At 42.6% G+C, this 144179-nt stretch overlaps 2 protein-coding genes across 13 annotated transcripts; both read right to left on the bottom strand.

Annotated features, from left to right (window-relative positions):
- Positions 1-16225: 16225 nt before the first annotated feature.
- On the bottom strand, positions 16226-17593 carry LOC120020118 (ras-related protein Rap-2b-like). The gene has a single exon (XM_038963576.1). It carries the CDS (start codon positions 17319-17321, stop codon positions 16773-16775), a length of 549 nt encoding a protein of 182 aa, XP_038819504.1. The 5' UTR covers positions 17322-17593; the 3' UTR covers positions 16226-16772.
- A 36955-nt stretch (positions 17594-54548) lies between these two features.
- Positions 54549-130948, bottom strand: LOC120020117 (muscleblind-like protein 1). Of its 12 annotated transcripts, none has more exons than XM_038963565.1 (13): positions 130547-130948; positions 112971-113831; positions 67020-67190; positions 66781-66831; positions 66334-66546; positions 65598-65837; positions 64305-64358; positions 63116-63269; positions 62170-62205; positions 60604-60689; positions 58626-58670; positions 56092-56163; positions 54549-55432 (listed from the first exon to the last, which is right to left on the bottom strand). In XM_038963565.1, exons 2-12 carry the CDS (start codon positions 113145-113147, stop codon positions 56107-56109), a joined length of 1284 nt encoding a protein of 427 aa, XP_038819493.1. In that variant the 5' UTR covers positions 113148-113831; positions 130547-130948; the 3' UTR covers positions 54549-55432; positions 56092-56106. The 12 variants fall into 12 exon arrangements, with proteins under 12 accessions (XP_038819493.1, XP_038819494.1, XP_038819492.1 ...); XM_038963566.1 differs by lacking the exon at positions 130547-130948 and adding an exon at positions 129497-129577; XM_038963564.1 differs by lacking the exon at positions 130547-130948 and adding an exon at positions 114226-114346.
- Between the last annotated feature and the right edge of the window lie 13231 nt (positions 130949-144179).

The raw sequence follows: 144179 nt of genomic DNA, 5'->3' as shown, positions 1-144179 counted from the left end.
GGAAATTCGTTGTGTGGCTACTTCAGAATGAGGAATTTATTCTGTAATGGTTACGATATATGTATGCTATTGTCTACTCGAGAAATTTCACATGACAGTATTCAGACGTAGCCTACAAACATGGATGGAAAAGGTGAAACGTCTGTTCTACCGTCAAACTGTGCTTCTGATTCGGATCACATAAAGCTATTCACTACTCTGAAGTGGGTCCAATTAAAGGAAAGTTGGGACAGACGTTTGTAAATGAGGCCCCTGTATGGACATAGAGTAGTGCCAAAATTATTGTAAATACATGTTTTAATTGTTTATTTTACCCTTATTTACCAGGTAAGTTGACTAAGAATACATTCTCATTTACAGCAACGACCTGGGGAATAGTTACAGGGGAGAGGAGGGGGAATAACGAGCAAATTGGAAACTGGGGATGATTAGGTGACTGATTGTATGACGGCCAGATTGGGAATTTAGCCAGGACACCGGGGTTAACACCCCTACTCTTATGAAAAGTGTCATGAGATATTTAGTGACCACAGAGAGTCAAAGACGGCACCTTACACAGGGCAATGTCCCCAATCACTGCCCTGGGGCATTGGGATAGATTTGTTTAGACCAGAGAAAAGAGTGCCTCCAACTGTCCCTCCAACAACACTTCCAGCAGCATCTGGTCTCCCAAACAGGGACCGACCAGGACAGATAGAGTACAACTCACAACTCACAAATTTACAAAAAATTAAAAACTGAAATCACAATTACATAAGTAATCACACCCTTACTCAATACTTTGTTGAAGCACCTTTGGCTGTGATTACAGCCTTGAGTCTTGGGTATGACGCTACAAGCTTGGCACACCTTTATTTGGGGATTTTCTCCCATTCTTCTCTGCAGATCCTCTCAAGCTTGGATGGGCAGCGTCGCTGCACAGCTATTTACAGGTGTCTCCAGAGATGTTGAATCGGGTTCAAGTCCGGGCTCTGGCAGGGCCACTCAAGGACATTTAAAGACTTGTCCCAAAGCCACTCCTGCGTTGTCTTGGCTGTATACTTAGGGTCATTGTCCTGTTGGAAGGGCAACCTTTGCCCCAGTCTGAGGTCCTGTCATGTTTTCATCAAGGATCTCTCTGCACTTTGCTCCGTTCATCTTTCCCTCAATCCTGACTAGTCTCCCAGTCCTTGCAGCTGAAAAACACCTCCACAGCATAATGCTGCCACCACCATGCTTCACCATAGGGATGGTGCCAGGTTTCCTCCAGACGTGACGCTTGGCATTCAGTCCAAAGAGTTCAATCTTGGTTTCATCAGACCAGAGAATCTTGTTTCTCATGGTTTGAGAGTCCTTTAGGTGCTTTTTGGCAAACTCCAAGAGGGCTGTCATGTTCCTTTTACTGAGGAGTGGCTTCCAGCTGGTCACTCTACCCTAAAGTTCTGATTGGTGGAGTGCTGCAGAGATTCTTGTCCTTCTGGAAGGTTCTCTCATCTCCACAGAGGAACTCTTGAGCTCTGTCAGAGCAACCATCGGGTTTTTGGTCACCTCCCTGACCAAGGCCCTTCTCCCCCGAGTGCTCAGTTTGGCCGGGCGGCCAGCTCTAGAAAGAGTCTTGGATGTTTCAAACTTCTTGACAAAACCTCATGGCTTGGTTTGTGCTCTGACATGCACTGTCAACTGAGGGGACCTTATATAGACAGGTGTGTGTCTTTCCAAATTATGTCCAATCAAGTGAATTTACCACAGGTGGACTCTGTGAGAGCAAAATCAGATTATGTTATAATACTGTTTATGCATTGAATAGCTTTGATTGAGTACCTTCTCATCTATGTATATGTGAACTGAGGAGCCAAAAAACCTACAGCTGGCATTCCATAGATAAGATGTGGTGGGTGTAACCAAGATAGAGAGAGCCTGGAGGAATAGAACAAAACACTTATTGTGTCTAATCATTCTTGCATCTGGGAAAGAACACCAAAGACAGATGACCACAGGATGAACCCAAAGTGGCTTATGGTGCCCCCCAATCTGCATGGGAGGGGTGGAACCAACCGTAACGAAGCATTTTTAGTATCAGCTATATAAGGACCAGCATTGTTTGTAAAGGTTAGACTCTCGATCCAACACTCTTCGACCATCCTCATTATTGCAATTAATCAAAAAAAGGTGATTCGATGATTCGATTATTCAATAATTATTGAATAAAGATGATTGTTTGAAGAAATGACAGTCTCTCTCACTTGATGAGAACTTTCCACGACAACTCCAATCAAGTTGTAGAAACATCTCAAGGATGATCAATGGAAACAGGATGTACCTGAATGCAATTTCGAGTCTTATAGCAAAAGGTCTAAATACTTATCTAAATAAAATATTGTAATTATTATAATAAATTTGCAACAAAAAAAATAATAATGTTTTCACTTCGTTATTATGGGGTATTGTGTGTAGATTGATGAGAAACATTTTTAATTGAATCAATTTTAGAATAAGGCTGTAACGTGACAAAATGTGGAAAGATTCAAGGGATCTGAATACTTTCTGAATGCTCTGTATATACAGTACCAGTCAAAAGTCAAGACACAGCTACTAATTCAAGGGTTTTTCTTTATTTTTACTATTTTATTCATTGTAGAATAATAGTGAAGACATCAAAACTATGAAATAACACATATGGAATGATGTAATAACCCAAAAAATGTTAAACAAATTATATTTTAGATTCTTCAAAGTAGCCACCCTTTGCCTTGATGACAGCTTTGCACACTCTTGGCATTCTCTCAACCAGCTTCATGAGGAATGCTTTTCCAACAGTCTTTCCACATAAGCTGAGCACTTGTTGACTGCTTTTCCTTCACTCAGCGGTCCAACTCATCCCAAACCATCTCAACTGGGTTGAGGTCGGGTGATTGTAAACAGGCCAGGTCATCTGATGTAGCACTCCATCACTCTCCTTCTTGGTCAAATAGCCCTTACACAGCCTGGAGGTGTGTTTTGGGTCACTGTCCTGTTGAACAACAAATGATAGTCCTACTAAGGGAAAACCAGATGGGATATCGCTGCAGAATGCTGCAGTAGCCATGCTGGTTGAATGCCTTGAATTCTAAATAAATCACCAACAGTGTCACCAGCAAAACACCCCCACACCATCACACCTCCTCCTCCATGCTTCACGGTGGGAACCACACATGCAGAGATAATCCATTCACGTACTCCGCGTCTCACAAGGATACGGTGGTTGGATCCAAAAATCTCAAATTTGGACTCATCAGACCAAATGACAGATGTTCACTGGTCTAATGTGCATTCCTTGTGTTTCTTGGCCCAAGCAAGTCTCTTCTTATTGATGTCCTTTATTAATGGTTTCTTTGTAGCAATTCAACCATGAAGGCCTGATTCACGCAGCTTCCTCTAAACAGTTGATGTTGAAATGTGTCTGTTACTTGAACTTTGTGATGCATTTATTTGGGCTGCAATCTGAGGTGCAGTTAATTGCAAATTTCTGAGGCTGGTAACTCTAATGAACTTATCCTCTGCAGTAGGGGTAACTCTGGGTCTTCCTTTCCTGTGGCAGACCTCATGGGAGCCTGTTTCATCATAGCACTTGATGTTTTTTTGCGACTGCCCTCAAAGAAACTTTCTTTAAAGTTCTTGAAATGAGTGACTGACTTTCATGTTTCAAAGGTGACTACCACATGAAGCTGGTCGAGAGAATGCCAATGTGCAAAGCTGTCTTCAAGGCAAAGGGTGGCTACTTTGAAGAATCGCAAATATAAAATATATTTTGATTTGTTTAACACTTTTTTGGTTACTACATGATTCCATATGTGTTATTTCATCATTTTGATGTCTTCACTACTTTTCTACAAAGTAGAACATATTCAAAATAAAGAAAAACCCTAGAATGAGTAGGTGTGTCACCACTTTTGACTGGTACTATATATATATATATATACTGTATATACAGTTGAAGTCGGAAGTTTACATAAACCTTAGCCAAATACATTTAAACTCAGTTTTTCACAATTAATTTAATCCTGGTAAAAATTCCCTGTTTTAGGTCAATTAGGATCACCACTTTATGTTAAGAATGTGAAATGTCAGAATAATAGTGGAGAGAATTATTTCTTTCAGCTTTTATTTCTTTCATCACATTCCCAGTGGGTCAGAAGTTTACATACACTCAATTAGTATTTGGTAGCATTGCATTTAAATTATTTAACTTGGGTCAAACGTTTCAGGTAGCCTTCCACAAGCTTCCGGCAAGCTTCCCACAATAAGCTGGGTGAATTATGGCCCATTCCTCCTGACAGAGCTGGTGTAACTGAGTCAGGTTTGTAGGCCTCCTTGCTCGGACATGCTCTTTCAGTTCTGCACACACATTTTCTATACGATTGAGGTCAGGACTTTGTGATGGCCACTCCAATACCTTGACTTTGTTGTCCTTAAGCCATTTTGCCACAACTTTGGAAGTATGCTTGGGGTCATTGTCCATTTGGAAGCTTTAACTTCCTGACTGATGTCTTGAGATGTTGCTTCAATATATCCACATCATTTTCCTCCCTCATGATGCCATCTATTTTGTGAAGTGCACCAGTCCCTCCTGCAGCAAAGCACCCCCACAACATGATGCTGCCACCCCCGTGCTTCACGGTTGGGATGGTGTTCTTCGGCTTGCAAGCGTCCCCCTTTTTCCTCCAAACATAACGATGGTCATTATGGCCCAACAGTTCTATTTTTCTTTCATCAGACCAGAGGACATTACTCCAAAAAGTACGATCTTTGTCCCCATGTGCAGTTGCAAACCGTAGTCTGGCTTTTTTTATGACGGTTTTGGAGCAGTGGCTTCTTCCTTGCTGAGCGGCCTTTCAGGTTATGTCGATATAGGACTCATTTCTCTGTGGATATAGATACTTTTGTAGCTGTTTCCTCCAGCATCTTCACAAGGTCTTTTGCTGTTGTTCTGGGATTGATTTGCACCTTTCGCACCAAAGTACATTCATCTCTAAGAGACAGAACGCATCTCCTTCCTGAGCGGTATGGCGGCTATGTGGTCCCATGGTGTTTATATTTGCGTACTATTGTTTGTACAGATGAACGTGGTACCTTCAGGCATTTGGAAATTGCTCCCAAGGATGAACCAGACTTGTGGAGGTCTACACTTTTTTTTCTGAGGTCTTGGCTGATTTCTTTTGATTTTCCCATGTGGTCAAAAGAGAGGCACTGAGTTTGAAGGTAGGCCTTGAAATACATCCACAGGTACACCTCCAATTGACTCAAATGATGTCAATTAGCCTATCAGAAGCTTCTAAAGCCATGACATAATTTTCTGGAATTTTCCAAGCTGTTTAAAGGCACAGTCAACTTAGTGTATGTAAACTTCTGACCCACTGGAATTGTGATACAGTGAATTATAAGTGAAGTAATCTGTCTGGAAACAATTGTTGGAAAAATGACTGTCATGCACAAAGTAGATTTCCTAACCGACTTGCCAAATCTATAGGTTGTTAACAATAAATATGTGGAGTGGTTGAAAAACGAGTTTTAATGACTCCAACCTAAGTGTATGTGAACTTCCGACTTCAACTGTATATATATTCAAATTCATAACATTAATTTCACATGAATTGCACTTTAACTACAGAGAACAACATTTCAAAAGAGCAACATTACAACTCCAGATAGGAAAGAGAGCGAAAGAGAGAGAGAGATGAGTGATAAGAACAATGACAAAAAAAAAATAATAATAATAATAACCGGCATTAATGTACTTCACCATACACAAACCAAAACATCAGAGTAGGTCATTCGTGAAAATACTGGACTATGTAAGAAAATAAAAAAATTATCAAAACAGATCATCGAAAAATAGGAAAACAACAGTCGAACAGGGAGAAATATTTACAGAACTATAACAAGAAATACTTGCCTACCTGGCTTTAAGAGAGAAACGAGAGAAAACGAGAGAGAGAGTGGGGCAGAGAGAGAGGGATGGATGGATAGATAGGAGCGAGCAAGACTGGAGCCAGAGAGGCACGCCACCGCAAGCCAACACAGGCTCCGAGATGGCGCTAGCTGAGCATCTGCTGAACCAACCCGCGTGGCAGGATTTCTGAGAGAATGAGGCAAACAAGGACGTGCCAATTAGTCTCGGTGGCATGCAGATTATGACCCTGATCTTTGAAACCGGTCCTCCTTAGCTCTGTTTCTAGCACAAACATGGAAATAGAAAGAGGGAGAGATTGCTATTACTCAGTGGGTAAAAAGGCAGGTGACAACTGACAAATCAAGCTCGAAAATCAAATCAAATGTTATTCGTCACATGCCCTGAATACAACAGGTTTAAACCTTACTGTGAAAAGTTTACTGACAAGCTCTTAACCAACAGTGCAGTTAAGAAAATAGAGTTAAGAAAAGATTTACTAAATAAACTGACGGCCAAAAAGTAACACAATAAAATAACAATAACGAGGCTATATACCGGGGGTACTGGTACCAAGTCAATGTGCCGGGGTACAGGGTAGTCGAGGTAATTGAGGTAACTTGTACATGTAGGTAGGGGTAAAGTGACTGTGTATAGATAATAAACGGCGAGCAGCAGCAGTGTAAAAACAAAGGGGGGTCAATGCAAATAGTCGGGGTGGCCATTTGATGAATTGTTCTGCAATCTTATGGCTTGGGGGTAGAAGCTGTTAAGGAGCCTTTTGGACCTATTCTTGGCGCCCCGGTACCGCTTGCCGTGCGGTGGCAGAGAGAACTGGTGACTGGTGTCTTTGACCATTTTCTTGGCCTTTCTCTGACACCGCCTAGCATACAGTCGTGGCCAAAACTTTTGAGAATGACACAAATATTATTTTCACAAAGTCTGCTGCCTCAGTGTCTTTAGATATTTTTGTCAGATGTTACTGTGGAATACTGAAGTATAATTACAAGCATTTCATAAGTGTAAAAGGCTTTTATTGACAATTAAATGAAGTTGAGTGTTGACCCTTCTTTTTCAAGACCTCTGCAATCCGTCCTGGCATGCTGTCAATTAACTTCTGGGCCACATCCTGACTGATGGCAGCCCATTCTTGCATAATCAATGCTTGGAGTTTGTCAGAATTTGTGGGGTTTTGTTTTTCCACCTGCCTCTTGAGGATTGACCACAAGTTCTCAATGGTATTAAGGTCTGAGGAGTTCCCTGGCCATGGATCCAAAATATCAATGTTTTGTTCCCCGAGCCACTTAGTTATCACTTTTGCCTTATGGCAAGGTGCTCCATCATACTGGAAAAGGCATTGTTTGTCACCAAACTGTTACTGGATGGTTGGGAGAAGTTGCTCTCGGAGGATGTGTTGGTACCATTCTTTATTTATGGCTGTGTTCTTAGGCAAAATTGTGAGTGAGCCCACTCCCTTGGCTGAGAAGCAACCACACACATGAATGGTCTCAGGATGCTTTACTGTTGGCATGACACAGGACTGATGTGAGCGCTACCCTTGTCTTCTCCGGACAAGCTTTTTTTCCGGATGCCCCAAACAATCGTAAAGGGGATTCATCAGAGAAAATGACTTTACCCCCTTCCTCAGCAGTCCAATCCCTGTACCTTTTACAGAATATCAGTCTGTCCGTGATGTTTTTCCTGGAGAGAAGTGGCTTCTTTGCTGCCTTTCTTGACACCAGGCCATCCTCCAAAAGTCTTTGCCTCACTGTGCGTGCAGATGCACTCACACCTGCCTGCTGCCATTCCTGAGCAAGCTCTGTATTGGTGGTGCCCCGATCCCGCAGCTGAATCAACTTTAGGAGACGGTCCTGGCGCTTGCTGGACTTTCATGGGCACCCTGAAGCCTTCTTCACAACAATTGAACCGCTCTCCTTGAAGTTCTTGATGATCCGATAAATGGTTGATTTAGGTGCAATCTTACTGGCAGCAATATCCTTTCCTGTGAAGCCCTTTTTGTGCAAAGCAATGATGATGGCACGTGTTTACTTGCAGGTAACCATGCTTGACAGAGGAAGAACAATGATTCCAAGCACCACCCTCCTTTTGAAGCTTCCAGTCTGTTATTCAAACTCAATCAGCATGACAGAGTGATCTCCAGCCTTGTCCTCGTCAACACTCACACCTGTGTTAACGAGAGAATTACTGACATGATGTCAGCTGGTCCTGGATGGCAGGAAGCTTGGCCCCAGTGATTTACTGGGCCATACGCACTACCCTCTGCAGCGCCTTACAGTCGGATGCCGAGCAGTTGTAATACCAGGTGGTGATGCAATCAGTCAGGATGCTCTCAGTGGTGCAGCTGTAGAACTTTTTCAGGATCTGAGGACCCATGCCAAATCCTTTCAGTCTCCTGAGGGGGAATAGGCATTGTCGTGCCCTCTTCATGACTGTCTTGGCGTGTTTGGACCATGATAGTTTGTTGGTGATGTGAACACCAAGGAACTTGAAGCTCTCGACCCGCTCCACTACAGTCCCGTCGTTGTGAATGGGGGCATGTTCGGCCCTGCTTTTCCTGTAGTCCACGATCAGCTCCTTTGTCTTGCTAATGTTACAGGGGAGCTCAGTGACTTTCAACGTGGCACCGTCATAGGATGCCACCTTTCCAACAAGTCAGTTTGTCAAATTTCTGCCCTGCCCGAGCAACATCTAGTGGAAAGCCTTCCCAGAAGAGTGGAGGCTGTTATAGAAGCAAAGAGGGGACCAACTCCAATTCTAAATAAATTACCAACAGTGTCACCAGCAAGCACCCCCACACCATCACACCTCCTCCTCCATGCTTCATGGTGGGAACCACACATGCGTAAATCATCCACTCATCTACTCTGCGTCTCACAAAGACATGGTGGTTGGAACAAAAAATCTCAAATTTGTACTCATCAGACCAAAAGACACATTTCCACCGGTCTAATGTTCATTGCTCGTGTTTCTTGACCCAAGCAAGTCTCTTCATATTATTGGTGTCCTTTAGTAGTGGGTTCTTTGCAGCAATTCAACCATCTGCTCTGAACAGTTGATGTTGAGATGTGTCTGTTACTTGAACTATGTGAAGCATTTATTTGGGCTGCAATTTCTGAGGCTGGTAACTCTAATGAATAAGTAGAGGTAACTCTGGGTCTTCCTTTCCTGTGATGGTCCTCATGAGAGCCAGTTTCATCTTAGAGCTAAATGGTTTTTGCGACTGCATTTGAAGAAACTTTCAAAGTTCTTGATATTTTTCGTATTGACTAACTTTTATGTCTTAAAGTAATGATGGACTGTTGTTTCTCTTTGCTTATTTGAGCTGTTCTTGCCATAATATGGACCTGGTCTTTTACCAAATAGGGCTATCTTCTGTATACCCCCCTACCTTGTCACCACACAACTGATTGGCTCAAACTCATTAAGGAAAGAAATTCTACAAATTAACTTTTAACAAGGCACACCTGTTAATTGAAGTGCATTCCAGGTGACTACCTCATGAAGCTGGTTAAATAAATTGTGGCTTAGACAAGGAGGAAGCCCTTTACACACATGGAAGTGCTTCAAAGTGTTAAACACAGAATCGAACTTGATCCCTTGAATTATGTCTTGGCCAGTGGTACCAATACCAATTGCATGGGATCGATTGATGATTGATTGTTGGGGCAGAATCTCACCCAGTGTTATGTATACCGCCAAGATTTTGAGTTTTTATTATACCTGATAAATCTTCAAATGCATCCTGGTAGAGAATGATAGACAATGATGAGGGGGACTCTTGTAACAGTACTTTTCCTATACAGTTTTTTCATCTGTCACATCCTCTAAAACATTGCCAACAGAGACATGAATTTTTGCCTGTTTGTATTGCATCTTTGTATTGCATCTTTGCCTGTTTGTATTGGTCTTTCATAGTTGAGATGAGACGATTGTGGACTACACGAAAAGGAGGACCGAGCACGCCCCCATTCTCATCGACGGGGCTGTAGTGGAGCAGGTTGAGAGCTTCAAGTTCCTTAGTGTCCACATCAGAGGAAGACCCTAAAAATTGTCAGACTCCAGCCACCCTAGTCATAGACTGTTCTCTCTGCTACCGCACGGCAAGCGGTATCGGAGCGCCAAGTCTAGTTCCAAAAGGCTTCTTAACGGCTTCTACCCCCAAGCCATAAGACTCCTGAACAACTAATCAAATGGCTACCCAGACTATTTGCATTGAATCAAATCAAATGTATTTATATAGCCCTTCTTACATCAGCTGATATCTCAAAGTGCTGTACAGAAACCCAGCCTTAAACCCCAAACAGCAAGCAATGCAGGTGTAGAAGCACGGTGGCTAGGAAAAACTCCCTAGAAAGGCAAAAACCTAGGAAGAAACCTAGAGAGGAACCAGGCTATGAGGGGTGGCCAGTCCTCTTCTGGCTTTGCCGGGTGGAGATTATAACAGAACATGGCCAAGATGTTCAAATGTTCATAAATGACCAGCATGGTCAAATATTAATAATCACAGTAGTTGTCGAGGGTGCAACAAGTCAGCACCTCAGGAGTAAATGTCAGTTGGCTTTTCATAGCCGATCATTAAGAGTATCTCTACCGCTCCTGCTGTCTTTAGAGAGTTGAAAACAGCAGGTCTGGGACAGGTAGCACGTCCGGTGAACAGGTCAGGGTTCTATAGCCGCAGGCAGAACAGTTGAAACTGGAGCAGCAGCACGGCCAGGTGGACTGGGGACAGCAAGGCGTCATCATGCCAGGTAGTCCTGAGGCATGGTCCTAGGGCTCAGGTCCTCCGAGAGAGAGAAAGAAAGAGAGAAAGAGAGAATTAGAAAGAGCATACTTAAATTCACACAGGACACCGGATAAGACAGGAGAAGTACTCCAGATATAACAGACTGACCCTAGCCCCCCAACACATAAACTACTGCAGCAAAAATACTGGAGGCTGAGACAGGAGGGGTCAGGAGACACTGTGGCCCCATCTGATGATACCCCCGGACAGGGCCAAACAGGCAGGATATAACCCCACCCACTTTGCCAAAGCACAGCCCCCACACCACTAGAGGGATAACTTCAACCACCAACTTACCATCCTGAGACAAGGCTGAGTATAGCTCACAAAGATCTCCGCCACGGCACAACCCAAGGGGGGGCGCCAACCCAGACAGGAAGATCACGTCAGTGACTCAACCCACTCAAGTGACGCACCCCTCCTAGGGACGGCAAGGAAGAGCACCAGTAAGCCAGTGACTCAGCCCCTGTAATAGGGTTAGAGGCAGAGAATCGCAGTGGAGAGAGGGGAACCGGCCAGGCAGAGACAGCAAGGGCGGTTCGTTGCTCCAGAGCTTTTCCGTTCACCTTCACACTCCTGGGCCAGACTACACTCAATCATATGACCTACTGAAGAGATGAGTCTTCAGTAAAGACTTAAAGGTTGAGACTGAGTCTGCGTCTCTCACATGGGTAGGCAGACCATTCCATAAAAATTGAGCTCTATAGGAGAAAGCCCTGCCTCCAGCTGTTTGCTTAGAAATTCTAGGGACAATTAGGAGGCCTGCGTCTTGTGACCATAGCGTACGTGTAGGTATGTACGGCAGGACCAAATCGGAACGATAGGTACAGTGGGGGAAAAAAGTATTTAGTCAGCCACCAATCGTGCAAGTTCTCCCACTTAAAAAGATGAGAGGCCTGTAATTTTCATCATAGGTACACTTCAACTATGACAGACAAAATGAGAAAAAAAAATCCAGAAAATCACATTGTAGGATTTTTAATGAATTTATTTGCAAATTATGGTGGAAAATATGTATTAATTAGGCTTTGGATGGTGTATAAATACACCAAGTCACTACAAAGATAGTAGTCCGTCATTCCTAACTCAGTTACCAGAGAGGAAGGAAACTGCTCAGGGATTTCACCATGAGGCCAATGGGGATTTTAAAACAGTTACAGAGTTTAATGGTTGTGATATGAGAAAACTGAGAATGGGTCAACAACATTGTAGTTACTCCACAATATTAACCGAAATGACAGAGTGAAAAGAAAAACTTGTACAGAAGAACATTTTTCCAAATCTTGCATCCTGTTTGCAAAAAGGTAATACTAAAGTAATATTGCAAAAAAATGTGGCAAAGCAATTAAGTTCTTGTCCTGAATAGAAAGTGGAAAATCGAACACAACACATTACTTCATATTTTAAAGCACGGTGGTGGCTGTATCATGTTATGGGTATTCTTGTCATGGGCAAGGACTAGGGAGTTTTTAGGATAAAAATAAACCAAATACAGCTAAAGGCACAGGAAAAATCCTAGAGGAAAACCTGGTTCAGTCTGCTTTCCAACAGACACTGGGAGACGAACTCACCTTTCAGCAGGACAATAACCTGAAAACACAAGGCCAAATCTACACTGGAGTTGCTTACCAAGACAACATTGAGTGGCCTAGAAACAGTTTTGACTTAACTTGGCTTGAAAATCTATGGAAACATTTGATAATGGCTGTCTAGCAACGATCAACAATCAAACTTGAACATAAAAAAATGTAATAATGGGAAAATATTGTACAATCCAGGTGTGCAAAGCTCTTAGAGACTTACTCAAAAAGATTCACATTGTAATCACCTTAAAAGGTTATTCTACAAAGTATTTACCCAGGGGTGTGAATACTTATGTAAATTAGATATTTCTGAATTCATTTTTCAATAAATAAGCAAACATGTCCTAACATGTTTTCACGGTCATTATTGGGTATTGTGTGTAGATAGATGGGTGGCAACTTTATTTTATTCATTTTGAATTCAGGCTGTAATGCAACAAAATGTAGAATAAGGCGTATGAATACTTTCTGAAGGCACTGTATGTCACACACAGATCTTAGGCATGGATTCTGCCCTCAATAGACAAGGTAGATCTATTAGAAACAGAAGTCTACATTGGATTTATCATGAAGTTCATTATTCTGAAGTATTAGCAGCAGTATCTTGCAATCTAATCATAACATACAGCAGGTGACTGCACACTCCTGTCATTAATTCCACAGGACAACATATCCACTTAATTTGTTCCATGGCAACGTTTTCTGATTCTATAAAAAAAAAAAAATATTAGTCCTACCCTATTGAGTGAATGACTAGGCCAGGCCGAACAGTATGGTCCCAGACAGGCTCAATCAGCCTCCATTTTAAAACTGGAACTGTATATTTGTGTGATTTCTCAGAAAAGGGAAGCCTCACAGATGGTGAGAAGGTTGCATTGGTAGATGTAAGGCATGTCACAGCACATTAGTCTGACAAGGGTCACCCAGTTCACCAAGGAAGCTGAACCTTGGTGGTGATGCACTCGCGGGTTCTACTCATGTGACCCCCCTAAAGGCGGAAGGGAAGGAAACCATGTTAGCTGCTGTTGAACTTAGTGGGATGTTAGTGGGAATAGATATGGAGATCAATTATTTCCTGGCCTCGCACTTCTCTCTATCTTGTAAACACTTACTGATATTTATACACACAACTCAATAACCATAAAGTATACACGCATGCACACATTAGAATCTCCTTGGTAGTATGGAGGATATAATCTTTCAATTCCTTCTCCATTTCACCACAGTTCACCTTCTCTCCCTTCCTCTGCCATGACTATGCTGCATCTACCTTAATTTATGGAATGTCTTGCCTCCAGCCCCTCAGCATGATAAAGCTTTGACTGTTCACTTTATGGGCATATACATACAAGCCCCAAACACTCAGGCTTGGCACTTCCCAGAAAATCAGTCTCTCTGCTTCTTTCAAACACAAACACCCCCACACATCTGATTTCACCCTCTCTGTTGAGTGTGTTTCCCAGTACTCGGCCCTGCATCTCTCTCTCTCTCTCACACACACACACACACACACACACACACACACACACAGTCACAAACGTCCGTCTGTTTGCTGCTGATTCGGCCTGGCTCCAGACACAGAAAGTATCCTCTGTGCCCTCCTGACTCCCTCTACCCAGAAAACATGTGGTGGGAAGAGGGAAGTACCCCTTACCAACTGAACACCCAGCCTGCCCTCTACTCAAACAGCTGGAGGGAGGAAAAAGCCTACTGAATAGGTTGACTATACCACAGAAAAATATTATGTTCAACCATTGACAAAGCAAAGAGGAATTCATGTGTCAGAGCGATTTAAAGAGATCAACATGCTTATGAAATTGAAATAGGGTGGAAATTAAGTTATTTGTTGAGGTTTGAAAAAGGAGAAGTCTGTTAAGAGTCAGGCCTAGCCCTGAGGTATGAGGCAAAAGTAAATCAGAAATACAATGCCTAATGCCAATGACCACAGCCGTATTCATTACGCCAATTCTGTTGCAAAATGTTTCTTTAAACGGATGCCATAGCAAAGAAACAGGGAGGGACCTACCAGAATTTGTCCAATAACAACTTGTTTTCGTTGCAAAATGCAACTCTTCGCACTAATGATTACACCCCACATGTTCAAGTGTACCGTGTGCACAAGCATTCACACAACCACACCAACAGAATGAAGAGTACACACCAAAACTTTACATAAAATGCCTTTTGTATTAAAAGTTGTTCAATCCAGACAAGTGGGTGGTAAAAGGCTTGTCTGGGGTCAAAATTACAATTGAAATCAGGAATTCACATTTCAGAAAGAAACTATTTCTAAGATAAAAACAAACATGGCTTACTTTTTGCTGAAGCCACAACATAAAGCTGTTTGGGTTCATACTCTCAGTGAAGGAATACCAGTGTGTGTGGGGGGGGGGGGGGGGGGGGGGGGGGGAGAGGCCAAATTTTGCCCTGAAATAACTGTTATTCCATCTACACCTCAACTTCCTCATCGAAAAAGACAAAAAGGGCCGGTACATTTTATTTCAAATCACTTTTTGACCGCACGCCTTTTTGATTTGAACACCATGTCTTAATCACTGGAAAATATAAACAGCTGGGTTTAACAATTTAAAATCTTACAAACAGGGTTGTCAAACTATTTAATAATTGAATTTCTGTCTTTAAAGAAAATATCTTTTAACTTCAATTACCTAAAAACGCATCAACTTCGACTTTCTCGCATTTGTACTAGCATAGACCCTATTTTACATAATGTGAGGCGTTTGTATTGTGCCTGCCATTGGTTGAGACACAGCATACTCTTGAATACAGGGTGGGTGTCATGTTTTGGCTAAATGTACTAAAATGGGAATAACAGAAATTCCAGCTTTCAAATGGTACCACAAAGATGATTTGTCCACACATCATTTTTTTTGTCATTAATTAGAATAGCAGTTGTTTGAAATTACACTGTCAATATTCCATATGAAACCTATTGAAATCATAGAAATATACATCATAGAAAAGACATTCCCATTTAAGTTGACATTCAACGGTGAGTGGACCGGTGGCCATCTTTGTGAAAGTAAAAATGTACATTTCAATGGTGTACCACCAGCTAAATTCTACTGGTCTGAAGGGACAGTTCCATTCTATGAATTATATTTCTAAAGATTCAAATGACACCCAACCTGTATTTAAGAGTATGCTGTGTCTCAACTGATGGCAGGCACAACACATATACCTCAGAATATGTCAATTGGAGTTTCCACGTTTTAGATTAAAAAAAAACATTTTAATGTCTTTTATTAATAGTTTGACAAGCCTGTTAAACTTTTAAATTATATCAAACTCAACCATTTATATTTTCCAGTGATGAAGAAATGTCTCACGGTATGTTGGGGTATGCTAAATTGGTCAACTTTGAGCACCTCTATCTCCTGAATGTTTTGGCCTTCAGTTCCAAAATGTCACTTTCTGACCTCCTCTTCCATGGGCAAATGTGTACGAAAAGTTGTTGAAATCAAGAAGGAGTGAGGTCAAAAAGTGATTGAAATCAAACGGAACGACCCGGAAGTAACCCTCTTTCACTATGAGCCCAACTGAAATGAAAATGAAACCGTAAAGTACTGTTGTGATCGTAGGGCTCCTTGGTTGGCACATACAGACACAGGTGTATTTCTTAGGAAGGCACTTGACATGGGGTCCTGTTTCCCCCCCATGTCACATCAGTAAGGTCCTTGTTTGTGCACATTGAAGAGTGAGACGGGCAGGGGAAGTTAAATCCAACATTACCAAATCCTGAAGAAAAACACAAAAAAGCAATCCACAACACTCCATTGCCTGACAACACATCTTGGTAGGACTTTTTTTCTGCAGGTAATACACAATTTCTTGATGTTTAGGCTATGTGTTATGTTTAGTCATTTTAATTAGTTGCTCAGTTTTAGGCTAGTTCCAGTGACCAGTGCATATTCACCGAGTTTGGGGTTTATTTGACACTAAAAATCCAAACATGAGTTTTTGCATGGAGGGGGGTCCTTGAGCCCATCAGAATCCACACAAAAAGTGACCAATCCCTGTTCAGCAAAGGGATTAATCCTCTAATCCCTCTCCAGGCCAGAAGGACCCGCCCAGAAACCATGAAAAAGTACAACTCAACAGTAATCAAACCCCACCAAAGTTCCATAACAAAAAAAGTGTCTCTTAGGTTTTACAATAAGACATTCCCAGTGAGGCACGTTTCCAGAAAAAGTGTCAATTACAAAGCTGTGTGATATTTTTTTTAAATCTCAAACATTCAAGTACTTTGTCATGTAAACACTTTTTAGGCTATTTCAATATAAATTGTTGTCATCGTCGATTGTTGTGTGCAAATAGCTTTCCAATAATACTGACGGTCGCATTATCAAAAAGAGGCCGTATAATTTTGTTATCAACAAGTTATCAAAACAGGCCTTGTTTTTTTATGAGTTTTACTTAGCTAGATAACAATCACAGTTGCAAACTTAAAGATGTTTTCTTAGAAAAGAACACAAGAACAACAGCGATCTCCACCGCTGGGTAAAGAGGAATAGTTCATCTGTCTCACGATTTCTGCGAACAGTTCGTCGACCAAGCCTTTATTTTTGGCAGAAGTTTCCATAAACGGGCAATTCCACTCCTGAGCCAGCACCTTGCCTTCCCCGGAAGAGACCTCTCTCTCGCCTTCCAAGTCCACTTTATTTCCAACCAATACCATGGGCACTCGCTCGTATCTTTTCACTCGGATGATTTGATCCCTCAACGCCTTGATGTCTTGGAAGCTCTGCTGGTTGACCAGACTGTACACCAAAATAAACCCCTGCCCGTTTTTGATGTACAGGTCTCGCATGGAGGCGAACTGTTCGGTCCCTGCCGTGTCCAGTATCTCCAGAACAGAGGGAGACGAGTCCACCTCGATCTCCTTTCGGTAAAAATCCTCTATTGTGGGGTCGTATTTCTCAATGAAGGATCCCGTCACAAACTGGACAGTCAATGCAGATTTGCCCACGCCGCCCGAGCCCAACACGACCACTTTATACTCCCTCATGGCTTCAGAAAACAGACAGCCCCTCTCCACGAATCCTCTACCCACCCGATGTTATCAGACTGCAGAAAGGCAGATCTTTCAAGGGTGGGAGTTGTCAAATCCCTCGGCGGAAACGCTTTCGAGGGTCGTCTCCGAAGGTCCTGGTAAGAATCCGAAGAGAGCGGCCGTTTCCGAACATTAATAATATAACGTGTAGCACATTTCCCGTTGTTTGTACTGTGCCACGGTGTTAAAAAGCGTGATCTCTTCTATGGCTGGCGTTTCCTGCACACAGTTTCTCAACGCAAGACAACTAACGTCACGAACAAGGGCTTAGTTCTGTGATTTCTTAAAGGGGCAGTCACCCAAAACATTAGTCAACGCAAATATCAGTCACCTGGGGCCTCGTTTATAAACCGTGCTTACATACAAGATATACCCCAAAAATGTGCTTGCGCCCGTTAACGCAAAAAACCTAACGTGAGAATGTGTTCACCACCCTGCAAACTTGAGACATCAGCTGTTCGAATACCCATGCTAACATACTGTATACAAGAGTATATACTACATATTATTAGGTCATTTTTGTATACTGTAAACAAACCGTATCCTTTCAGTTGAGTGTACTAGCGCTTCGCCTGTCTACTGGAAGTTGAGATATGCAACTTCTTGCTGGCTTGTTAGGATAAGAATTACGTAAATAATCAAGTCATTAAATGCTGAGTAGTTAGTTAGATAGCATATAATATACTGGCAAGTTCGATATATTACTTGCCAACTAACGTTAGGACTGTAGCTAGCAAACATACTGGTACATACAAGCAACTGCTGTAATAATATGCTATGCGGTTCGTAAGGCTAGCGTAGCTAACAAATTGTCAGACAACATAACGTGTAACGTAATTTATTTGAAAAGGCATTACTTTATTACATTGTTCAACATTTGTCATAATTAGTTAAAGCAATAAATATGTATCCGCTCGTCAGACTCTGGCTGCATAATTTCCACTATTTTCTTCAAATTTGAAAATGTTTTAAAGCCACGCCCATTTTCTGAAGTATTGAATTATGGGCCCCAAAAGCAAGGAAATAGTGTCCACTGCTTGGCAAATGTATGACATTCGGGAACTTTTGGCATACTATCCATACTATGACCAATAAACATACTACATTTGTCACAAATAGTATGGTTAGGACAGACAAAATGTATTCACTGTTTAACGGATTTTCCCCCCAGAAAAGTGAGGAGAGCGAAAAATAAATAAATGTATATATATATATAAATTAAGTGCATAAGGAATAACAGTACTTTACCACATTGTCCTAGGCACTTGTACAGGCTCTAGGCCTACTGTGAGCTTCAAGAGTTATATTATTCCATGCGAAAACCTACACTATTTGTCTTAAAAAGAATGCAGATGTTGCAATGTTGTTATAACCATGAGAAATTAAACACAATGGGAAGCATAACTTGTGACAGTTTCTTTTCCTGATTAAAATAAATCAGATAATCAAGAACAGCTTCACAAGACACCATAAATAAGTTGGCCGTGTGCAGTAGATCACCTACTGGGTGTCAACAAACAATGTAGAATCATCTGGAAATGAAAATGACGGCCAATGTTCTGTGGTCAGACGCAATAGCACAATCACCTGCTGCTCTTTACTGTTCAACAGCACGGAGTGTTTTGCCCTTTATTTGTTGTTTATTCTGGTCTCTAGGGTGTTCATTTATTTGAAAGATTTATTGGAGCTCTCGTAATGAACTGCTTTCCTCCTTGCTTACACACTGGGCACATTGGCCTGACATGTTGAAAATGTTTGAGCCTCACCAACTCTTCCCCCCTCAAGAAAATCTGGACATCAACAATGGACACACACACACATCTGGGAATAACACTGATTGCTGAGTAATTCTGCGTCTCTACTTGCATTCCACAGGTTAGCCCCTTGAAAGCAACGATCTGCTCATGATATGGATTGTCTTCTTGGAAAATCTCTGAAGCACATGTAAAGGCCTATCCTTGTCAGTGGTGTCCAAGCTGTACAGATCATCACATTTCTGGTGCTCACATCTGTCTGCTGTCAATGTTGGATCAGGCACAAACCTTAATTTCATAAATTGTTCTTCTGGCAAGCATGAAGGATTCATTAAGCAGTACCAGCATGGATCTTCTCCCTCGCATTTCTTGATCTGTACCATGTATTATGACATCTTGAGACGTCTGTCCTGGAATTGCTTGTACTGTTCCTTGTCAAGACCTTTTCTGCTGAGGTCATGCATCATGTCAACTTCTGTATCAATGATGTTGAATTGTGCAATATTGGCAATTTCTTCCCGTGCTGCGGCCTGATGTACCTCAATGTGGGTTCCTTTCCACTTAAGGCGCTCAAACCGGCAAATCGCAAGAGCTGCAACAGGGTGCATACTCTTTTCAAAATCCTCTTTCAGGTCTGGCTGTTTGGTGGCTGTTTTACGTAGGCTTGTCGTCGTGCTACACTTCTTCACACGCTTCTTATTTGATTCTTCCATCTTCTCCCTCGCCAGGGCTGTTCCCTGAAGCGCCAAGTTTAGAAGGGAATTAACTCTCTCGGGCAGGGTTGGCCCAGCTGTCATCTGGTGCTGTTCTACAGGCCATAAGCATGTCAAGATCCAGTTGAACAAACAAGGAGTGTGTGGCATGCTTGAACAGAGACATATGTGGTTCTGTGATCTGGCCCACCATCAAATTGAATGATCAAGATTGTAGTTCTCTCCTCTGAGGATGCTGAGATTTAACTGTGTCGAAGGGGCTGGATGGCTGGAAAACCTTGTCCTTGACAGTGACATTAATTTTCCCATCACAGAATGAACTAGATGGAGATGCTGGGATCAACATGACAGATGGTACAAGTCGACAGATGGCACAAGTCCGCTGATGTGGTGATCATGGTCGGCAGCTGCTAGAACTGGCCCACTCAGAGGAGCAATGCTTGGATGTCTGACTCTGTTACAGGTCCCAAAAGGCTGGCCAGGTTCTCCGACAAGGATGATTTCTTATCATCCACACATAACATTTCACAGTTCTTCTGCCACATGCAGGCAAACTGTTTAATGTAGTTCCACTGTACTGCAACAAACTTTGAGTCTTGATGTCCCTTATCACCCGAGGCTGGACCATGAACTTGAGGTCAAACCGTCCTATGTACTGGAGAGCAGATATGGACCATGGATTTTTGGGTGTAAACTGCAGTCTTAGCCACTGTAATGATGGGATTTTAACTTATGGTTAAGCCACTTTTCCACTGTGTCACGCAAGTCCTCAACTGATATAGCAAAAGGTAAGTACAAGTACTCCCCATGTCTGCGATCGTTGACCTGAGCTGTGTATTCATTAAAATACTTCTGTGCTTCATACAAAAAGGCCTGGAATGAGGATTGTGATTTGCCATTCAGCTTCCTCAAATCCATTTCAAGTCTGGGTCATCACCATCAAGGAGGAACAATGATACTTTCTCATCAAGTGAGCACTGTTCATCATTATTCGCTGAACTCGTCATCTGTCAGAAACCGATACATTTCTCTCAGGAAGTGTAACGATGTGCTCTGGGAGTCAGGAAGCAAGTTCAGGAAGTGAATAATTTAATAGAAAAATGAAACATAATTTTAAAAAACATGAACAACGCACAGACATGAAGCTGGAACAGAAACAATAACGCCTGGAGAAGGAACCAAAGGGAGTGACATGTATAGGGAAGGTAATCAGGGAAGTGATGGAGTCCAGGTGAGTCTGATGACGTGCAGGTGCGCGTAACGATGGCGACAGGTGTGCACCATAACGAGCAGCCTGGTGACCTAGAAGCTGCAGAGAGAGCACACGTGACAGGAAGTAGCTGTCCACATTGGCAGCATGTGTGTATTTGTACAGGAATGCTTTTTGCATTGCTCTAGTGTGGTATGTTGGTGTTTCTTATCTGTGTGGAGATGACAGAAGCTTGCCTGGTCTCATGAACCATTGCTATGTGAGGATACCTTCCATATGAATGTCAGAGTGCCTAGGTAGTTATCACAGGCATAGTACAAAGTGAAAGTCAATGGAAGTTTCAAGTTTTCAATCCATTTCCTTCTCTGGAATCTATCTTCAGGAGAAAAGTCCAGTAGAAAGAGGGGGTGGTATTGGGGCACTTTCTCCAAAGCTTGTAACAGAGTGCTGTACTGGGGTCTGACCGGTCCACATGATGCTCTCACAGTGTAGCATTAAAAGATCAGACTCTGGTGTAGGTGGTGGAGTGGGCTGTTGGTGACGTCTGGTCATTGCTTGATTCACCTTCTCCAAGTGGGATGCATCAGCTGCTATGGACTCTGTTAGACGCACCACCTCTTCTCTGAGATCTAATGTGAACAAGGAATAGAGGCAGTTTTAGTTGAGAGGTTTAAAACATAAAGCTTACACTTACTTTTGAAAATAAACGTTTTACATTAAATGGTTACATTTTACAATATTAGACACAGCGTGTTTGACATTAATCTACAAGGAGTAGTAGTGTGCCACAAACTTCATTGATATAGAAGAATGACACAATACATTCATTAAAATACCTGTGAAGTGATTCCGGTGTGCCCAGGGCTGGGATATTGAGATAGAGAGCTGACTGCAATGATCCCGAGGCTGATCTTAACTTAGTTTTGGTGCCTTGTGTCGTGTTTCCTGGTATCTGTTGTAGGATCCACAGCCTTGTGGCATTTGCAGGAATCTGTCTGGTATGGTTAAGATTCTTTCTTTGAACTTCTGTAGATGGGGGTCCATATACCAGAGTGCTTTTGATAATCGGGTAACGAATGTCAATATGAACATGAAAAATAGGAGAAATATTACATTTCAGTCTGATTATCAGATTATTATTATTATTATTAATACACAAATTAACATTCATGAACATTATTCACATAATATTGCATTCTATTATACATCCTATCATATAAAAAAAAGAATTGGGAAAAAAAGTAATGAATGTATTATCTGTTCATTAATCTACTTAATTGTATAGCCTAACAAGGCTTGAACATATTAATACAATAAAAATATAAAGGCTTATCATAGACTGTCCTTTCTAGGAAAAATATGCTATCGTTAATAAAGGGCAATCATTCGAATTAGGTCAAGTTAAAGTCATACTGGGAAAAGTGGCTTCTCTCGTAATGTAATGTGATGTATAGGGTAATAGAGTAGACTATTTGACATTTGTTTCTAATTCAAGAATGATTGACAATAAATAATTGTAATCAAATTAAAATCTTGATGTATAATGAGTTCATTACCTGAATGCATCTCTGTAGCCTATAGGTGTTAAAATATTCATACAAATATGATTAGGCCTCTCATAGACTAGGCCTTGTAAAAAAGAGGGTCAATCAAGTTAGGTCTGCCAAATGAATGTAGCATTGGAAAAAATACATAAATCCAACCAAAGAGTATAGCCTATCAAAAAAGTAGTTTATAACATGCACAATTAGAAGCATCAATCTATATAGAGCAAGCTTGACTAAATTCGAGCCCAGTAACTTTCAGTGGCGGAACTAGAGTTTTATACATGGGGTGGCCAAGGCTACTTCAGAAAAGTTGTGTGTAACCCTAACCTGGCATCTAAGGAGCATGAATGACTCCTATGATTCCTGATTAGAGGTAGAAGTGATAATTCACATAACCCAGAGTTCTTCAATGTGGCAGATAGTGTGGTCCAAAAGGGTCACTTCACTAGAATTCTTTAACATACTATGAATAGTTAGTGTCTCTACCTCGGAACTGCAGCTCAATTTCTTTCTTTCTCTCTCTTACACACACACACTGGAGAGACTTGGGTCACTGTTTCCATGAATATATAATCTGGGTCTATAAGTATATTTTCAGAAAATAAAGCTCAAGTACCAAGGAGATAAGATATAATTTGTGTGTTACATAAATTGCATAGTTTATTTACAAAACAAGTCAATTTACAAATAAAACACACTGCAATTTGACATAACAGGCATTAAGCATAAATGGACTTGAAAAATACAGAAAAAATTGGTGCCCATCAATATTAAAAGTACAGTGTCATATTTATGCTCAAATATATTATGCTAACTAATAGCAAAGAAAGTTTTGGAATTGGCCTAATCAAGACCAAATCAAATCTGTGTGACATGAAACCCTTTGGATTTATCATTTTAGAATGTCAGTGTACTAGCTAGTACACAGTGAAGGTTTTAATCATGAACAGAGGGACTGCCTAAGTGCCAAATTATCCTAGGTAGATTTAAAACAGCATAATTCTGCGGTTCTGGTGAGAACTGGCAAAATGTTTCACAAACTCATCCGTGTTGAGGGAGCGGGCCCTACTCGACTCAACACTGAATTCATAGGTGACTTAACCGGTCATCGGCCATTGTTGTCCTAAGGTGGGTTTTAATCCGTGTTAAAGCTGAGAAGCTTCTCTCGCAAGAAGCACTGCTGACTGATGTAACAACAGAAACCTTACAAAGTCGAAATAGCTCATGGAAGACCTCTTTATAAGGTTCTAGAAACACAACAAAGTCAAGGAGAGTAGACGGTCTGTCCCTTCCACTTTTCTCTCTCCTATCAAGAAGCCGCTTGGTTTGATGAACCTCATGTTTGATTTCCTCTAAATCTGACTCAAAGGTCTGAGCAAAGGCAAACAGAGGCTCTTCATTGAAGAATGTTGTACTCTATGGGTTGAGAGACTGGACCCCTTGCATTATCTTGCAATTCTTCTTTGGAAAACGCCTCTGCAGCTCAGCTGTGAGACTGTCAAGCACCTGATAAAAGATAGCTCTTTGGAAGCTCTCACCATCACTTTGGTCACTATTTTTCTGTCCTACAGTGCTCATCATCAATGAGTCGTGAAATCTTAAGCTTGTCTTTTACACACTGTTTGTACACTTATTTTGCAGTGCTCTACAATCTCTTCAACCTCTTTCCATAGTTCTCCAAAGTAACCGTCACTTCTGTAGTCCTGTAATGTGTTTGTAAGGGCACCTACTAGATCCACAGCCCTTGCTAGGTCAAGAGAGCTTGATTGGAGCATGTCAGAAAGACATTTGGCATCACCAAGCACTTTACAAAAGGTAACCAAAAGCCCTATGAAATGTAAATCTGAGAAAGAAGGCCCCTTGCCTCCACTGATCTATCACCACTATTTTCAAGTGTGATATCCTGTAGCACTCTCAGAACTGCTGGAAGCCTGTCCCTCAGATTACGGCATTCCATGTATCTGCATGCCCACCTTACATCTGTAAGTCTCTGTAGTTCCCCGGGCTGCTGCTGTGGATACAGCTCTTTCTGAACTGCAAGCCTCTTGAGATGAACGTATGAGCCAGATACAAAGTTATAAAGCTTCTGCAGGAGAGAAAAAAAGTGAACTGCCTCAGACACTGATTTTACAGCATCGACAAGAACCAAATTCAAACAATGTGCATTACAGTGTACATAAAATGCAAATCTTGCACTGTTTTTAATCCGTGCAGACATACAGAATGCTTTCCGCTCATGACGGATGCACCGTCATAGCCTTGCCCCACAAGATTATTTCTGTAGTCCAGATCATGTTTTTCAAGGCAATCAATTATCATTTTTGAGGCCTGCTGCATCTAAGCTTTCAGCTGACTGAAAGTGTAAACAGCTTTCGTGGATTGCCCCGTTGTAATAGTACCTCACAACTAAAGGCATTTGTTTTTTCAATCTTTGGTTTCATCTGCAATTACACTAAAAACTTCACTTTCTTTTACTTCTCTTATTAGTTCACTTTGTACCATCTCAGCTCAGCCCTCAAGACCTTCATTCTGGATTCGGTGGCTTGTGTACTTAGCATTGCCACATGTATTCATCCTTTTCTCTATGAGAGGGTCATGCTTTGCTATTCTTTCTATGATTGTCCAAAAAAATGACCATTGTAGAGTCAGATTCTCTGCGCTGTATTTTGAGTGGCAGTTAATAGCAGCACATCTGTAATTGTTTTAATGTAAGTACAGTTTTCCTCCTTTCTTTTTCCGGTCCTCATTTATGACATCTAACATTAATAAGTTGCTGTCAATAGCCTTTTCATGCTGATTCCAAGCATACATAGCATTGATATGATGCTTGGCCTTCGAATAGAGCTCAAACCCAAAATCTTTAACAGCACCTTTTTCCAGTTACAAAAACCTGACTGTGATGTGAAGGCAGATTCAGGTATATTTGGTAGAGAAAAATGTCTACAGGCGAAACAATATGTCGAATCTTGACTTACAGAATTTTCAAGCCATGAATTGTCCTTAAACCAGGAGCTGTTGAAAGCCCTTTTCCTAGTACCATTCTGCGTTCTGGGAAATGTTTTCAAACACGGCTGTACAGGACCCTCTTCTCTGGATCTTGAAATGTCTGAAATACACATTAAATAATGTGTCATATCTCTAAGGAAATGTATAAATAAGGGATCAACAAGATTAGATACTAACAGCTGCTAACTAAAATGTGTAGATTAAAGTATAGTCCTGGCATACCATTGGGTCCTTTTGGAACAGCATATCTGGTGCTTGATGCAGTTGGGAGGGGCTCGATGAAATCTCCTGGTAGCTCTGGCTCACTGTCTCGCTCAGAGCCAGAGGTCTCTGTGTCATCCCTTGATACATCTATTACATTAAAATAACACAAGAACCATTAGTGTATAATCACAATAACAATTGTGCCACAGAATTGGCCACAGCCATCAAAACAAGAACACACATGAATCAACAACCAACATTTTAAAGTGACGCTTAATCTGACAAAATCATCAAACTGAAGCTAAACTTAAATTCTGAACTGGGCATGTGACTGACTGCCTGGTAGATGCTCTGACCTGGTGGTGGTAGACTGGGTCCTTGTGAAGTCTAACCACACTGACTCTGACTAGCCTCAGGTAGGGAGCTGTTCGGGGGTCCGGTAGTGAGTCAAGGGCTGGGTTCTGTTTGCACCTGATCTGCCTGTTTGTGCTTCTTTAAAAATAAGTCTGATATCTCTCCATTTCTTTTCATGTTTAATTGACCCTATGCAAAAATATGACAGTCTATGGTTACATCTAAGCATCCAATTACCCACATTTTAGTCCTATCTTAATTACAAATCTCCATTATCATAACTGTACCTTAAAATCAACTACCAGCCAAAGTTACGAGTTAGATCATGGCTAGCCCTACTCTGCAGTAAGTAATTTAGCTAGCTATAATTTCTTGCACCTTTACGATAGCAAAACAGGCTATCTGCAAATTGTGTTAACCTTTTGAGTAACGTTAACTTTTTATGGCTGGGGGCAGTATTGAGTAGCTTGGATGAATAAGGTGCCCAGAGTAAACTGCCTGCTACACAGGCCCAGAAGCTAAGATATGCACATTATTAGTAGATTTGGATAGAAAACACTCTGAAGTTTCTAAAACTGTTTGAAAGATGTCTGTGAGTATAACAGAACTCATATGGCAGGCAAAAACCTGAGAAGAAAATCCAACCAGGAAGTGGGAAATCTGAGGTTTGTAGGTTTGCCTATCCAATATACAGTGTCTATGGGGTCATATTGCACTTCCTAAGGCTTCCACTAGATGTCAACAGTCTTTAGAACCTTGTTTGATGCTTCTACTGTGAAGGATGAGGGAATAAGAGCTGATTGAGTCAGGGGTCTGGCAGAGAGCCACGAGCTCACTCAGGCGCGCCCCCGTGAGAGTTAGCTGAGTTCCATTGCATTTCTACAGACAAAGGAATTCTCCGGTTGAAACATTATTGAAGATTTATGTTAAAAACATCCTAAAAATTGATTCTATACATCGTTTGACATGTTTCTACGAACTGTAATGGAATTATTTGACTTTTCGTCTGGCCTGCGCGTCATGAATTTGGATTTTGGAACTAAACGTGCGAACAAAAAGGAGGTATTTGTACATAAATTATGGACTTTATCGAACAAAATAAACATTTATTGTGGAACTGGAATTCCTGGGAGTGCATTCTGATGAAGATCATCAAAGGTAAGTTAATATTTATAATGCTATTTCTGATTTCTGTTGACTCCACAACCTGTATGGCTTGTTTTTGTGTCTGAGCGCCGTACTCAGATTATTGCATGGTGTGCTTTTTCCGTAAAGTTTTTTTGAAATCTGACACAGAGGTTGCATTAAGGAGAAGTTTATCTAAAGTTCCATGTATAACACTTGTATCTTTTATCAATGTTTATTATGAGTATTTCTGTAAATTGATGTGGCTCTCTGCAAAATCACCGGTTGTTTTGGAGGCTGAACATAACGCGCCAATGTAAACTGAGATTTTTGGATATAAATATGAACTTTATCGAACAAAACATACATGTATTGTGTAACATGAAGTCCTATGAGTGTCATCTGATGAAGATAATCAAAGGTTAGTGATTAATTTTATCTCTATTTCTGCTTTTTGTGACTCCTCTCTGGCTGGAAAAATGGCTGTGTTTTTCTGCGACTAGGTACTGACCTAACATAATCAGATGGTGTGCTTTCGTCGTAAAGCCTTTTTGAAATCGGACACTGTGGTGGGATTAACAACAAGTTTATCTTTAAAATGGGGTAAAATACTTGTATGTTTGAGGAATTTTAATTATGAGATTTCTGTTGTTTGAATTTGGCGCCCTGCACTTTCACTGGCTGTTGTCAAGTCGATCCCGTTAACTGGATCTCAGCCGTAAGAAGTTTTAACAGATTGACAATAACAATTGTTCGTTTTGAGTACAAAACGAACAATTGTACAAAAATCTCGCTGAGTTAATGGATTTCAAATTGCTGAATGTTAACTTGCTGAACACTGACAGCTGTAGCCTACTAGTTACCCCACATTAGATAAACATTAATATACTGTAACTTACGACACTGCACTGTATATACGTGTCTTACTAGCACAGATGTAAACATAATGTTAGGCTAAATTGGGAACCGATCTCTCTTATCTGATTAACTGTCTGTTAATGGAGCCAAAGGTCTAAAGTTAACTTACACAGCGACTCAACTTTCGTAAAAGTTGTTCAGGAAACCTAAACCTGATGCTGAACCTTAAAACTTACTTCAAATATGATGCTTTCGCCAATTGTGAAAAGAGCTTGTGGAGCTGTGGAAATATTCTCTTCTTCTGTATTTTCTTCTTATTCTTCTGTATCTCGCAACTAACGTTAATATTCTCTCTTCCTTGTCCTCGATTTGAAAAATTCGCCGCCAAACATCAAAATAAATGCTTCTTTCAACAAGAGGTGAAAAAATATGCCAATCAGCATCAAACTGCCAGTAGCGAATGAAATTTCGGGGTGGCACGTCAGATGTCTGTGCCACCCCGGACACCCCTCTGGCTCTGCCCCTGGTAACTTTGCTCACCACATCCTCCTTCGATTGTCTCGTCTGGCTGCCACGAAAAGCCCCCACCTTGGAGACAGTCGATCACATCATTGTAGAGCTGCTGATCTGTATGAAGTGTGTGAGTGCCACTGGCGATTTACTTTGCTGGACATACTACCTGTTCTCGGCAGCTCATCCACTTCAAACTCATTCTGTCTTGGAGTTATCGGTTGGCCTACTACTACTGATAGTACCGGTAAAATGTAAGTTATGAATCGCAAATCACCATATAGCTGACACACTTCGATTTCATCAATCATTTTGACTTTGGTTGTCCAAAATACTAACGTTATTAGCTTGCACTGCGTCTTTGCTGATGAATGTCCTGATCTCTGGCCAGTCAATTGGTTCAATGACATTGTTGTTTCCTCTATTAATCGCTTCTAATTGATCTGAAAACCTGGGACGCATAAACAGTAGGAATTTGTACTGGCTTCAGCCATGACCGCATGAGAGAGAAATTAAACATCTGCAGGTGCTAGCGTGTGTGTTTCACTGTCCAATCCGAGGCTCGAACATGATTTGAGCGCATGATCTGAGGCTGTTTGTCTCTTGCACATAAACTTGGGAAAGCCTCAAGGGAGACCGGACAGTGCATTATTAACAAAACTCCGCATATATTGCCCAAAAAATAACACACAAGATTTTTTTTGCGGGGTGTGGAGAAAAGTAAGTCAGGGCACCCGTTAAACAGTAATTAAACTTTGTCCTGCCTTAGTGCGGTTAGTATGAGTATGTAACGGCTGTTGGAAGGAGAGGACCAAGGTGCAGCGTGGTACGTGTCCATATTTATTTAATGAACACTGAAATAACAAAAATAACAAAGTGAACGACCGAAACAATTCTGGCTGGTGCAGACACACAACAGAAAACAACTACCCACAAACACATAGAAAAGGACAAGATAGAACAAAACATAGAATGCCCACCCCAACTCACGCCCTGACCAAACCAAAATAGAGACATAAAAAAGGAACTAAGGTCAGGGCGTGACAGTACCCCCCCCCCCCCAAAAGGTGCGGACCCCGGCCGCAAAACCTGAACCTATAGGGGAGGGTCTGGGTGGGCATTTCACTGCGGTGGCGGCTCTGGTGCGGGACGTAGACCCCGCTCCACCTCTGGCTTGGCCCACTTAGGTGGCACCTCTAGAGCGGGGACCCTCGCCGCCGACCCCGGACTAGGGACCCTTGCAGTGGGCCCCGGACAGGAGGGCGAGTCCGGCAGCTCCGGACAGGAGGGCGACTCCGGCAGCTCCGGACAGGAGGGAGACTCCGGCAGCTCCGGACTGAAGCCCGTCGCTGGAGGCTCCGGACTAGAGGGCGTCGCTGGAGGCTCCGGACTAGAGGGCGTCGCTGGAGGCTCCGGACTAGAGGGCGACGCTGGAGGCTCTGGACTAGAGGGCGACCCTGGAGGCTCCGGACTAGAGGGCGTTGCTGGAGGCTCCGGACTGACGGCCTTCGTTGGAGGCCTCGTGCCATAACTCCTCACTGGAGGTTTCGTGCCATGGATCCTCACTGGAGGCTTTGTGCCATGGATCATCACTGGAGGCTTTGTGCCATGGATCATCACTGGAGGCTTTGTGCCATGGATCATCACTGGAGGCTTCGTGCCATGGATCATCACTGGAGGCTTCGTGCCATGGATCATCACTGGAGGCTTCGTGCCATGGATCCTCACTGGAGGCTTCGTGCCATGGATCATCACAGGAGGCTTCGTGCCATGGATCATCACTGGAGGCTTCGTGCCATGGATCATCACTGGAGGCTTCGTGCCATGGATCATCACTGGAGGCTTCGTGCCATGGATCATCACTGGAGGCTTCGTGCCATGGATCATCACTGGAGGCTTCTTGCCATGGATCATGGAGTGGAGAGACACACAGGAGGCCTGGCTCTGGGAGAAGGCACAGAACTCACCAGGCTGGGGAGACATGCAGGAGGGTTAGGGCTTAGCACAGGCACAGAACTCACCAGGCTGGGGAGACATGCAGGAGGCCTTGTCCTTGGCCGAGGCACCGGATGCACTGGACCGTGGAGGCCCACTGGCGGTCTCGAGCACAAAGCTAGCACAACTCCTCCTGGCTGGATCCCCCCTGTAGCCCGGCAAGTGCGGGGAGTTGGAACAGGCCGCACTGGGCTGTGCTGGCGAACCGGGGACACCGTGCGTAGGGCATGGTGCAGTATACCCCATGCCGAGGAGACGCACTGGAGACCAGATGCGCTGAGCCGGCATCATCCCTCCTGGCTCGATGCCCACTCTAGTCCGGCCGATTCGAGGAGCTGCGATGTAGCACACCGGGCTATGCGTGCGCACTGGGGACACCGTGCGCTCCACCGCATAACACGGTGCCTGCCCAGTCACTCTCTCGCCACGGTAAGCATGGGGAGTTGGCTCAGGTCTCCTACCTGAGTCCGCCAATCTCCCCGTGTGCCTCCCCCCAAAAAGTCTGGGGCTGCCTCTCGTGCCCGTTACCTCGAGCCAATTCCTCGTAGTGTCGCCGCTCCGCTCTAGCTGCCTCCAGCTCCTCTTTCGGACAGCGATACTCCCCCGGCTGTGCCCAGGGTCCCTTGCCGTCCAATATTTCCTCCCATGTCCAGGAGTCCATCCTTCCACGTTGCTTGGTCCTTTGGTGGTGGGTAGTTCTGTAACGATTGTCTTCCTCTTCTGATGAGGAATATGAAAGATCGGACCAAAACGCAGCGTGCTAAGTGTCCATGTTACTTTAATATAACAGAGCACGAAAAATACAAAAATAACAAAGTGAACTAACAACGAAAATCGAAACGGTCCTGAATTGTGAAACAAACACAAAACAGGAAACAACTACACACAAACACAGGTGGGAACAGGCTACCTAAGTATGATTCTCAATCAGACACAACGATAGACAGCTGCCTCTGATTGGGAACCATACCAGGCCAAACACATCGAAATACAAAACAAGGACAACATAGAACACCAGACATAGAATGCCCACCCAAACTCACGCCCTGACCAACCAAAATAGAGACATAAAAAGGATCTCTAAGGTCAGGGCGTGACAGGAACAGGCTACCTAAGTATGGTTCTCAATCAGAGACAACGATAGACAGCTGCCTCTGATTGAGAACCACACCCGGCCAAACACATAGAAAAGGACAACATAGAACAAAACATAGAATGCCCACCCCAACTCACGCCCTGACCAAACCAAAATAGAGACATAAAAAAGGAAGTAAGGTCAGGGCGTGACAGAGTATTCGAACACAGCTCATGTGTTCGCACATCCACTGGTGTTTTAATTATTGTATTGCAAGCTGGCAAATACAAGTAGGTCTTCGATGAAAAGCTTATTAAAATATTTTAAATATTGTAATGACCTGGCTAGATCATAAAGGAAAAATTGTCCAGACAGAGGTTTGAGTTTACGAATTCACGTTTTTTAACTCAACTCCACATAGGCTACTGTTTGGCCTTAGCCCAAACCAAATAAATGAAGGATACCCGTATAAAACAACCGTGACCATCTCTTGTGAAGACCAGACGTAAGAGCGAGGACAATGGCTAAACATGGCCTTAAACTTGCGATGCTCCACCCCCTGCTGCTGTCCAAGCGTTTTGTTGAAGCGCTCCACAAGGCCATCACTTTGAGGATGGAGAGGAATCGTGCGGATCTTGTGCATACCCAGCCTCTCACACATGGTGGCGAATGAGATGGCGCTGGAGAGGAAGGCAGACGTTTTATGTGTCTCCAACCTATTGTGTTTTTTTGTTCGTTTATTTGGGTTGTTTGTAACTTATTGTTTTACTTATTTTGTACATAATGTTGCAACTACCATCTCTTATGACCAAAAATAACTTCCAGACATCAAGACTGCAATTACTCACCACGGACTAGCAGAATCCTTTTTTTCCTTTAACGACTCTGACGAGCCCGACGCGAAAGATATACTGCTTTCTCGGGAACAGGCACACTATCAACATACAGCTGGCTGGTTACATGGTATACCGGCAGGATAGAACAGCGGCGTCTGGTAAGACAAGGGGCGGGTGACTATGTATTTTTGTAAATAACAGCTGGTGCACGATATATAAGAAGTCTTGGGCTATTGCTCGCCTGAGGTAGAGTATCTAATGATAAGCTGTAGACCACACTATCTACCTAGAGAGTTTTCATCTGTATTTTTCGAAGCTGTTTTACGTACCACCACAGTCAGAGGCTGGCACTAAGACAGCATTGAATGAGCTGTATTCTGCCATAAGCAACCAAGAAAACGCTCAGCCAACGGTGGCGCTCCTAGTAGCCGGACACTTTAATGCAGGGAAACTTAAATCCGTTTTAACAAATTTCTATCAGCATGTTAAATGTGCAAACAGAGGAAAAAAACTCTGGACCACCTATACTCTACACACAGAGACGCATACAAAGCTCTCCCTTGCCCTCCATTTGGCAAATCTCACCATAATTCTAACAAACAAAAATTAAAACAGGAAGCACCCGTGACTAGTTCAATAAAAAGGTGGTCAGATGAAGCAGATGCTAAACTACATGACTGTTTTTGCTAGCACAGACTGGAATATGTTCCGGGATTCCTCCGATGGCATTGAGGAGTACACCGTTAAAACGGATCAGTCATTGGCTTCATCAATAAGTGCATCGATGAAGTTGTCCCCACAGTGACCGTACGAACATACCCCAACCAGAAGCCATGGATGACAGGCAACATCCGCACTGAGCTAAAGGCTAGAGCTGCCGCTTTTAAGGAGCGGGACTCTAACCCGGAAGCTTATAAGAAATCCCGCTATGCCCTGCCATGAACCATCAAACAGGCAAAGCGTCAATACAGGACTAAGATCGAATCATACTACACCGGCTCTGACGCACGTCGGATGTGGCAGGGCTTGCAAACCATTACAGACTACAAAGGGAAGCACAGCCGAGAGCTGCCCAGTGGCACGAGCCTACCAGACGAGCTAAACTACTTCTATGCTCGCTTCGAGGCAAATAACACTGAAACATGCATGAGAGCACCAGCTGTTCCAGAAGACTGTGTGATCATGCTCGCCGCAGCCGATGTGAGTAGGACCTTTAAACAGGTCAACATTCAGAAGGCCGCAGGATCAGAAGGATTATCAGGACGTGTACTGCGAGCATGCGCTGACCAACTGGCAAGTGTCTTCACTGATATTTTCAACCTCTCCCTGTTCGAGTCTGTAATACCGACATATTTTAAGCAGACCATCATAGTCCCTGTGCCCAAGAACACTAAGGTAACCTGCCTAAACGACTACCGACCCGTAGCACTCACGTCTGTCGCCATGAAGTGCTTTGAAAGTCTGGTCATGGCTTACATCAACATCATTATCCCAGAAACCCTAGACGCACTCTAATTTGCATACCGTCCCAACGGATCCACAGATGATGCAATCTATATTGTACTCCACACTGCCCTTTCCCACCTGGACAAAAGGAACACCTACGTGAGAATGCTATTCATTGACTACAGCTCAGCGTTCAACACCATAGTGCCCTCAAAGCTCATCAATAAGCTAAGGATCCTGGGACTAAACACCTCCCTCTGCAAATGGATCCTGGAATTCCTGACGGGCAACCCCCAGGTGGTAAGGGTAGGTAACAACACATCTGCCACGCTGATCCTCAACACGGGGGCCCCTCGGGGGTGCATGCTCAGTCCCCTCCTGCACTCCCTGTTCACTCATGACTGCACGGCCAGGCACGACTCCAACACCCTCATTACATTTGCCGATGACACAACAGTGGTAGGCCTGATCACCGACAACGACGAGACAGCCTATAGGGAGGAGGTCAGAGACCTGGCCGTTTGGTGACAGGATAACCTCTGTAGTTCTCATCTATGCATAGTTACTTCAATAACTCTACCTAGATGTACATACTACCTCAAATAACCGGTGCCTCCGCACGTTGACTCTGTACCAGTACCCCCCTGTATATAGTCTCGCTATTGTTGTTTTACTGTTACTCTTTAATTACTTGATACTTTTATCTCTTATTCTTGTCTGTATTTTTTTAAACTGCATTGTTGGTTGGGGGCTCGTAAGTAAGCATTTCACTGTGAGGTCTACACCTGTTGTATTCGGTGCATGTGTCTAATAAAATCTGAACACACTAGACTCATCCTTGGTCACTGTGGATGGACTCCGCAGCTCCAAACCTGCTGAACATCCCCACTGTCAAGGCGTTGACAATGGTCTCTTCCTCCTGGTCAGGCAGAGCATAGGCTTCGGGCCATTTTGTGAAATAGTCAATGGCCATGAGCACCCAGCGGTTTCCTCCCTTCAACAAAACGCTTGGACAGCAGCTGGCCATCGTCTCTGCCAAACACCAGCGTGACTGGGACAAGCATCTGCCCAAGGTCCTCATGGCATGCCGCTCCACTGTCCAAGACTCCACATCCTGCTGAGCATGAGAACGGCATGGAGGGCCCTTTCTCGCTGTGCATTTGTCACAGCGGCGCCAAAAGTCCTCCACACCCCTCTTGTGCTGCCCCCAGTAAAAGCCCTGACGGAGGCGGCGGAGGGTTTTTGTGACCCCAAAGTGTCCAGTCCCCACCGCCCATGAGTGCTCTGGAGCACAGCCTCCTGCAGTGCTTTTGGGAACACCACCTGCCACCTCTCCTCTCCCGTAGCTGGCTCCTTCCATGCCCACTGTAGCACGCCATCAGCCAGCCGCAGTCGCTCAAACTTTGACCACAACCCTTTGGTCGCGAGAGAGAGCGCTGCCACCTCTTCCCACGGTGACCTCAATTGGGCCTCTACCCACTGTAGCACTGGCTGTAGGTCTGTGTCCCGTCCCTGGTGCTGCCCTCATTCAGCCACGTCGACAGTCCGCAGCTCACAGCAGACAGGCCCGCTCGCCCGACACACTGTGGCACAGACCCCATCTCCCCACACAGCTCTCTCTCTCACGGCCCTCTCTCCGCTTACAGTGGCTGCACCCGTCTGCAGTACAGGGCCGACGGGACATGGCGTCGGCGTTGGAATGGCGTGCCCCTACCCTTTGCACCACTGTTATGTTGTACGCCTGAAGCTCCTCCAACCAGCGTGCAACCTGCCCCTCTGTCTCTCTGAAAGACATGAGCCACTGGAGAGCAGAGTGGGCAGGCCACCCAGTTAGTACTTGAAGTGTTTGATGGAAGTCACAACAGCCAGGAGCTCCCGCCAGGTGACACAGTAGCGCGCTTATGTTTGTTGAATGTTTTGCTGAAGTATGCCACCACTCTCTGGCACCACCTGGGACAGCACCCCACCCATGCCCAGATTGCTTGTGTCTGTGTCCAGGATAAAGGGCAAGGTGAGGTCAGGGGGGGCAAGCACAGGGGCCTCGATCAGTGCACGTTTGAGGGTGTTGAAGGCCTCCTCGCACTCCACTGTCCAAGTGAAGGCCTAGGCCTTCGGCAACAGGCAGTTCAACGACGCTTGAGAAGCCCCGTGCAAACCTCCTGTAGTACGAGGCCAGGCCCAGGAAGCTCTTCAGCTGATGCTGGTCGGTGGGGGTGGGTCAGTGTCGGACAGCCCCCACTTTGTCCTCCATGGTGCTGATACCCGCCTTCCCCACTTGGTGGCCCAAGAAGGACACCTCTCTCCTCATGAAGTGGCACTTCTCGGGGTGGAGCTTCAGGCCTGCGGCAGCTACCCTCTGCAGCATACGCCATAGCGCCCGCAGGGCTGACTGGAAGGAGCTGCCATGGGCCAGGATATCGTCGAGGGACATCAGACACTCCTGTCGGGGGGATGCCATCCAGCACCCTGTCCATCAAACACTCAAAAGTAGCTTGAGCATTGCACAGGCCAAAGCACAGGACCTTGAACTGCCAGTGTCCTCTGTTAGTGGAGAACACAGTTTTTGCTCTGGCCTCTGGGGAGAGGGGCACCTGCCAGTAGCCACTGCGGAGGTCTAGTGAGGGGAACCAGGAGGACCCCCTAACCAGGTCCATCGACTCATCGATACATGGTAGGGGTATGAGTCCTTCCTGGTTACCTCATTCAGCCACCTGTAGTCCGCACAGAACCTCAGCTTGCCCCCCTTCTTAGGAACCTGGACGACTGGTGCCACCCAGGGGATGGCTGAGGGCTCGATGAAGTCTGCCCGCTGCATCTCCAACACAGCCTTATCTGTCGCCTCCTGGCGTTCCATTGGGATACGGCGGGGACGCATCTTGATGGGCCGAGCATCACCTGAGTTGATCTCATGCTGCACCAGATGAGTCTGACCCACCTCTTCCTCACTCAGCGCAAAGCTGTCTCTGAACTCAAAAAGCAACTGCCACAACCGTTCCTGCTGCTCGGGGTCAAGACCAACACAGTTCCTCCCCCATATCTCCATCACTGGAGACAGTGTCCTCTCTTCTCCCATCTGGGGTAGCTGGGCTGGGGGGATGCGGCCCGGGCTCACGGAGGGATGTGTCGTGAAGGTAGCTGGGGGAATGTAACACACCAATATGGGGGAGGGGGGGGGCAGCAATGAGTCTATGCTGCTTTAACTGTTGGAGTAAGGGGATATTTGGGTTGAGTGAATGTGACATGGGGGGGGGGGGGGGGGCATGGTGATTGCCGGCCCTCCCTGGAAGCTCAGTGTGCCCCTATTTAGGTCTAACTGGCAGCCTGTGCTAAGAAAGTCCAACCTCAGGATACAAGGGTCCTGCACAGCCACCACCCACACAGGATGACGTACAGTCCTGCCACCTACTGTCAGTCATTATTCCCTTTTATGGGTGCCAGCTCATTTCCCCTCATTTCTGGGGAGGTTCCCATTGCTTGGAAGGCAGCAACGGTTTGTTCTTTATTTAAAGGAGGAGATCAAGCTAATCCTAACTGTTATAGGCCTATTTCTATTTTGCCCTGTTTATCAAAAGTGTTGGAAAAACTTGTCAATAATCAACTGACTGGCTTTCTTGATGTCTATAGTATTCTTTAGGGTATGCAATCTGGTTTCCGCTCAGGTTATGGATGTGTCAATGCAACTTGAAAGGTCCTCAATGATGTCACCATTGCCCTTGATTCTAAGCAATATCGTGCTGCTATTTTTATTGACTTCGCCAAAGCTTTTGATACGGTAGACCATTCCATTCTTGTTGGCCGGCTAAGGAGTATTGGGGTTTTCTAACTACCTCTCTCAAAGAGTGCAGTGTATAAAGTCAGAAAATCTGCTGTCTCAGCCACTGCCTGTCACCAAGGGAGTACCCCAAGGCTCGATCCTAGGCCCCACGCTTCCTACTGCCTATCATCCATTTATATGCAGATGATACAGTCTTATACTCAGCTGGCCCCTCCCCGGATTTTGTGTTAAATGGTCTACAACAAAGCTTTCTTAGTGTCCAACAAGCTTTCTCTACCCGTAACCTTGTTCTGAACACCTCCAAAACAAAGGTCATGTGGTTTGGTTGGTACATAGGATCATAGGAATATTTTTCCTATTTATTTTATTTTCATAACCGTTGCAGAATAAATTCCTAACTTTTTCTGGCCATGATGGGTTCATATTCCCGAAGTAGCATAGTAAATAGATTGCTGTATGTATTTTAAGTTTTGCAATCCCATATGCAGCGTGGTTTATAATACACATTCGAATTTAACACGTGAACCGTTTAACTTTTACATTGAAATAGGCCTATGTATGCTACTGTAAGTACTGTAAGTACTGTAACGTCCCGTGTGGCTCAGTTGGTAGAGCATGGCGCTTGCAACGCCAGGGTTGTGGGTTCGATTCCCACGGGGGGCCAGTACAAAAAAAGTATGAATGTATGTACTTGTAAGTCGCTCTGGATAAGAGCGTCTGCTAAATGACTTAAATGTAAATGACTTAAATGTAATTGCAACAGCAACAAAAATGCGTAGCCTGCCCTGGATAATGTTTCAGAATTCGTGGGCAGTCCATCATACAGTATATAGGTTGGGGGAAAAGTCAACGAAAACATTTGTGAATTCAAACTTTCTGCTGACAGGTCCACAACAGTTTGCCATTGTTTTCTCTTTCAGAAATGGAACAGTCTTTTGCCAGATACAACATAAAAAATGTAAAACTGCAATATGTAACTTTTCATTGTTTTTTATGTTCAAAAGCTCCAATAAGTCGCTAGTCATCCAATGTTGTGCAACAGTAACAATATTGCGCCTCTAGCCTGCCTGTGAACCACTGTATTCATTATCCCTGTCAGGTTGGATTTTCCCGACAGATTTTGTGGGGCGCACAATGAGTGACATGTTTTCCGTCAGTGAGGAAGCGGTGTGATAGCTATCTAGCTGAGCTCATGGCCAACGTGTAGAGGAGATAGCTAGCTTAGCGATATGGCGGACACGAGGGGCAATAGAGCCCGGGCCAAGACGAGAGTAAACCTCAGATTTGCGTTCACATAGTGGAGAGAACTAAAGGAGTTGATGAGATTCAGATACTTAAGACGAGACACGAATCAACGGTTTGTTTGATCCGAACGGTCCCGCTTTAGAACGTCTCATGTCGTCGGTTGGAGTATTCAAGATTCAACATGTCAGCTTTAGCCACTCTTGCAACGAGAAGGATCCATTTAGCCATTCAAATGACAGTTCACTAACATTCTGTGTTCAGCTAAGCAGCTAGTTAACTAGCCAAGAAGAGAGCTAGATAGCTATTTTGCTGTACATAGGTAGCCTGGCTTACTGACATTTCAGTCAAAAACTGTACCCTGTTTCTGATGCATGTATTTCATGACACTTGTTTGCTACAACAAGTGGCAACTCTGTTTCAAAGTTTCATAATGGAATTGTGAAGTGGAACCGTTCCCGTGGAAACGTTCTCAGCTGCACATCTCATGTTCTTGATGTGAATGCCCCATCTTTAGTCAGCTGTTGTACAACACAACATTTTAAAACTAGCTAGTTTTATCTCTGATCTAACAACATTTTAAAAAACTAGCAGGTTTTATCTCTGATCTAGGTCAGGGATGGTCAACTCCTTGGGGGCTTGATTGGTGACACACTTTTGCCCCAGCCCCAGCTAACACATGACTCCAATAATCAACTAATCATGGTCTTCAGTGTAGAATGTGATTAGTTTAATCAGCGGTGATAGTTATAGGGCTGGGGGAAAGTGTGATACCAATCAGGCCCAGAGGACTGGAGTAGGCCAATCCTGATCTAGGTCTACGTCTGAGCTGGAGTCCTTCCAGAATCAAATACTCATATACGTGGTTTGCTTTTCCTTCTCCAGTCAATGAGGCTGGAACCCTACTGGCAGCACTTGACTACAACCGTTGTAACCATCGTCCAGTATTAGAGAATGCATAGGGCAACAAGATGTAAGTGTTAGTTGTCCTCTCGGTTGTGAAAAAGATTTGTATGGTGAGTTTTTTTATTTTCCTGTGAGTGCAGAGCGGTCTTTAGCGGAGTGGTTGGAAAGGAAATGGAGGGCTGGAGCAGTGCGAAACTGCTCCATGAGCGATGAGTGGGATTTCAAACCGCTCAACTCCGCTCACATGCTTTGGTGTAAGGAAAACATTCTGATAAAGTACTCAACTGATATCACCCAGACCAAGGAAAAATTCACACAAAAATCGACTTACAAAAATATCACCAAATTGAGTATTTTTCCTAATTGGGATCTAAATGAAGAATAAAGTACAGTGTAGTTGTGGAAAGTGTTAACCTGTTATGTAAAAGTACTTGCTAATAAAAAATGTGAATATTACAGTGGTGAAATGGCAGCAGTTGTGTGTTGTAAGGTGCAGGAGTCTCCCTGCAATTCATGCAGGTGCACCAGCGAGGTTGTCAGGAGACCCTGAGATAGCTCTCCGGTACTCCATGATGTCAAAAATCACTCCAGGCAGGTAGACAAAAAGCAGCCAGCTCCAGCACCTCTCCCCTTTCTTCAAAGGACAGCTCTTGCAATTTAGCCTGTAATGATAAGAAAAAAACCAACATGAAATTACACAATTCAGCTAAATGTTCTGTGATATGATGTTGTGAAATGGGTGAACAGTACCACAGGTGAAAGATTTTTACTAACCTTCATCTCGGCCAGCTTCTTCTTGCAGTCGGGCAGCCCTTTCAAGGTCTTCCTGTCCAGCACTTCAAAACTGGAATCGTACTGAATAAAAACATGTACACAACACTTATTAGGATTGTATTGTTCACTACATGGTATTTTATGTATAACCAATAAAGATTTTCATGCAGAAGAGTCGAGTATAACACTTCTACAATCCATACACAAATTCTTCATAGCCACAGCTCTCGAGTATCAAGGAGCCATCCCAGTAATATTATTAGCTAGTGAAAGAGATTTGCGTCAGTTCAAATCTGGTATCAGGACAAAATGTGATTCAGAGTCACCAAATATATTTTAAGTATTTTAATTAAACTCAAGCGATAAATGGTAAATGCAATTTTCGTATATACGGGTTCACTGTATCTCCGCGCAGGGTAGAACAGGGAACTGTGGAATGTACTCATATAGCAGTTCTTATACTATGACAGCTTTAGTTCCAACTCGTCCGTTGGCCTATCATAGTAGAGGCTGAGCGCGGTTTAAACTTTTGCTCCACCTTTGCTGGCACTCGAACTTGTCCAAGTCCCTTAGTGCTCTCCTCTGTCCACATCTGGTTGTTGGGTAGATTAGATCCGTCTTGTGTCTTCCCGTCGATTCTACACTCAAACAGTTCCTAATATGGTATTGATCAGTACTCTAACCTCCCTGGTTGGCCTAGAGAGATGCACCCCTCCCCTCTCCAGATTGACCACAGCTTTTATGGCCTGTGTTGGTCAGTCCTTACACACCTACACACACACACACATCTGTATTGTTTGTGTGTGTAACAAAACAATATTAATCTTCAAACAATATGCTAGCAGGCTATAGTGCATAAACATAAATCCTAACACTAGCTAGTTTATCTAGGTGTCAAAAGGCCAAAGGCTTGAGATCAAAAGGGCAAAGGTTTGAATGTATTTCAATGCCAAGATTATTTTCCATGAATGCAGAGCTATGATAGTCAAAATGCATTATTTTACACTGCTTTTTTAATGCAAGTGTGATAACTAATGTACTAAAGCTATCATCATATTCAGGGGTGAAAGTAGATGTAATTTCTTCCTGGTTTGGGACCACCCATGTGTACTAAAAATTGAGGCCAGAATGTATGTGTCCAATATTGTCCGAGCACATCTCGGTGTCACCACTCATCTCTGCCTTGGCAGCATTTCAGTGTTCTCGTGGAACCACAGCATTTTTAGAGCGTAGGCTATACCACCCTTTATCAATTCCATTTGCACATTTTTCATGCCTCTGACATACGTTAATGAAAAAAAAAGTGATGTAGTAGCCTACAATTGTCTTGGCATTTTGACAATTACTGTGATTGGCTCATGTTTTACCGGTAAGGCGTACCCACAGTTTTTATTTTGCCAGGACACCATACCGAACCATACAGCCTTACTTTCACCCCTGGTTATATTGCTGTCTTGAACCAGGCATGGAAATTCCCGGTAACTATTATCAACCATGTTGTTAGCTAGCTCCCTTTCTGACTGACAGCGTGAATATTACAACATGTATAACATGTTTAGTACCTATTGCTAAAAATGGAGTCGCATTATCTTTTTATTATTATTATTATTTTTTTTATTAACAACAAATCAATATAGAAAGTACATAAGGGAACACAAGTATATATAGATTATATATCATGGACAATCGAGCTAGGGGGTACAAATATCACATTACAATTACACAAGGACCTTAAGGGACATACATACACTTACAATTCTAACAGCTTTTTTGTTAGTAGAGTATTTAACTGTCTTAAAATACAGTTCAATTTATTTTTGTAGGGTAAGAAAATGTGTTTTTTTGTTAGTAAATTTACATTTGTGTATATGAAATTTGGCCAAAAGAATAATGAAATTAATTACATAAAAATATTTCAGCTTATTTTTATCGTATGTAAAGAATCCAAGCAGTACATCTCTCCACAATAGTGTAAAATCTTCATAAATGTGTTCAATTATAAATCTACTGATGTCTTGCCACAGTTTTCTTACATGAATACAATGCCAAAAAAGATGCAACACTGTTTCTGGGTGGTCATTACAAAAGGAGCAATTTGAATTTATGTTTTCCTTAAACTTCTTCATATAGTGGTTGGCAGGGTAATATTTATGAATAATTTTAAAGGAAACCTCCTTAATTTTGTTAACCAGTAGGTATGTGTGTGGCAACATCCAAACTTTTTTCCAACAGATATTATCAATAAATCCATTCCAATAAGGCATGACATAAGGTATAGATACAACATCCTGCTGAAACAAGGATCGTATCGCTCTGTTGTTGAATGGGCCAATAGAGAAACACATTTTTCCTACTGAAGAGTCAACAGGGTCAATAGAAGGTAGGCTATGAGGGTCAGGTCTTGACACGTTCCTGAATAACAGAGCAACGCCTGAGGGAATGGCGTCTAAAACAATTGCAAAATCTTTAGGTGTTACAGGGACCTTGTAAAGAGATAAGAATTCCTTATAACTGAGTAAAAGACCCTCTGCATTTACCAGTTGGCTCACCAATAGGATATTATTTCGGAACCAATATTCTAAAAACAAAGAAGTATTTTTATACAATATATCCCGATTATTCCATATATAATATCTGTGTGGAGAAAAATTTAGTCGCATTATCTTCAATCTTGTCCTTAACTGTTATTGCATCAGCATCCTCGATCTCAAATGCCCCAACTCTACCGGGTTGTCACTAGTTACCACAGTCACAAAGTCAAAATCGTCTACACTGCGTTTTCACTAGATAACACAGCCACAAAATCTGTTGACGTCATGCCAGCGGCGACTGCCAACGAGAGTTGGGGTTTCTGGGATATTGTGTTCAAATCTTGAAATAAAGCATTCTGCCTACACCTCTACTGAAATGTGATAAATTGCCATTGCTCTTTCTTTTACAAACTGCCATGATCTAATTCCAATAGTTGCAAATTATACAAATAAAGGGCATTATTGTCACCATAAAAGGTGAATGGAGGACGTTTTCCAGGCTGAGTTTGAATGCTCATTCTTCACACAGACATTGGTGTAAGTAAAGTCTATAACGTATGCGTATGTTTGGCATGCACCAAGTTTATGAACGCGTAACGCTTCGAACACACCGACTGCGTCGTTGCATCACTGCTGCATAACATTTTGCGCAGCTAGGCAACTATACTGATGCAGGTACCTTTTGCAAATGGTCGCATGCGGTTGGACACAGGGAGGAGAGAATCATTTTCGCAGTATCCTCAAAACCGTGTCTTTTTGACACAACTGCTGACAGCTACAGGGACATAAACACAAAAAATGCTGCTTGGAGACAAGTGTCCACGGTAGTAGGATTGCCAGGTCAGTTTAGTAGTGAGCTTGTGCTAGATGTGGCTAGTTAGCGTTAGCTAGCTTTCGGCGGGGCTGGTCCCGGCCCAACAGCGCGATCAAGACCACCTTCCTCAACGTTGGTCTCATTGTTGAAAGAGCCTACTCTGCCTATCTTGACTATTTATTATTGCATTTCGCTCCAAAACTGCATTTGAGGGAAATTATATTATAGGCTTTCACAATTAATTTGAGGATGTCATCGAATAAATAATATACTTGGCAAATAAATAAATAAAAAATGTAAAGAAATTATGCAATCAAACTGTTTTTATGTAATCCCAAATTTTTACTGAATGTGTGCAAAAAAAAATTCTACATTCATATTTTGCTACTTTCTGTCAAGTCCACTCATACAATTTGATGCATACGTTCGATAAATCGAACGTATGCACCACACAGAACGCACTGCAACTGCCTCTGCAACGCAATGCTGCAAGGCAAATGCAGCGTTCAATTGGAAATGAATGTACTTCTGGTGTATCGAAACGCAAGGACGCAGTCGGTGTGTTCGAAGCGTTAATATTTTTGTAAGTGCGCAGGCTTTTCAGAAATGTCGCATGCAGATATTTAGTATGAAATATAAGCAACGGTTATGATGCCCAGTGTTCATTCAAATTAACGAAATCAACCAATGGAAAGCTCTAAACAAATAACTTTATTTGCTTAGAGCTTTCCATTGGTTGATTTCGTGTTTGGCCGGGGTAGGCCGTCAATGTACTGTAAGTAAGAATTTGTTCTTAACTGACTTGCCTAGTTATATAAAGGTTAAATAAAACATCTGGTACATGTACCTCCCAAGTGGGAAACTCGGGTGTCTGACTAGGTTTGCAAGACGGAAATTTCAGTTTCCGACAGGACGTGAACGCGGTATAATTGTTTTGATTATAGGCTTCCCTGTACCCACAGCCTCTGAGTGCCATAGAGAATAAATGGAGCGCAGATTCGTGACCGTTATGTTTTCACCATTACTACAGAGAAAATTGCTTGTTTCTAGCAGTTAAAAATATATAACCCATATTACCGGCGCAACGTTTTTTTTATATTTTTATTACTGGACGCATTTTACACATAAACCACGTTGTGGGCCGTTCAATTACTCGCGAGCCTTAAGACGATGCATTCGACCGGTGCACCGGTGTAATCATATAACTCGAGACTTTCATAATACTAGCTCCGTAAGCCACGCCCCAAAGCAGAAGCTAATGATGAGAGTACAGAGTGAGAAGGAGTGGGCTATAGGCTAAAAAAGAAAGGAAACAAAAGAGTTGTGATGGAAACCCTAGATTCGTTTATAGTCAGAGTGAGGGTTTTGGATCAATGTTACCTGGGGGATGTGTTCAAAGTCATGAGGAATATCCTTACATTTAGCAGGCATCTTATCCAGTGCAACTGGAGGGCATCAACAGATTTTTCACCTAGTAGGCTCAGGGATTTGAACCAGCAACATTTCGGTTACTGGCCCAACACTCTTAACTGCTAGGCTACCTGCCGCCCATGGATGCATTAGATGAGGTGGAGTCACAAGAGTCCATGTAACAGAAGAAGCATGCATTGAAGCTCAAAGAGTTTTGGATGGAATGTTTTGTGTATGGATAATATATTTATGTACATCAGTTAGTGGAATCAAGTGAAATCAAATTAAATGTATTTTTACATCAGCAGATGTCACAACGTGCTTATATAGAAACCCATCCTAAAACCCCAAACAGCAAGAAATGCAGATGTAGAAGCACGGTGGCTAGGAAAAAGTTCCTAGAAAGGCAGAAACCTAGGGACCGGGCACTGAAGGGTGGCCAGTCCTCTGCTGGGTAGAGTTTATTAGAGTACTTGGCCATTATGGCCAAATCGTTTTTCAAGATGTTCAAACGTTCATAGATGACCAGCAAGGTCAAATAATCACAGTGGTGGTAGAGGGTGCAACAGGTCAGCACCTCAGGAGCAAATGTCAGTTGGCTTTTCATAGCTGAGAATTCAGAGTTCGAGATAGCAGGTGCAGTACAGAGGGAGAGCAAGAGGGAGAGAGATGATATACCTGAGGAAGTAGGTAAAGAGATTGGTGCACATTGACTGACCAATATTTTAGTTAAAAAAATTCACCTTTATTTAACCAGGTAGGCTAGTAGAGAACAAGTTCTCATTTACAACTGCGACCTGGCCAAGATAAAGCAAAGCAGTGTGACACAAACAACAACACAGAGTTACACATGGAATAAACAAACATACAGTCAATAACACAATCGAAAATTCTATATACAGTGTGTGCAAATTAGGTAAGATAAGGGAGGTAAATAGGCCATAGTGCTGAAATAATTACAATTTAGCAAGTAAACACTGGAGTGATAAATGTGCAGAAGATTAATGTGCAAGTTGAGATACTGGGGTGCAAAGGAGAAAAAAACAACAGTATGGGGATGAGGTAGTTGGATGGGCTATTTACAGATGGGCTATGTACAGGTGCAGTGATCTGTGAGCTGCTCTGACAGCTGGGGCTTAACGTTAGTGAGGGAGATATGAGTCTCCAGCTTCAGTGATTTTTGCAATTCGTTCCAGTCATTGGCAGCAGAGAACTGGAAGAAAAGGCGGCCAAAGGAGGAATTGACCAGTGAAACATACCTGCTGGAGCGCGTGCTACGGGTGTGTGCTGCTATGGTGACCAGCGAGCTGAGATAAGGCGGGGCTTTACCTAGCAAAGACTTATAGATGACCTGGAGCCAGTGGGTTTGGCGACAAATATGAAGCGAGGACCAGCCAACGAGAGCATTTGGGTCGCAGTGGTGGGTAGTATATGGGGCTTTGGTGACAGAACAGATTTCACTGTGATAGACTGCATCCAATTTGCTGAGTAGAGTGTTGGAGGCTATTTTGTAAATTACATCGCCGAAGTCAAGGATCGGTAGGATAGTCAGTTTTACGAGGGTATGTTTGGCAGCATGAGTGAAGGATGCTTTGTTTTCGAAATAGGAAGCCGATTCGAGATTTAATTTTGGATTGGAGATGCTTAATGTGAGTCTGGAAGTAGAGTTCACAGACACCTAGGTATTTGTAGATGTCCACATATTCTAAGTCAGAACCGTCCAGAGTAGTGATGCTGGACAGGCGGGCAGGTGCTGGTAGCGATCGGTTGAAGAACATGCATTTAGTTGTACTTGCATTTAAGAGCAGTTGGAGGCCACGGAAGGAGAGTTGTATGGCATTGAAGTTCGTTTGGAGGTTAGTTAACACAGTGTCCAAAGAAGGGCCAGAAGTATACAGAATGGTATCGTCTGCGTAGAGGTGGATCAGAGAATCACCAGCAGCAAGAGCGACATCATTGATGTATACAGAGAAAAGAGTCGGCCCGAGAATTCAACCCTGTGGCACCACCATAGAGACTGCCAGAGGTCCAGACAACAGGCCCTCCGATTTGACAGACTGAACTCTGTCTGAAAAGTAGTTGGTGAACCAGGCGAGGCAGTCATTTGAGAAACCAAGGCTGTTGAGTCTGCCGATAAGAATGTGGTGATTGACAGAGTCAAAAGCCTTGGCCAGGTCTATGAATACAGCTGCACAGTATTGTCTCTTATCGATGGAGGTTATGATATCGTTTAGGACCTTGAGCGTGGCTGATGTGCACCCATGACCAGCTCGGAAACCAGATTGCATAGCGGAGAAGGTGTGGTGGGATTCGATATGGTCGGTGATCTGTTTGTTAACTTGGCTTTCAAAGACCTTGGAAAGGCAGGGTAGGATAGATATAGGTCTGTAGCAGTTTGGGTCTAGAGTGTCTCCCCCTTTAGAAGAGGGGGATGACCACGACAGCTTTACAATCTTTGGGGATCTCAGACGATACGAAAGAGTGGAGGACAGAGGAGCCTCTTAAAGAAGAAGTTACAGGTCTGTGAGAGCCAGAAATCTTGCTTGTTTGTAGGTGACCAAATACTTATTTTCCACCATAATTTGCAAATAAATTCATAAAAAATCCTACAATGTGATTTTCTGGATTCTTTTTCTCATTTTGTCTGTCATAGTTGAAGTGTACCTATGATGAAAATTACAGGCCTCTCTCATCTTTTTAAGTGGGAGAACTTGCACAATTGGTGGCTGACTAAATACTTTTTTGCCCCACTGTACGCTAGACACCCACCTGAACGACCCATACACTAAAGAGAAGTCCCTATCTGTTATGGGCCCGCTGTAAGTGGCCTGTATGCAGCCATAATGCGTTCAGAGACCTACTAGAGCAGCACCTCCCCCTCAAGATTCTGGGCCTGCCTGGCAGGGTTGGTCCTACAAATCCAGAGCCCCCTGATGGGAGAGCATAATATACAAGAAAATTCTCAAAGCTGCTAATGAGAACCTTGACAACCTTGTACCTAGCCGGTGAGGATTCCGGTGGGGTACCGCCACCCAGGCAGTGGCAGTGTTGGCAACACTGGCTGCAGTAACCCATGGGGAAGGGGTCACACTCGGACAATCAGAAAGGGGGCATATTATTGTGGCCCTGGTGGCACAAAATAATCAAAAGTCTGACTGCACAGAGATGCTTGGGGAAATGGTCACAATGGAGGACCAGTGTGTGTATGTGTTTCAGGGGAACGGGGTGGATCTGATCTCCATCACCTAGGACTTGACAATGGTTAATCAAATCTCCCTGTTTTTGCCCATTTTTGCTCAATCTTGCATGCTTTCTCAAACAGCTGTAACTGTATATGCATTCATAAATCAGGTCCTTTCTCGAGTTGGGCTCTGGGATGTAACAACCTTTGAGCATCTGAGCTTATGGTTGAGCGTGGGGGAGAGGGGTTGAGTGTGTAAGAGTGAGTGTGTATGTATCCCACATCTGTTGCAAGGAGCTAAGGATGTTAGGGACAATATAGGATGAATCACAATAATTGTTTGCTAAAATAATAAATGCACGAGAAAAATGTAACGCAATGGCAATCCTGGTTATAGGTAACAATCATTTTCACAAACTGCCAACATTATTTTGCATATTCATTTTAAATGATGGAAATTAAGATACGTAGGATATTTGAATATATTTTTTTTTAATAGCAATATATAAAGCAAATTGAGGTGCGCTTGACTATGACTTCCAAATGGGGGCTGTGGATAAGGCAGACATGATAAACAGCTCCGTGGAATGCACTCTGAAAACCACCCAGTGGCATAAGAAGATATTTTCCCACCTGATCGACACTGCTGTCCTCCATGGCCACATAGTTCACCGCCAGGTGAGATGATTACTGAACAAGTATTTTTTTTTGTAATTGGACATACAAATGACTACAGTTCCATTATGCAATTATATTGACAATATCTCACCCACCTCCCCACTCTCTCATCATCTTCTCCACTTCCTCATCCTGCCCACACCCTCTCCCCCATAGGTGAGGTGATTACCTACCAAAAGTACCCAGAGAACTTCATGAAAGTGCTGCTGGAAGAGCACCACACCACCCGGCGTACGTCCACTGGGGGCCGTCCTGCTACAGACAATCCCTTACGCCTCACGGCACAACATTTTGCCTCCAAAGTCCCTCCAGCTGCTGTTCAAGGCAGTTGCACACAGAGACACTGTAGTCTGCCTGTCCAGCACCAGGAGAAGGAAGGTTGACAAAGTACATGTGTTCTGTGTGTTGCACCATGCTTTGGGGAGTATCATATGCTCAAGCACTATTGAGCACATCTGCAGCAATTACTGACTGACAGCCTTGGCAGCTGCCATAATACTATGCCTTTAGGGGTGTGTGGGGGGGGGCGTTTTTGTTGTTTGGTCACTACATTAATATTGAAATATGGGTTATGCATATTTATAATGACAGTCAGTTTTTTTCCTTCTAATAAAACTCGTTTTTGTTTTTGTTGTTCAAACACTACTACTACTTCAATAAAATAGACAAATATAGGGCCTATGTCTGTTATTGCTGTTTTTTCCTCTAGTAAAACTTTAGAGGAGTGTACGTTCATACAGTATGTTGCTGGCATACTAAAGCTGGCCTCAATCTTCGCCAAGAGGTCCAGCTCCAGTTACGTTGGTCCAATAATGTTCAGTGCTGTTTGTGTGGTTTCTGAAAGTACAGAATAAAGAGGGAATTTGTAGTAATTATACCGAACTAAAATGATTTTGACGATTTCACTGCGTTACAGTTCATGTAAGGAAATGAGTCAATTTAAATAAATTCATTAGGCTCTAATCTATGGATTTCACATGACTGTGCAGGGGCGCAGCCATAGGTGGGCTTGGGAGGGCATAGGCCTATCCACTGGGGAGACAGTAACCAGCCAATCAGAATGAGTTTTCCCCCAGAAAAGGGCTTTATTATAGACATAAATACTCCTCAGTTTCATCAGCTGTCTGGGTGACTGGTCTCGACGATCCCATAGGTGGCTGGTGTGGTTACATGCTGTCTGTGGTTGTAATGCCAGTTGGAAGTACTGCCAAATTCTCAAAAATGACGTTGGAGGCGGTTTATGGTAGAGAAATGAACATTGAATTCTCTGGCATCAGCTCTGGTGGACATTCTTGCAGTCAGCATGCCAATTGCATGCTCAATCAAAACTTGAGACATTATGTTGCGTGACAAAACTGCTAATTTTAGATTGCCATTTATTGTCATGCTGTTTAATCAGCTTCTTGATATGCCACACCTGTCAGGTGGATGGATTTCCTTGGCAAATGAGACATGCTCACTAACAGGAATATAAAGAAATGTGTGTACAAAATTTGAGAGAAATATGCTTTTTGTGCATATGGAACATTTCTGGAATCTTTTATTTCAGCTAATGAAATAAGGGACCAACATTTTACATGTTGCGTTTATATTTTGTTTGTTATAAGTTGTGGCATATGTTTATTATAAGCATATTTTCTCTATCAAATTCATGACTGTAATTTACTTTCCACAAACATGACCATGAACGAGGGCTATACTCTAGGAAGCAAAGGAACAGAAAACTAATCTCCTCGGAAAGGTGTCTTGTCATCTCTTTAAAGGCCCAGTGTAGTCAAATACGTGATTTCCTGTGTTTTATATATATTTCCACACTATGAGGTTGGAATAATAATAATGAAAATTATGATAATGCCCTTTTAGAGTAAGAGATGCTTCAAAAGACAGCCTGAAATTTCGGCTTGTTTTGGTGGTATGGAGTTTTGGCCTACCTGGTGAATTTGGCCTACTAGGCAGTAAATTAGTCAATTGACCAATAAGAGACTTCTAAACCTCTCTGACAATACCAGCTCGATTTCAGTTTTCCCCTCCCCACTCAGACCACTCAGACAGTCCTAGTTAAATTATTGCTTGAGAAAATGCTCTTTTTGACCGTTTTAATGGTAAACAATCGTAGCAAGGCACTTAACGGTTACCCAGAAATGATTTTATATAGAGATAAAAACAGCTGCAATGGACCGTTACAGTAATGTGTTATAGACAAAGTTAACATGCAAACAGGAAGACCACAGATGAGTTGCGTGAGCAAATCAGTTTTTTTTTTTATTCAATTTTTTTTTATATATATAATTCAGAACAGCAAGAGTCAATTATGGCAACAATTTTTTTTGCATAAAACAAATCTGAAGACAAGAGTAGTACATTATTCTGTAGCAACTATAAGCAAAAAAAATTAAGTGTTCACACATACTAAACAGTCAAGCATGTGTGTCCCCAGCAGGGAAGAAAGACCTTGGTTTAAGCTGAGAGACAGTGAAATCTGCCCACGCAGCTCTGGTTGGTTTGGAGAAAGTGACGCTTTGGTTCCATAGCACTTATACAGCGACCTCGAGTCAGAAATAGGATGACCTCGACTGAAGACAATTACATTCATTTGAAAGAGTGTTTACCTATACATTTTGTACGGTACGGTGGGGAGCCTTCACCTGCCGAGTGCACAGTTGTCTGGTATAATTAGCTGTGCCCTGTGAGTCCATGTTGACTTGAGTGATCTTACGGGGATTCGAGAATATTTCTGGGGTGGTTTTGTGTTAACGTTACATTTTATTCTTGAGAGCTCATGTAGTTTCTTGGTAAAAAAAATGTATATCACAAGTGCAAGTGTTCGATTACTTGTCAAAAGTCTTATTTCCCCTGTCTCCCCAAATGTATTTTTGTAAATTGAAAATATAAAACTTTCCATATCTACTTATATAGATTGTTTACATTTGTGTTCTTTTTACATGCAATGAAACTAAAATTTGAAATGGTTTGTAATATATTTTTTTGTAGTTATTGTACTGTAGGGCTAGGCATGATTTGAAATATGGACAATATATAATATTTATTGTATATCATATACTACAAGGGGAGTGAGTGGGAGTGAATGTGGGGATTACGCCCCTTGAGGATTTCCTGGCAAACTACTAGCCACTGACAAAAGCTTAAAAACGCATAGCTTTTTCTGAATGCATTGGCCTAGAAACTGGCACCATTTTCTTTCTTTTTGCAAGCAAATTTGTTTAGCTGGTCTATCCGTTTCATTTTTTTTTTAAATTAACCTAAAAAAGTACTTATCATTATAGAATTTTTTATTCAAAATAATATCTCAATATGATAAATGTTTTTTTTTTTCTCTGTTCATTGACTATGTACAGAAGTGCAAAAAGTCAACCTTCGTCCCTTAGGTTAGAGTTCGTTCATCTGCAGCATTACCGACCTTCCCGATTCAGCAAAGTCCACTACCTCACCTCTACTCTCACTATTCACCAAACTCCAGAGACCCATCAATCTCACTGTTCATTTTGCGCTGACATTCAGGGCAATCTTAAGAAATATTAAAACAATATATATATATTTTTTTTAATTAATGGATACAGTAGAAAATTACTTTTTGTTCCTTCTCTAAACATGGACAATCTAAATTTCGACACAATATACACGACCGGTCAAAAGTTTTAGAACACCTACTCATTCAAGGGTTTTTCTTTGTTTTTACTATTTTCTACATTGTAGAATAGTAGTGAAGACATCAAACTATGAAATAACACATATGGAATCATGTAGTAACCAAAAAAGTGTTCAACAAATCAAAATATATTTTATATTTGAGATTCTTCAAATAGCCACCCTTTGCCTTGATGACAGCTTTGCAGACTCTTGGCATTCTCTCAACCAGCTTCACCTGGAATGCTTTTCCAACAGTCTTGAAGGAGTTCCCACATATGCTGAGCACAACGTAGAAAAGAATAAAAAAGAAAAACCCTTGAATGAGTAGGTGTTCTGAAAGATTTGACCCGATAATGTGTTTTCAAACAAGATCTCGACTTGTAGCTAGTTAAAACATTCGTTTTCAGCCAGAGTTGATGCCTCGGCAACACACCAACTGATGCCGTTCATTGTATCAATATCAAAAGGTCTTTGATCAACATTTTTGATCAACTTCTTCAGACGTCCAGCTACAAGAATGATGGGAATACTTATTCTGACTCCACATATTATTATTAATCATTAGTATGGTTTGAAAATCCAAATCTCTACATTTACAACGGCTATATAATAATGTTGTCAAGTAGAATATAATAAGGCAGAAATCTACAAACTAAATATTCAAATAGATTAAAATCCTTAAGTAATACATAACACATGAGTTCAATGAAATTTAAGAGTAAATTGTTACTTGAGAAAAAAACTAAACCAAAACATTATAAGGTGTATGTATGTGTACGGACTATAATATATAATTGGTGTTCGTTGCCTGTATGGTGATTGAAAGTACATTTGATTGGGATGGAACCCAGTCCTGTAATCTAAGGCTTCAATAGAAGTACATTACAATCAGTAAAGAGATCTTACACCTCAGTCAAAACAACAAAAACGAAATCACAGAACATAATGGCATGTGAAAACAAGGGTTTTGAAATGAAATCTCTGCTCCCCCAATTCTGTGTTGAACCTTTCTTGAATTTGGCCATATACTCCGGTAACCCTTCGTGCATGAGCAGAACTGTGCTTTGGTATCCTGAATCAGATCAAATCTGATCAAAAAAAGTGAGATACTTTTCCCTTCTGTTTGATAAATTCACATCAAATTAGTTATTTGTTGTATTACCTCAATTGAAGGAAAATGTGTCTATTGAGAGGTAATAGGTCTGGGGGAGCACAAAAACACTCAACCAAGTGCATATCTTCTTATGACCTAATCAAACGTATCTTTTTTTTAACAACACATGGTTTGACAGTGCTTCTTTCTAGACACACTTTTAGAGTCCCTCCACCTATAACGAAAAAATCAACTCAAAAACAACATTTTGATATAATACCAAAAGATCGTTTTTGAGTGGAGGCGGTTGGGGACAAGGAAATGAGACCTCATGGAGAGCTAGTACGCCCCCTATCACTTCAACAGGCATTAGAGTCTACTGACTTACAACTCTCCCAGTCACTATGAGCTCTGAGTCATAGATCACCCCATCTGATAAATACAACGATAAAGCAAAAACAGAAAGGCAAAAACAAAAACAAATTGATAAAAGGCACCTCTTTTTTTTTTTTTTTTCATTGCAAGAGAGATCAAAGGCTGGAGAGGAACCCATTCCTAATATCAACCAAAAAAATCAAATGGCACAATATATATATAAAGAAAATACACAATGGAGAAATGATGTAAAAAACAAAACTCGAGCCATAAAAACACATATCTTAGGTAAACAGAATAACACTGCTGAAATAACACTCTGGTTTGGGATGTATGGCCTCTATGGCACACATTAGGTGGTTAAAGCTAGCATGGTTGTGCTTCAAAAGGTACACAGGTGTGTTTCTTACCCAGAACATTCATATGTCCCTGACCCTCATTTTATCATCTAGCTTCACTCGAAGCCTTTTTAAAAACAGAAAACTGTACATGCTAAAATGTGTTGTGCCTTTCTGATTTCAATTCAAATTCAAGGTGCACATTTGCATGTATTAATTTAAAAACAAAACAAATAAAAAAAATGCTGTCTTGGTCTACCGAGGTACCAACACAGTATTCTGTACGTTAGACGCCACAACATCTCGCTCTCAGCCTCGTGTGTGTGCAAAAAATGTAAAAAAATAAATGTTTTTGAACACACAGGTGTATTGTGAATGTACTCAGTGTCTGTCTGTCAGCATGGATAGACAGACACTCCTCTTCTCAGCTGGGTGTTGACTTGGAGGACAAGGAGGTGTGTGTGTCTGTGTGTGTGTGTGTGCATGTATGTGTGTCAGGGCATCGACTGGGCACACCGATGTTGGCATGTGTGACAAGAACAGCATTGCGGAGCGACTGAGAGATGATGACCGATTCTCCTCCTGTCCATTGCTTGACATTCTGAACATTATATACAAAAAGGCTGAATTATTTAGGCTTGTACAGTGCCAGCACACAGTCATTTGATCTGCAAAACAAGAGACAAGGAATTTAAAAAAAAATTTAAGATAGAAAAGTTATTTTCATATGTAGCTCGTCTTCCAAGATCTGGATCTTATTTTTGTTCGCTGAAAGGTTGCTTAAAATCGGCCATCTGCAGTTTAATCAATAACCTTGCGGCCACCCCGCCACCGCTTTTGGTAAAAAGCTGAAAGATGGGTCTGGAGAAATATAACCAATCTCAAATTCATAGACAGAGCTCTGGATGTAAGGACTGACAATCCATGATATCAAAATTGTTTATGTTATTACCATCAAGGACCACTTTGGAAACAACTTTTAAATGTATACTTTCAAGTGCTATCGTCTGGAAATACAGTGTACATCTTGCTGTATAATGTTTTTACCCAAACAAATCAAAATAAATTCAATGTTTGCATTTACATTGTTTACAAATATTGGATGAAAACAAGTTTATAATTTGGATTCTGATGGGATACAAGAGTTAAACTAAGCTCATGAGGCATCTATAAGTAATATTCTTCAAGAATCAATGGGTATATATTCATTTCAATGTCCAAAAATGTATGATTGCAGATTGCCCCTTTAAATGTATAAAAATAAAACAAACACACAAGCTGCACAGTTCAACGTACTGTAACGAAACAGAGAGGAATAGAAACTCACTGTTCTTGACTCGAACTACATTTGAGTCAGATACTTGTGACTACTCAGATGATCGGCAGAAATGATTGGAATCTGGGGATGGAGACAGAGCAGAGAAATCAAACACAGCAAACCTCGTACGCAGATCATCGGACACCCACTAGCCCCACATCAACAGTTTTAACCACATTTCCGAGTTCATTACCGAAAAGGAGATGAAGATAAGACAAAATGTGGTTACAATGTTGCAAAGATAAAACAAAGCATTTTATAGGATCACTGAAACCTGCTAACCAGCATCATTATTGGAATGTTTGGCAATGGGAGGGTGGAGGAAGAAAATAAAATGTCAGTCGCTAGTGAGGTGTCTCCTCGTGCAAACTTAAGTCCTACAGAACCAGGGTTGACCGGTTCAACCCCTGGGGTTGGAACCAAAATTATTTTCCAATCGTTTTGTATTGTTTTTCTTTCCGTTCCACTGTTCCAACCTGTAAAATAAAGTCCTGAACCGGTTCGGACCCCCAAAAAAGTATTGGTTTATATCGTTCCTTTTTGTTCCTTCTTAAACCTCTGAAATAGTTTTTTACATTAGCTCGACATTAAATTACTTCACAAATCAGTGAGGATAGAGCAGTATGGAGCAGGCAAGCTATAGTTGTTTAAATCCGCGGTGGACAGACAAGTGAAAGGCGCGAGAAGCGACTTCAATTTTGCGGGTGGGGGGAGAGCGAGACAGGTTGAAGGAGGAGGCTTGGCTTGAAGTTCTGGGCATATTGTTATGACATGCATTATCTCAATTAGGCCCACAGAACTATACCTACGGAAGAACGGCTTCTATGGAAAATCTTTGAATGTCTATTGAACTTCCGAGAGTTAACATTGGACCAGAGCTAGCTAGCTATCTAGCTAACAAGCTTGTGTGTGCAGAGTGGCACCATAATTAAAAACAATGGTTAATAAATCCAATGTGAATTGTAAAAGCTATAGTATTAAAAATCTCTCCCTAATTTCTGAATCACGCTTGTAAGGTCAGTAGGTTACAGTAGCCTAAGCTTCGGAGGGGGAGGGGCAGGTTGCCTACATGCTCACACCGGCAAATATTTTCAGCTGTCAGGCAGACACTGGAATAAGTTTCTGAGTGACAGAGGGAGGGCTTTGCATAGCTGCCTTGTAGTATTTTTTTGAGGGACTGAAAATAATTCCTGGAACGTAACATAATAATATTAACCGGTTCCCATGCTTTTAAAATAACGGTTCTGAACTGGAACAGTAGAGATCACTTTCCTTCCCGGTTCTGATTCTGTCTCCCCGAAAAAGTTTTTGGGGGGGTGTTTCGGTTCTGTTCCCTGAAGTGCAGTTAGTTAAGCATACATTTTTTCCCTTGGGATAATAAAGTTTCAACTAATGTCTTTAACTTTAAGGGTTGTTGCACTCCCATTACATTATACGTAAAATATGTTAATATTTCACTATGTACATGTATTCTTTCCCTTGTCCTATTTGACCACATACAGTATGGTCTGAAATTATTGACACCCTTGATAAAGATGAGCAAAAATTACTGTATAAAATAAATCATTGAAATACTGAGCTATATTGTATGCCAATATTTTTGGGGGAAATTACATTATTTTATACTAATACAATTGCTCAGAGAAGGAGATTTTGTTTAACAAGTAATACAAAAAATACAAAAATAGGTAGGGGTCACTATTATTGACACCCCTGTTTTCAATACCTTTCAACACCTCCCCTTGAGAGGATAACGGCACTGAGCCTTTTTCTAAAATGTTGAAGAACACATTGGGAGGGATCTTAGACCCTTCCTCAATACAGAATCTTTCCAGATCCTTGATATCCTTTGTCTGCGTTTATGGACTGCCCTCTTCAATTCAAACCACAGGTTTTCAATGCAAAATGTGTATTTTGTGATTTTTGATGTCTGCTTGGGATTATTGTCTCGCTAGAAGATCAACTAGCGGCCAAGTTTCAGCCTCCTGGCAGAGGCAACCAGGTTTTTGGCAAAAATATCCTGGTACTGGGGAAAGTTCATGATGCCGTTGACCTTAACAAGGGCCCCCGGGACCAAAGGAAGCAAAATGGCCCCATAACATCAAAGATCTACCACTATATTTTACAGTATGTATGGGGTCCTTTTCTGCTTATGCATTCTAATTTCGACACCAAACCCACCAGTGGTGTGCGTGGCCATTCAGCTCAATTTTCATGACAAATGTAAATGCCTAGAGTTTGCTAAACAACATTGGCACTTGGATTGGAACTGGTGCTTTGGTCAGATGACATGTAAATAGAGCTCTTTGACATCTTTATCAAGGGTGTCAGTCATTTCTGACCCCGCTGTATACTCCTCAAGGGCCTAAGCAGCAGAAGAAGAAAGAAATGTGTCCTCAGAGTCCTCAGACACTAATATCTTTGACTGCATGTAGGCAGCAGCAGAAAAACATAAGCCGAGCACCAAATGGCACAGATAGCAACTGACGCACCTACTGTGCAAAACGCTTGACAAAAAATAAGCAAAACTAACTCATACATACCAATTGCATGTATTCGTTGGTAGTCAACTTTGATAAGGAAGAGTCCTCAAAATGAGAAAGGACAAAGATCAAGGTTAAAATGACGTCAAAGATGAACGACATACTGTAAATGTCTCCCCAGAATGACTAGTTAATGACACATATAACTTGTTTAATAACTACATTCAAAGTTGACCATTAACATGATACATAGACGTACTGTTCTAATAACCTTTCATTAAACGGTTATACTCAACAACCAGTGTAGGCCAACAAGAGGGAGACTGTCTCCCATCCCATCCCTAGCAGACAGGGAAGCACCTACAGAACCTCCATGTGCGCTGTGCGTGAAAGGCATATATATATATATATATATATACTGTATACACAGTGCCTTCGGAAAGTATTCAGACCCCTTGACTTTTTCCACATTTTGTTACATTACAGCCTTATTCTAAAATGTATGAAATTAAACAAAAATCCTCATCAATCTACAAACAAAACCCCATAATGACAAAGCTAAAACAGTTTTTTAGACATTTCAGACCCTTTACTGAATTCTTTGTTGAAGCACCTTTTGCAGCGATTACAGCCTCGAGTCTTGACGGGTATGACGCTACAAGCTTGGCACACCTGTATTTGGTGAGTTTATCCCATTCTTCTCTGCAGATCCTCTCAAGCTCTATCAGGTTGGATGGGGAGCGTCGCTGCACAGCTATTTTCAGGTCTCTCCAGAAATGTTCGATAGGGTTCAGGTCCGGGCTCTGGCTGGGCCACTCAAGGACATTCAGAGACTTGTCCCAAAGCCACTCCTGCGTTGTCTTGGCTGTGTACTTAGGGTCATTGTCCTGTTGGAAGGTGAATCTTCACCCAAGTCTGAGGTCCTGAGCGCTCTGGAGTAGGTTTTCATCAAGGATGTCTCTGTACTTTACTCCATTCATCTTTCCCTCGTTCCTGACTAGACTTCCAATCCCACCACCATGCTTCACCGTAGGGATGGTGCCAGGTTTCCTCCAGACGTGACGCTTGTTTCATCAGACCAGAGAATCGTGTTTGTCATGGTCTGAGAGTCCTTTAGGTGCCTTCTGGCAAACTCCAAGTGGGCTGTCATGTGCCTTTTACTGAGGAGTGGCCTCCGTCTGGCCACTCTACCATAAAGGCCTGATTGGTGGAGTGCTGCAGAGATGGTTGTCCTTCTGGAAGGTTCTCCCATCTCCACAGAGAAATCTGGAGCTCTGTGAGAGTGATCATTGGGTTCTTGGTCACCTCCCTGACTAAGGCCCTTTCCCCCCGATTTCTTAGTTTAGGAAGAGTCTTGGTGGTTCCAAACTTCTTCCATTTAAGAATGATGGAGGCCACTGTGTCCTTGGGGACTTTCAACGCTGCAGAAATTTTTTGGTATCCTTCTCCAGATCTGTGCCACAAGACAATCCTATCTCGGAGCTCTACGGACAATTCCTTCGACCTCATGGCTTGGTTTTTGCTCTGACATGCACTGTCAATTGTTACACCTTATAAAGACAGGTGTGTGCCTTTCTAAATCATGTCCAATCAATTGATTTTACCACAGGTGGACTCCAATCAAGTTGTAGAAACATCTCAAGGATGATCAATTAGAAACAGGATGCACCTGAGCTCAATTTTGAGTCTCATAGCAAAGGATCTGTGTGTAAGTGTAAATAAGTGTAAATAAGGTATCTGTTTTTTAATTTTAATACATTTGCAAAAAAATAGAAAAACAGTTTTCGCTTTGTCATTATGTGGTATTGTGTGTAGATTGATGAGGGAGAAAAAATATATTCATCCATTTTAGAATAAGGCTGTAATGTAATGAAAAAAGGGAAAGGGTTTGAATACTTTCCGAATGCACTGTACAAGAGGGAGAGGAGAGAAAGAGAGAGAGAGAGAGAGAGAGAGAGAGAGAGAGAGAGAGAGAGAGAGAGAGAGAGAGAGAGAGAGAGAGAGAGAGAGAGAGAGAGAGAGAGGTAGAGGAGCAAACCTGATTGGCTGAGGAGGTTGCGAAGGGACCGCTTGTGCCAGATGTGGTGGCTGCAGACCCTTGCGTACCACCGTGCATCATGGGTACTTTTGTCAAAAGGGAAAATCAGATAAGCAAAAACCCATAGAGGAGTAGTGTGACAAATTGGGCACCAGGAAAACGTGAGGGGACAGGTGAGGGGGGAGAGGGGCAAGGGCCCGATTCTAATTCAATAACTCACTTCCTTTTTCTCTGCCCTCGCTGATGCATACTCAAAGATCTGAGAGGATTGGATACGTGTAAGCAATATGATGCAGACAAGACCTAGCCTAGAAGAAGGTTGGGTTGGCAGTAACCATATTGCTTAAACACTTCCAGTCCTTTCTGATCTGAGAATGGAAAGACACGAGGGAGAGGAGAAGGGAGTAAGTTATATGATTGGAATCTAGCCATGGGTGTTAAAGGGATAGGGATTTCAGATTGGTACATCTGTGGATGGCATATTGAGGTTATACCAGACTAAAGCGGTATAGAGTCTAAGGAATATTTACAGTAACATGTTTGGTAGTACACCTGAAACAGAATAAAACTTACATTAAAACATACACTGAGTGCACAAAACATTAGGAACACCTGCTCTTGCCATGACAGACTGACCAGGCAAATCCAGGTGAAAGCTACAGTATGATCCCTTATTGATGTCACCTGTTAAATCCACTTCAATCAGTGTAGATGAAGAGGAGGAGACAGTTTAAGGAGGATTTTTAAGTCTTGAGACAATTGAGACATCGATTGTGTATGTGTGCCATTCAGAGGGTGAATGGGCAAGACAAAATATGCTTTTGAACGGGGTATTGTAGAAGGTGCCAAGTGCACTAATTTGAGTGTGTCAAGAACTGCAACGCTGCTGGGTTTTTCACGCTCAACAGTTTCCCGTGTGTATCAAGAATGGTCCACCACCACCCAAAGGACATGCAGCCAACTTGACACAACTGTGAGAAGCATCGGAGTCAACATGGGCCAGCATCCCTGTGGAATGCTTTCGACACCTTGTAGTCTGTGTGTCAACGAATTGAGACTGTTGGCAAAAGGGGGTGCAACTTAATATTAGGAAGGTGTTCCTAATGTTTTTCACACTCAGTGTATAATCGCCAGTATTACGATTTATAGTTATGAGGAAACACAGCATTATTTTTTTTTAAATGACAAAGGAAATGTGCAAATGAGTATATATTATATGCCACAACCAACCCTGTGACTCTGTCAAAGCAAAGGCAGATCCAACTACATGTGGATCTGACCATACTGAGGATTATTAAATGGAGGGAAATTAAAATTATTCACCTGATCCCAGATCTGTTTGTGCTGTCTTGCCAACTCCTATGGTTATTGAGTGCTCCTATCTTGCTAACTCCTATGGTCACTCGTGTGACAACGACCCTAGCAGTTGACTAGACAGCACAAAAAAGTGGGAATCGTGCTATAAAACTATATGGGTTCACTCAGATGTGATGGTTAGATAGATTGATGTGCGAGTCACTGGCAAGGCTGAAAGCTAATTGGTGGAGAAGGAAAGCTGGAACCTACCAACACCGGCGGTGGGGGTCATGCAGAATATTGAGCCTGCCCAAATGCACATCATGCAGTGCAACAGGAAGTGTGCAACAGGAAGTGGATTGGAAAAGGGGGAGAGAAATCAAAACAGCCCGTCACAAGGTTCGTTAGAATGAAGGAAGAGATCAGGTTAATTAATTAACTGGACAGCATTCAGTAACACAGTAAGTAGTCATCAGTGGAAATACAGGTGTGCTGACCAGGGTTGGGGTAAATTCCATTTAAATTCCAGTTAATTCAGAATGTAAACCTAATTCCAATTCCAATTTAACACATATCTCATTGAAAACCATTGAAGAGGATTGGAATTGGAATTTCCGTGTTTCTAAATTGACTGGAATTGAAATGAAATTGACCCCAACCCTGGTGCTGACCAAACTAGCCAATAAGGAGAATCAGGTAGAGAGTCAATACAGATCAGATAAAAACATGGATATTCATGTGCAATAAACAGTGATAATAATAGTAATAGCAATCATCAATCGATGAATATAAATAGTTAAAGTCATAATAATAATCATAATAGTGACACGAAAGCATACACACACGCTCAAGACAGAATCGAAAAAGTGTAGCAGTTGAATATGGAAGCAGGACATACATTATGTTGCCAAACAGATGCAAGGGGACAGAAAGGAAAAACGTCCCGATGCAGTCTCCATCTGACCACATGCACAGCCCCCCCAGCCCAAACCAAAGCACATTACCAGTGAGAGAACCTGAACACCTGCACCACTTTCAGATGGCGGCGTGGAGCCTTTAACACTGTTATCGCAACGTTTGCACTGTTCACCTTCTACGTACTCTAACTCTCTTGCTGAGCTCTAACTACCTTCAGTGTCCGGGCAGGTCTACTCGTTCTAGTTCTACGTATGAAAGAGACCATGTGAAAGCGACGTGGGCGCCCTGGGAGCCATACCTGAGGGGAGGAAGGCAGCCTGCTGCTGAAACTGCATGTTGGCCAAGGCGTGTTGGTACTGGAGCATGCCGGTGTTGAACATGGCAGAAGCCCCATTAGGCTTCTCCATGGCTGCCCGCTTGGGCATGGGTGGCATGACACTATGGGGGATCCCCTGCCCAGCCCCAATGGAGGGAGGGAAAGAGGGATGGGGGGGGAGGGGGAAGAGAGAGAGCGAGAGAGAGAGAGAGAGAGGAGAAACAAACAACGAGAGAGAATGAGAGAGAAAGAGGTGCGTGAGGGAGGCGTGAGAGAGAGGGTGTGTTGGAGGTAAAAACAGGAAAGAAAACAAAAAAGAGAATTGGTGTTAAGTTAGAGGATAAAAGAACATCACAACAACAAAGTGTAACCGTGTGTAACACCAGCAAGCAAGCAGCAGTCTACATAATTACTACACAAGCAAGAGCATGGCACTAACTGGGGCTACATAGTGACTCTATAAAGCATTCATATCCATGATACAATCAGTTACTAAGCTTAATATGGAGGATATACCGTATAAATACACCTTGCGCTGACTTAATGCAACTAAAGCAAGCATTGCTCTATTAATTAAACAATAAGGCAGCTAAGAAGAGGAAGAGATAGGAAGCATAGAGAGAGAGGGGGCTGCACTGCTAGCGCCATGATCAACTGAATTATGAGCAATCTTATTAACTCGGGTGGGAATGGATCCCTACAATATGACTTTAATCATATCCCACTCAATCAGACATGCACTAGGAACAAATACATGCATATATACTGTACATACATACTACTGATTCACAACACATTGTGCATAAGCTCGAGCCATGCCACCATTTACATTTACTGTTAAAAGCTAAAATGTCCTCAACCCTCTCCTACTGTTAACATAAGCTATACGTGATTAATTGATTGTGGGTCCTTTATACAGATTCCCATGTCGAATTGATGTTTGTTTGGGAAGCAGGTTTTTAATCGCAAACATGGTGGAGATGGTCAATTCAGTCAAAGCCGGGAAGGAAGCCACAATCAGTTTATCACAGGCAATAATGACACATATAGCAACAGGAGGAAAGAAAACACATTACGATAACAAACAATAATTAAAGTAGCTATATCTGGGTTAAGACATTGCACTACGACAAAGCCACATGCCAAGCTAAAAGGTGAAAGGTCATAGTACCAGGTCAAAGGTTGCGTCGAGGGGTCGCTTCAGTGATTTGACAGCCGACTGAGTCTTAATTAGCAGGCAGCGAGCACATGATGGCAATGGGCCAATGGGGTTCAAGCGCATTAACATAAACCAGCAAGCAGAGGTGCATCATGGGGGCAGCAGTGCAGTTCGGGTAGGTGAGAAAAAAAAACAAATAAAAAAACAAATCATTGGAACGCAGTATACAAGGGGATAACATGACTAGGGCATGCACAGTGTGTAGATACTACAGTACTACGGCTGAGAGCTACAGTACAGTACATGGTCATGAGTTCAATAATGGTCTAGCTATATCAAATACTGTGAAAAGATGTAAACAAGAATAAAATGGAATGTACACTGTCATTACTTCAAAACTGGGCATTGAGTGATATGATCACACTTTAAAATAACTACAACTTATGAAGCATTCATAAACCCTTTATAAGGTCTACATAAATGCTTCATAAATCATTTATGAGCAAATATCATACTTTATGAAGTGTAGTATAGGGTTTATACCACATCTGGTATAGCACCAGATGTAAGGACCTGTTATATCACCTTTATATAGTGTGACATTTGCTTATAAATGATTATGAAGCATCTATGCAGGCCTTATAAAGGGTTTATGAAGCCTTTATTAAGCAATATGAGCTATAGAATGTTTAAAGTGGGACAAGTGGGACTATTAAACGATCAAAAAGCAATACACTCTTAATCTTTCACTGTGCACATCATAGTCATTGTCTCATTACAATGACTAAACACCACAATGTTTGTTTTTTGCTCTTCATACAAAGCATGGCAAATACAAGGAACAATAGACAAGGGTTACAACGCTAGTTCAGCTGTGGATGTTCAGCTAGAGAGGAACGACCATTGTTATATTAGACTTAGACTGCAGTCAGAGAAGCACATTAAATGCATTGAATGCCAAGAGGAACCTACGCAGGGGAAGCACACATTGAGACAGAGGATGTAGATACAGATACGATCAGTCAGATCAGCTAAACGTCGGTGGGTTTTCTTTATCAGCTAACGCCATCAGGCAGAGAAAAAGACTGAGCCATATAATATAATAGAGATGTTACCTGTAGGCACATATCTAAGATCAGTTTCTCTGCTTACCCTTCCCCAAATCCTAACCATATCCATTGCAACGTCAAAACGCATAACTGACCTTAGATCTGTGGCTACGGGCAGCTTCATCCTACTGTGTGTATTTCCTCATTCCTACAATGCGACTGTTTCCTAGATGATCCAAGATGGCGGACTACTCACCATGGCTGCGGCGGCAGTGGCCTGGTTCACCTGATGCTGTGCAGCCTTGATCTTGGCCTGCAGGTGGGCCGGAGGGTGGAAGTACTTGCACTTCTCCCTGGAGCAGCGGCCCTTGATGTAGTCCATACACACGGTGACCGTGTTGTCGTTGGTGTCAATCATGGTGCTGTCGGAGGGGTGGGAGAAGCGGCAGTCGTTCTCCCCCCGGGAGCAGTTGCCCCGCTGGTACTCACGACACACCTGGCGAGGGGGAGAGGGGTGTGGGGGAGGGATGAATACATGGATGTACATTGATACACACTAGCTTGGTTTCCATCCAATTGGCGACAGAGTTTCATGTGAATATTCTAAAATCTGCATCAAGAAAATATCCACCGCCATTTATCGCATAATTCATTTTCATAATTCATATGAACGCATAATTCATTCATTTTCATTAATTTCATTATCAGCATTTATAAAATTGGACCAAAACTTCCTGTTTCCATCACAACTGGCGTGACTTTTTTTTTTTAAATTACGGTATGACTTTACACACATAAAAACTGTAGATGGAAACGTGGTTACAGCCATACAGACATAAGCATTGAGCAAAGTCACTGTGTGTTGGACGTGGCATTTGAAGGGCAGCAGAGGGCAGCACTGGCTTTTTGTTAACGCAGCATGTTGTGGCCTAGAATCAGCACAGGCTGCTGGAGCGGGGTGGAGGGGGTGTCCGTCAATCTGAATCTCTTACCTCCAGTCTGTCTGTCCTCATGAGTTTCTGTGCAGCTGCGGCTGCAGCATTGGGGACCTGGCCATGGTTGGGGTGGCCTGCCATGAGGACCTGCGGGCTGGGCATGATCTCTGCCTGCATCAGGCCAGGCGATACCGGGCCCAGGTACGGGTTGAAGGCTGCTGCCGCCGCGCTGGCATTGGTGGCCAGGCCTGGTGCCATAGAGAACATAGGCTGCAAACGGGAGGAGGGGGCGGGCAGATAGAGACAAGGGTCAAAGGTGAGAGGTTATATTTCCTGGTATGTTAAATGTGCTGTATTCAATGTTATGTAGCTTATCTAAACTGATACTGAATTCCCTATATAGTGCACTGCTTTAGGGCTCTGCATGGTCAGAAGTAGTACACTATATAGGGAATAGAGTATCATTTGAGACGCAGCCGACTGTAAGTGTTGTCATGTAATTACTTGATGTAAACTGAACCTGTTGCTGTCTTGGACCAGGTCATAGAGACTAACCTGGATTGGCAAAGGTTGAATAAAATGAAGAGGGGTTTCAGGTCCTGGGATTCAGTCACAGTTCAGTTATATTCTTTTCCACTCACGTGTATGTGTGTGTGTGTGCATTTGTGCGCACATTTGTGCATGTGTGTGTTCTCTCACCATTGTGTATGTGTGACTTCACATCCCTACTGTATTTGTCTCACCATAGGCTGTAGCTGTGTACCGGGCATCATGGCGTTTGCGAGTTGCATCTGCTGGGCCAGCATGGCCATGTTCTTCTGTTGGATTAGGTTGTTCCTGCCATTGATCTCTAGCTGGGTCTTTAGGTGGCCAGGAGGGTGCAGGTACTTACAGTTCTCCCTGGAACAACGGCCCTGAGAGAGGGAGAGGGAGGTGCGATAGGGGAGTGGGGGGGGGGGGGGGGGGGGGGGGGGAGTTTGGACAGCAAGAGAGAGAAGCAGTGTGTCAAAGTAAAGTAAGTTGATTCAGATTCAGACAGCACTGCTTTAAAGACGTCCTCTAGTGATTCTTGATCTTTTACTGTTGAAAAGCGATATCCCAAGTATGAATTCAGTAAAGTACACACAAAAAATGTTTGGAGCAAAATTGTGTTTTTTTAGAGACAACAAACTTCAAGGAGACTGCCTCGCCTGGTTCACCAACTACTTCTCAGATAGAATTCAGTGTATCAAATCGGAGGGCCTGTTGTCCCGGACCTCTGGTAGTCTCTATGGGGGAACCACAGGGTTCAATTCTCGGGCCAACTCTTTTCTCTGTATATATCAACGATGTCGCTCTTGCTGCGGGTGATTCCTTGATCCACCTCTATGCAGACGACACCATTCTGTGTACTTCTGGCCCTTCTTTGGACACTGTGTTAACAAACTTCCAAACGAGCTTTAATGCCATACAACACTCTTTCCGTGGCCTCCAACTGCTCTTAAATGCTAGTAAAACTAAATGCATGCCCTTCAAACCATCGCTGCTCGCACCTGCCCGCCCGACTAGCATCACTACTCTGGACGGTTCTGACTTAGAATATGTGGACAACTACAAATACCTAGGTGTCTGGCTAGACTGTAAACTCTCCTTCCAGACTCATATTAAGCATTTCCAATCCAAAATTAAATCTAGAATCGCCTTCCTATTTCGCAACAAAGCCTCCTTCACTCACGCTGCCAAACATACCCTCGTAAAACTGACTATCCTACCGATCCTCGACAATGTTTTTTACAAAATAGCCCCCAACACTCTACTCAGCAAACTGGATGCAGTCTATCACAGTGCCATCCGTTTTGTCACCAAAGCCCCATATACCACCCACCACTGCGACCTGTGATGCTCTCGTCGGCTGGCCCTGGCGACATATTCGTCGCCAAACCCACTGGCTCCAGGTCATCTATAAGTCTTTGCTAGGTAAAGCTCTGCCTTATCTCAGCTCACTGATCACGATAACAACACCCACCCGTAGCACGCGCTCCAGCAGGTATATTTCACTGGTCATCCCCAAAGCCAACACCTATTTTGGCCGCCTTTCCTTCCAGTTCTCTGATGACCAATGACTGGAACGAATTGCAAAAATCGCTGAAGTTGGAGACGTATATTTCCCTCACTAACTTTAAGCGTCAGCTATCTGAGCAGCTTACCGATCGCTGGAGCTGTACAGAGCCAATCTGTAAATAGCCCATCCAACTACCTACCTCATCCCCATATTGTTTTTATTTACTTGTTTTTGCTCTTTTGCACACCAGAATTTCTACTTGCACATCATTATCTGGACATCTATCACTCCAGTGTTAATTTGCTAAATTGTAATTATTTCGCTACTACCAACTCCATTTGCACACACTGTATATAGATTTTTCTATTGTGTTATTGACTGTACGTCTGTTTATCCCATGTGTAACTCTGTGTTGTTGTTGTTTTTGTCGCACTGCTTTGCTTTATCTTGGCCAGGTCGCAGTTGTAAATGAGAACTTGTTCTCAACTGGCCTACCTGGTTAAATAAAGGTTAAATAAATAAAAAATATATTCAAAGAGTTGGTATGTTGGGAATCAGTGATGTCATCAGCCTCGTCCCTTGCTTGAGGAACAATAGAGGAGAAAGAGAACAAAAGAGGAAAGGACCCCCCCCCCCCCCACACGTTTGCTATGTCATGACTTACCTGGACCACCTATTGAGATGTGCCTTTTGTTAAGTAAATCAGGTGTTAAAAGAGGTGAAAAGGAGACTGGAGTGCCACTTTCAGTTGACGACTGTGTGCGTGTTTCTGTGTGACTGTGTCAGTGTGTGTCAGTGTGTGTGTGTGATTTGCTGGGAGCTGTTTATAGCTGCATGCCCCTAACCCTGTTTCACCCTAGGTCTGGGCTATGCCTGGCACTAACTAATTGTTAAGGGCTCTTGATTTCTGCTCTATCCTGTGGGACAAAAATGTCTGTGTGTGTTTCTTTGTGCGTGTGTCAGTGCGTGTGTGAGTGTGTGCCTTTAAGCATGTGTGTGTGTGTCTGCATACGTGTGTTTGTTCAGGTCAGAAGAGGGTCTCTGTGACGCTTTAAAAAAATATATTTTACAAGGTAAGTTGACTGAGAACACGTTCTCATTTACAGCAACAACCTGGGGATTAGTTACAGGGGTGAGGAGGGGGATGAATGAGCCAATTGTAAGCTGGGGATGATTAGGTGACTGTGATGGTATGAAGGACAGCCTGGGAATTTAGCCAGGACACCGGGGTCAACACCCCTACTCTTACGATAAGTGCCATGGGATCTTTAATGACCTCAGAGAGTCAGGACACCCGTTTAACGTCCCATCCGAAAGACGGCACCCTACACAGGGCAATGTCCCCAATCACTACCCTGGGGCATTGGGATATTTTTTTAGACCTGAGGAAAGAGTGCCTCCTACTGGTCCTCCAGCACAACCTGGTCTCCCATCCAGAGACTGACCAAGACCAACCCTGCTTAGCTACAGAAGCAAGCCAGCAGTGGGATGCAGGGTGGTATGCTGCTGGTGCAGGGTGGTATGCTGCTGGCTGGATGGACTCCTATCCAGACATCCAGCTAGGCTACATGTCAGACAGGAGATATAAATACATTTCACTCATATGATACATAGATATTGTATCACAGGGCAATATGAGGTCAAACTTCAAAGTGTCAGTGCCAAGAGATAATGAACTAGGAGAGATCGTTTTGTGCTGTCTGCTAGGAATACACACTGCCAAGGAGGAGGGGTCGGAGTCGCAAAAACCCTGGTGGACTGGGGTCAGAATAGTTCAAGTGCCACCACACAGGCGTACACACACACTGGAGTCATGTTCATGTAACAGGTGGCACACACACTGGAGTCATGTTCATATAACAGGTGACACACACACTGGAGTCATGTTCATGTAACAGGCGTACACACACTGGAGTCATGTTCATATAACAGGTGACACACACACTGGAGTCATGTTCATGTAACAGGTGACACACACACTGGAGTCATGTTCATATAACAGGTGACACACACACTGGAGTCATGTTCATGTAACAGGTGACACACACACTGGAGTCATGTTCATGTAACAGGCGTACACACACACACTGGAGTCATGTTCATGTAACAGGTGGCGCACACACACTGGAGTCATGTTCATGTAACAGGCGTACACACACACACTGGAGTCATGTTCATGTAACAGGTGGCGCACACACACTGGAGTCATGTTCATGTAACAGGTGGCACACACACACTGGAGTCATGTTCATGTAACAGGTGGCACACACACACTGGAGTCATGTTCATGTAACAGGTGACACACACACACTGGAGTCATGTTCATGTAACAGGTGGCACACACACACTGGAGTCATGTTCATATAACAGGTGACACACACACACTGGAGTCATGTTCATGTAACAGGTGGCACACACACACTGGAGTCATGTTCATATAACAGGTGACACACACACACTGGAGTCATGTTCATGTAACAGGTGACACACACACACTGGAGTCATGTTCATGTAACAGGTGACACACACACACTGGAGTCATGTTCATGTAACAGGTGGCACACACACATAGCCCTGTTCTTTACGACAGATATTTATTTACTGACATTCCATGGGCACAGCTGAGCCGACCGGGCCGAGGCAGCAGGGTCCTTCCACTGGGGACACACAGGTTGAATCAACGTTGTTTCCACATCATTTTTATGAAATGACATTGAACCAACGTGGAATAGACGTTGAATTTACATCAGTGCCCAGTGGACACACTCACTCACAAATAGAGCTGCTGCCTGGGTGCTTCTCAATAGTCTAACATATATGCCTCTGTCTCCTTTCCTCTATTCGCAATGACATGAAATACTTGGGACAGGTCAATGGAAGCAAATTCCTAGCGGGCATTCTCCATATTGCTTTCATCCTGTGGGTTTTCAGATCAGTGGAGAGGAAGGAAAGGAGATAAGGAGAGGAAACCACGTTGGACAATTGAGATGCACCCTCAGAAGTGTCGTTACTCAGATACAGGCAGGAAAAAGTGTTGTGCATAAGAGTGTTGTAGTTGACACCACGTCAGTCACAACTACAACAGGAGACGTAAACGCCTCGGGACAGTGTGTGTGTGTGTGTGTGTGTGTGTGTGTGTGTGTGTGTGTGTGTGTGTGTGTGTGTGTGTGTGTGTGTGTGTGTGTGTGTGTGTGTGTGTGTGTGTGTGTGTTATGCCTCTCGGACAGCGTCTATCACAAACAGAGGGACGTCTAGCCTACGCAGACATCTGACTTGTTTAGACTTGTGACTCAGAAATGTCAACAACTGGGTCAAATTTGAACTCATGATCCCCGCCTCAGCACTGCTGTGTGACTGACTGGCTGGTTTAAACACTGTTATTAAACCCTATCACTACATGTACTTAACCTAAATTGCTATAGATAATGGTGAAGGCTTAACGACTGGCATGTGAAATGTAGGTTAAATGGTTGAAAGTAGGCTTGGGCGATATACCGTTTATACCATATATCTGGGTATTTGAAATATGATTTTCAAATGGTATTTAAAAAATATATATACATCATTATGGGTGGGGCTGCTACGCCACTGCTTATACCTAACTATAAGTTAAGTATAACTATAAGAAATCTAAGATGTGTCAAATAAATTATATCTAGCTCAGGGCTAAAGCTATGCATTTGGTTTGCTAATTTGCTAACTAAGAGGCACGATTTCAAGATCAAGCTTCTTCGTTACAGCATAGACATTCAATCCCCTCCTGCTTTAAAAACACATTTTTAAAGCACAAAAAAAACAGTATTCACTTGACTCCATGTTAACCCCACAGAACCAAGTTATACAAGCAGAATCTGCATTTAAACCATTAACTTGTATTTGCCGAATAACAGTAATGTTCAACATTACATTACACACATCTTTATGTCAAGTAAACATGAATTAAGGCACTATAAAACACCAGTATCAAACTAAATGGTCATAGTTGTCACTTTTCATCAGTGAAGCATTTTTATAGACATCATCACCATATCATCCCTGTTGTCTAAATTGTATTTATACAAATAGCGCCCCTTGTGTGCACATTCACTAATACGTATACCCAGGTATGGTACAGAGACGGTATGATGGTATGCAAATCTGGATACCGCCCAACACTAGCTGAAAGAGTCAACTCCTCTGTCATTCAAGTTAAATGCTGCATGCAGGCAGAAGGGTTACTCTATGTGATGGTAACACATCACCAAGTTAACAGGAGTTATGATTGTAAACATGTTCAGAGAGGTCAAAAAGGAGAGGCCAAATTGAAATATCGATACAGTTCTTACACTGGACTGATGGACTAACTGGCTAATGTACAAAAGCTGTGAGTCAGAAACTTGGAGAGAAATTTTGAAAGAGGTTCTAGATCCATACAGAACTGTTCTGAAAAGATGTTCTAAATCTACAGATGACTTTTCTGAAAAGAGATTTGCTCATCCAGAGGCGGTGCTTTCATGCAGGGAAACTAAAATCCGTTTTACCTCATTTCCACCAGCATGTTAAATATACAACCAGAGGGGAAAAACTCTAGACCACCTTTACTCCACACACAGAGACGCGTACAAAGCTCTCCCTCGCCCTCCATTTTGCAAATCTGACCATAATTATATCCTCCTGATTCCTGCTCACAAGCAAAAACTAAAGCAGGAAGTACCAGTGACTCACTCAATACGGAAGTGGTCAGGTGACGCAGATGCTACACTACAGGACTGTTTTGCAAGTACAGTCTGGAATATGTTCTGTGATTCTTCCGATGGCATTAAGGAGTACACCACAGTCACTGGCTTCATCAATAAGTGCATCGATGACGTTGTCCCCACAGTGACCGTACGCACATACCCAATCAGAGCTGCTGATTTCAAGGAGCGGGATTTTAACCCGGACGCTTATAAGAAATCCCGCTATGCCCTCAGACAAACCATCAAACAGGCAAAGCGTCAATACAGGACTAAGATTGAATCGTACTACACCGATGTAAGACCTTCAAACAGGTCAATATTCACACCAGGAGGTGTACACTGAGCATGCGCTGACCAACTGGCAAGTGTCTTCACTGACATGTTCAACCTCTCCCTGACTGAGTCTGTAATAACAACATGTTTCAAGCAGACCACCGTAGTCCCTGTGCCCAAGAACACTAAGGTAACCTGCCTAAATTATTACCGACCCGTAGCAGTCACGTCTGTAGCCATGAAGTGCTTTGAAAGGCTGGTCATGGCTCACATCAACACCATTATCCCAGAAACCCTAGACCCACTCCAATTTGCAGACCACCCCAACAGATCCACAGATGACGCAATCTCTATTGCACTCCACACTGCCCTTTCCCACCTGGACAAAAGGAATACCTATGTGAGAATGCTATTCATTGTCTACAGCTCACCGTTCAACACTATAGTGACCTCAAAGCTCATCACTAAGCTAAGGACCCTGGGACTAAACACCTCCCTCTGCAACTGGATCCTTGACTTCCTGACGGGCCGCCCCCAGGTGGTAAGGGTAGGTGACAACTAGAGCTTTACCGATTATGATTTTTCAACACCGATACCGATACCGATTATTGGAGGACCAAAAAAGGCTGATACCGATTAAATCGGCCGATTTTTATATATATATTTGTAATAATGACAATTACAACAATACTGAATAAACACTTATTTTAACTTAATATAATACATCAATAAAATCAATTTAGCCTCAAATAAATAATGAAACATGTTCAATTTGGTTTAAATAATGCAAAAACAAAGTGTTGGAGAAGAAAGTAAAAGTGCAATATGTGCCATGTAAAAAAGCTAACGTTTAAGTTCTTTGTTCAGAACATGAGAACATATGAAAGATGGTGGTTCCTTTTAACATGAGTCTTCAATATTCCCAGTTAAGAAGTTTTAGGTTGTAGTTATTATAGGAATTATAGGACTATTTCTTTCTATACAATTTGTATTTCATATACCTTTGACTATTAGATGTTCTTATAGTCACTATATTATTGGCAGCCTAATCTCGGGAGTTGATAGACTTGAAGTCATAAACAGCGCTGTGCTTCAAGCATTGCGAAGAGCTGCTGGCAAACGCAGGAAGTGCTGTTTGAATGAATGCTCACGAGCGTGCTGCTGCCTACCACCGCTCAGTCAGACTGCTCTATCAAATATCAAATCATAGACTTAATTATAACATAATAACACACAGAAATACGAGCCTTAGGCCATTAATAGTGTCAAATCCGGAAACTATCATTTCGAAAACAAAACATTTATTCTTTCAGTGAAATACGGAACCGTTCCGTATTTTATCAAATGGGTGGCATCCATATGTCTAAATATTGCTGTTACATTGCACAACCTTCAATGTTATGTCATAATTATGTAAAATTCTGGCAAATGAATTACGGTCTTTGTTAGGAAGAAATGGTCTTCACACAGTTCGCAAAGAGCCAGGCGGCCCAAACTGCTGCATATACCCTGACTCTGCTTGCACAGAACGCAAGAGAAGTGACACAATTTCCCTAGTTAATATTGCCTGCTGACATGAATTTCTTTTAACTAAATATGCAGGTTTAAAAAAATATACTTGTGTATTGATTTTAAGAAAGGCATTGATGTTTATGTTTAGGTACATTGGTGCAACGACAGTGCTTTTTTCGCGAATGCGCTTGTTAAATCATCACCCGTTTGGCGAAGTAGGCTGTGATTCGATGATAAATTAACAGGCACCCCATTGATTATTTGCAACGCAGGACAAGCTAGTTAAACTAGTAATATCATCAACCATGTGTAGTTAACTAGTGATTATGTTAAAATTGATTGTTTTTTATAAGATACGTTTAATGCTAGCTAGCACCTTACCTTGGCTCCTTGCTGCACTCGCATAACAGGTGGTCAGCCTGCCACGCAGTCTCCTCGTGGAGTGCAATGTAACCGACCATACCCGGCGTCCAAAAATGCAGATTACCGATTGTTATGAAAACTTGAAGTCGGCCCTAATTAAATCGGCCATGCCGATTAATCGGTCGACCTCTAGTGATCAACACATCTGCCACGCTGATTCTCAACACGGGGGCCCCTCAAGTGTGCGTGCTTAGTCCCCTCCTGTACTCCCTGTTCACCCATGACTGCATGGCCAGGCACGACTCCAACACCATCATTAAGTTTGCCGAACGACACAACAGCGGTAGGCCTGATCAACGACAATGATGAGAGCCAATAGGGAGGAGGTCAGACACCTGGCTGTGTGATGTCAGGATAACAACCTCTCCTTCAACGTGAGCAAGACAAAGGAGATGATTGTGGACTACAGAAAAAGAAGGACAGAGCACGCCCCCTTTCTCCTCGACGGGGCTGTAGTGGAGCATGTTGAGAACTTCAAGTTCCTTTAGCGTCCACAACAACAACAAACTAACATGGTCCAAACACACCAAGACAGGCAAAGCCTATTCCCCCTCAGAAGACTGAAAAGATTTGGCATGGGTCCTCAGATCCTCCAAAAAGTTATACAGCTGCACCATCGAGAGCATCCTGACTGGTTGTATCACTGCCTGGTATGGCAACTGCTCGCCCTCCGACCTCAAGGTACTACAGAGGGTAGTGCGTATGGCCCAGTACATCACTGGGGCCAAGCTTCCTGCCATCCAGGACCTCTGTACCAGGTGGTGTCAGAGGAAGGCCCTAAAAATTGTCAAAGACTCCAGCCACCCTTGTCATGGACTGTTGTCGGCAAGCGGTACCGGAGAACCAAGTCTAGGTTCAAAAGGCTTCTTAACAGCTTCTACCCCCAAGCCATAAGACTCCTGAACAGCTAATCAAATAGCTACCCAGACTATTTGCATTGTCCCCCAACCCCTCTTTTACACTGCTGCTACTCTCTGGTTATTATCTATGCATAGTCACTTTAACTCTACCTACATGTACATATTACCTCAATTACCTCGACGAACCTGTGTCCCCGCACATTGACGCTGTACCGGTACCCCCTGTATATAGCCTCGCAACTGTTATTTTACTGCTGCTCTTTAAATATTAGTTATTTAAATGTTTTACTTATCTATTTTTTACTTAACACTTATTTTTCTTAAAACTGCATTGTTGGTTAAGGGCTTGTAAGTAAGCATTTCACTGTAAGGTCCACACCTGTTGTATTCGGCGCACGTGACAAATAGACATTTGATTAGAACTACAAAGAAGTGTTCTGAAAAGAGGTTCTAGCTCTAAGGAGAACTGTTCCCGAAAAGAAGATCTAAAACTGAGCAGAACTGAGCATATTCAAAGCTACTAGCATGAGCTCAAATCTCATGAGCTGAACTGGCATTCATAAACATTCTGACACATAATGGTGAGCAGCGAGAGGGAGCTCTGAAACAGAGCTGCAGCTCTAATAGCAGTCAGCCAGAGACTGGCATGTGGTGTGGGGGGGGCTAGTTAACGAGCAGTGAGGGATCACGTTGCGCCCCCCCCACCTGACCCCATCCGTTCCACGTTGGATTTACTCTAGTGGCATTCGGCGAGGGAGGACCGTTGACCCCCGCAGAGGAAACCATTAGGGCCTGACATTACTGCCACGGCAGCTCTGCTGAGTCATCCCTTATGCAGAAATAAGAGCAGTGGCTAAAGAAGGCTGCCATTTTGAATAGTGAAATATGCCCCAGCAGAGGAAATGTCAGCCTCTGTAAGCTGGGAAGGGGACAGACAAAGTGAGTCACGTACGGTAGCGTAACCCTGCGTCAGTGAAATACTAGAACCTGCTGCATGACAAGTCCTTAGTGACGGTCAGAGATAGAGAGGAATGAGGGGGAGAGAGAGAGAGTGTGAGAGTGATAAGGTAGAGGGGGCAAGAGACACACAGCAACAGAATGAGAGATACATGCAGATGGATAGAGATAAAAAAGATAGAGATGGGCAAAGAGAGAGAATGAGAGATAAATAGAGAGACAGGGAAAGAGAGACAGTCAGACAGATGTTCTGTCTCATATGATGTTTTCTTGCTTCTGTGCTGTTATTACATCAGGGGCCTTGAGGAGCACCCACCATGTACACGGCAACAGACCAGCCCAGTGTTCCAGTCCAAACAACAGCCACATTCCAGCACTAACAACAGCGGAGTCCCTGCTTGCTCCCCGATCCCTCACAGATACATAAAGGAAACTCTGTAATGGAACGTCACAGACTTATAAAAGCATATAATCACTATTATTTCGTAAGGAGGGGAAAAGCAAGGCACGCTACAACAATGAAATTGTCTTCGTTATTCAAATATCCTGTACATCCATATGCAACAGTTCCTTATATGTCTGTCTAATGTAAGTTATCATTAGTGTACTTTCATTATAAGAAGAACCACATTATGAGAAGCAGTTGGGTTATACTGTTTCATAGGAATAGTCTTTTAAATATAGCCTGACAAATCTGAGGTCTCTCTTTCCTCTGCTGCTGGAAAACAAGCCTTATTCCACTGTTCTAAAGTGCCAGGGGCCTCATTTATAACCATTGCGTACATTTTATAATAAAGATCTTCGTGTGCCATTTCAGCAAAATATTTAGATTCATAAACTTGGCGTACACCATGTTTCCGTTATAAATCTGACCCATCGTGAAGTTGTGCGCGTTTGAATGAGCAATAATAACTCCGCCTGAACAACTTCCATCACCCTTTTATGATGACAATACTGCCGTTATTTGCTGTATACTTGGAGTTATTGGAATTAGGCCAAGGAAATAGGCTATCTAAAGGAACTAGCAAATGGCGAACTTGATCAAATGTCTTTGGAGGTGTTGGCAGAATGTTTCCTGTTGCGGTGACATTTGCTGTAGCCTATCTGACCAATTTCGAAAGACAAAAACAATTCCACATTTTTGTGGACCTGTAATCAGATCGTTTTAATTCCATAATGTTTTGCATTTACTTTTTCCGAACTTAAATACGCGGCACTGCCCACGAATTCTACTCAGATAAAAATGAAAACTACAGTAGGCCTACTTAGTGGCAGCCTAATTGTCTACTCGGACAAAATTGCAGTAGGCAGTGGTAGTCTACGCACTTCCATGCAAAACATCAACTGTCTGTTCACCTGTTAAATTCAACTGTGTATTATAAACCGCGCTCCCTTTCGGATGCATAGAGCAAAGACTTGACTAACAGGCGCAATTAAATGAGACATGTGCACGGTTGTTGTATGGCTACTTTGGGAACTCTATATGGCCAGAAAAGGTGAGGAATTTATTCTGCAATGGTTATTATATGCTATGTAAACTCAGCAAAAAAAGAAAAATCCTCCCACTGTCAACTGCGTTTATTTTACCGATCCTTGACTTCGGCGATGCCATTTACAAAATAGCCTCCAACACTCTACTCAGCAAACTGGATGTAGTCTATCACAGTGCCATCCGTTTTGTCACCAAAGCCCCATATACTACCCACCACTGTGACCTGTATGCTCTCGTTGGCTGGCCCTCGCTACATATTCGTCGCCAAACCCACTGGCTCCAGGTCATCTATTAGTCTTTGCTAGGTAAAGCCCCGCCTTATCTCAGCTCACTGGTCACCATAGCAACACCCACCCGTAGCACGTGGTCCAGCAGGTATACTTCACTGGTCATCCCCAAAGCCAACACTTCTTTGGCCGCCTTTCCTTCCAGTTTGCAAAAATCACTGAAGTTGGAGACTTATATCTCCCTCACTAACTTTAAGCATCAGCTGTCAGAGCAGCTTACCGATCGCTGCAGCTGTACACAGCCCATCTGTAAATAGCACACCCAACTACCTCATCCCCATATTGTTATTTATCTTCTTGCTCTTTTGCACCCCAGTATCTCTACTTGCACATCATGATCTGCACATCTATCACTCCAGTGTTAATGCTGAATTGTAATTATTTCACCACTATGGCCTATTTATTGCCTTACCTCCCTAATCTTCTACATTTGCACACACTGTACATAGCTTTATCTATTGTGTTATTGACTGCACGTTTGTTTACATGTAACTCTGTGTTGCTGTTTTTGTCGCACTGCTTTGCTTTATCTTGGCCAGGTTGCAGTTGTAAATAAGAACTTGTTTTCAACTGGCCTACCTGGTTAAATGAAGGTGAAATAAAAAATAAAATACAAAATTTCAGCAAACTTAACATGTGTAAATATTTGAATGAACATAACAAGATTCAACAACTCAGACATAAACTGAACAAGTTCCACAGACATGTGACTGACAGAAATGGAATAATGTGTCCCTGAACAAAGGGGGGGATCAACATCAAAAGTAACAGTCAGTACCTGGAGTGGCCACCAGCTGCATTAAGGACTGCAGTGCATTTCCTCCTCATGGACTGCACCAGATTTCCCAGTTCTTGCTGTGAGATGTTACTCCACTCTTCCACCAAGGCACCTGCAAGTTCCCGGATATTTCTAGGGGGAAAGGCCCTAGCCCTCACCCTCCGATCCAACAGGTCCCAGACGTGCTCAATGGGATTGAGATCCGTGCTCTTCGCTGGCCAGGGCAGAACACTGACATTCCTGTCTTGCAGGAAATCACGCACAGAACGAGCAGTATGGCTAGTAGCATTGTCATGCTGGAGGGTCATGTCAGGATGAGCCTGCAGGAAGGGTACCACATGAGAGAGGAGGATGTCTTCCCTGTAACGCACAGCATTGAGGTTGCCTGCAATGACAACAAGCTCAGTCCGATGATGCTGTGACACACCGCCTCAGACCATGACGAACACTTCCACATCGATCCCGCTCCAGAGTACAGGCCTCGGTGTAACGCTCATTCCTTCGACGATAAACGCGAATCCGACCATCACCCCTGGTGAGACAAAACCATGACTCGTCAGTGAAGAGCACTTTTTGCCAGTCCTGTCTGGTCCAGCGTGGGTTTGTGCCCATAGGCGACGTTGTTGCCGGTGATGTCTGGTGAGGACCTGCCTTACAACAGGCCTACAAGCCCTCAGTCCAGCCTCTATCAGCCTATTGCGGACAGTCTGAGCACTGATGGAGGGATTGTGCGTTCCTAGTGTAACTCGGGCAGTTGTTGTTGCCATCCTTTACCTGTCCCGCAAGTATGATGTTCGGATGTACCGATCCTGTGCAGGTGTTGTTACACGTGGTCTGCCACTGCGAAGACGATCAGCTGTCCACCCTGTCTCCCTGTAGCGCTGTCTTAGGCGTCTCACAGTACGGACATTGCAATTTATTGCCCTGGCCACATCTGCAGTCCTCATGCCTCCTTGCAGCATGCCTAAGGCACGTTCACGCAGATCATCAGGGACCCTGGCCATCTTTCTTTTGGTGTTTTTCAGAGTCAGTAGAAAGACCTCTTTATTGTCCTAAATTTTCATAACTGTGACCTTAATCTTAATCTGTGAAATGTTAGTGTCTTAACGACAGTTCCACAGGTGCATGTTCATGAATTGTTTATGGTTCATTGGAACAAGCATGGGGAACAGTGTTTAAACCATTCACAATGAAGATCTGCAAAGTTATTTGGATTTTTACAAATTATCTTTGAAAGACAGAGTTTTCTATCTGTATAAATGAAATATTGTCTACTAAATTTGACGTGACAGTATTCAGACGTAGGCTACAAATGTCAATGGAAACGGTGAACCGTCTGTTCTACCGTTATACTGCGCTTCGTTTGGATCGCAATTCAGCAAAATAAATAGCTTATCTATTTACTACCGTGAAGTGGGCCCAATTAAATGAGAGATGGGACAAATGGTACCCTATCCTAACCTTGTTGTAGGCCTACAGGCTATTTCGCGAGTATGAAACCATCACAGTCAGAAAAGGTGAAGAATGCAAAGATTTAAAAAAATCGATATTCGCTTTTCTCACTAATGGAAAATGATTGCATCGTGTTATTATATTTAGCCACATGTTTGTTTTGTTATGAACAAGAGTGTTATCATACATATATTCCACATTTGCACAAAGCTACTTTTGCCTTCTTGCAATGCAATACTTCAACCACTAGGTCTAAGGTTTGCGGGAGGATAAGCACTTTCTCGAAATGCCAATTGTTGTGTGAAAACTGGCGCACGCATGTTTTGTGGCATATTTTTCACATACATGAGGCCCCAGGTGGCTTGAAGGTGACTATTCAGCTCCAAGCAAAGCTCATAATAAAATATCATACGTTAAGAGAAATACAAGGGTTTGATCTATTTGCAAGTAAAGTAGGGTATTTTCACTCCTTTTGCTGTGTCATTCCATACCTAACAGATGTTTGTGAGAGACAGAGAATAGGTGAGGGGACACTATAACCTTGCTAGCTGAATAAGCTGAAACAGGTTGATTCAACTTAAAGATGAAACTTTAATCATATATTTTCTCCTCCGTTCATCTCTCCCTCCTTCTCTCCTCTGGATCAGGGACACTGCTCTTATTTGGTGCTGAACGGAGCAAGATGGTTGGCTAGAGCAACAAGTGCAGCCACACCATACTTTGTCACTGTGTGGGATTTAAGCAAACGATGAATCAGCCTGCAAAGAATGCTGGGAGGTGCCGCACCACTTCCTGTGAAGGCAAGAGGATAGAGCGGCGAGGAGCTCTGAGTGTGTGTGTGTCTGGACAGAGGACAGAACAGCAAGGAGCTTTCAGACACCTTGGCACACTATCACTGAGTCATCTAATCCTCACGCCCTCCAAAACACACACACACCAGACACACACTACATTCCCCCCCCTCCCACCCCACACACACGCACCTGCAGAATCCAAACACAGGACTCCTCATATGGCCTGTGTTTATGTTCTGTATACAATCACACAGGGAGGAGTAGAGAGGCCAGCCACCAGGCCCCATCCTTTCGCTCTGTTTGACTGTTGGGGAACAAAGCTCCATTCACAGTGTGTGTCTGAGGATAGGGGGCTTTTCATCTCTCAATACGGCTGTCCAGAAGTCACTGGGACAGAGAATAGAGATGAGGCTTCTCGTCACTGATCACAACACAGCAGGCTACAAAAACAGAGAGCGACTGGGAAACTAACAAAAGGCAATAACTGTGACTACGACTCTAAAACAATGTAATGCACTGGGGAATACAGACAACACATACACACGCTAATACACATTGGAAAACACGTTTTTCTCATCTACCCCATCCTTATACACAAGACACACTCGGGCACATACTGATCCAGTAACCCCAGTATGTACTGTACATACAATGTACACACACTGACATAGCAATCCCCCTACACACACACACACACACACACACACACACACACACACACACACACACACACACACACACACACACACACACACACACACACACACACACACACACACACACACACACACACACACACACACACACAGCACATTATGAGGAGGCTTTTGCTGCTCACTGCATGGCCTGCACCACACGTTCATCTGGGCGGTGTAATGGCTCTCTTAGGGGACACAGGTGACACTGGTAATGACTCAGGGCTCAATGGTGTGACACACACACACACACTCACACTGGGCTTAGTGGGCAGGGACCGGCTCTGTCCAAGGGGCTTATGGTGGCATGAAGGGTCCGGAGAGCGTTAATCTATGATTAGAGCTATGACAGCCCCCAGTGACATATTAACTATGACCCTAAACTATGTGGGAGAGAGAGACAGACACAAACCAGACCACACAGCATCTCACAGCCACACAGAGGGGTTTACGTAACGTAGACTGACAAAGAGAGCTGGCTTTAGAAATCTGTTTTTAAGTTGGGGCTATACCAAAACATTAAGAACACCTGCTCTTTCCATGACATAGACTGACCAGGTGACTCCAGGTGAAAGCCATGATCCCTTATTGATGTCACTTATTAAATCCACTTCAAATCAGTATAGATGTAGAGGAGGAGACAGGTTAAAGAAGGATTTTAAAGCCTTGAGACATGGATTGTGTATGTGTGCCATTCAGAGGGGTGAACGGGCAAGACAAAAGACTTAAGTGCCTTTGAACGGGGTATGGTAGTAGGTGCCCCGGCGCACTGGTTTGTGTCAAGAACTGCAACGCTGCTGGGTTTTACACACTCAACAGATTCCTGTGAATATCTTGTCCACCACCCAATGGACATCCAGCCAACTTGACAGAACTGTGGGAAGCATTGGAGTCAACATGGGCCTGTATCCCTGTGGAACACTTTCGACACCTTGTAGAGTCCACGCCCCCTCTCATTGAGTAACTCAAATTGAAGGCCAACCGGGGTACTGCAGGCTGTCATTAACAACTCAATTACGCCTATATCTTTTCTGTGTGCGATTTTCAAATAATCAGTTCAAGGACATACATCCAGTGTATTATAATCAATTATACCATGATTGTCTTCCCAAACATATTTTTTTAAATGAAGATTGACCACAAAGATCGACATTTTCCCACTCACTATAACGGGGATCCTGTTTTCTGCAAGCAATGCCTGCAGTACCGCTGTCGGGCCTTGAACTACCGTGGCTTCAATGAGAGGTGGCAGTCGTTCTCCTTTGGGTTATACGCAGAAAAATGGAGGGAACATTTTTCCTAATAACTTGGTGGCCTTGTATGTCTGTGTCGCATGTACACACAACCAGACACACACACACACACACCCACCATGTCACTGACATGTTCTCACTTGAAGAGGGTGGTGGCTCTCAGGAATGCCCATGGTCAAATATCAAGTATACAGTAGCACAAATGTCACCCCCTGGTTGTGTTGATTGACTAATAATTTAGATTGGCAGGTAACTCAAAAATTGCATTTTTCCACAGCCGCAGTCAGTTAAGGTCCTTGTAGCCTATACTATCTGGATATTCTCCCCTCTCCAGTCCCTCTCTTTCTCTTAGCTTTCTACAAACTTTGTTCAAATTGCAAGCATGGAAATGGCATCTTAGCAACCAACCCTTGAAACGTCAAAAGCTGAAAAGTTGAGAGGTCTCCCCATTTTTGTGTACAGTATACATTTCTGTTTCTCAATATATCTCATCCCACTCTCTCTCTCTCTGCCTACAAAACACTAAGACGTGATAAGACCACTGATAAGAAATTGCGCGTTTCTGCCCCACTATGGGATAATAATTTGGCAGAGTTGTCCCGTTAATCCTGTGTTATATTATTATATACAATTACAGTAATCTGATCTCTTAACTGTAATCCTGTGAATTGCATAGTCCTAATCCTGTATCAACATCAGATTATCTCATAATAATTTGTTATTACCGGCCAAGGTAACCTGCCTAAATGACTATCGCCCCGTAGCACTCACATCTATAGCCATGAAATGATTTGAAAGGCTGGTCATGGCTCACATCAACACCATCATCCCAGACACTCTGGACCCACTCCAATTCGCATACCGTCCCAACAGATCCACATATTACACATCTATTGCACTCCACACTGTCCTCAACCACCTGGACAAGAGGAATACCTTTGTAAGAATGCTATTCCTTGACTACAGCTCAGCATTCAACATTATAGTCCCCTCCAAACTCATCACCAAGCTTAGGACCCTGGCACTGAACACCCCCATCCGCAACTGGATCCTGGACTTCCTGACGGACCGCCCCCAGCTGGTAAGGGTAAGAAACAACACATCCGCCATGTTGAACATCAACACAAAGGCCCGTCAGGGGTGCGTTCGTAGTCACCTCCTGTACTCTCTGTTCACCCACGACTACATGGCCGCACACGACTCCAACACCATCATCAAGCACATCACTGGGACCGAGCTCCCTGCCATCCAGGACCTCAAACCAGGCGGTGTCAGAGGAAGGCCCTAAATAATGTCATAGACTTCAACCACCCAGGCGATAGATTGTTCTCTCTGCTACTACTCTACCCACACACTCACACATACTTACACTGACAGACCAACACACACACACACACACAAACATACACCCACACACACTTTCACACTCACCACAGTCTATTATCTATCCTGTTGCCAAGTCACTTTACCCCTTCCTATATATACACAGCTACCTCAAGTATCTCGTACCCCTGCACATTGACTCTGTACTGGTACTCCCTGTATATAGCCATGTTATTACCTGGTACCCCTGCAAATCCACTCGGTACTGGTACTCCCTGTATATAGCTATGTTATTACCTGGTACCCCTGCAAATCCACTCGGTACTGGTACTCCCTGTATATAGCCATGTTATTACCTGGTACCCCTGCAAATCCACTCGGTACTGGTACTCCCTGTATATAGCCATGTTATTTTCTACTTCCTGTATATAGCCATGTTATTTTCTACTCCCTGTATATAACCATGTTATTTTCTACTTCCTCTATATAACCATGTTAATTTCTACTCCCTGTATGTAGCCATGTTATTTTCTACTCCCTGTATATAACCATGTTATTTTCTGCTCCCTGTATATAACCATGTTATTTTCTACTTCCTCTATATAGCCATGTTATTTTCTACTCCCTGTATATAACCATGTTAATTTCTACTTCCTGTATATAACCATGTTATTTTCTACTCCCTGTATATAACCATGTTATTTTCTGCTCCCTGTATATAACCATGTTATTTTCTACTCCCTGTATATAACCATGTTATTTTCTGCTCCCTGTATATAACCATGTTATTTTCTACTCTCTGTATATGTATATAGCCATGTTATTTTCTACTCCCTGTATATAACCATGTTATTTTCTACTCCCTGTATATAACCATGTTATTTTCTACTCCCTGTATATAACCATGTTATTTTCTACTCCCTGTATATAACCATGTTATTTTCTGCTCCCTGTATATAACCATGTTATTTTCTACTCTCTGTATATGTATATAGCCATGTTATTTTCTACTCCCTGTATATAACCATGTTATTTTCTACTCCCTGTATATAACCATGTTATTTTCTACTCCCTGTATATAACCATGTTATTTTCTACTCCCTGTATATAACCATGTTATTTCCTACTCCCTGTATATAACCATGTTATTTTCTGCTCCCTGTATATAACCATGTTATTTTCTACTCCCTGTATATAGCCATGTTATTTCCTACTCCCTGTATATAACCATGTTATTTCCTACTCCCTGTATATAACCATGTTATTTTCTGCTCCCTGTATATAACCATGTTATTTTCTACTCCCTGTATATAACCATGTTATTTTCTACTCCCTGTATATAACCATGTTATTTTCTACTCCCTGTATATAACCATGTTATGTTCTACTCCCTGTATATAACCATGTTATTTTCTACTCCCTGTATATAACCATGTTATTTTCTACTCCCTGTATATAACCATGTTATTTTCTACTCCCTGTATATAACCATGTTATTTTCTACTCCCTGTATATAACCATGTTATGTTCTACTCCCTGTATATAACCATGTTATTTTCTACTCCCTGTATATAACCATGTTATTTTCTACTCCCTGTATGTAGCCATGTTATTTTCTACTCCCTGTATATAACCATGTTATTTTCTACTCCCTGTATATAACCATGTTATTTTCTACTCCCTGTATATAACCATGTTATTTTCTACTCCCTGTATATAACCATGTTATTTTCTACTCCCTGTATATAACCATGTTATGTTCTACTCCCTGTATATAACCATGTTATGTTCTACTCCCTGTATATAACCATGTTATGTTCTACTCCCTGTATATAACCATGTTATTTTCTACTCCCTGTATATAACCATGTTATTTTCTACTCCCTGTATATAACCATGTTATTTTCTACTCCCTGTATATAACCATGTTATTTTCTACTCCCTGTATATAACCATGTTATTTTCTACTCCCTGTATATAACCATGTTATTTTCTACTCCCTGTATATAACCATGTTATTTTCTACTCCCTGTATATAACCATGTTATGTTCTACTCCCTGTATATAACCATGTTATGTTCTACTCCCTGTATATAACCATGTTATGTTCTACTCCCTGTATATAACCATGTTATTTTCTACTCCCTGTATATAACCATGTTATTTTCTACTCCCTGTATATAACCATGTTATTTTCTACTCCCTGTATATAACCATGTTATTTTCTACTCCCTGTATATAACCATGTTATGTTCTACTCCCTGTATATAACCATGTTATGTTCTACTCCCTGTATATAGCCGTGTTATGTTCTACTCCCTGTATATAGTCATGTTATTTTCTACTCCCTGTATATAACCATGCTATTTTCTACTCCCTGTATATAACCATGTTATTTTCTACTCCCTGTATATAGCCATGTTATTTGTACTCGTTATTGTTATTCACTGTGTATTTATTTTATTCCTCGTGTCACTATTTCTATTTGTGTTTTATCTTTAATTCTGCATTGTTGGAAAATGACTCGTAAGTAAGCATTTCAATGTTAGTCTACACCTGTTCTTTATGAAGCATGTGAAAAAATACAATTGTATTTGACTTGTGATTGTGTGTGTGCGTGTGTGTTCGTACGTGCATGTGGGAGGGTGAAAGAGAACAAATGAAGAGAAAGGTGTAGAGAGAGAAAGAGAGAGAGATAGATGCCAGAGTGGTTTACCAGTCCAGACAGTGGCAGCACGATTCATCCTTCACCTCTCTGGCGGAGAGGTAGCGATGGCGTGCATAGTTGTTGATCGAGATAAGCTAAGTGAATAGCTCTGCCCCGAAGCCCTTCTCTCACCTGTCTAATGGTTGACTATAATGGGCCTGCTAACTGACTAAATAGCTTGTTGGCTGTATATGTGTGTGAGTGGGTAACTGGCTATGTACTGCTAGATGAACTGCTCATTGCAGGAACGGTCACAGGTGGTGTAGCCCAGCAAAGCACAGGCAATATGTTTGTGTGAGTGAGTGTGGGAGGGGAGCATTTAGCTATGTGTGTGTGTGTGTGTGTGTGTGTGTGTGTGTGTGTGTGTGTGTGTGTGTGTGTGTGTGTGTGTGTGAGCTAATCATTGTATGGGTGGGGATATAAAGGGAATCTGTTTAGAGAAGGGACAGGGACGGCTGACACTGAGAATAAAGACATGCTCTTGTTCCCATCACAACCTCACAATCACACACACCCTCTGATCTAACCACAGACCAACAAGAAGACAATAGTGTGTGTGTGTGTGTGAGAGAGAGAGAGAGAGAGAGAGAGAGAGAGAGAGAGAGAGAGAGCGAGAGCGAGAGCGAGAGCGAGAGCGAGAGCGAGAGCGAGAGCGAGAGCGAGAGCGAGAGCGAGAGCGAGAGCGAGAGCGAGAGAGAGAGAGAGAGAGAGAGAGAGAGAGAGAGAGAGAGAGAGAGAGAGAGAGAGAGAGAGAGAGAGAGAGAGAGAGAGAGAGAGAGAGAGAGAGAGAGAGAGAGAGAGAGAGCGAGCGAGAGAGAGAGAGAGAGAGAGAGAGAGAGAGAGAGAGAGAGAGAGAGAGAGAGAGAGAGAGAGAGAGAGAGAGAGAGAGAGAGAGAGCGAGAGAGCGAGAGAGAGAGAGAGAGAGAGAGAGAGAGAGAGAGAGAGAGAGAGAGCGAGAGCGAGAGCGAGAGCGAGAGAGAGAGAGAGAGAGAGAGAGAGAGAGAGAGAGAGAGAGAGAGAGAGATGCCAGGGTCAGATTGTTCTAGATATGAAGCACAGTTAAATTACTAGAAGGGAGAGGTGGGAGGAGGGGAGAGAGACAGGAGCAGTTAGTTAAATGGATATTATTTTCTCCACCAAAATGTTCCATTCACCAGAAGTCTCGGGTTAGGCAGTGGGGGGAAATAGTGAAACACTGTTACGTGTTGCTATATTTAAACATGAGCAGGTGTGTGCGTATCTGATTGTGTAAAGCAGATGTGTATAGTGTATCATTACAGATTAAGCTAGTTGTCAGTGTACTGCAGACTGCAGTGACTCATTATTCTAAGCATTTCATTTTACTGTGCACACCATTCGCAGCCTGTGCAAAAGACAAATACAGTTGACTTGATTCCTCTCATCCATTATCCTAGGTACTGAAGCCTAGTACACTGTCTCCATCTCAATCACTGTATTAGCAGTGTTTCCCCTAGGATTTATTTCAGCAGTCTTCTTTGGGGGGGGGGGGTCCAGGGGCATGCCCCCCCCCCCCGGAGATTTTTGTTGTTGTTGAACAACTGTGAGAAGGTCTCTTCTGGGGACCTTTTTTAAAGGACATTCTACTCCAAAATTCATGAAAATGTAATTATGTTATCTTCCTTTGAAACTCATTTTATCTCTTGATCTCAATGACATCACTGGCCAATTCTGTATTAACCCCAAAATGAATTCAGTTAGTGTAACGTTACTGTATCTTAGCAATTTTAGATTTTTTCATATATCTATTAATAGTGTTGGCTCAAAGAGAGAGTTAGATGATGCAACATTGTATCTATCCCATTATGACGTCTGTGAGAGCATGGGCCATCACCATTTTGAAGTTGTCAAGATTCTTAATCTACTACTTCTATGAGTTGGTAAAGGAACTGAAAGGGTGCATACTGCCACCTGGAGTGTGTTGTTTGAACAGGTATAAAACCAAGGCTGGCAATTAAATGCCTGCAGTTATGGAATGTTTGCTCACAAGTATAATTTATTGGCTGATCCCTTCTGATGACCTGGATGGAATTAGGTGATCCTTCCTTAACCCATAGGAAGTCCCACCCAGTTGATTACTTCAAAATGGTGAAAGTCCTCAATGGCGCTGCCAATGCTAAAATGGTCTATTGGGCCCTAGAGTCCACGATCTCTCTCTATGGGTTGGCTACACTTCAAGGATTACAAGCTACCTAGCTAGTTATCTTGGAGGTTTCTCTGACAATCTGACGAGAATCTGAGGACGATATGTAACTTGTTGTAACTTGTCACTTTGACCTGAAAAGAGCGTTTGCAGAAATAAAAAATGGTGTGGGACTGCTAAATGAATATAGGGGAAACACTGGTATTAGCCAGGATAGGCTATTATGGGGAATCTTCAATTTCCAATGTTTTAACTCCAGTCTCCAAGGTAATACTGTGGTAATACTGGTGTTTCGGTACACCCTTTGATGATGTGCAGGATGGTGGTCCCAATCTCTATCTCACTCAAATCACACACACACTACATGACGCAAAAGTATGTGGACACCTGCTCGAACATCTCATTCCAAAATCATGTGCATTAATATGGAGTTGGTCACCCCTTTGTTGCTATAACAGCCTCCACTCTTCTGGGAAGACTTTCCACTAGATGTTGGAGCATTGCTGCGTGGGACTTGCTTCCATTCAGCCACAAGAGCATTAGTGAGGTCGGGCACTGATATTGGGCGATTAGGCCTGGCTCACAGTCTGCGTTCCAATGCATCCCAAAGGTGTTCGATGGGGTTGAGGTCAGGACTCTGTGCAGGCAAGTCAAGTTCTTCCACACCAATCTCAAACCATTTCTGTATGGACCTCGCTTTGTGCAAGGGGGCATTGTCATGCTGAAACAGGAAAGGGCCTTCCCCAAACTGTTGCCACAAAATTAGAAGCACAGAATCATCTAGAATGTAATTGTATGCTTCAGCATTAAGACTTCCCTTCACTGGTAGTAAGGGGCCTAGCCTGAACCATGAAAACAGCCCCAGACCATTATTCCTCCTCCACCAAACTACACAGTTGGCACTATGCATTCGGCAGGGAATGTTCTCGTGGCGTCCGCCAAACCCAGATTTGTCCGTCAGACTGCCTGATGGTGAAGCGTGATTCATCACTCCAGAGAACGTGTTTCCACTGCTCCAGAGGACAATGGCGGTGAACTTTACACCATTCTAGTGCTTGGTATTGCGCATGGTGATCTTAGGCTTGTATGCGGCTGCTCGGCTATGTAAACTAATTTCATGAAGCTCCCGACAAACGGTTCTTGTGCTGACGTTGCTTCCAGAGGCAGTTAGAAACTCGGGAGTGAGTGGTGCAACTGAGGACAGACGATGTTTACGCGCTGCGCGCTTCAGCACTCGGCGGTCCCGCTCTGTGAGCTTGTGTGGCCTACCACTTTGCGGCTGAGCGAAGTGGACCAGAGCCAGCTGTTCCCTCTCTCGCTTGAGCACGCCGATATTAGGGAGGAACCATGAGCTCACGCAGGAAAGCATGCTCATGCCAGAGAGGGAACGTCCACTTAAACAAACTGGAACCTTGAATATTTTTTACAACGGTAAACATCTTGAGTCGTTCATCTTAATTGAATCCATCTTTGCCCAAAAGCTCTTGCTAGCAAATTAGCAGTTCTCAACTGTTAGCAGTCTCATACTGGCGGTAACAACGGAGGATTGCCATCAATTTGAGTTTCATCACTCAATTATTACATTTATATTACATTTAACACATCAAACATTGACATACCGTTATGTAAAGTTGAACTCCAAACCAGTCCATGCATCAATACCGGTATATAGTAAATTGCAGTTTACCATCTAGCCCTATTGCCCATGTTCACATACACACATAAATACACATATAAATACGCTCGTTCTCCCAAAAATGTTGCCACAGGCTGACCTCAGCAAAGATATACAGACAATAGAGCTGTCGTCTGATTTCGGTATAGATATGTGGATACAAGAGTGGCAGATTATACAGTAAGGAACAATAACAACACCACCACCAGGCTGATGTCAGCATAGAGATATGAACAGTGGAAAAGTCAGACCAGATTGTAGCCTACGGTGACGTGTGTACTGTGCCCAAACACATGCATACAATGTTTGACGTATGTGTCAAATACATGTTACCCCCCTGACCCCCAAACCCCATGCACACACTTCTCTGTCCTTTACTCCCTCTCTATCACCTGCACATGGGCAGTATTAAAGGAAGGGACAAATGGGATGGGGAGGAGGGGAAGCTTGGCAGTGACAGAGTCTTGTAATTTCAGACAAAACACTGTTGAATAATAACCATGTTAATATTGACTCCACATGTCTAACTGGTGAACCTCTGTGTGTGTGTGTGTGTGTGTGTGTGTTTTTGCATGTGTGTGTGTGTGTGTGTGTGTGTGGCCTGATTGTTCCATGCAACCCCTGAATGTAAACACAACATGGAACAACTGACAGGAGCGAGAGAGAAAGAAAGTGAGAAAGAGAGAGTAAGAGAGAAAAAGAAGGAGAGGCACATAGCGAGAGAAAAAGAGAGAGTAAGAGAGAAAAAGGAGAGGCACATAGCGAGAGAAAAAGGAGAGGCACATAGAGAGTGAAAGAGTGAAAGAGAGACAGAGAGAGAGAAAGAGAGAGAGAGAGAGAGAGAGAGAGAGAGAGAGAGAGAGAGAGAGAGAGAGAGAGAGAGAGAGAGAGAGAGAGAGAGAGAGAGAGAGAGAGAGAGAGAGAGAGTTACCCTCAGTTAAGCAGGAATGTAAGCTTGGCTCAGATCAGGGCACACAGACAAAGAAACACACATGAACAGAAGCAGTAAATCAAACACACTAAAATATGTGCACACACACACACACACACACACATGCAAACACACACACACACACATGCAAACACACACACACACACACACACACACAAAAACACACACACACAAACACACACACACACACACACACACACACACACACACACACACACACACACACACACACATGGACTCTCAGATGCAATAAATAGAGGTGTGTCAGAGAGCAGACAAGGTCTCGTCTGTCTGCCTGTCTGTATTTCTGTCTGTCTGCCTGCAAGTCTGTTTGTCCATCTATCTGGTCTGTCTGCCTGGCTTTCTGCAGTATTTATTAAATGTTTTATTTTCATGTTCAGTTCACTTAATATAATTAAGAAATGTGCATTACAGTGTCTGTAATATAATATACTTGTCAAAAACGAATGTAGACATTAATAAATGCATTTTTATAGCTTCTAAAAGATGTTTTACAATAGAGGAGAAATACCAAAATGGCTGCACGGTGGATTCAAGTTAATACATATCATTGGTCCCAACCCAGTTAAACACACTTGTCCAGCCTGTCAGTGGAGAGGTAAATATTTACACCACAGTGACTAGTGTTGTGTTCGAGACCACCTAAAGCGAGACCGATTCAAGACCAAGACCGGAGCAAATCGAGTCTAAATGAAGACCAAGACCGGAGACCGGGTCAAGACCGAGACCAGAAAAATGCCAGTCCAATTTAAGACCATGATTGTAATTTTGTCAAGTCACCACCATTATAAGAGATCAAAATGTCCAGTATTTCTGTGTTCATATTTCAGAACAACATATGGATTCTTTAGACATTCAGAAAAGGGAATGTATGCTGAGGGAAAATAGAGCCACAACAAATTATTACTAACCCATACACAGTGGGGAACAATGGGCCTTCTACGCCTTCAGAGAAGGGCTAAGGATTTATACAATTGTTATTATAGCAAAAATTCCCTGTCTTAGGTCAGTTAGGATCACCACTTTATTTTAAGAATGTGAAATGTCAGAATAACAGTAGAGAGAATGATTTATTTCAGCTTTTATGACCCAGTGGGTCAGAAGTTTACATACACCTTAGCCAAATACATTTAAACTCAGTTCTTCACAATTCCTGACATTTAATCCTATCAAAAATTCCCTGTTTTAGGTCAGATAGGATCAACACTTTATTTTAAGAATGTGAAATGTCAGAAATACAGAAGAGATAATGATTTATTTGGGCGGCAGGTAGCCTAGTGGTTAGAGTGTTGGACTAGTAACCGAAAGGATGCAAGATTGAATGAAAATCTGTCGTTCTGCCCCTGAACAAGACAGTTAACCCACTGTTCCTAGGCCGTCATTGAAAATAAGAATTTGTTCTTAACTGACTTGCCTAGTTTAAATAAAGGTACAATTTTAAAATATATATTTCAGCTTTTATTTTTTCCATCACATTCCCAGTGGGTCAGAAGTTTACATAGAGTCAATTAGTATTTGGTAGCATTGCCTTTAAATTGTTCAACTTAGGTCAAACGTTTCAGGTAGCCTCCCACAATAAGTTGGGTGAATTGATGAGATTTTTATTTGTTTAATACATTTTAGAATAAGGCCGTAATGTAACACATTTTGGGAAAAGTCAAGGGGTCTGGAGGCTTTCCGAATGCACTGTACACCTGAATGGATTTCTGCAAATATGTAAACACCATGGGCGTCCTCTTATATTTAGGAACTTTACAGTTCTATTGATCAAACAACCATGAAAAGGTAGGCTCTCTCTCCCCCAGTTATGCACATCAACAACAACAAGATGAACAACTAATGCTAGCCAGAGCGAGATGAGCTAAAATCTAACTAAGGAACATTAGATGAACCCTCTCAAACCTTTTCAGCTAGTTGGCTGTCAAAATTGCACTGATAAACGATGGGGAATTGTAGCCTCCGTCGTCCTTCTGCAGCTTGCCTGCCAATGCATGCTTGCCCCAACCAAGCACCCAAGCTAACTGGCTAAAGTTGGCTAGCTTGCTACTTCAAGATACAAATGAGAGAACACCTCACTCTGACCAATTTACTCGCCGTAGCAGGGCTAGTTAGGCTGTTTACATGTTATCTAGAGTGTTCTTGACTAACTATAACTTTTTGCCTAAGTTTACTGACACCGGTCATATTCAGCGAGTGTTGCGCATTCATACATTTATCAGTTGTTCTGCGCTCTGGCACACTCTGAAAACGGAGTAGATAGCCAGAGTGAATTTGCGAATGCAAGAGATATGCTAACTGGATAACAGTCGTTCTTGCTAACCAAATGACACCTGCATGCCTAGCTGTGTTTAGCCACTGAAAAACAATACACGGGCGGAAAAAGTCTATCTCTCACCCACTCCTCCATGACATCCTCCTAGCAGCTAGCTAGCTATCTAGCTAATCTTAGGGCTCCGTGTTTTTAGCTTGCTACATACTGTAAATAGATACACTAGCCTATTAGCCACGTTATGACTGACTTGTGATAATTGCTAGTTTGATTGTATTGACATTCCCAACCTTAGTTACATTCGTCCGATTTTGTCCAGTATATTACGTCATTGAAACTGAAACAGTGCATCCCGAATGGAGGCAGCAAACAATGTACCAGGCCAGCTGTGATTTACAACCTGATAGCAATATTTTTGGGAGTACCAAGAAATGTAATGGTGAATTATATCAATCATGCATTGAACTGCTCCCCAATGCCATAGTGAACTTCATTGAACATTGAGTCAAATATAACCTATTTTTAAAACCTTTTATAAAGTTAGTTTTGTAGATATGTTTTACTGATATTATGATTGTCTGTTTGTTTCATATCTGCGAAGTAGTTAAAACACTGTCAGTTCCACTTTAAACTTTAGGTCACTAGTTACTTTGTGTGCTAAACGTGAAATGTTTTTTTTTGCAATGGGAAGTAATAGTTATACATGTCGATTGGGAAACACTTAATGGTTGTGTTTTTGTATTCTTATGATTGGGAAGTACTGGCTTATTATGTCCGAGTTTATCGACTGCTTATCCTTTAACATAATGCTGTGTTACTGTTGTCTTTCCATCATCCCTGTGCAGTGGTGTCGCGGTGCCTGGAGAAGTGTAGCATGTACCCGCAAAACACCGGTCTCAACGTCAACATTGAAGAGGCGACTCCGGGATGCTGGCCTTCTTGGCAGAGTTCCTCTGTCCAGTGTCTGTGTTCTTTTGCCCATAATCTTTTCTTTTTATTGGCCAGTCTGAGATATGGCTTTTTCTTTGCAACTCTGCCTAGAAGGCCAGCATCCCGGAGTCGTCTCTTCACGGTTGACGTTGAGACTGGTGTTTTGCGGGTACTATTTAATGAAGCTGCCAGTTGAGGTCTTGTGAGGCATCTATTTCTCAAACTCGACACTCTAATATACTTGTTCTCTTGCTCAGTTGTGCACCGGGGCCTCCCACTGCTCTTTCTATTCTGGTTAGCGCCAGTTTGCGCTGTTCTGTGAAGGGTGTAGCACACAGCGTTGTACAAGATCTTCAGTTTCTTGGCAATTTCTCGCATAGAATAGCCTTCATTTCTCAGAACAAGAATAGACTGACGAGTTTCAGAAGAACGGTCTTTGTTTCTGGCCATTTTGAGCCTGTAATCAAACCCACAAATGCTGATGCTCCAGATACTCAACTAGTCTAAAGGACAGTTTTATTGCTTCTTTAATCAGACAACAGTTTTCAGCTGTGCTAACATAATTGCAAAAGAGTTTTCTAATGATCAATTAGCCTTTTAAAATGATAAACTTGGATTAGCTAACACAATGTGCCATTGGAACACAGGAGTGATGGTTGCTGATGATGGGCCTCTGTACGCCTATGTATATATTCCATAAAAAATCTGCAGCTTCCAGCTACAATAGTCATTTACAACATTAACAATGTCTACACTGTATTTCCTCCCTTATCTCACCTCATTTGCTCACATTGTATATAGACTTATTTTTCTACTGTATTATTGACTGTATGTTTGTTTTGCTCCATGTGTAACTCTGTATTGTTGTATGTGTCGAACTGCTTTGCTTTATCTTGGCCAGGTCGCAATTGTAAATGAGAACTTGTTCTCAACTTGCCTACCTGGTTAAATAAAGGTGAAATAAATTGTAATTTAAAAAAAAATTTCTGATCAAGTTGATGTTATTTTAATGGACAATTTATTTTTTTATTTTTTTTTCAAAAACAAGTACATTTCTAAGTGACCCCAAACTTCTAAACGTTAGTGTATGTGTTCAACTCAACAGTGAATGTTCCTTAACCCTATTTAATTGGCATTCCAATGTCTATTCTGTTATGCCTGGAGTATGTGGCTATGCCACCAGATCTGATTATACCATCTTCCCATGAAGAATCGCAATTACACAATTTCGGCTATTTAAAGGACAGAAATGGGCACTATTCTAATTCTCCTAGCATGGAGAGCACGAAGGATTACTGCGTCTGAGTCCCAAATGGCACCCTATTCCCTACATAGTGAACTTATTTGGACCAGAGCTGTATGGGTAGGACAGGGTGCCATTTGGGACGCAGAATGTGACACACGTACACATGGATTTTGTATTGTAGATATGTGATAGTAGAGTAGTGGCCTGAGAGCACACACAATGTGTTGTGAAAAGTGTTAAGAAATGTAATTTCATGTAGTATTTGTAATTGTATATAACTGCCTTAATGTTGCTGGACCCCAGGAATGTGGATCCTTAATAAATACAAATACAAAATACAGTGTTGGGCTGTGCCTGGGAAAAGAGGACAGAGAGGGTTAGCGGTGGGAAGCTAGCTGTGTGGGTGTTAGGGAAATGACAGAGTTTGGGTGTGACCTGCTCTGCTATGCCGTGATCATGTGAGACTCAAGCTAATTATGGAAGAAGAATAAGGTCATTCCTCTCATGAGGAGGAGAGTGTATATGTGTGTGTGTGTGTGAGTGTTTGTGTGTGTGGCGGTGCGTGCGTGCGTGCGTCTTTCATAGAACATACGTAATGTACTGTATAGGCTAAATGAGATTAGGTAGCTCTTTAGGCCATATTTGTCCTATTTCATGTTGAACAGGCTCACCGTGAAAGAGTGAATGTAGGACAAGTGGTTAGTGAGTGTGTGAGTATGGGTGCGATCTATATCTGTGTTAGTCTGTGTGTATGAAGGTGTGTGTTTGTGGACAGCATGTACTCATCACCCATTACTACCTATTTCCTGTCTCTATCTCAATCTGCATTGTCGTTTTCTACGCTGAGCTTTCTGAGGCCTCTCCTCGTCTCGGTTTCTCATTACAAGTGGAAACAGTGGCCAAACGGTTAAAACAGATCAATGGCCTCCCATTCACACACAAGGCTGTATGTGAGAAAAACCCAAGCAAGCCCAAGCTGTTAAAACTGCTCACTATCTTCAAGTTTACCCCCAAAAAACATCTCTCTCTCTCTCCCTCCCTGCCTGCCTGCCAGACAACTTTCCAATGGCTGACCTTTCTACGCTGTGACATGGAGCACCATTTCTCTCTTCCTCTCCTCTCTGATGAAATATCCTATCCCCTTGCCATGTTGACATCTCTCCCCCTCTCCCTTCCTCCCTCCTTCCCTCAGTTACTCATCCCGCCACAGATAACAGTTCTGTCGTTCTATCGCTCTGTCTGGTCACCGAGGACAGAGTTGGATCAGTGATCAATGAGGTGGGTTCTATTGGGTCACTGGCTGAAACAGAGCCCTCTGGCAGCTCAGTCTGTTAGAAGGAAAGAACACTGTACTCTTGATCTCTCTGGCCAGTGTGTGTTTGCGTTTCTGTGTGGTGTGCGTGTCTGTATGTGCACGCGCGTGTGTTTGTGTGTGTATGCGTTCTCATGCGCGTGTGTGTGTAGAACAGTGTTGACGGGTCCAGCACAGCCAGGCTCTGACCCAACCAGCCCTCTCTGCTGCTCTGAGGAAACTATTACACACAGATCAGCCTAGCTCAGAGCAGCGGCACCCGGACAATGTTCCTCTGTCCATATCTGGCTGTAAACAGGCCCTCAGAATCAGCTCATACACCCCAGCCCTACTCTGGCCTGAGTTGGCATGGCCAAAGACCAAGGCCAATGGTGCAATCACTGGTGTCACAAAAACAAGGTGTGTGGTTTTACGCCCTACAGTCTTATGCTTCTGTATCACACACGCCCATAATATTCTTTCTGACCAGGTCTTGGAGCTCCTAAGGGAAGGGAGGGATGTGTGTGTGTGCGCGTGTGTGTGTGTGTCATCTTGGACAGAGGCCAGAAACCTTGAATCAGACCTAAGAGGAGAGGTCGGTCATCCCATCTCTACAGATCTCCAGAGATAGAGAAAATAACATTGAAAGAGAGAGAGAGAGAAAGAGAGCAAGTGGAGCACTGAGCGAGATAGAAAGAGAGGTGTTAGCCTTTCTGTCAGCACTTAAAAATAGATGGAAAATTACAGCGTCCCCCACCCCCACCCCCCTTGCTGCCCCTAGGCTGGAGCACAGGAAGTGTTGAGATGACTGACCATGACGCTATACCCTCCCCTACCTTCAGCTCTGCTCTCTATGCCTGAACTAGAGAGGAGAAGCTCTGACGCCCCCCCACACACCCTAACCACTTCCACAGCAGACAGAGAGAAAGAGGGAGAGGGAGAGACAGATGGAAACAGAGAGGGAAAGGGGTTCTCAGCTGAGCTGATACTGCAATAATAGATTGTCTATCCTTGATATAACACTAAAAGAGGCATGTCTACCGGTCAGCTCCTTTGGAATACTTGGAAATTATGTCATTTGAGGGAAATGTGAAAAAGTCCTAATTTGAAAAGGTTCAAATTCATGTGATTTTAGTGCACAAAGCTCACATGCTCGATATTGTAATATTGAGAACACAATCAGAACTCGATTTTACAGTTTGCATTTGATCCAGATATTCCAGTCAGAAAATAATCTGGTGCCGGGATTTCAAAGTAGTTTTCATTTTTCAGTCGGTGGTGACTTCGGTGATCGGTCGGATTTATGCTGCAGAATGACAAGACAAGTCGCTGTTCTCCTTCTAGATGACTATAATAAATCACTTGTGACGACACTACTGTTTACAGGGATCTTTATTTATGGACAGCTCAAAGTGGTAAGAGTATTTGTGAATGAGAAAATTTCACCAAGAGAGATCATAGTCATGGTCATGGATGTTCTTGGCGAGCTACAGTAGCTAAGCCACACTTGGGCTAGCTAAAGTTTGCTAGCTAGCTATCCTTGTGTTCAAAGTACAATTGTCAGAAAGTGTCTAGCTAGCTATATATGGTAACATTTGATCATAAATAGCTGAATTATCTTGATGTGGTAGTTAGCCACATTTTGGTTAGCTAGTTAGCTTGCTGGTGGCTGCACCAATGTCTGTAGCAAGTGTAGATACTTTACTTCTTGGGAAACACGTTTTAGGCAAAGTTTATTAGCTAGGTAACTAGCTAGCTAACATTCATTATACATATGTTGTGTATTCATCCAACAAGTATTATCAACTACAACATTTAGTTAGCTAGCTAGTCTTAGCTGTTTGAATGGTAGCCTCATCACATTGATTGGGAATACACTGTCTGCATACACAGTACTGGTCAAAAGTTTTCAAAAACTACTCATTCAAGGGTTTTTCTTTTATTTGTACTATTTTCTACATTGTAGAATACTAGTGAAGACATCAAAACTATGAAATAACACACATGGAATCATGTAGTAACCAAAAAAAGTGTTAAACAAATCAAAATATATGTTATATTTGAGATTCTTCATATAGCCATTCTTTGTCTTGATGACAGCTTTGCACATTCTTGGCATTCTTGGCACTCTCTCAAAGAGTGCAGTGTATAAAGTCAGAACATCTGTTGTCTCAGCCACTGTCTGTCACCAAGGGAGTACCCCAAGGCCCGATCCTACGCTTTTCTCAATTTATATCAACAACATAGCTCAGGCAGTAGGAAGCTATCTCATCCATTTCTATGCAGATGATACAGTCTTATACTCAGCTGACCTCTCCCCGGTTTTTGTGTTTAACGCTCTACAACAAAGCTTTCTTAGTGTTTAACAAGCTTTCTCTGCCCTTAACCTTGTTCTGAACACCTACAAAACAAAGGTCATGTGGTTTGGTAAGAAGAATGCCCCTCTCCCCACCGGTGTGATTACTACCTCTGAGAGTTTAGAGCTTGAGGTAGTCACCTCATACAAGTACTTGGGAGTACAAAGCTACAGGCTAAGGTTAAATCTAGACTTGGTTTCCTCTATCGCAATCGCTCCTCTTTCACCCCAGCTGCCAAACTAACCCTGATTAAGATGACCATCCTACCCACGCTAGATTACGGAGACGTAAGTTATAGATCGGCAGGTAAGGGTGCTGTCGAGCGGCTAGATGTTCTTTACCATGCGGCCATCAGATTTGCCACTAATGCTCCTTATAGGACACATCACTGTACTCTATAATCCTCTGTAAACTGGTCATCTCTGTGTACCCGTCACAAGACCCACTAGTTGATGCTTATTTATAAAACCCTCTTAGGCCTCACTCCCCTCCTATCTGAGAGACCTACTGCAGCCCTCAACCTCCACATACAACACCCGGTCTGCCAGTCACATTCTGTTAAAGGTCCACAAACCACACACATCCCAGGGTTACTCCTCTTTTCAGATTGCTACAGCTAGCGACTGGAACGAGCTGCAAAAAACACTCAAACTGGACAGTTTTATCTCCATCTCTTCATTCAAGGACTCAATCATGGACACTTACGGACAGTTGTGGGTGCATCACGTGGTGTATTGTTGTCTCTACCTTCTTGCCCTTTGTGTTGTTGTCTGTGCCCAATAATGTTTGTACCATGTTTTGTGCTGCTACTATGTTGTGCTGCTGCCATGTTGTGTTGCTACCATGTTGTTGTCATGTTGTGTTGCTACCATGCTGTGTTGTCATGTGTTACTACCATGCTATGTTGTTGTCTTAGGTCTTTTTTTATGTAGTGTTGTGGTGTCTCTCTTGTCGTGATGTGTGTTTTGTCCTATATTTTATATATATATATATTTTTTTTTAAATCCCAGCCCCCATCCCCGCAGGAGGTCTTTTGCCTTTTGGTAGGCCGTCATTGTAATTAAGAATTTGTTCTTAATTGACTTGCCTAGTGAAATAAAGGTTAAATAAAATAAATAAATAGACAAAAATGTTGTTGAGACTTATTTAATGAAGCCTACATTAGCATTATTATTAAGTGTGATGGTTTTTGTGGAGACCTTTCCCTGTCACACAGTTATATTCATACGTTGAAAACAGCCGTTTGTGGTTGATGACGGTTTTTAAGCTGTAAATTGGATGTCAGAAAGTTTCCTAAACTGACTGGAACTGATTTGCAATTGACTCACTTTCCAACTCTACCCCACTTCCCCCATTAACAGACAATAGCTATAACATCAAGTTATGTCTGTGTGTAAATCTGGCTTCCTGAATCTGAAGTGATGCATGTTCCCCTCTTTCTCCCCTCTGCCTCACACACCCAGTCACATATTCCAATCACATGACTTGAAGTAGGAGTGGCCAGAGAGAGCACATGCAGGGGCCAGATGGTATCATGTTGTTATGACAGTAGCAGAGTGGCAAATTCAAAGTTACTTTCGTAACACCGGTTCTCTGATAATATGAGTGAGTGACACAACGTCTGTCGGACACGGACAAGACGAGTGACGAATGACGAGGGCCCTTCCCTCTTTATAATGCACCACTCGCCTGACCTTTGGTCTTTTTAAAGCATGCACCTCTTCTTTAAGCTCTTGCGAGCAGGGAAATGCGGTGAAACATCTCACTCATATTATCAGAGAACTGGGGTTATGAAAGTAACCTTGAGTTCTCTTTCAAATACTAATTGCAATGTCTCACAATGGGATATGATCAACTCCTGTATCGCAGACATGCTCTCCGAAGCCAGGGTAGTCCCAACAGTATCACTCCTCAGAGGCTCCGACACTGAGGACAGTATCTGCCAACGAAGGTGCAGTGACATCCAGTCGGTAAAACCTCATAAAAGTGCCTTAGACAAAGCCCAAGAGGTAGCCATACCTCTGGCGGAATGAGCCCTCAGGCCCTCTGGGGGCTGTAAACCCTTGCTATTAGAAGCCAATTTAATAGCCTCCACTATCCAATGAGAAAGCAGCTGATTAGACAGGGGACAACCCTTGCAGGGAGGCATCCAAGAAACAAAGAGTTGGTCGCTCTTCCGTAATGCTCTCGTTCTATCCAAGTAAATGCCCAAAGCGCATACTGGACATAAACCTCTGTAAAAGGGAAGGGCGACAGGTGGAAAGCCACAAGCTCCAAGGAAAGACAATTCTAATTATTGCTTACCTTAGGTCTGAAGGCGGGGTTAGGTAACGCGGTTACCTTGGATAAACCCCAGGGCAAACTGTAGGCCCGAATGGTGAACTGACAATGTGTGCTGCTCACTCACTCGCTTTGTAGTCGTAAGGGCAATTAGTAAAGCGGTTTTGAAGGAGATATATTACATCTCCACGCTTTCCAGCGGCTCAAAAGGCTGCTGGGAAAAAGCCTCAAGCACAATAGACAAGTCCCAAGACGGGGCTAAAACCTTGGAGACTGGGCATAGGCGACGCGCTCCCTTCATAAAATTACACAACAGAGGATGTTTTTCCCCATACTCTGTTATTGTCGAAGCCTATAAAGCAGGCCGAGATAGCGGCTAAATAGGCCTGAACCCTTCCCTTACAATTTCCAAGGCCCAGCGGAAATCGAATTAACATAAACAATCCCATCAAAATCTGTTTGTTTAAGCTAAAGATATCTGATTTTTGCATGCTCTGCGTCTCAATCCACCACATCCGCCGATATCGTCCTTCTGCGAGGAAAGATGGCAGAGCTAGAGCGGTGTTTGTAAGACCATGAAACATCACGAAAATAGGTCTTCTCACAAAAGAAGCGTCTGAACGGTTTGGCCTACAAACTATTATGACACCTCTGTGAACGCCCACAAGCCTCACAAGACTCGTGTGAAGGTCCCCGGTACCAGTTTTAAAAAATGAATGGAAGTATATATGGAGATAGTTTAGTGCCTAAAATAAGAGGTTAAATACATGTTAAGATATAGGACAGGCACTTCAGAACAAACGTCCTTTCGATTTTTTTGTTTGTTGGGGGAGGTGTTGTTCCATGTAGTGTATGAGTTATTTAATGTGTTTCTATGAGCTAATAGCAATAATGCCAAATTCAAATCATTTTTAAAATATTTTTGGTTGATACCTTAAGGGGTCTTAAAATTCCAAATCAAAATAGCTAAATTATCCAAACTACGGTTTGCAACTGCAGATGGGGACAAAGAAAGTACTTTTTGGAGAAATGTCCTCTGTTCTGATGAAACAAAAATAGAACTGTTGGGCCATAACGACCATCGTTATGTTTGGAGGAAAAAGGGGGAGGCTTGCAAGCCGAAGAACACAATCCCAAACGTGAAGCACGGGGGGCAGCATCATGTTGTGGGGGTGCTTTGCTGCAGGAGGGACTGGTGCACTTCACAAAATAGATGGGATCATGAGGCAGGAAAATGATGTGGCTATATTGAAGCAACATCTCAAGATATCAGTCAGGAAGTTAACCTTTTCTCAATAGGGGGTGCTGTTTTCACTTTGTAAAATTTTTCGTTCCCAAATTAAACTGCCTCGTACTCAATTCTTGCTCGTACAATATGCATATTATTATTACTATTGGATAGAAAACACTCTCTAGTTTCTAAAACCGTTTGAATTATATCTGTGAGTAAAACAGAACTCAAGTTGGAGCAAACTTCCTGTGAGGAAGTGAGAAATCTGAAATAAGGCAGGCTGTTCTAGGGTCAGTTTATTAATTTGCATGTCTTCTATTGGTCGAGATGCACTGCATACGCCTTCCCCTAGATGTCAGCAAATAGTGAGAATTGGAATGGAGTTGCTAGGCAGATCTGAGGCCATATCTTTGTCTTTCATTTGCTGTACGCTGTGTATTTTTCATAAATGTTTTATGATGAGTATTTAGGTAATTCATGTTGGTCTCTGTAGTTATTCTAGTTGCTTTGGTGAGAGTTGTGATGGTGGCTGCAATGTAAAACTATGATTTATACCTGAAATATGCACATTTTTCTAACAAAACATATGCTATACAATAAATATGTTATCAGACTGTCATCTGATGAAGTTGTTTCTTGGTTAGTGACTATTTATATCTTTATTTGGTCGAAATTGTGATAGCTACCTATGCAGGAAAAAAATGGTGGGGAAAAAAAGTTGTGTCTTTTGCTATCGTGGTTAGCTAATAGAAATACATAGTGTATTCCCTGTAAAATATTTTAAAAATCAGAAATGATGGCTGGATTCACAAGATGTGTATCTTTCATCTGGTGTCTTGGACTTGTGATTTAATGATATTTAGATGCTAGTATTTACTTGTGACGCTATGCTAGGCTATGCTAGTCAGCTTTTTTACTGATGGGGGTGCTCCCGGATCCGGGATGGTGATGAAGTAGAAGTTAAAGCTTGGTCGCAAATGGGTCTTCCAAATGGACAATGACCCCAAGCATACTTCCAAAGTTGTGACAAAACAGCTTAAGGACAACAAAGTTAAGGTATTGGAGTGGCCATCACAAAGCCCTGACCTCAATCCTGTAGAAGATTTGTGGGCAGAACTGAAAAGGCGTGTGCGAGCAAGGAGGCCTACAAACCTGACTCAGTTACACCAGCTCTGTCAGGAGGAATGGGACAAAATTTACCCAACTTGTTGTGGGAAGCTTGTGGAAGGCTACCCAAAATGTTTGACCCAAGTTAAACAATTTCTGACCCACTGGGAATGTGATGAAAGAAATAAAAGCTGAAATAAATCATTCTCTCTACTATTATTCTGACATTTCACATTCTTAAAATAAAGTGGTGATCCTAGCTGACCTAAAACAGGGTATTTTTACGAGGATTAAATGTCAGGAACTGTGATAAACTGAGTTTAAATGTATTTGGCTAAGGTGTATGTAAATTTCCGACTAACTGTATGTTAGTAGAACCCCACTTCCCCTGGCTTAGACAGCGTTTAGACTCAGTGGATTATAACCTTCCCTCTGTCCAAAAGGTCCTGCAAGAAGCATAAAACCTTAGATACGGAGCATTGGTAAGGAATGATCTGTTTTAGGTCACACCAGTTGTTTCTATACAGTCAGCATGTAGAAAGGGCTCTGTATCTCTGGATAGTGGCAAGCCTGTCCCATTCAGATTCATCCTCCCATGGGCCAGGCCAAGAGGATCATGGTTTCTGGGTAAGGGTGGGAAATCTCTCAGTTCGCTTGGGTCAGAAGATCCCTGCGTGACGGAAGCTGCCAGGGCTCCTTATAAAGCAGGAGACTGATTTCCGCTAACCAGAGCCTTAGGCATAAAGTAGAGTGGGGAGTATGAGGCATAGAGTGACTAGAGTGGGGTGTATGAGGCATAGAGTGACTAGAGTGGGGTGTATGAGGCATAGAGAGACTAGAGTGGGGTGTATGAGGCATAGAGTGACTAGAGTGGGGTGTATGAGGCATAGAGAGACTAGAGTGGGGTGTATGAGGCATAGAGAGACTAGAGTGGGGTGTATGAGGCATAGAGAGACTAGAGTGGGGTGTATGAGGCATAGAGAGAATAGAGTGGGAGTATGAGGCATAGAGTGACTAGAGTGGGGTGTATGAGGCATAGAGTGACTAGAGTGGGGTGTATGAGGCATAGAGTGACTAGAGTGGGGTGTATGAGGCATAGAGAGACTAGAGTGGGGTGTATGAGGCATAGAGTGACTAGAGTGGGGTGTATGAGGCATAGAGAGACTAGAGTGGGGTGTATGAGGCATAGAGAGAGTGGGGTGTATGAGGCATAGAGAGACTAGAGTGGGGTGTATGAGGCAGAGAGAATAGAGTGGGAGTATGAGGCATAGAGTGACTAGAGTGGGGTGTATGAGGCGTAGAGTGACTAGAGTGGGGTGTATGAGGCATAGAGAGACTAGAGTGGGGTGTATGAGGCTTAGAGAGACTAGAGTGGGGAGTATGTGGCATAGAGTGACTAGAGTGGGGAGTATGTGGCATAGAGTGACTAGAGTGGAGAGTATGTGGCATAGAGTGACTAGAGTGGGGTGTATGTGGCATAGAGTGACTAGAGTGGGGTGTATGTGGCATAGAGTGACTAGAGTGGGAGTATGTGGCATAGAGTGACTAGAGTGGGGTGTATGAGGCATAATGGACGAAAAGTATATTTAAAGCAGGTGTTTCCACACAGGTGTGGTTTCTGAGTTAATTAAGCAATTGACATCCCATCATGCTTAAAAATTCCCAACTGCCCATTATTTTGTCTACCATGACTAGAAGATGAGATCTCAATGACTTTGAAAGAGGGGTCTCAAAGGGACATAGGGGGTTTACAGTGTGTGTGTGTGTCTCTCTCTCAGTCACCAGATCTCAACCCAATTGACCACTTATGATGGGAGATTCTGGAGCGGTGCTTGAGACAGCATAACGCCCTAGTAGTCCTTTCCTGCAGTCAAATGACCTAGTGGCCTCATGTATGGAATGTTATTCAAATCCGGTGTTTCTATGTCAAACAGTTAAGTTATATTTCAGTCTTCTGTGATGTAAATAATGTGTAATATTGGGATGCAAACTCGAAATTGAATACATTTCCACTCTATATCTGACATGGTACAGGTGTCTTCTTTTATGTAAACCCATAATTATGTGTGAGATGTATACTTTTGTTTCAAAGTTGATTTGTTTAAGACTACGAAGAAACACTGTGAGACCTTTATTTAGCCCGCTGCAGTAAAATGAAGAAACTTTATGTTGCTTTCTCCTTTATTTTGGCAGTTACCTGTACAGTACGCCTGGGACATGAGTCACATGTAGTGAAAGTAGGTGTACTCTGCTCCACAGACTAATCTTAACAGCTAGTCTGTGTAGATGCAGAGAAGTCTGTGCAGATGCAGACAGCAAAATGCTGTAGGGCATGGGAAGAGGAGAGATAGATGGCATCCTGCTCTGTTTGTCTATTGAGACCGGAGAGAGAGTGAACATGTTGACTGGCTGGAACCTGAAAAGGCGCAGAGGGTCTGTCAGGCAACCAGGAAGTATTGGGAGTGGAAGCCGCGATGCCTCTCTGCCGCTGGTATTGCTCTGATTGCCCCTTTGCCCAATAGAGAAGAGATTTCCTGCTCTAGTATGCGAGCTAAGTCCCCACTTGCTACTGAAGCAAGCATCCTGTTGAAAACGGGTGGCTTCATAGCAAACTGCAGTATGCTCCCCTTTGTAACTGTGGACGAAACCCAGGGCTCTACTGTGCATGCACGCCAGTTCCCTGCTCTTGCGGCGAGTCACCCACAAGTTAGATGATTCTCGCTCACCAATGATGTGGAGTCACTGGGATTTGGGGACAGTGCTCGGTGGAGAATTACAATTTGTCTTCCTCTCTAGGCTGCTTGAGAAAGACCTGCGGGAAGAGCTGTGGCACTGAGGACACTTAGGGGTTGAGTGAGCCCCCTCGATCTTCCTTGTGAGCGGACGCATAGGAATGAAGCTGCAAGGGGGGTAGGGTTATAGGAGCACAGATGTGCCTCTCCCCCATTGTGATGGGGTATCTGTGCTCCACCCGAGAGGGGACAGGCCAGGACACGTCGTGAACTGTTGGCGGCCCCTCCCTGCTGCTGGGGACAGACCCTTCCGCCAGGGGAATCACCAGGCAGGACCTCGATGCAGCCACAGCAAGGGACCGTTTCCCCTACTGTCTGCCTCTGTCCTGAGACTGTGGGTTTGCAGCATACTACGTCGCTGGTCACTCAGTTAGCATTGGCACTAGCAAACTGCCCTCTCCCTGCTGCCAAATCTTGGCTCGTAGAGTGGCAACCTGGTCTCCCCCGGTACCCAGGTCTGCGGGGCAGGTGGTGGCAAGGCTAGCCTTGACGACATAGCTGACCTGGTTTTTGAGCCTCTTGTAAGTAAACACAAAAATGACTGAACGTTATGTGAACTATGCAAGAGAGCTAAGCTAGCGGTGTGCTAGCTGAGGTAGGCTGCATGAGCACTTTGCCTAGCATTAGTACAGCCAGCCTTACCGCGTTAGCTAGACTGTTTTAGGCCGTCTCGTGGACCGAATCACCACATTATGGGACTGATTGAGTTAGTAGGCAGAAAGCAACTTAATGCAAGGTAAACTAAATACAAGAGCTAACCTAGCAATCACTAGATAGTGGATAGCTAGCTACAGTTCGCCGTGAGGGCTAGTAGCGTAGCTTAAGCTAGCACGGGCCAGTACTTGGTGAAACCTTTCAAAACTTCCAGCACTCGTTCGAGAGCTGACTGAGTATGTTTGATTCCCATGGGGTACGGGGGCCCATAATAATGCCGGGAGAAAAGTATTGCTAACCGGTTTATACATGTGCTAGCACCGCGTTAGCTGAAGAAATGAATGGCGTTGCTTCTTCGGCCTTGAGAGTTTATTTTGACCATAACACGGTGAGGTAAAACTGGTCAGTTAAGCCAATGAAACGAGTGAACATTAGATGTACTAAACGAGACAGCAAGCTGGCAATTACTCCATTGATGGAAGAGCCAGTAACAACCAGCTTCTCAGCATCATCAAGCCGCCAGCACAAGAACGGGGGGGTTTGAGTGCCTGCCTCAGGTGGAGTAGCAGTGGCTGTAATTTGTTGACCCAGGAGGTCAGGTTGTGCCACAGTCAAGCCCCTGTTACCCTTCCTATGTCCCTAATTTGTGGGAAATGGCCTGCTAACACAGTAGTGCCTGCCATGAATTAGCCTTGGCAGGTGTGTGTTAGCTTATTTGTGTCTAATGACTAGCTGAAGTGAACACTGTATAAACACTATAGCCGTAGTGGGCTAGTAAAGCTAGCTAGCAGCCAGCTCGTGGGCTAAAGTTGTTATAGCTAGCGCAGTGCTAGCCGAATGGAACCATGTGGGTATTCATCTTAGGGTAGAGAATCTCCCATGACCGTAATGTAGAGGAGCTAAACCAGTCATTATAGTCAACACAAACGAGTGAACGTAGGTTGTACTACATGAGGGAGCTGGCAATGCTACCGTCTGGGCAGGTAAGGAACTTGTTCCGGGTTAGGGAACTTGTTCTGAGTTAGCTAGCAATGCTTATGCTACCGTCTGTGCATTTGCTTTCCAGTGAGCTAGTCAAGTTAGATTATGCCATGCAGCAAGAGCTAACCAAGTCTTGATAGTTAGTCATGTGATGCTAGCTACCACAGGAGACTTGAAAATATATTCTAAGTTGAAACTTTCATTTTGGTCAGCACTTCAACACAAGGACAAAAGCTGGGGTCCTACATTTGGCAGCTTTAGCAGTTCGCCTGAGAACACTTAAGTAGGAAGACAGGGATCAAGTCGTTCTGAGGAGAGCTTCAGGAGCCTAGTGATCTTCAGCAAGGAAGAGAGGCGAGAATGACCAGAGGACGGGCGAGTGGCGCCAGATTCCTCTTTTACATTGTGACGTATATCAGTCTTAACCCAGCTACTGAATAGAAAAGTGTAGTGTTTGTAACGCAAGCTGGAGGAGAACCTGTCTCTTGTCAGAGACCGCATTTATTTTGGGAGATTGCAAAATATGCCCTTTTCATTCTAGACAGGATAAATATATTGTTTCAGGTGATAATAAAATGTTTTGTTTATTTTTTTCTCAACCAGTTTCTCTAACTTTATAGCAAGTCAAGCTAGCTTGCTAAAGGTTAGGCTAGGTTGAAGGTACCATTGTAACTAGTGACCTCCACCTAAGAATGATCATAAAAAATAAACAGCATTACCATCTTAATAAACTTAAACGGGAGGCAACTATCATATAATTGGCTACACAGTTAATGTGTATTATTTGACATTACTTTTAAAATAGTTTCACTTATGGGAATGGGTAATTGTTTACAAGTTGCAAGCTATCGCATAAAGCCATCACCGAAAACCATATATTTTAATTTCTTCTGTGGTTTTGTAACTTCCTGTTCTTCGACGGACTCTGGCTGGATGGAAGACGATGCAAAGTTTGAAAAATGTAAAAGTATGTGGTGTCCGTATCGCAACGGGAGCCTTCAACTGCAAGGAGGCGTTGCGTTTCCACTTTGACATCCCCATTGAAATGCATGACATCCTGCGCAACATAATGCTTATGGCTAACGTGAAACGGGGCATGGACTACAAGGTGTCGAAAGAGCTCTACAGTGATGCTGGCCCATGTTGACTCCAATGCTTGATACACACAGGAAACTGTTGAGCGTGAAAAACCCAGCAGATTTTGACACACACAAACCGGTGCGCCTGGCACTTACTACCATACCCCGTTCAAAGGCATTTTAATATTTTGTCCATTCACCCCATTCATCAGCCACAGACGGATAATGACTAAAACAGACTCAATTGTATTTCTGTAAGTGAGACAATCCATGTCTCAATTGTTTCAAGCATTACAAATCTTTCTTTAACCTGTCTCCTCCCCTTCATATACACTGATTGAAGTGGATTTAACAGGTGATATCAATAAGGGTGTCATAGCTTTCACCTGGATTCACCTGGTCAGTCTATGTCAGGGAAAAACATATCTCAAATTGCTGTTGAGATTTGGTATTCTGTGCAGCGTAAGACGATACGTAGGCCAATGTCATAGGCCCATCGTCAACCAATCACATTTCTCAAATATTTTGGGCCGAAATTCCAGCTAAACTTGGAGAGGACAGCTATGCGTAACTACTTACAAAACATGTGCTACTGGCAAAAAGCAACAAGTAAGTAAATAGGCGTATTAGACTAAAAGATAGAAGGTAATTTCGTCAAACTTGTGAGGCTCTCCATGCTCATTAGCTGCTTATTCAACGTATTCGCTGCTACTTCACTCAATCTCGTTTTAAGTCTCAGTTTCTGACTGTTTTACATTCCCTGAGACCAACCAGATATGTATCCTTGGCCAAATATTCCCATGTTTTCATAAAACAACCACACGTTGTCTCTCGTTTCTGCATCACCAAATGTTTGAGCAGTGGTGCATTCTGCCACTTCTCACAATAGTGCTCATCTTTTAGTAAAGTTAGATCAAAGCTGAATCAACGTCTTGGAAGATGACATAATGATTCATTTGTATTTGACATAACAGAGCCAAATATAATAGCATAGTATAACGTTATCGTTACTTCAAAAACACCACCTTCGTAATACTGTGGTCAAAAATAAATTCTCATGCGGCCAAAACTCAACAGCGCTCGCCACTAGGCAGAATTAGCTTAGATTGAAACAAAATAGTCCTACAGGAAGACTATATAGTCTGCTAACACCATCTGCTCTAATTCGCTCACAAAACAGTAATTCAAGAAGATCTAAATGCATATTCCCATGAAACTAATTGAGATGAAATGATTGCCATGCGATGCTGCCAACATGTATTCATGTAGGCTACACTGGCCGTAAAATCATCCTGTTGTCCCACATTTTGGTATTTTAAATGTGGTCACCCTATCTCCGACAGACATTGTGTGATGTGTTCTTCATGGTAGTAATCTGCTTGGAGCCAATCCCAATGTGAGACATTGAAACGAGTATTTGAATGAGAACCCCTCCCTCTGGTAAAAAAAAAAAAAAAACGTATTACATTTACATTTACATTTAAGTCATTTAGCAGACGCTCTTATCCAGAGCGACTTACAAATTGGTGCATTCACCTTATGATATCCAGTGGAACAACCACTTTACAATAGTGCATCTAACTCTTTTAAGGGGGAGGGGGGGGTTAGAAGGATTATGCATTCATGACAATACAGTTCATGACAGTATTCATGACAATACACAATATATGTTGGCGGTTGAGAGAATGTTTCGGTTTATACAGTGCTGTTTGAAATCACACCATAAATATGGTGTTTTCATGTGCTCATTCAGTCAAAACCTTTCCCAGGCTTCGTACTCCTGTGGGTATGAGTTAACTTTTAAAACTGTGAGTTAATGTCTCTATGTTGTTGTGTCGGTTTGCGTGTGTTTCTGTATTGTGTTGTTTTCTGTGTGTGTTTCTGTATTGTGTTGTTTTCTGTGTGGACCCCAGGAAGGGTAGCTGTTTCTAATGTATGCCTTACAACTAATCAGATTGAATAAAACAATAAACTCCCCAGGACCTCTCCTTTCTCTTAACCCCTGACCCCTTGATCATTCTGTATGCCAGACAATCAAATCACAGCACCATATATGGCCGTAGCCCATAGCTTCATCCTGTGTCGTATCACCTTTCTTCTTACCTTGAGGGAGTCGAAGCAGGCGATGACTCGTCCATTCTCCACCTGGCAGCTCTTGGCCGGGTGGGCGAACTTACACTCCTGGTCGGAGCGTGAGCACGTGCCTCTCTGGAACTCCCGGCACACCTCCAGTGTCAGCCATTTTGTGTCCCGCATGTGCGCCATGTTCATGTGCGCCATGGCGACAAAGACAGTCCAGGAAAATAATAGTAATCCGTCCGAATCGGGCTAAAGCGTGATGTGTGTGTTGGTGTGTGTCCCCTTTGGTTGGATATATCCCCTACACCTTCCTCTTCTGAAAGATCCAAGTGGATGTATCAAGACGATAGGTGAAATGTGTTGTAAAATTGTTGTGTGTGTGTGTTATTATCTTCCTTAAAGCATTGAGAACACACTCAACAGATAATGATCTGTGCAGAGAATGACTCTACTACTGTTTGTCTCAACTTGTATCTCACCAACAATCCAGCATGTAACCCAGAGGGAAAGTTCACTCTTCAGATCCTTCTTTCCTGACTGTAACAGTGCTGTAGGCTGTGACTGAATGGAGATCAATGGAGATTAGAGACACTGACGCGTCTGAAAGTGAGAGGCTGGGCCCAGAAGGAGAGAGTCTTTGTAGGGTAGGGTGGAACGGGAGGGCAGGTGAAGGCTTAGGGCAGTAAGCCTGGTGATGATGGGGCTGGAGCTGGTGCAGGTCTGGGCGTGGATTTTTTAGGTGTGGGCCGTGACGAGGGGTGTGGTTGGTATCCTTGAGCTCGCGTTATCGTGGCAGCAAGCGAGGCGGGGGGGGGGGGGGGGGGGCGGAGCTTCTGCTCTAGAAGCGGATCGAAGCTGCAGCAGATGTCAGGGAAGGCACTTCCTCTGTAGAGAACGAGAGAGACAGGGAGAAAGAGAGACATTAACTTGGTGATATATACTTCCACAGAATCGATTTAGAGTTGATTTATGCCTCCATTCATTCCTCAGTGGAAACTCCTAGAGCATGATATAGTTATTTTCCAAGAGCACGCTACTTTCCCTTACTCATTCTCTTCACTCTCTAGAACCCATCTATGCAGCTGTGGGAACAGATAATGTGTAGAAATGTCAGCCATGCAAGGGTGTCTGCTAAAATAAATAAAACTTTCACCCTCCGCACTCCCACAAACATCACACACACACACACGCACACACACACCACGCCATACCACACACAAACAGCATGTACAAAGCACTCTTTCAGTCGGAAAATCTAATCAAACCCCATATCACTTACAGTTGAGCACTGCACAACCAGACGTGGCAAATCTATTTAAAAGAGAAAGTAAGAGAGAAAGAGAGCGAAAGCAGCGGGAACTGGAGGGGAGGGTGGTAATTTCCCTTTCTCAGAAGCGGTGTGTGTGCGGGGACCAATGAGAGTGGGCGGAATTGCAGCAACATTCTGGGCCGAGTGCCAGGTGAAGGGGAGGGGTGGAGCCAAGGCGAGGTCGACCTGGCTGACTGACTGCCACCAGAGAGAGAGAGAGCGAGAGGGAGGAGAAAATGAGAGAGGGGTGAGGAGAACATGAGAGAGAGGGGGAGGAGAACCTGCGAGAGGAAGAGAAAAGGGTTAGTTAAAAAGTGAGCCAGAGAGAGAGAGTGAGAGAAAAGGGGGAATTAAAAAGTGAGAAAAATAAACCCAAAGCCAGAGAGAAAGAGATAAGCCCAGGCCAAGATAATCAGTTTCCCTTCCATGACAACTATCTTATTCCTGGAAGCAGACGATGATGATGAGTTAGTTTCTCTCTTGCGCAATTTACCAAATTTCACAACCGATCAAATAAAATTCTTACTTCCTGAGAAACAAAACCTACTCAAGCATGTCCAAAAAGAAATGAAACCTCTACAATGAAACGACATTAGACATGCCAAAAGTAATTATCATACCATCGCAGTGAATTACCACCAATTAATGAAGTTCTAGTTATAAGAACGTAAAAAGAGTAAAATCGCAGATTGAGATCACTGGCCAAACAGTAGCTATGATTACTTGTCAATTCCCTTTTCCCACTGTTTGTAGGTGTGACCATTGGTGAAAAATAGGGCTGACCCCAATTAGTCGACTGGTCGATTGTTTGGTTGATAGGCTGTTGATCGACTGAGATTTTTTTTTTCAAGCAGTAGCAAATATATATATTTTTAATGGCACACGAATCTGTCTGATTCGCACCCATCTCAGTGAACTAATCCACAATGCACGTCTCTCTCCAGAATGCGCTCTCTCCTGCTAATTTGCGCACGTTCATTGTTCCATAACTTCATTGCGGGAATTGTTTGCCTTGATTGTTAGTGTCTATCAATTCCCCATTACATATATCACCAGTAGTAGACTATATTTACCATTAACTCCTATCATTTCTAATGCACAATGTTTGTTTGGTCATGGTCATTTCTGTTCATGAATTCTACTTTTATTACAGTATTTTACCGCTCTCATTGTCAGAGTGGACACGTAGTTTGCAGAGCGCACAACCTATGCTACACTTGTGAGAAGCGATTTTTGGTTTATTTCATTTCCATTTAAGTGTTTTGTCAATTTAGTCCTTGTCTTTTGCTTGGAGCGCTACTGTCAATGTTGAGTAAGGACGCGCACCTGATAACGTATATCAAATCATATCCATTTTATTTGTCACATGCGCCGAATACAACAGGTAGACCTTACCGTGAAATGCTTACTTACAAGCCCTTAACCAACAAGAAATAGAGTTAAGAAAATATTTACAAAATAAAGTTAAAAAATCAAATTAAAAAGTAACAAGACAATTACGAGGCTATATACAGGGGGTACCAGTACCGAGTCAATGTGCGGGGGTACAGGTTAGTCAAGGTAACTTGTAAAGTAACTATGCATAGGTAAAAAACTGTGAGTGTAAGCAGTATAAAAACAAAGTGGGGGGGGTGAAAGAGAAAAATGTCATGCTCTGATCCAGTGGAAAGTCATAAAATAGGTATACCTGATGAGCTCTTATCTATTGTGCAAAATAGCCTACAGCTGTGTGTGTCTATCCAGAGCTCACTGGGGCGGAAACTCTGAGGGCCCAGAATATTTTATACAATGTCGCAAGTTTGCTACAGCAAGCTTTGGGCTGGACCCACAAAAGTTGGTTGAACTATGATACAATGTTTCAAGTTCATTGCAGACATGGAATCAGCCAATGTGATTTGTAGGATATTTATTTTTAGCATGATATTTTCTACCTGCAGGCTGTTGGATTTATGTAGGCTATTTTTACATAGATGGCAATGGCAATAGAAGTAACTTTTTAGGTTTGTCTCGTTTTCATTTAGATTTGTATAGAATTTTGATTAACCACATGACAACGATTTTGAGATACGAAGCCATTATTCGAAATTAAATGAAACTGTTCCACGAAAATGTGCAAATGAAAACCATAACTGGCTCGCAGACTGGTAGAAATTGTTAGATAAATTGGCATTCCACATGAGAAAGATTGCAGACTCCTCGTGTAGCCTATTACCAGCAACTTCAGGAGAGTAATGGCAGAATCTGCGAAAGCCAGCAGGAACGGGAGGAGGATGGTCTGGTCAGGTTAAGGTTTTTCTCTTCTGGTTATCTTGATCTCTTGCTCCCTCTTGAGTCATTTGTATCTTGTTTCATCAAACAGTATCCGACAAGCATATAGTTAATTTTATTAAAACACATAGGGTGTGTCTATATATGGAAAAATACACCTTTTAAAATGTATTTTAGTCAGGGACAGCCCTAGTGAAAAGTGTTTGTTTATAATGAAACTATTGTGTTTGCCATGGGAATTTGATACATCCCACTGGGCTAAAACTGGTTGTTTCCATGTAATTTCAACAACAAAAATCTATGTGATCACGTCGAATCAACATGTAAAACTGATTGGATATGCAAAAAGTGCACACTGATGGCAAAAATCCATTAACATAAGGGAATTTTGTATTTTTTTCTCCAAACTTTTCACCTAAATCCAATGGCATGATTACAGCTTTCGGTGATTTCACGTTGAATTCCCCAAGGTTTACAACTCAACCAAAAGTAAATCAAAACTAGACGTTGAACTGACATCTGTGCCCAGTGGGATTTGAGTCACAGGGGCCGTTTCCCCTCTTAGTATCCGAGCAGCGCAGTGCTACCCTCTCAAGAGAATTCAATTTCCTAGAACAGGTTGTGCACGTTCAGCAACGATACGCACATTCAGCAACGCTACAAAACCACTTTGCAACATTCTGTATCACATCTCTGGAGGACACCATGGGTCACCATGACACGGCAACATGGATGTATTTTTACAGACAGCTGAGCATCATAGTTTCAGAGAAAGAGCGCGTGTGTGGGGGATAAGGGAAGAGAGAGAGAGCGAGAGAAAGCGAGAGAGAGGGAGAGATGAGGGGGTTGAGTAAACAACACCCTACTGCATGACAAGGCTTCACCTTGGATGACTTCATGCAGGCTCAAATGAAAAGGGCCCGTACGGTTGACAACTATGACCTTTGGAACCCAGACACACTGAATGATAACAACACAGACACTTTGGAACCGAAAGACAACACACTTTGAAGTATAACGTTTTAAGGTATGACCCAGGTGCAGACAGTGTTGAAGAAACAAAAGTGTATTCTTTAAACAGAGGCAGGCAAACGACAGGTCAAGGCAGGCAGGGGTCAATAATCCAGAGAGGGTGTAAGACACTGGAACAGCAGGCGGGCTCAGGGTCAGGTCAGGCAGAGGTCAGAACCGGTAAACTAGAAAACAGGAGCAAGGAACAGGAGCAGGGAAACAAAACGCTGGTAGGTTCTACGAACAAAACGAACTGGCAACAGACAGAGAACACAGGTATAAATACCTAGGGGATAATGGGAAAGATGGGTGACACCTGGAGGGGGGTGGAGATAAGCACAAAGACCGGTGAAACAGATCAAGGCGTGACAAGAAGACACCAAACGGAATACACACCTTCGAAAGAGAAAAGCCCAAAACAGCAAACAAAGAAAATATACATTATTTTCTAATCTGACTTTGAATCCGTTTCAAAACTGCTGCACAATGTTTCATCTTAATTCCATCGAAAAAGTCTGTTTGGCCAAGTTTGATCTGTCTGTTGTTTTATTATGGAGGTGGATGTAGTTTGAGCTTCAGAGCGTGTTGATATTAAGATGTGTTTATTTCTGAAGCTTTGCTTTCTCATAGCTAATTTTAACGCTTTTTTATTGCACACTGTTTAGTGAGGTGGATACATTTTCAAATAGGAAATTAACACAAAGTAGCTCAATCAAGTCATCCACAGTCACCGGTACACAAACCTAAAGAAATAAATCCCTAAATTCCTTACCTTAGAAACCAAACTTCAATGACAAATTATATTAGCAATTTACTCTTTTCAATTTGATTACTAATCAAATTAATGAATTACTGACTATAATGTGTGTCATATTCTCCAGTCATTTCCATGGTTTCCGTGGGCTGTGGTAGTCAGTCAGCTCTGCAGGTAGCTATGGAAGGCCGTTCAGGTCTTTATGTGTCAAAATTAAAATAACACTATTGGACGCATCAAATGAGCTTTTAATGTCACACGTCAAATAACACAGTTATATTATAGAATGTTGTGTGCGCTGAATTTGAAGACCATTACAAACCTGTGGTTTGAATTGAAGAGGGCAGTCCATAAGCGCAGACTAAGGATATCAGGGATCTGGTCTAAGATCCCTCCCAATGCCCAATCACTGCTCTTTATTAAGCTTTACGTATCCAATACTTGCTAAACAAATCTATTTTTTGAGCAATAGTATTAGCATAAAATAAAATACTTTTTTCAGTTTTTTAACCATACAATATATCTTTCTTTTTTTCTTCTTTTTTTTTAATAGTCTTTTTCAACCATAACTGAAATATCAATAAATTCAGTATTACTTTAAACCGCTGGTCTAAGTTGGTCAAACTGTTCAGAAAGTCTGATTTAACTAAATTTAAATGCCATAACCTGTTTTTGTACCCTTTCCACGCTTGGCTTGTCATTTGTTTGTAGAACGACTGTGAGAAAGTCAGTTCCGATGACTTTACAACTCCAAAATGAATGAAAATAAACATTATGCTGACACCATCTAAACTATAATGACCCTTTCCATAAATGAGCCTAACAACATATTGGTCCATATCATCAGGCTGCTGTGCTATTATTTAGCACTACACATTAGCACCTGTAGTCCAGCATAATTTAATTAATAAATAGGCTTAAGCATGGAGTTGCCAATCTGTATTTGTGCTAATCATTACCTAGATCAGTGCTTCCTAAACCTTTTCAGTCATGGCCCCCCTTTCATCATGGGGAACATCCATTTTGGTTGCAGTAGGATAAAGTCACTCACAAATATCTTTGATACAGATATCCGGGTTAGGGGAGGGTTTGGCCGGGGTAGGCCTTCATTGTGAAGTAAGAATTTGTTCTTAACTGACTTGCCTAGTTAAATAAAGGTTAAAAAAAGGTGTTATTAGCAACTTCTGGGGTAGCTTGGTACCTAGCTAGCACCAATGCAAACAGCCAGAAAACAATGACCAGAAACTGCAGTCATTGTCAATATTCTTAGCAATGATTTAGGAATCCATGTGACTATCAGATAGCCACTTGTTCTCTTATTGAAACCAAACTTTAGTTCATGAAAATAACTAGCTAGCTAGATAATGAACTAAACAAGCTAGCCAGCTAGCTGTTGTCCCAAGCTATAGCAGCTAGCTAGCTTCATACTCTTGCTAGTGGGTTGACCGGACTGGGTCTGACCATCAACCAAATAAGAAAACTGCTTTATAAATTTTGGGGTATTCCGATGATGACACCTTGCTAGATAGTTAGCTAACTAACTAGATAGCTACTGAAACGGGTTATGGTTTTTTTCTATGTTTTGGGGGGAGAATATTATTTGCATCCATAAGCTAGCTATAGTTTGTTTTCTGATCTGTAGACCAAGAGATTGTGTGTCTGCCGCACAGGCGCGCACGACAAAACTTTACCAGCATCATAGCATACGTACCAGTGAATCACTGTTACATATGAAATACGAGTGATAGTGTAATCACTACGTAAAATAATAATGTTAAAGTATTAAGTGACATGCAGTCATATTCAAGTCCTGATTGGACCATTAGTTTATTTGATGCATCAAATAGTGTTATTTGACACGTTAAATAACAAGACGTTGACTGACCCAAACAGCATTTGACTGTTCCATATACAACATTATTGAGAGACAATGAGATAAGTAAGCCTCATTAAGTCACTATCATGCCTGGACAGTGCTCCTTTACCGCTACTGATATATTTATTCAAAAGACATCTCGTGTCACTTACTTCACGACTCCCTGCATTTAATTCTACTACTGTCTATTTCCTTCAACTGTCTCCCATCAACACACAAGGACACATCTATCGAAAAACACACGTGCGCGCACACACACACACACACAGTCATTTACACTTCTCCATCTTTGTGCCCTCAATATGACTGTCTGGTCTGCTTTGTCCCAGAATCCTTAACGGTAACAGTCCCTGGCGCTCCAAGGTCTCAGAACTTGGTGCAAGGTCACATAGACTGGTGGAAGGATGGAGTAAGAGAGAAATAGAGATGGAGAGTAGGGCTGGGAGATATCAAAGACTGTCTGTTATATTAACAAGATAGTCAAGTGACCGCTTTAACAATGGAAATACATGTCCTCAAAGATGGAAGGCAGGCGGGAAGAGGCGAGATCAGATGGGACAATTCTAACCAATGACAGGGCAGGCCATAGAGATAGAGGACACATCTTTGTATGATGGAAGCCCTCAATGACAATGGCCATGCCATAACAGGTTATATCCTCTCACTTCGCCTCTTCCTCGGTCTGTCATATGCGCACAGGGATCATGAGCATAGAGAAGAAAAATACATGTTTAGAACGAATTCGAGAACAAATCGTTTTGGGGGCTGCTGTTCGCGAACAACATTGTACTTATCACCCTCACGGCAGTCAAGCAATGCATTCCGCCAAGAGTCGTTCACAATCTATTCCAGTTGTGGCCATAACTAGACCTCGTTTCAAATGATGCAAGCAATATTCATATTTTTATGCCTAGCAATCAACAAAGCATTTTATTACGTACAACTACATTGACGATAATAATCGGCTGATGCGGATTTTGAAAAAAGTTTAAAGTAACTGTTCAGTGTTTCCAAATTTCTATGAAATATGACTTACAATATGAGTGAAATATATTTCCTTCCAAAAAATGGCAATTAACTATATTAAAAAGCAGATTTTCTCTGATGGAATGGTATGTGCATACCCCAACAACAGAAATGGTGTTTGCATATACCGGTCAATAAAGATATTCATGCGAGTAGTCTGCTGATTGGCCAGCTCATCCTCTATGAGGAAATAGCAAAACTATTTTAAACAGTCTGTTTGGGATACAAGTTGGATACAAGTTTTTGTTCATGCTTTGGCCACAAAGGATAGGATGGGTCAAAAACATAACAGAATATTAACCTTTAAAAGTGAGATTTTCACTGGACAGTTATTTAAAGTTTAAACTTTTTGTAATGTTTGCAATTATGGACCCAATAAGTTTTAGTGTTAGAATATGTCTAATTAAATCAAAACAAGGTCCTTATCTATAAAATCTATCAACAAGGTTCATAAGCTATGGAGGTGAGGTGACAATCATTGTGTAGCGTAGCCTACTATTTTGACTCAGAGGGGGACAGCCTGACAACATGGAAAGCTACAGCGTTCGAGGCTACGTTCTATTTGTGCAGGAAGGCATAGGAGTTGCCATTGTGACTAAACCACTATCACTGCCTCGCAGTCAACAAAAACCAAGGGTGTGGTTCACAGTTATGATAAGGCTTCCTGAGGAATAACTGGATGCTAGCTCGATAATTAGCCTTGTCCTGCTAAACATCGTGCTACAATCACAAACCGAGCTTCTAGCTGCATACTTCCACCCTCCAAAGCATAAAAATGGAGTATACAAATGATTAAAGTGCATGTCTGAAGAAAAGTATGCAGAGTGCCAGCAGAGAACTGAAATATTTGAGATGTTAGCCAAACTATTAGCATGTGCTAGCAAAACGAAACTAGCATGTAATGAGGACCCTTGTTTCAGCTTTCCTGAGAGCTGCCTGTATGCACAGTTCACAGAAATAAAGAGACACAGCAGCACTATATTTCCCTCAGCCTGTTCTTTAGTAAAGGAGTGGTAGTAGCACAGAGTCAGAGTCAGGGCGATGGTGTGCTGAGATAGGCCTTCGGAGTTGAAGGCATTGGAGGAAACGCAATAACGCAGCCCTGGCTGTTTGGTGTGCTTTAAATATCAGAAGTCAATATCACCCTCGCTCACCCTGACACACACTCACTGGCACAAACGCACTCGCATACATTCGCACACACACATTCTCAGACTTACACCCACACCTAAGTTAACACACACATACTCACACTGCAACTTTATCTAGGGCCGCCTCTTACACCATTGTGACACACAGCCATGAGCCATATATCCCAGAGTAAACACTGTTTCCTTGACAACGCCACTTCCCATGTTGACTGAGAGCTTTTATGACCAGAGAGATGACCGCAGGCCAAGGACAGGGCTGGGACCAAACACGGTCTTATGGGTTCACTGGGTTAGGTCAGCAATACAGCACAGGGTCTTATACTGGACAGGTCTAACACCTTCCTCATAACCCATTTAATATTTTCCTTCAACATCCTCCTTATCATCATCATCATCAGTGAGTATTATACAAAACACACAAAATGAGTTGATCTACTCCTAATAATCGTCATAACAACCATCCTCAGTATCAGATCACCTTTTCTTGCCTCTTGCAGCATATGCCTGGTTTGTCATGGGGCGAAGTGGTGTGTGTGTGTGTGTCTGTTGTCTCTGTGTGAGCAAGAGAGTGAGAGTTTTTGGTTAGCATCGCACAACAAACAATGGCTATTCATTACAATGAGAGCAAACAGAGGATCAGAAGACAATGAGATCTGTTGTGTGGCCCACATAGACAGTCACTAACCACGCACACACACGCGCACACACACACACACACGCTGGCATGTACCCTGTTGTGTGTTTAAGCTGCCGTGAATGTCCGACTGTGTGGCCATGTGAGTGACCGTCGGAATGACTGTGTGTGTGTGTGTGTGTGGGTGCACGGATGTGTTAAACTCATGAACAGACACATGGAGGATAATGGCTTCTCTTATGGTTTAATGAGAAGGCTATCGGCTCACGTTTACATTAGTGTCTCAGTGGCTGTTAAAGAGCCTGGGATTAAACTGCACATACTATAACAGACCTGTTATTGCTCTGGCTGTGGCCAATGCATTTACATTCAACTGTATGGTGGATATAAGATGTACTCGGATCAGTACTAGGGGCCACTCACGAGAGTGGCGCGTGTATCTTGTTGTCCAATTGTAGGAAAGGGAGAAATCACGCAGATAAAGTTATGTAGTCTCAATTAGCCTAGCTAACCTTAGCTAGCTAGCTAGCTAGCTTGCTTAACTAGCTTATCTCGGTTTGATGCATTCAAGACAGGTAGTATGTAATCAGATAAGATGATAAATAACTAACAATAAGTTAGTCAACCAGCGTAAGTCAACTTGGTTGCTATCTCTATACCCCTCTCTGCTCCCCTCGTCACTCACAGACGCACAACGCACAGCCCCTCCCAAGCTCCCTGCTTGAACTGCTGCTCTGCTTCTCTCTCCCTCATGCATTACAGTTCCTGTTAATAAAACAATGGTCTTTTTTTCTCCTCCTACCAGGGTTAAGCTCAATTCAGAATTGAATTAAGAATGCCTCAAATTACAATTCAATTCTTGAATTTGAATTGAAGTAGTAAACAGGATACAGAATTGTAATTCAAATTTGAATTTAAGGAAATAGAACTGAATTCAGTGAAATACAATGACATTCAAATGTGTCTTCTATTCTATATTAAGTTTAGTCTATACAAATACACATATTGTCCATAAAACATCAAAAATGTTGTTTTATACATGCATATAAAATATTGTTGAAACAATAGATTTTCAGGACAAACTTCAAATGAATGATCACGGAAAACAAAACCTGTACGTTATTGCATTAGTTTAACCCTCAAGTTGACCCTGAGGCCTTCAAAAAGAAGCCAAACAAATTAAAATGGTTGGAGGAAACATTATTCGCTATTCTAAGCATTGTTTCCAGATAAAAGTGATATATTCTTTGGTACCTGGAAGTGTGATTCAATAATAAAACTCTCGCTATATGACTGAGTGGAATTTCTTTGAATTGCACTGAATTAAATTATACTTCCTGTCACTCACACTCAAATTCAAAATCCTGTGGGATGTTGGCTAATTCAATTGGAATTTCAACTCATATGTTCAATGGGAGTCAATTCTACAATTCATAATTGAGCCCAGCCCTGCCTCCTAACATTACAGCATTGTTGCGTAAGGTATTTGTTTAATTTAAATGTTTTCCTTTATGATAACGATCAGGACCTGTTAGTGGTAGTTTTGTGATAACTACACTGTGACTTGAATTTTGTGATTTTACAGACCCCACCGTTTTTCAGTTAGGGATTTTTTCTTAATGTTAACGATACATACTTAGTTTAAATGTGCACACCTCTAATGTTAACTGCTGTATTATTGTATACATTTCTGTACCTGTATATGTATGTCTGCCACGAGAAACTAACCTCATTTACCCATTTGTGACTCACCACCTGGAATTGGTCTTATCTAGCAAAATTTGAAATGGTGTTTTTTACATTGGATAAAAGTAGAGACTCAGAGCTACAAAATGGTATATCATACACTATAGTTGAGGAACAATGGGAAAGTAATTCTGCTTTGAAAGTTGATAAAATTGTAAACTCACTTTTGAGAAAATTGCCATTTTTTGACATTTCTGCCAAAAAACACATATTGATAAGAAAAAATAATTTCACGTTCAAACGTCTCTTGTGAAGTAATTTCGTGGTGAGCTGAGGGATGGGGCTGGAGAAATGTAACCATTGTAAAATGCATAGACAGAGCTATGGATCCAAGGACTGACCATCCATGAGATTACAAAATTACAGATGTAACCATGTTTTAAAGCTATACAGTGTTTGTTTACAATTACTTTGTTTCACGGGTGAAAGTAGATTTAATTTCGGCCTCCCGATTGGTGGAGATGTCTACGGCACTGCATCACAGTGCTAGAGGCATCACTACAGACCCGGGTTCAATCCTGGGCTATATCACAACCGGCTGTGATCGGGAGTCCCATAGGGCGGCGCAAAATTGGCCCAGCGTCGTCCGGGTTAGGGGAGGGTTTGGCCGGAGGGGCTTTACTTGGCTCATCATGCTATAGCGACTCCTTCTGGGGGGCGGGGCACCTGCAGGCTGACCTCAGTTGTCAGTTGAATGTTGTTTCCTCCGACACATTGGTGTAGCTGGTTTCCAGGTTAAGCGGGTGGGTGTTAAGAAGTGCGGTTTGATGAGTCATGTTTCGGAGGACGCATGACTTGACCTTCAGCTCCCGAGCCCTTTGGGGAGTTGCAGCGATGAGACAAGATCAAAAAGGGGTTAAAATACAACAAATAATAATAATAATTTCTTAAATATTTTTTGGGGGGTACAGGACCTCCTATCTGGATTTCCTATTTGCACATGCCCAACAATGTTTATGGGCCTAATTAGTAAAGAGTTGTCTTTTCACTTTTAAAATGGCGTACCGGTAAGCAGAACCAGTCATAAAGTTTTCATCTGTTTGTTGAACAAATCACTTCAAAGGCTTTGTAGGCTACCTGTGCACTTCATCCACTCTAAAATAATTCCAGAATCCAACAATGCACCAGCCAATTGATGAATGGAAAAAGACATCTGCTAGAAAAACATTAGAAAGTGTAATGGCATTTGGCGATTGAGGCACTTGTAACCTGGATTGAGTTCAAATCGATGTGTCTATTGCTGTCTGTGGGCATCTCAGTCTCGGCCGGTTATCGCTGCCTTGGCAAAATGTCACCGTGTTCTCTTCATAGAGAAGAACCCACACCTCATTTTTGAACGTCGGTAATACCACCTTTTTTCAAATCCATTCGCTAACTTTTTATGCGGCTGTCATGCGTAACGATACATTCCAGTGTAGGAGTCTAAGGTTTAGTTTAAATATTTGATCTAATTATTGTGATTGGCTAATCTTTAACCGGTACGGCGTACCGCCACTATATCCTTTGCCAGTACTCCGTAACGGACAGTACCGGCTTACTTTCATTTAAAAGTCAACAAATGGATGTAGCAATCGCAGATTTTCCCTTTAAGTGTACAGTGGGTTCGGACACTCTAGATAACGATGAGCAAAAATGAAAGTATAAAATAAATAATTCAAATACTGAGCTACAGTGCCTTCGGAAAGCATTCAGACCCCTTGACTTTTTCCACATTTTGTAACAGCCTTCTTCTAAAATTGATTTAAAAAATTTGTAATTCTCAGCAATCTACACACAATACTCCATAATGATAAAGCAAAAACAGGAATAGTCCGTAGAGCTCAGAAAAAGGATTGTGTCGAGGCACAGATCTGGGGAAGGGTACCAAAACATTTCTGCAGCATTGAAGGTCCCCAAGAACACAGTGGCCTCCATCATTCTTAAATGGAAGACGTTTGGAACCAACAGGACAGCCACCCTAAGCACACAGCCAAGACAATGAATGGCTTTGAGTGGCCCAGCCAGAGCTAGACTCAAACATTTCTGGAGAGGCCGTCATTGTAAACAAGAATTTGTTCTTAACTGACTTGCCTAGTTAAATAAAAATACATTTAAAAAACTCCCCAAATACAGGTGTGCTAAGCTTGTATCATCATACCCAAGAAGACTTGAGGCTGTAATTGCTGCCAAAAGGTCCTTCAACAAAGTACTGAGTAAAGGGTCTGAAAACTTATGTAATATTTCAGTTTTAGTTTTTTAATAAATTAGCTACATTTTCTAAAAAACGTTTTTTTGCGGTTTTTGCTTTGTCATTATGGGGTATTGTGTAGATTGTAGATTGATGAGGGGGGGAAACAATTTAACCCATTCTAGAATAAGGCAAAATGTAACAAAATGTAACAAAATGTGGAAAGAGTCAAGGGATCTGAATACTTTCCGAATGTACTGTATATTGTATGCAACAAAAAAAATGTATACAATTGCTCAGAGATGTTGTTTTTTGTCAAAAAGGTAGGGGTCAAAATGATTGGCACCCCTGGTTTCAATAACTTTCAATACATCACCTTGCAAGGATAACGTCGCTGAGCGGTTTTTCTAAAATGTTTTATGAGTTGGAGAACACATTGGAAGGGATCTTATACTATTCTTCCATACAGAATCCTTCCAGATCCTTGATATCCTTCATCTGCTCTTATGGACTCACAGCTTTTTAAAATTCAAACCACAGGTTTTCAATGGGTTTCAAGTCCGGAGACTGAGATGGCCATTGCAAAATATTGAATTTGTAGCCAATTAACCATATCTTTGTGGATTTTGATGTGTGTTTGGAGTTATTGTCTTGCTGGAAGTCAAGTTTCAGCCTCCTGGCAGAGGCAACCAGGTTTTTGGCAAAAATATCCTGGTACTGGCCAAAGTTAATGATGCCGTTAACCTTAACAAGGGCCCCAGGACAAGTGGAAGCAAAATGGCCCCATCAAAGATCCACCACCATATTTTACAGTAGGAACGGGGTCCTTTTCTGTTCATGCATTCTCTCATTTTGACGCCAAACCCACCACTGGTGTGTGTGGCCAAAGAGCTCTATTTTCATGTCATCCAACAAATGTAAATTGGAGTTTGCTAAACTGCATTGGCACTTGGATTAGAACCTGTACTTTGGTCAAATGACATGAACATAGAGCTCTTTGGCCACCCACACCGGTGGTGGGTTTGGCATGAAATGAGAATGGATAACTGATGTAAATTGTCAGTTTAAAATGTTTTCTCTTTCTGAGATTTTTACAGATGTAAAAAAAAATATTACATTCATTGTTCTACTAGTAGCTTTGCAGTATAGCCTTGCAGTAACAGAGTACTACAGCTGTCTTTAGATCAGGCTACAGCTGAAGCCTGCCTGTCATTTCTTCTACAGTATGTTTTTCATACATTCCAGACATAATACTACTAAAACCATGAAATCCGATAACCAGGTAAGCTGCAAGTAAGTATTTGACTATTCAACTTGCCAAACCCTTGAACAAACATTAAAGTTTGGACTGTGCCATATAGCAGCGATCGAATCAACCGCAACCCTGTTGCCATGACAGCGTGGTATGGAGTGTGATATTGGTGTAATATGGGGCATAACGCAGTTCAAACTCAATCGTAACACGGTAGTAACATGCCTGTAGACACAATCGCCCTATGAAGGCTTAACCTGTTAGCGGGAACCTCTCAGGCACCTCATCCTGTCCTCAGGTCAGAGCATAGATCATTGAGAGATACAGGGAGACACTCACACACGTGCAGACACACAAACACACACATGATTGAACCTATGAAATATACACACACAGGCACACAAACGCATGCAAAAATGCATGGTCGCACAAATGCACACACACATCATGGAGACACACACACATAAACACACAGCAATGTGTCAGCAATTGATTCCACGAGGAACTGAACATCACAATACAATAAAAAATATATAATCTCCACCCGGCACAGCCAGAAGAGGACTGGCCACCCCTCAGAGCCTGGTTCCTCTCTAGGTTTCTTCCTAGGTTCCAGCCTTTCTAGGGAGTTTTTCCAAGCTACCCGTGCTTCTACATCTGCATTGCTTGCTGTTTGGGGTTTTAGGCTGGGTTTCTGTATGGCACTTTGTGACATCGGCTGATGTAAAAAGGGCTTTATAAATACATTTGAATAAACACAGCTGTCTTGGGACGACTCTCCCTTGTCAAAGAGATGGTTTAATCTCAGCATGATCTCCAGTATAAATCAAGGACATGAAAAAAAAGATGAAAAGCATTCCATAAGGGAAAGGCAGAACCCACTACGTAATCAGCAGTGCATCTCTATGGGCCACTGCAAACCATCTAACTCACAACAACAAAATTCCTCATCAGTGCTTCAACCACAGACACACCGCCAAGAGGAAACCAATGGGGAACTGAGTTGGAGAGGAGAAGGGAGGATAAGAGAGTAGAAGACGATAGAGGCCAGGGCCCGTAACCTTAAAGCATCAGACGAACAGAACAGGCAGGCAGGAGAAGAGAAGAAAAGAGAGTGGAGAGGCCAGGACTGTAAAGTCTAAACCCAGAGAAGGAGGACCCAATGGTGCTAGCTAGTAGCTACCAGCAACTGTCTCCCTTCACAGCAGAACCAGTCATAATGCTATAGTACATGTCTTCTCATCATAACACACAGACAACAGGGTTTACTTTACTCTTGAACACACACATGTAAAACCCGTTAAATGACAACATTGGTGAATCTCTCTCAGCCGTTCAAAGTACGTATTCACTTACTTAGCTGCTCCAAATAAACAGTGCCGCGCAGCAAACTAAAAACCTTCCATTCAACGAGTCGCTCGCTCTCTTCCTGCTCTCTCTCTCTCGCTCTCTTTTTCTCGCACTCTCTCAGTTACTCCCTCTCTGTGAGACACACACAAAGAGACGCAGGCAAACGCTCACACACACAGACACAGCCACCCCCTCACACACGCTCTCCTCCCGCGACCCGGAATGTTTGGCAAGGCTTTACTGTACTGAAATACAGCGCTCACCATATAAGGTAGCAGCAGCTACACATGTCACACATCATTTACATGCAGCAGGCGGGGAGTTCACCTTACACAGCACACACACGCTGAGAGTGCATGCTAAAAACCACACCACCGCCAGGCTGACGCTCAGAGTTGGGAGGAGAAAGTGAAAAAAAAACAGAGCGAAGGAAAGTAAAGGGGAAAAAAGAGAGAGGAAAAGGAATGCTAGAGAAAATAGGCAAGCTTTTTTATGTTTAGTCGTAAACCAAGCCTCACTCTGGCTGGCCCGTTGGTTTTCAACATGTTGAGTTGTTGAGTCAGACAGAGGGAATAGAACCTGTGTATCCCAACTGCTGTTCCACTTTCCTGCTTCCCGGAGTAACCACAGCCTTCTACACACACACACACATTCCTGCTTCTAGCTTTCGCCACAGAAAGAAGTTTTTGAAGCTATTGTGTGACCTTCTGTATTTAGTCTAGTATGCATTTTCTCTCTGTGTGTGTGTGTGTGTGTGTGTGTGTGTGTATGTGTGTGTGTGTGTGTGTGTGTGTGTGTGTGTGTGTGTGTGTGTGTGTGTGTGTGTGTGTGTGTGTGTGTGTGTGTGTGTGCAAGACAAGACATAACAAACAGATGTTAACCCAGTGCCCCGCAAAGCGAACACACACATAGACCTAAAGCTAACAAACCCCGGCATATCTTTCCCTTACAACAGGCTGGACCCTACTGCTATAAGTAAAGACAGTCGCCTCGTCACAGAGACGGAGATAGGGAGAAAGAGAAAGAAGGAGAGTAGGGTAAAACGGAAACCCTTACCTCTCACATTGCTGTTCGGTTTGTGCTCGCACACCTGTGTGTCTGTTGAGTATGTGTGTGTTTGTGTGTGTTCAGACAGGCCACGACAGAAGAGCCCCAGGCACCGGCTGGACCATTCTCAGGCAGAGCAGAGTGGAACGAGGGAGAAATCTGGCGGAGGGGTGAGTGAGAGAGTGAGTGAACAAGCGAACGAGTGAAGGCGCTGCGCAGAACGGTGTGGTGCGAGAGAAGGAGTGCCTGCCTCTGTGTGCGTGTGCGTGTGTGTGTGTGTTGCTGGATTGGCTCTGTGCGCTAGTGTCTCCCCTTCCCTGCTCCTGTTGGTGGCTGTGCTGTGTCTCTGGGCTCCGGGCTACTGCAGCCAGAGGAGAGCTCCACTTGCTGGACGACTGCACTGTAGCAGCAGCTGGAGAGGAGGAGTGGAGGAGGCAGCACTGACTGCATTCGGCAACACAAATCATACAGACCCTCTGCTGCAGCTTTCTGCCTGCTCTCTCTCTCTCTCGCTCACTCTCTGTCTGTCTGCTTGCTCCACCCACTAGACCAACAACCAGGAACTGCTGGCTCTATTACATCAACACTGTTATTTTCAAGGGTGTGAGAGAAAGCGGGAGAGAGAGAGAAATAGGGAGGGGCGAGACAGAAGGTGAAGGATTGTCAGACCAGCAACAGCCTTAGTTAAAGTGGTAAATGATCTCACAGCCAACACAGGCGCCAAACAACTCTCTGTGCTGCATTCGACACTGTCGACCATCATGTCCTTCTGGACAGACTGGAGAGGTGGGTTGGCTTCTCCGGTCCAGTTCTATATTGGTTTGGAACCTATTTAATCGGTCAAGAGTTTGTCACCCATGTGACGGACCCAAAATTTGATTTTGGGTCCGTCACTGTTCAGTTTATATATTGTGCGTGACAAAATGTGTAGAATTGCAGGAAATAAGCTTTTACACCAGTATTGGGGATCACCCTGCGCGCCACATCTATTTCTATGGGCAAAAGCACTGTTCGTGGCAAAAACTCTTCACATCCCCTCTTGTTGGTGGAGAGAAAGGTTTTAAAGCTTATTTACTGCAATTCTAAACATTTTGTAATGAGGTACAGAGAAAATGTTGCAGTTTTAAAGCAAATGTTCATGCAATTCTATGGATTTTGCCATGTCTGATGTGTACGCATGTGATATTTGAGTGACTCAGACATTACAACAAAATATATGAGCTAAGAAAAAACGAGCTAAAAAAACGTTAGCTGACATGGACTAGTTCATCTTGATATCTCGGACAAGTTATAAATAGCTCTTTAAGGTATGCAATGACTAACATGACAAGAGGATTCTACTAGTGCATTCTACTTTTACAACTTTCAAGAGTAAGTTGAAAGCCGGACCGAGTTTTTTTTAAATTTATTTTTAATTTTTTTTGAGGTGGGAACCCCTGCTCTAAAGAAAAAAGACTCCGCCTTTTTTCACTTTTCCATGAATCTAAACCCAATTATAAGTCCACATATTCCAAGGTTCCATATTGCATGAGTAAAAAAAGATGAGTCCATCATGCGTGACCATTTTTTTTTACGAATATAGGATTGTAATGTGTAGTGTTTTGCAATGTTGTGGAAGTAGCCACGTTGTCATCTTCGAGTCCTTGCACAATTGGTTGTTCACATACAACTTATCGACCACTAGACAAACATTCTGCTTCTCTGCTTGGAGCCTTTTGAAAGTGGGGTACAGGGCATGTCGTCTCTCCACTATTTCATGGGGAAATTGTTCTTCAGATCCCTACCCCGTTGTATCAAGGCAACCTTCATTTTGTAGTGAGTTAGCCTAGCTACAATTGGATGGAGATTTCTCTCCCCTTTGCTGCTAAAAATCGATTGTATCTTCCTGTTCGGTTGTCATCTTGAGATTGCGTTTCATGAAAACCACTTTATTCTCAGTTGCCAGACAGTTTTCATTTTTATCCTCCTTTACTCCCATTATGATAATATTATTCTTCATTCTTCTGCATGTCAGTTCACGTAATTCTGCTTCCATTGTGGTATTCTTTTTTCAGTCATTTATTTTCAGCTCGTATTTCTTCTTCATTTTATTGCTGTAATCTATTCCTGACTTGGGGGCCTCAACCTCCTCCAATAACCCAGGCAAAAGATCCAGCTTCTTCAGCTGTTCCTTTATGCTTTCCAGCAATGTCTTATCTTCTGCGGACATTGTTTAAAAACCTCATCTTCTATTGTTATATTCAGATGTTTAATCCTCTTCTTCAGTTTTGTTTGAGGAAAGGATTGATCTTGGTGGCTTTGATGTGTATGATTGTTGTTCGAGCATACCAACGAGTTTGAGGTTCTCTATGTTATCCAGAATGTTTGTTTGGCAGTTATCAGTTATCAGCTAATCCTTAATTTTAACTTCTTGGGTATGATGCTACAAGCTTGGCACACCTGTATTTGGGTAGTTTCTCCAATTTTCCCAGCAGATCCTCTCATCCTCTCAAGCTTTGTCAGGTTGGATGGGGAGCGTCGCTGCACAGCTATTTTCAGGTCTCTCCAGATATGTTTGATCGGGTTCAAGTCCGGGCTCTGGGTGGACCACTCAAGGACATTTAGAGACTTTTCCCGAAGCCACTCCTGTGTCTCTTGGCCTTGTGCTTGCTTAGGTTCGTTGTCCTGTTGAAAGGTGAACCTTCGCCCCAGTCTGAGGTCCTGAGAGCTCTGGAGCAGGTTTTCATCAAGGATCTCTCTGTACTTTGTTCCGTTCATCTTTCCCTTGATTCTGACTAGTCTCCCAGTCCCTGTGGCTGAAAAACATACCCACAGCATGATGCTGGCAGCACCATGCTTCACCAAAGGGATGGTGCCAGGTTTCTTCCAGACGTGACGCTTGGCATTCAGGCCAAAGAGTTCAATCTTGGTTTCATCAGACCAGAGAATCTTGTTTTTCCATGGTCCGAGACTCCTTTAGGTGCCTTTTGGCGAACTCCAAGCAGGCTGTCATTTGCCTTTTACTGAGGAGTGGCTGGCCACTCTACCATAAAGTCCTGATTGGTGGAGTGCTGCAGAGATGGTTGTCCTTCTGGAAGCCTCTCCCATCTCCGCAGAGGAACTCTGGAGCTCTTTCAGCGTGACCATCGGGTTCTTGGTCACCTCCCTGACCGAGGCCCTTCTCCCCCGATTGCTCAGTTTGGCCGGGTGGCCAGCTCTAGGAAGAGACTTGGTGTTTCCAAACTTCTTCCATTTAAGAATGATGGAGGCCACTGTCTTCTTGGGGACCTTCAATGCTGCAGACATTTTTTTGTACCCTTCCCCAGATCTGTGCCTCGACACAATCCTGTTTTTGATGAGGACATTTTTTTATTCAATACATTTCAAATAAGGCTGTAACGTAACAAAATGTGGAAAAACTGAAAGGGTCAGAATACTTTCCGAACACTCTATAAATGCCATATATTTTTAACTGTGCTTTAATGTATTACATTAATTCTGAACCTTTCTAATCTCATAGTATCCATATATTGTAAATTAAAGATGAATATTTTTGCTATTAGTATTATTATATTGTTAACTGATGGACTATGGCTTTCCAAATCACCCAACAGTGCTATTTGTGGGGTTAGTTTTATTAAGTGAATGCTGTGATTTCTCAGCCACTCCTGAACCTGTGGCCAGAAACAAGCTACATGAGGGCAATACCAGAATAAAATATGTAATTATTCTGTCTCTTCGCAGCAAAATCTTCAGAACTGAAATGGTTGGACGCGCCATATACTGTATATAACATTCTGTTGGTGGCAAGAATTTTGTATAATAATTTAAATTGAAAAACTCTTAAGTCTTGAATAAAGCGTTGTTTTGTGTGTCAGTTCATAAACCATCTGAACATCGAAAATCTTTTCCCAGCTATTTTGCAACCTGTATCAACATTTTGGTCCTCAAATGAAACGGGTATATTTTTCGATTTATGACAAAAAATGATATATATATATATGGCAGACAAACACGTTTCTGCGGTACTGCTGCAATCAGTTAGAACTTTGGATCGAGCAAAAATTCCCATATGTTTTTGATAACTGCATGTGTGACATACCTTTCCCATTCCTATTCAAAATATCATAAATGTTTTACATTAATAATGTATTTTTTTTTTATACTCGGTATATTTGAGTTTAACCATAATATTTGTTTTAATATTTGTTCTGGCTTTTCAGGAGGATGACATTGAAATTGTAACCAGCTTTGTATGGGTTATTTTAGAAAAAGTGATACTTTGAACAAGGATTCATTTTCAATTAACCGAAAATGAGAGCTTGTAATCTGGATAAAGGCAAAAAGGCAATTTTGAACAAAGGGTGAGCCCTTCTTAATAATCTACTGGAGAACCGGTTCGGGTTTACGTATAACTTTTGTATGACTGAAGCTTTTAGTGCGATGTTTAATTATTTAATATTTAATAATACAATATTTTACCAACCAGTATACCAACTAGAAAGGCCACAGCCCAGGGGCACAATACAAGAGAGAGAAAGAGAGAGAGAAAGCCTGACCTGGAGAAACCATCAGCTCAAATGTATTACTTTAACAACCATGAGAAACCATCACACAGCTCCCAGCAACCAACCCAAAGCTAACGCATAGTTTACTGGTCAAGGCAGGGAGAGAGGCCAGGGAGAGAGGAAGGGAGGCCACAGCCACAGGGTTGGGTCCAAGGCTAATTTTATGCCCATGGATGGAGAGTATGTGAGGTCAGTGGAGATGTTGCATGTGACTGGTGCAACCGGCTTCCCTTTACGTAGGCTTCACATGAACATCTCTGGCGAAATGCTTAGTTCTGAAAACAGTTGAACCAAGAATCCATCGTTTCATCACCTACAGTATCTCAATGAAATGTCACTCATTTAATCGCAGTGCACCTGTGCACTACAGGTTTCCCGGCACGCTGTCGCTCTCTTCTCTCAGACCCCTCTCTCGCTTTCTCTCTGTCCCCCTCCTCTGTGACTCCTGTCTCCCCTCACTCACTCTGCTCCCCATTTCTCCCTTTCTCTTTCTCTTTCTATGTCCCCCTACCCCTCATCCCTCGCTCTCTCTTTCTCTCCCTGGATGATGTGATGAGCTTTGCCTGTTAGCAGCAGATCGGCGCAGAGCGTTGTAGGCCAGTCTAACCAGAGCTGGTGATAAGTCACCTCTAATTTACACGGCCTGGCCTAAACCCGGGGTGACAATCTCTGACAGCCCCAGCTAGAGGACTAACTGGGTTCAACTCCGCAAACACTTCAAAGCACTATCTTGTTCTTTCTTTCTCCCTCGTTCTTGATTTCCTTCTCTTCTCTTGATCTAGCTTCCTTTTTCAACTCTCTCTCTCTAAAGAGCGAGAGAAGGCTGCATACTAGCTCCGAGCACAGACTTTGTGCCAAAAGTTTGTAATTTCGGACTGAAATGAGAAACTTGAGCGCTTTCTCTGAGCTAGTGCTGGTTAGTTCCAACCGCACAAAGTTTTCACTTTGATGGACATCCGTTTTCCCCATTACTGCTCACACACACAAGGTAACCGATCACACACCACACATGGAAACAGATCCATTCACGTTTGAGTCAAAATGGCGGCTTTAAATTAGCTTTGATATGATTATCTGTTCTAGATGAGAAACTGGGGCCCCATATGGGTCCGTTGAAAGCCTATTGGTCAATGCAGGCCAGGTCACTCTGACCCAGATTGGAGGAATAGTATGCTTTGACCTGTAATGGAGGAGCAGGGTGATTGATGCACCGCGTCAGTACTTTGTACTCACTCCATCTCTCTCTCTCTCTATTTCTCTATTTTGATTGCGGACATTTTCTCTCAGTCCTCAATCCCTTCTCTATGTCATAACCACAGAGGGTATATTTCTCTACATTTAAAACCCCGAGAGTCGACGTCCGCACCCCCTTGGAAATGGTATTAGCATTCCAATATAAAACTGTCTGTTTAAGCTAGAGATATGTGTTTTTTGTTTCATGGGCTGCGTCTCAAATCAACCACATCCGCCAGTGTTAGCTAGCTAGCTAGGGTAGTTGAGGCTATTCTGCTGCGCTCTCCGTCCTTGTCTAATGTTACAACAACTCTATTCAGTTTAAACAACAGCCTGCCTGTTGGTTGCTCACTGTAGCCTACTCCTTCTCATTTAGCTAACGTAATTACGTCATTTTAATTCCATTTTGCATTGATTAGAGATCTCCCACTTTGCGTTGTTACGGAGCCTCTGACTGTACACGGAGCCTCTGACTGTAGTGCACACCACCTTTAGTGGCCGACAATAACAACAAACGACATGCATAAAACGTGTGTAGACTATACTGCCCTACAAAGGCAAAATATAGTAACTAGACTTTGTCAAAATTTAGTTAAGACTGAAATCAGGCTTTGTATTATGTGTTTTATCTTGTGATGAAGTGTCCTGGTTCAATTCTGTTCTGTTTCAGAGAAAATGGAGTGTTAAAAGTGCAGTAACTACAAAATCTGAGTAAAAACCAAGGCAATCAAGCAGTAACTACTACGCAAAACTGAGAAAAATGGTGTTTAAAGTTTATTTGCTGTCCAGCCAAATATGTCCCGTGTGGCTCAGTTGGTAGAGCATGGCGCTTGCAACGCCAGGGTTGTGGGTTCATTCCCCACGGGGGGACCAGGATGAATATGTATGAACTTTCCAATTTGTAAGTCGCTCTGGATAAGAGCGTCTGCTAAATGACTTAAATGTAAATGTAATGTTGTAGGTAGATAATACATAAGTGCATTATCCCTTATCTTATTATGAAGTATTTTTTGTTGTTGTGTATCAACCATAATTTAAGTCAAATAAATGCCCATACAAAGTCAAACAGAAAAACAACAAGAAAGTTGGATAAACACATTTCGATTATAGATGCTGCACAAAGTTACATATTTTTAAGTATAAACATTCTGCGTTATGAAATAGTCCTTACCCTATGGCGGAAAAAAGCTTGAGGGTTACTACAATACAACATTCAAAACATGAAAAATCAACTACATAAAACAATTGACAACAGTTGGAATGTAGTTAAAACTCTCATACTGTTTCCATCAAACAGAAAAACATCAAGAAAGTTGAATAAACACATTTAGATTGTGGATAATGCCAAGAGTGTGCAAAGCTGTCATCAAGGCAAAGGGTGGCTACTTTGAAGAATCTCAAAAAAATATATATTTTGATTTGTTTAACACTGTTTTGGTTACTACATGATTCCATATGTGTTATTTCATAGTTTTTATGTCTTCACTATTATTCTACAATGTAGAAAATAGTAAAAACAAAGAAAAACATTTGAATGAGTAGGTGTGTACAAACTTTTAACTGGTACTGTATATAAATACAATGTATGTTTTAAAATTGTTTTAAAAATCGACCAATACTGTAGGTGACCTTCTTTGCGAGGCATTGGAAAGCCTCCCTGGTCTTTGTGGTTGAATCTGTGTTTGAAATTCACTGCTGGACTGAGGGCCCTTATGTGTGGGGTACAGAGATGAGGTAGTCACAAAAATTCATGTTAAACACTATTATTGCACACAGAGTGAGTCCATGCAACTTATTATGTGACTTGTTATGCAATATTGCATTACTGAACTTATTTAGGCTTGTCAAAAGAAAGAGGTTTAATACTTATTGACAAGACATTTCAGCTTTACATTTTTTATTAATTTGTCAATTTAAAAAAATATATATATATAATTCCACTTTGACATGATGGGCTAATGTGTGTAGGCCAGTGACACAAAATCTAAATGTTATCCATTTTAAATTCAGGCTGTAACACAACAACATTTGGAAAAAGTCAAGGGGTGTGTATACTTTCTGAAGGCACTGAATATAGGATGAAAAAGGTAATTTACGTTTCTACATGGAATTTTCTACGCAGTTTCAACGTATACATAGTTCTGATGATTATGTTGACATTTGATTGATGTAACAACATGTTAAATCAGGTTAAGTCAATGTATTTAACTTGAAGTTTTACCCTAATTTCAATGTTTACTATGCTGGTTGAAATTAAATGAAAACGTACTGGTTTAATGCATTTTTTTCAAATCGAATGTAATTTCATCTTATCCACAACTCCTCTCTGTCTTTCCCCCTTTCTCTCGTTCTGTATGACAGACAGCAGGCCAAAACTTTTCATGACACCTCTCTCTCTCTCATTCTCTTTCTTTACTTCTCTCTCTCTCTTTCTTTTTTTTCTCTCTCTCTCCATCTCCCTCTTCCTCCTGTGGTGAAAACGTTGAGTGTCTCCCTCTCAGCTCAGCGCCCTGCTATTTCCCAGCCTTCTGTAAATTACACTGGCTCGCTGATGTGAACTCGCTGAAATGTCCCAGACCCTTTATAAGCCCTGATGGCCCATCTATCACACACAAACACACACACACACATTACACCACCATTACAGAGCATCACCCAAAACTATATAGCATGGCACGCCGCATCGCTGACAGGCTGGAATGCTCAGAGAACTACATTCAACGTCAGCCATTTCACAACGTTTAGTCGTGGTGAGGTTATGAGACAGCAGAATGGAGATGAGATATAACTGCTGAGACTAAAATAGTTCCTCATTCGTTCTGCGTGGTAACACCCCTTTTGAATGCAGTCTTGAGGAATCCGGCTTGCTCGTCAACAAAGTGAATCAATGGTAAATGTAAAAGAGACCGATGAAGTCAAACTACAAGACAAAAACTTGGGGAGTAAAACAATTATAATAACGCAAAACTTCAATTGCTAAACTAGCGGAAAACAATTTGAAAACATTCTCAAAGAATGTAAGAAACGTTCTCAAAGAATACGTAAAAAAAAAAAAAGCATATCATTCATCTTTACAGCAATAACTGCCTTGCTGGTGTATGAAGATAACGTTGTCCCTCAGCGCGCCATTTTCTATGGCTCTCTCTCGACTCTGACGCAGATAGGGGAAGCAGGTGCGATTCTAACGGTCACAGACGTAGGAAACAGAGGGCATAGTGTCCCTAGCTGACTCCACACTGTGTATGCAGTAGCATATCTCTTAACTTCGGCCTTATCTAGGGAGATTATATGAAAGTGAATGGAAACACCCTGTGTAAAGAGATATTTCAGTTGGCTGTGTGTGCAGTGTGCTATTATATTTCAGGCAGGTTGCAGAGAAATAGTTGCAAACAATTTCAAAATGTCACCATCTCAACCTCAATCATTCACACTCATAAACACTCACATAAAAAGGAAGAGTGGAGATGCTGACAGCTATTGCGGTAGTGAAGTTAAAACAAGAGTTTTTAAAGACAAAATACATTCAAATAAAACAAGTTCTGCATGAAGTCGCTACTGAATGATGCACTTATAAATGTTATCTTTAGAAAATGTTCACAATATAATCAAAAAGTACCAGAATTAATGTGTACCGTATTGTCTGCACGTTATGGAAGCCGCGTGTAACAGTTAATTAATTTGTCAAATATGTATTATAGTTTTACATGGAGAAAAGTATGAAAGTAAAGTCAAATCAAAGTAAATATAATAGCTTAAATCCAATATATTTCTAGGTTTATGAGGTTATCCTCGTCCTAAAGAGAGGTGGCCCTTAAGTTCCCTGTGTCTGTGCCTTCTTACCTGTATGTCTGTAGAACGCTGACGTGACACTGGGGCTGAGTGACAACACTTTAACCGAGTCACAACGTACCACAATGCATTGTGGGTTAAACTGCCCATCTCTCTTCTCTCTTGCTCTTTCTAACTCAATAGTTTTTTTCTCTCCCTCTCCACTTCCTCTCTTTATCTTTCTCACCCCACCGCTCTCTCTCGCTCTCTCCCTCCTATTTCTCTTTCTATTGCTGTCACTCTACCTCCCTCCCTCCCCCCTCTGTCTCACTCTCTCACTCCACCTCCCTCCCCTTCTCTCTCTTTCCCTCTCTCCCAACAGCGCCTTCTGCCTGGCGAGTGGCCGAATCACACCATGGCCGATCCGACAAGCAGGTTGCCATGGCAATCTGCCCGTCTTATCTCATTTGCATCTTTTGCTTACATTATGTTCTGCCAAACATGGTAACGCTTAATTATTTCTCCCTGCCGTCCTCCATATTTCTCTTTTTTTCTTTCACCCCCCACCCCACTGCCCCCCTCTCTCTCGCTCTGTCTCTCGCTCTCTCCCTCACAGCAGTCAGTGTGTGTGTGTGAAAAGAGGAAGTCACTCTGACATGTGACCAGTTTGCAGCATTACAGATAAGGAGTGAAACAATTCGAAACAGGAAGTTGGGTGTGGTAGTGGTTCTGTTTAGGTGCACAGAAACAGAAGGGGAGCTTAGGTCACCATACACCCCCCCTCCCCCCTACAGTATCAGGTGCACTCGCACACGGTTTCACTTACCCCAAGTTCCTGTTCAGAAGGATTCTGAGTGCATTTGTATATCAGACCTTCAGTGCCAAGCCCGTCAATCTGTCACGGGGGTAGAGACGGGAGACAGACTGGCCTTCTGAAGTCAATATTGAGAGGAGCAACACTCAGCACATCCCACACCTGCCGCCAACGGAGAGACAGAGAGAGCGAACGAGAGGACACAGACAGACAGAGGAAGAGAGAGCGATAGAAAAAGAGAGAGAGAAAGAGATTCTTCTGAAAGTGCTATAGCTACAAGGTTTGTGTCAACAAACAGGACTTCTGGTATATATTCAACCAACAAGTCAAATCAAATCTACATTCAAAATCTGATCAACCATTTTTACCTCGCTCTAGTCAGGTCTGTGAACGTCCGTTATCAATCGGCATTCTCAAGAAAATCCCAAAACACCCTTTCAAAAGTACAACACTCCCCTATCCAGATACAACTGACCTACAGTTAGCTCCTTCACAGGGACTGGGGTTCTTCATGGACTCTCAGAGACACAGCAGCGCAGCAGGCAATAAGGGCCTCTGGTGCAGCCTTCCTTCCTTAGGGCTGCCTACAGGGCTCTGGGGAGTGGAAGTCAATGAGACAGCCTAATTTAGCCTGCTGCCTGCCTGCCTGCCTGCTACTTCTTACTGCTGCCAGGAACCCAGAATGAGACTCCTTCCCTTTTTAGGTTCCCTGGACGCTGCCGTCTGCAAGAGGCCACTGCCGCATTCCGACCGGGCTACGCCAAGAAAGAGAGGGAGAGGGGAAGAGAGAAAGAGGTAGACAGAGAGAGTGGGGGATAAGAGCATCTGCTAAATGACTAAAATGTCAAATGTAAAAGTCTTACCTACAGATCTCATATTACTGTATTGAACAATTTTCCCCCCACATGTTATCTTCATATTGATGTCACAAATGTATCATTTGTACAGTTCTTTATTAAAAAATGTCGTTATTTGTTACATCTCACTGTTCAAAATGACTTATTTCTCTGAGAGTGAGGCGGATATATAGCATTTTGAAATAAACACGATTGTGATTATTTTTCTCTCTGAATTGAAACCCATCATGTAATAGAGTTTTAAACAAATAAATGTCTCACTGAACAAACCCATGCCATGGTTCGACTGTGAAAAAGCATATCTCTTTCGACAATAAAAACGCTCATTTTACCATCATTTCTGAAAATGGATGTGGTGTTTTGGAATGAAACTCTTCAGATGGAAAGAGAGAAAAGGAGATAAAGCGGTAGTGGTATAAAGAGATAGAGAGATAGCATAAATGTTGCTAAAAAGGATGTTCGTTCAGGAGGAAGTCAATGCTGACATGTTAATACCTGCCTATCATGAGTCAGTGTTAATAGTGCAGCGGTAAGTGCTTAATCAGTGATAACTAGGCTATATAAAAGTGTCACTATCCTGAAGCCTTTGTAATAGGTCAACACATTACTGTCACATAACTTGAGGGTAATGTTGCAGTCGTAAGCACGATGATCCAATGTTTTCCCTCTGAACCAGACTCTACGATGGCCAGGGCCAGTAAAAATAGCCTGTCTAATATCTCAGCACTAATTAGCTAGGAGAAATGAGCTGATCTGCGATGTTATTCTTACCATGTCATATTATGAAACTACTGTATCGGGGTTCTAGGCTAATTCTTTTTCACTTTTTCAGCTGATTGCACCAGCACATATGATCTGGTCACATTTTTTTATTTTACAATTTTGTTTCACCTAACCTGTCTCCATTTATACAATCAATATGACATTGTTTTTATCCATATAACTATATCACAACATAATGGTTATAATTTATTTGAATAGTAAATCTCTGTTGATAAACTTGGTGTATAAAGATGTAGCCTAGGTCTATTCACAATACACAATGTGAATGCATGTGCAGTAGGAATGTGTGCACGCATTGAGTTATTAAGCTTGTTTTCAAATCTAAATCAAATCAAATGTATTGGTCACAAACGTGTTTAGCAGATGGTATTGCGGGTGTAGGGAAACGCTTGTGCTTCTCGCTCCGACAGTGTAGTAATATCTAACATTTTCACAACATATACCCAAAATACGGAGTTGCAATGAAAAAGCCATATCTCTGTCCAGTGTCTGTGTTCTTTTGCCCATCTTAAATCTTTTATTTTTATTGGCCAGTCTGAGATACGGCTTTTTCATTGCAACTCTGCCTAGAAGGCCAGCATCCCGGAGTCGCCTCTTCACTGTTGACGTTGAGACTGGTGTTTTGCGGGTAGTACTTAATGAAGCTACCAGTTGAAGACTTGTGAGGCGTCTGATTCTCAAACTAGACACTCTAATGTACTTTTCTTCTTGCTCGGTTGTGCACGTGAGCGTCCCATTCCTCTTTCTATTCTGGTTAGAGACAGCGTTGTATGAGATCTTCAGTTTCTTGGCAATTTCTCGCATGGAATAGCCTTCATTTCTCAGAACAAGAACAGACTGACGAGTTTCAGAAGAAAGGTCTTTGTTTCTTGCCATTTTGAGCCTGTAATCAAACCCACAAATGCTGATGCTCCAGATACTCAACTAGTCTAAAGAATGCCAATTTTATTGCTTCTTTAATTAGACAACAGTTTTCAGCTGTGCATACATCAGTGGCGTGCCGTGGGCCTGGGGCCTGGGCCTTCAGTGAGGTACTACACAGTCCCACCCGAATTAATCCACCTCATTATGATGCCATGGCTCTAGAAACTATACATTTAGACAGAAACGCAGTATAACCAGGCGTTGCGTCACCTTGAAATTGACAAATTGACATTTTTGGGTAAACAGTGTTTACCCAAAAACATGACACAATCAATGAGTCTTTTCAATATTTCCCTTCACCTTTTCATTGTGCAGCTCCGTTGCCCTGCGCGTTTGTTCTTTGAGCTGTTGATCCACTCCGGTGTCCCCAAAAGTTTTCAAAAGCACCATTGGTTGTTAGTGCCCAGCCGTACTTTGGTGTCTCGTTGCTGCCTTGGTTAGACAACTCAAGTTTGCAAAGCCAGTGTGGCTCCAAACACCAAATCGATCACTTGCAAATAATAGGCATTCCCAGCAGTACAGTTTGCAGTGCTTCTCGGAGCCAAGGAGCCTGTGAGCCATTGACAGCGCTCGTAGTTGAAACTTTGAAAGTGGCGAGCGAACGAAGCACTTTCCCGCCTGTGACAGGCTTTGTGGCGTCGGGCGACCTCTCCTTACAATGTCTAACTTTTCTTGAAAAGTTCGTCTTGAGAATGGCGTTATAATTATATCCTCGA

Source organism: Salvelinus namaycush, chromosome 25 (genome assembly GCF_016432855.1).
Source record: "Salvelinus namaycush isolate Seneca chromosome 25, SaNama_1.0, whole genome shotgun sequence".
Lineage (NCBI taxonomy): Eukaryota > Metazoa > Chordata > Actinopteri > Salmoniformes > Salmonidae > Salvelinus > Salvelinus namaycush.
The sequence above is the reverse complement of the archived record's forward strand: the minus strand, read 5'-3'. Positions and strand labels throughout refer to the sequence as shown.

Bases quoted from the DNA above. Each gene is read 5' to 3' on its own strand.
- LOC120020118 (XM_038963576.1), bottom strand. From the start codon at position 17,321: ATGAGGGAGTATAAAGTGGTCGTGTTGGGCTCGGGCGGCGTGGGCAAA.
- LOC120020117 (XM_038963565.1), bottom strand. From the start codon at position 113,147: ATGGCGCACATGAACATGGCGCACATGCGGGACACAAAATGGCTGACA. The intron at 67,191-112,970 runs GTAAGAAGAAAG...TCCCTCTCTCAG, and splicing joins CCTGCTTCGACTCCCTCAAG to GGCCGTTGTTCCAGGGAGAA. The intron at 56,164-58,625 runs GTATGTATGAGT...CTCCATCCCCAG, and splicing joins CCAACGAATACATGCAATTG to ATTCCAATCATTTCTGCCGA.